The 144,179-nt window shown below is 39.6% G+C and overlaps 1 protein-coding gene across 2 annotated transcripts; it reads right to left on the reverse strand.

The window, feature by feature from the left end:
• Positions 1–2,852: 2,852 nt before the first annotated feature.
• On the reverse strand, positions 2,853–64,085 carry TRIM42 (tripartite motif containing 42). 2 transcript variants are annotated; one of them, XM_036747700.1, is made up of 5 exons: positions 63,625–64,085; positions 35,292–35,989; positions 27,279–28,132; positions 21,047–21,271; positions 2,853–3,086 (listed from the first exon to the last, which is right to left on the reverse strand). In XM_036747700.1, exons 1-5 carry the CDS (start codon positions 63,942–63,944, stop codon positions 3,000–3,002), a joined length of 2,184 nt encoding a protein of 727 aa, XP_036603595.1. In that variant the 5' UTR covers positions 63,945–64,085; the 3' UTR covers positions 2,853–2,999. The 2 variants fall into 2 exon arrangements, with proteins under 2 accessions (XP_036603595.1, XP_036603596.1); XM_036747701.1 differs by lacking the exon at positions 2,853–3,086 and adding an exon at positions 19,823–19,995.
• Positions 64,086–144,179: the final 80,094 nt, after the last annotated feature.

Raw genomic sequence — 144,179 nt, forward strand, 5'->3', positions numbered from 1 at the left:
CAGTGCTGAGAAACACTCAAACAAAAACAGCAAAAAGTCCTACTTTGCTTGTTAGTTTGAAAGGCAAGCTTTATCAAAGGTACTTGATTACCTCAGCATTCCAAAAGAGAAAACAGTAAAATAGTCCCACCCTAATTACCATGACAGTTCTCAATAAACTTCCTATAGAAATCTGCTGCTAGAAAAGGACCTGACAGACTTACCTTGAGGCAGATGGGACTGATAAAGCTTTTATGTATTTGCATTTTGGCAGCCCAAATGCTCTGTTTGGCTTAAGACAAAGGAACAAAACTCTAAACAGTGGAAGTTAAACAAGAAGTCAGTTGATTGTTTGTGTTTGGTAAGGTGATCTCCGTAGCATTCTTGAATACTTTTTAGGTAGATAATCACCTAGTTTGCTCACTCAAAAGACTTTCTTTGCTTGGAAGTGAGAATAGCTGACAGATTGTTGTTATTTGTCTTTGGTTCTGGGAAGAGGATGGTGACACCAGGAAGACCCGTGCCATGACTTGCAAGTGAATTGAATTTAAGTGAGTAAGGGCTATGCAAAGTCACCAGCCTCACTTTCTTCTCCAGAGAGATCTGGGTCCAGTGGCCAGATATAGATCAGGACCATTGGAGATGACCCTGGATGCAGTGCGAGACCTTGGCCTTTTTAAGTTAAGGTCTTTCCCTGGTCTCAGTTTGACTGAGGCAACACCCATTCAGTGATTAAGGCTAGTTAAGGAAAAAAAAAGGACTTCAGTCTTTCCTGCAAACATGAAAAGGTCAAAAATAGTAGCTGGGGTGAGGGAGAGTTTTCCAGATTTCAGTTTTGGGATTGAGATGAAAGCACAAAGTCTCTGGAAAAAGTTCTTCTCTATGCCAATGTTTCACAAACTCCATTGTCCATGGCACAGACTGAGGCTTGAAATGTATTAATGAAACCAACAAATACTGATCTGAAGAGTCTAAAGATATATAATACACCTGAAATAAGGAGGGAGGTGAAGGAAAGTTTGGAGCAAAATAGAAGGGTTGGGGAATGTAGTGTAAACGAAAGCAGTGGTGCATGTTCAGACAAAGGGTGTGAGGAGGATGACGGCATATGTGATAATCAAAAAGAATTTTTTTATACTCTTTTTACACTCTATACACTTAGCTAAGCTAAGGAACTATGCTAAGCCCTGGCTGTATGGTGCAAAGAAAAAGTAAAAATCGGCTTTACCCTCAAGGAGCTTATATTTTAATATTTCTGATATTAGAAGGTGGGTTAGAAAAAGGGTGGTGCCAGAGGGGAAAGTCCTTGATTTTATGCTTTTTGCTTATATAGAATTTTATACAATTTTGGAGCACAACAAACAAACAAAACACAGAAATTAATTATAGTGATGAAATTATTAGAATGTTTCTCATTTTTATTCTTATATAATAGAAACTAAGCATTTTCCCTCCTTCCCCTTTTCTGTACTAACCCATAGAAACTGAATAATGACAAGTAACTAATTTTCTCCTTGTTGCCTTACAATGAGAAGAAAGTAGGATGTTGTGAGTGAGAGACAAGTTATGTGAGACTAATTAATAAAAATGTGCCAGACCAAGGAGTATATGGGAGAATGGCAGAAGATATGTGTCAGGCATGATGTGAGAGGGAAAGGTGGTATTTTGTGTGAGTGACACACATGGTATGAGGGAGATTTATGGAGAGTATGTGTATCCCTGAATGTGAGGTAGATAGACATTGTGCCAGGGAAATCTACAGAGATATGTTTGATAGGGTGTGAGAAGAAAGGGCGGTGGAATATGTGTCAGACGTAACATGTGAAGGGAGAGGCTACAGGGTACAGGTCAAACATGGCTTTAGGGCTACAGGGAGGAATGTATGTAATGTGTATCAGACATATCATAGGACAGAAATCCATGAGCTGTGTTTATTTATATCAGTTTATATCAGAGAGTTAAGGAGATATGAAGGCAGTGTGAGGAGAGACTCTATGGAGTGATGGTGACACAGTGTGAAAGAAGATGGGTGTTGTGGATGTGATAGATACTGGACCTTATGTGTGCACTCTCCCTGTGGGGAAAGAGATGGTTCTGCAGTAGGTAGATGGTAGGAGCTGAGCTATGTTGGGAGGGACATGGGTTGTGCACTTGGCTTGGAATGAGGCAAATTCAGAATTGTATCTTCTACCTGGCACTTGCACAATGGCTAACCCATGGACCAAGGGTAGGGGGCCTGTGGCTTTGAGGTCATGTGTAGCCCTCTAGATCCTCAAGTGGGGCCCTTTGGCAGAACATTCCATGAAGCTTGGATTCAGTCAAAGGGCCACACCTGAGAACCTAGAGGGCTACATGTGGCCTTGAGGCCTCAGGTTCCCCACCTCTGCCATGGAAAATAAGGGTTTATCTTGTTTTTTGAATAAATACTTGTTGACTGAATGAACTCTGCTTCTGCTTCTGCTTGCTGTCCTCTGTCAAATCTTCAGATTTCCCATCAATTTGTATTCACATTGTGAGAACTACCAGGGTTCCATGGGCCACAGTTTGGAAAATGTGGCTCTAAGTCATTCTCTTCCAGTATATTTCTAGTTGGGCTTGAATTTTGAAATAATAAAACTTAGATCTGAAAGAAACCTTAGAGATACTTAGTCTAATCCCCTCAGCCTGAAAGATGTGCCACAGAGGTTCAGTGACCTGTTCAAACATTACACAGATAGTTGGTGGCAGAACTGCTATGAGAAAACCACTTCTTTTTTCATCCCTTCCTAAATCTATCCTCAGTGTGAATACAAATAAATAATGGCAAGAACTCCTACAGAGTTTAGACAGTTGCTAATTGATTGGTTTTATCTTATATTCATGATCATTAAGTTATGGCTCAGTATATTTTTTTTTATTAGTGAATTAGAAGACTTGTATTAGAAGAAATTAGAGTTAGCTTTCAAGGAACTCCAACCTGAATAAGGAATGCTGTAAGGACTATATATAATGTGCATCTTTTAAACTTTGCTGTTGGGAGCTCAAAAGCGTTTTAGGAGGGCAGACTGAATATTCTTCAGAAGCCCCCATTTTGCTCTGGACTTCCCACGACCATCTGGTGTCACTACCTGCAATCAAAAACAGAGAAAACCATGACACAAGAAAGGGGAACCAAGTGGCAGGGCTCTCAGAGAAAGGGTCATGACCCCTCTCTCTCCCTCTTCATCTCTCTTCTTCTCCCTCTTTTGACATAACATAGAGGAGACTTGCATTTAGGGGAGGAGGAATTTTGCCCATGCTCATTATATTCCACTCAGGAGCAATGGATGAATTGTAGCAAAAATGTGGCCTGATGATGAGAGATCCTGAGAATGAACTTTCCTGGCTCAATAGATTGTAGCAACTCGGACTTCCTCTAGAAGCACATGGTAGAGATAGACATATACATGCCTATTGGAGGGGGGATTTTTAATTCCTTAGGCCAAATAATCCTAGAAACTAGCCTTTTTGGCCAGAGAAGAGAGATCTCCTGAGCAGTGCTTCACAGGTAATTTCAAATTTAAGCATTTCTGAGTTTGAGAGTCCAGCAATTTGACTTGTTAGAAAATGAAAATGACTTTGTGATTCAATATACTCCTTGGAGAAAGAAGAGGATTACCCACCCAAGTTCCCACATGGTGTTCCACTTGAAAAGTAAAATTGGTGAGTTATTTGGATAGTACACGTCTTATGGGAAGGGAATTATTTGTTCAGTAGCCCTCAAAATGAGGGAGTTTAAACCAGTTTAAATCTGGGAGAGGGTGTGGTGGGCTTAGTGGGAAAGAGATTTAACAAGTCAATGGGCTATTCTAATAGCCACCCTGTATTTATCCCTTCTTGGGGGATACGATGAGCTTTGTGAATACCTCATGTATTTTCTGTATGTTTATGGGCTCCTGTAAGTCCTTGGCATCATATAAGTTTTCTGTGGAATGAAATAATGCCTGTGCAATACCTAATTTGCATTTGTTACCTTGATTACTTCTAGGGATACTTTCACTCAAATTTGGGGAATAAGCTCTAGGGCAGCTAGGTGGCACAGTGGATAGAGTGGTAGTCCTGGAATCAGGAAGACTTATCTTCTTGAGCTCAAATCTGGCCTGAGACACTTATTAGCTGTGTGACCCTGGGCAAGTCACTTAACCCTGTTTATCTCAGTTTCTTCATCTGTAAAGTGAGATGCAGAAGGAGATGGCAAACTACTCCTGTATCTTTACCAAAAAAAAAACCCCAAATGGGGCCAAAAAGAAGTTGGTCATGGTGAACAACAACAACAACAAAAGATATAAGCTCTAACCTAAGTACAATTAGGAAATTTTCCTACAGCAAATCCAGGTAGGGACAACAGGCAAAAATGAGAAAATGACCCTTTTGGTCAAATATCCAGGATAAGACTCATTCTGCATTAACACAGGGCCTTGGGCCACAGATAATACCAACAGTTCATTCATCTTAATAACAGTCTGATCTAGAGTCAGACATCCTGGAGAAAGAAGTCAAATGGGTCTTATAAAAGCATTGCTAACAATAAGGCTAGTGGGAGTGATGGCAATGAAGCTAAGTTATTTAAAATCCTAAAAGATGATGCTGTTAAAGTGCTGCACTCCATATGCCAGAAAATTTGAAAAACTCAACTGGCCACTGGATTTGAAAAGATCACTTTATTTCCCAATCCTAAAGAAAGACAATGCTAAGAAATATTCAAATTACTGAACAACTGCACTCATTTCACATGCAGCAAGGTTATGCTTAAGATTCTGCAAGCTAGACTTCAACAATATATAAACCAAGAATTACCAGAAGAGCAGGCTGGTTTTCAAAGAGGCAGAGGAACTAGAGACCAAATTGCCAACATTTGCTGGATTATGGAGAAAGCAAAAGAGTTCCAAAAACCCCCTAAAACAAAAAAAAAACCCAAACCCCAAACAATCTACTTCTGCTTCTTGACTACACTAAAGTCTTTGACTGTGTAGATCACAACAAAATGTCTTCAAAGACATAGGAGTATCAGATCATCTTATTTGTCTCCTGAGGATCCTGTATGCAGGCCAAGAAGCAATAGTTAGAACTGAACATGGAACAACTGATTGGTTTAACATTGGAAAAGAAGTGTGTCAAGGCTATATATTATCACCTTATTTATTTAACTTATAAGCAGAGTACATCATCCAGAATGCCAAGCTGGGTGAATCAAAAGTTGGAATTAAGACTGAAAGAGAGATATGGTAGACAAATGGGTGTATGGAAGTTCTTTTATGAGTGGAATGTAGCCTTACATAGAATCTTGCTGCATGTTGCCTAGTTGGTTCACTTGACTGCCACTGCAATATGATTAGAAGTATGATAAGAAGAATAGTTTGGTTTGAGAGAACAGAGAATGAGCATGGGGTGAGTTTCATTTAAAGACCAATGAATGTTACTACAATAGAGAGCCAAGGAAGTTGTGCTCAGGGAATAGGAAGGCAGCAAAGACATATATACCTCTTCCATTCTGAGGTTATCTGCACATGACCAAGGAGGATAAAGTTGAAATTGAATTTGGCTACAAGATTTACCCAGCAGAGCTTACATTTTATTTTGTCTTCAAGTGTTTGGGTTGTATGAAGTATGTGATGACATTTGGGTCATTCTAGTTTTGTCTAGAGGATCAGATTACAATCATGATTTTGTTAATTCCTGAGAAAACTTAACTACAGTTTGTACAGTTCCCATATTTAAAAAAGCCTAGAAAGGAATAATAATACCTACATGAGTATAGTACATTCTACTTTTCAAAGTACTGGTATGTCTATTATCTTATTTTCTGTACGATCATCAGGGCAGAGATGATGATTCCCATATGACAGTTGAGACAACTGAGGCAAAGAGATTGACTTTCCACTAACTGGAAAGTGACTGGTCTGGGACTGGGCTGGGACTAGAATTCAAGACTTCCTATTTCTAGTCAGTGACCTTTCTACCACATAACATACTGCTCAACTTAGCAACTAGATAAGAATGGATGATGAAGTGTGTGTATGTGAGTGTGAGAACACAGCAGTAGTATTCACCTTGCAAGAGGAATCTTATCCGTGCAAAAGGATCCATCCACTGCCTTTAAATAGCAAGATCCCCTCCTACATCTAAAACAGAATTTGATATGTAAGTCCGTAACTTTTTAGGAACATATCTAATGCCTAAAGCAATGCTCTGGAAACCTAGATGGAAGGAATATGTCATAGCAATTAGGGCTAGACTCCTTAGCATCTTTAGGATGGGAGGTGCATTGACTCTTCATTAAATTTTTGCTATTACTCAGTTAAATCTCTTTGACCTCATGCTTCCAAGTCTGGGGTGCACTGTGCTCATTTGGCGGAGTTGAAGTGTATGTTGCTCTTGCCTATATTCTTCCTAGCAGAGCCATAATTAGCCGGTCGCTACCCAGGACAATTGAGGGTTGTTATTAGGGTTGTTTTTGGTGGTAATGTGGATGGGGATATTGAAGGATAAAATGAAGCCACTGCTGGGGAGGCCACCGTGGTGGGAGCAGTGGTAGGAGGTAGGGCAAGCTGTGGAGAAGTCCATGTGGGGTACATCTGAACTAGTTAGTCTTTCTAAGTAGGTCATAAGCTCAGTTGTTTGCTCACTGCAAAAGGAATGAAAATACTCTCTGTGTCTGTCCTCTAAATTTAGGCACCTTTGGACAAATCCTTAAGGATTCCTTAGTTATTTCTCTGACTAAAGTAAAGGAACTTTTGTTCCAAAGAAAATTCCTTAAAAAAGCCACCAGATGCAAGATTGTTAATAATAATTTTTTAAAAGACAGGTGCATTCTCATTTCTTTTACATAAATCAAGAGTGATAGAAATATAGCAATTTTTGGCAAGAAATAATTCTACCCTCTCATTGCAGCATTTTTCATAAAAGCTTTCAGAAATGTCTGCACAGTATTGATGCCAAGGTAAAATATCCTGACTGTAAGGGAAAGAACTGAAGTTGTTATTTGTAAGAAGCTTTATAAATGTCATTCAAACATCCCATCTTATTTTCATTTGCTATTGGATTCTTTACTTAGGCAAATCATGACAAATGCTCTGGAAATTCCTGTTTCCCTGGAATGCTAATAAAATCACAAAGATTGTAAGAGGAATTAGTTCTGAAAGAAAAATCTATATTGCATTTCATTGTGTCAGATAAAAATGAAGCTACAGGAAAACCTCATTAATTTGGACTCCACTCATTGATAATTTGTGATAATGGGAAACAGGGCTGGGTGGGCTGGATTGAGTTTCCTTCCTTCAAAGAGAGTACAAATTATGGTGTAAATGCAATTGCAGGAGAAATGTTATTTATTGATTAATGATATGTCTTAAATACTTAAGAGAACAAGCTGTTTTCAAGCACCCTCTGGTCTTCTTTAAGAACTTATTTCTTCATTATTTTTCCTCATGTTGTTGCACAATAGGGAAAAAAACCCAACATCGAACATCTGACTTAGAAGATCTGAGTTTTATGCCTGTCTCTGTTTATTACTGTGTGGCCTTAGATGATTTCTTTAAAGTCTTTAAGTCTCCTGAAAGACCTGTTCCTGTGACTCTTCATGGCATGGGTTGGATTTGGGGTTCTTGAAGGCTACTCCTGAGGATCCCAAGCTCTGGTAGGTTCTACCATACAGGAAGGACTTTCAGTATGGTTCTAGTAAGTTGACTGAGTCTGCTTTCCAAGGATGAGCTAAATGGAAAGATGTCTCACAGGTTCTCCTTGGTAGGTGGTTAAAGGAGTTAGTTTTTTTGTGTGTCCAAAGGCAACAAGAATATCTCTCCATAGAACAGTTGGTGATCTTGTATTGCATTGCTTGTATTGTATTGATAAAATCTGTAAAAAGATGACCATGGAAATAATAATAGCTTATGCAGAGGATGAAGAGATAGAGAAATTCTATGGAGAATTCCATAAAACCCTCTAAATGTAATCTATATATTTTGATGCAGGCAGGTAGGTGGCATAGTGGATAGAGTACCCAGCCTGTAGTCAGGAAGACTCATTTTCCTGAGTTCAAATATGCCCTCAGATACTTACTAGCTGTGTGACCCTGGGCAAGTCACTTAACTTCATTTGCCTCAGTTTCCTCATCTGTAAAAATGAACTGGAGAAGGAAATGACAAACCACACCAGTATCTTTGCCAAGAAAACCCTAAATGGAGTCACAAAGAGTTAGACACCATTGAAAAATTACTCAACAACCACAAAATACTTTGATGCTCAGTAACATCAACACAAAAGTTGGAAATAGGTGAGGATGACAAGAAATACATTGGAAAAAATAGATCAAGAACAAGTAATGACAGAGGACAAAGACTCATGGACTATACAGAAGCTTTATGCCTGTATGTCAGAAAACTTGTTTTGGGAAATAAATCAGGTGTTATTGGAAATAATCAAATGGCATGGTGATCACCATATAACATCACAAAAGATGAACTTGATGTTATTTAAACCAATAGGAAATAATTGTTAGTCATATGGGAGTCATTCAAGAAGTAGACCAGGGTGGGGAACCTGAATCCTCAAGGCCACATGTGGCCCTCTAGGTCCTCAGGTGTGGCCCTTTGACTGAATCTAAATATCACAGAATAAATCCCCTTAATAAAAGGATTTGTTTCGTAAAACTGGGACTCAGTCAAAAGGCCACACCCAAGGACCTAGAAGGCCACATGTAGCCTTGAGGCCACAGGTTCCCCACCCCTGAACTAGATGTTTGCATAAAGCAGGCCACAAACTTGTTAGAGATAAAGATTAACATTAACATAAAGCTGGAATAAAGAATAAAAATTAGAAAAAGATGAGGTATACAATTGGAACAATTCAATATTACTGATGATGAGAAATGGGATACTAATAGAAAAAATACATAGACACAGACTACAATAATTTATACTGGATTTCTATCTATATATCTATATATATATATATTAATTATTACAAAGAAATAAACAAAAGCCTAAAATGCATTTTAGTCAGTAAACATTTGACTTACTTGCCAAACAGAGTTATATGGCAGCCAAAGGACATCCAGTTTTGAATATAAATTCATTTATAAAATCTTATAGAGAAGGAATATACTCCCAGGAGGTCAATGGCTAAAAAGAGAGGCCCATATACACCAAAATATTTATAGTTATGATTTTTGCAGTAGCAAAGAACAAGAAACAAAGCAGCTGCCTATTGAATGGGGAATGGCTAAAGAAATTGTGGCACATGAATATAATAGATTATTACTGTGCTAGAAGAAATGATGAATATGACAAAACAAAAAAGCATGGCAAGATGTATATGAACTGATGCAAAGTGAAATAAGTAGAACCAGGAAAACAAATATACACAATGACTACAGCAATATAATTGTAAAGAACAAAGACAACGAAACAATTGAAGCTGTGAACTTATAATTACAAGACTAGTTTCAAAGAAGATATGTTGAGAAGACATCTCCCCTCACTCTTTTGCAGAGGAGTGGAAAACTGCATATGTCATCAGACTTTTCTGATGTGTTGGTTAGTTTCGCTGAAGTTTTTTTTTTTTTTTGCTTCTAAAAGTTATAGGTCTCCAGGAAGGAGAGAGGAATAAATTGGGAAATGTGAGGTGTAAACAAAATTTATAAATTTTTATTTAAAATCTTATGGATATAAACAAAGGAAGATTATGAAGAGCATTGCTTCACAAAATATAGGAGAGAAGGTGAAAAGCACTTTAAGAAAAGCTGGATGAAATACCCAACTAAGCAAAGTCATGCTGAGAGCACTTAAGAATAAAAATGGAAGGATAACACACAGAAGAGAAACGGAAAAGGTCTGAAAATATTTTTATAACCAACCTTTTTCACCATTAAAAATGGTAGAGCCATCACCATGGACCCAGATGTGCTTTGAGAGGATGTAGATATGGCACCAAAGAGCACAAATATAAGAAAAACAGCTGGATTAGACCATGTAGATACAAGAGATTTAAGGTGGAGGCCATGCAATTGTGAGGGCATTGATGGGTTTATTTACAGGGTTTCTGAGGCAGAGAATCATGCCAGAGATGTGAAAAAAATCTGGGGCCCTTTAATTAAAAAAAAAGGCAATCAAGAGCATACTAACAACTATTGACTGGGGTGCCCACTTTTCCATTTCTATACATTTTTTTAAAAAAATGAGAATGATCAACATATGTGTTGAGGGAAATCTTTATGAGATTAGCAAGGAGTGGCAAGTTTTGCAAGAGATATTCCATAGTAAGCCTTGAAAACATTCCTTTTATCATTTCTTACAGTACCATATTATTCCATTGCATCCATAGATTATAATTTTTTCATCTTTTCCCCAATAGATAGGGACACCCCTTTAGTTTTCAGTTCTATTCTACCACAAAAAGAAATTGTACGCCCCTCTCCCCAGGTCCTTTTTTTCTTTCTTTGATCTTTTGTGTTGTGGGCCCAGTAGTGGTTTCACTGGGTCAAAACATAGTTTGGTAACATTTGGGGCAAAGTTTCAAATGAAAATATTTCATTTGATAGAGCAAAACATAACCTTAAAGAGTCTTTTCCAACAAGCTATCTCTTTAACCAGCACTCAAAAAAGTATGCATGACATACTTTTAAGTTTAATTTGCATTATTAATACTTTTCTTTAGCACTTCATTAGGTCTATATAATCATCAAAAAGTGTAGATTCTCTCAATGAAAATTTAATATTTGACTCTCCTAAGCCAACTTGAATGGGTTCCAGTAGATACCTAGTTTCATCTCTATGTAAAACTTATCAAAGAATTCTTGAAACTGATGACACAAATAACCTTGTTTGATTACCCTCTGGTCATAAATATCAGGGCATATATATATACATACACACACACGTATATATATACACACATATATACATACATACATACACAAACACACATATATGAAAAACATGCTTATCAAAAGTGTTCATTACTGTGATGGAGGAAATCCAACATAGAGTACAAATTCAAGAGGCATTCCATATGGATAGTGAAGTCTTTCAAATGTCCATGTTTGTAGATGACATTTTATTGGTTGCATCAAGTTCTGCAACAATGTGGATGGAGCCTCCTGGAAGAGATCCCTAACTAATCAAAAGAGTTTTACCTAATTGGGAAACATCACGTGGATAAAGAATATATATTGCCAAGATAATGACATGTAAGGAGATGGACAGCCTATAGAGCTCATCTTGTCAACATGTGTATCTTGAACAGAAATACAAGTGGGTAACAAATTGGACCTTAAATGGTAGAAAGAAAGTGGGTTAGATTTCCTTTAGGACAGTGTAAAACTCCTTTAATAACTTAAACTTCTCCCAGAAACAAATGCTCATCTTTTTCTTAACACTAATATTCTATTGTTTTGTATCACTAAGAGTCATGGATAGTGGTGTTCTGGTAAATATTTAACAATTGGGTATCTGAAAAAATGTAAACATGACATATTTTAAAATCTAATCTGCATTTTTTGTCATTTTTTGGTCATTTTCCATTACTTTCTTAGGCTAGACAATCAACAAAATAATAAATCAAATCCTGACTTGTAGTATTTGCCAATTTCCGAGGTATGATGTTCACACTGAAAATTTAGCAATTTCCTTTCACAAGCCAGTTTGAGCTGGAACACCCCCTGAAAAAGTAGAATGAAGAATTAAAAATGAGTATCACTCAGAGAACAATGGAAAGGAACATGGTGGGTACGAAATACAACACAACTAAGACACTTTGGAAGAAGAGATGTCAGAGAAAGGTATAATTGCAAAAGAAGACTGGCTGGTCTCATGGTTATAGTAAGGGATTTTGTTAATCACCCATGGCATAGGCAACAGCTTGTGTAAGGCATGGAGGCAGGAGAATTGAATGTCATGTAGCAAGGAGTCCAGTTTGGCTGAAATGTAGAGTACAGAAGACCACTGATTCTGGAGTCTTAAGAGATTGGGTTCAAATCCTGGCTCTGAGACTTACAACCTATGTGACCATGTTACCTTGGAAAAGTCACTTAACTTCCCTGGTCCTCAGTTCCCTTATCTGTAATGTGAGAGGGTTGTATATGATGTACTCTGAACAAATTCTCTAATTAGCTATGTCCAAAAGTGCATGTGTTATTATAGATCTTAAGTCTATTAAGTCTCTGTCAAGAAATAGGTAGCATCATCACTCTTCTGGAATTGTGCTTGGTCATTGAGCTGATCATAGTAGTGAATGTTTTCAAAGTTGTTTATCTAGTTCTTGATTTATATCCTTATGACTATGATCCTATGAGTAATGTGTAGTCAGTCTGGAAAAAGAGGTTATAATGGAATTCTAAAGGAGTTTAAGGGACAAATGGGGGAATTTGCATTTTATCTTGGAGGCAATATGGAACATCTGAAGCTTCTCCAACAGTTGGTTTACTCCACTGATATCTATTCAACCTCAGGAAAAATGGAGAAGGTCCCAACACATTGGGTGGCTTCCCCTTACCCCCACCCCACAAAACCTCTAAAATGAGCTTATACATTGACATGTACAAGTGTCATTGAGAAGGGGCAAGCATGGATGGGTTGGAATCTTCTTTGCTGGGGAGAATATCTGCATGTTGAGATCACAGATGCATTCAGGTAAGTCTCAGTTACCTCAGCATAAAGTGAGGCATCAATTGTCTTGAGCAACACAAAATGACATGGGCAATTTTAATATTTAGCATAGAGTGAGTGCTTGACTTTGAGTCAAGAGGAAATGGGTTCAAATCTGACTGGGGGGGGCAGGGCCAAGATGGCAGCTAGAAAGCAGGGACTTGCCTAGGGCTCTCCCCCAGGACCCTCCAAACACCAATAAAAAATGGCTCTGAACAAATTCTAGAACTGCAGAACCCATGAAATAGCAGAGGGAAACAGGGCTCTGGCCCAGGACAGTGTGGATGGTTGCTGGGTAAGGTCTATCACTCAGGGGAGGTGGGAGTGGAGGGGAGAAGAGCCCAGCGTGGGCTGTGCCCAGACCAACCAGACCGGGAGCCAGGTGGAACAGGCCCTAGCACCCTGAATCACTGAGCTGTGGCAGTTACCAGACTTCTCAACCCACAAACACCAAAGACAACAGAGAAGGTTAGTGGAAAAAGCTGCGGGGGACAGAGTGAAAGGAGTTTGCGGTTTGGCTACTGCTCCAGGGGGAGCAGGGGTGGTACAGCGACAGAACTACAGCTGCATTTGCTTCCATCCCCAGGCCCATCTGGTGGGAGGAATTAAGTGGAGGATCAGAGCAGGAGTGCAGAGCCTGCTTAAGATCTGAGTCAGGTCCAGGTTGGCGGTTCTTGGGGGAGGAGGAGTGCTGGTATGGCAGAACTTGCCGTATAGAAATAGCTCTGAAAACAACAGCGCAGCTCCTCAAGCTTGGAACAAAGTACTCTATACTCTACAAGCAGTCATACCCTGACAAAAAGCTCAAGAGCCAAGCAGTTGGCTGGGAACATGAACAGGCAGCAAAATTGGACTGAGATTCAGACTCAGACTTTGGAATCTTTCTTTGGTGACAAAGAAGACCAAAACATACAGCCTAAAGAAGTCAACAAAGTCAAAGAGCCTGCATCAAAAGCCTCCAAGAAAAACATGAACTGGTCTCAGGCCATGGAAGAGCTCAAAAAGGATTTGGAAAAGCAAGTTAGAGAAGTAGAGGAAAAATTGGGAAGAGAAATGAGAGTGATGTGAGAAAACCATGAAAAACAAGTCAATGACTTGCTAAAGGAGACCCCAAAATATACTGAAGAAAACAACACATTAAAAAATAGACTAACTCAAATGGCAAAAGAGCTCCAAAAAGCCAATAAGGGGAAGAATGCCTTGAAAGGCAGAATTAGTCACATGGAAAAGGAGCTCCTGAAGGAGCACTGAAGAAAATACTACCTTAAAAATTAGATTGGAGCAAGTGGAGGCTAGTGACTTGATGAGAAATCAAGATATTATAAAACAGAACCAAAGGAATGAAAAAGTGGAAGACAATGTGAAATATCTCATTGAAAAAACCACTGACCTAGAAAATAGATGCAGGAGAGATAATTTAAAAATTTTTGGACTACTTGAAAGCCATGATCAAAAAAAGAGTCTAGATATCATCTTTCAAGAAATTATCAAGGAGAACTGCCCTGATATTCTAAAGCCAGAGGGTAAAATAGAAATTGAAAGAATCCACCAATCATCTCCTGACAAAGATTTCAAAAAGAAAACTCCTAGGAATATTGTCTCCAAATTCCAGAGCTCCCAGATCAAGGAGAAAATACTGCAAGCAGCCAGAAAGAAACAATTTGAGTATTGTGGAAACACAATCAGAATAATACAAGATCTAGCAGCTTCTACATTAAGGGATCAAAGGGCTTGGAATATGATATTCCGGAGGTCAATGGAGCTAGGATTAAAACCAAGAATCACCTACCCAGCAAAACTGAGTATCATGCTCCAAGGCAAAATATGGATTTTCAATAAAATGGAGGACTTTCAAGCTTTCTCAGTGAAAAGACCAGAGCGGAATAGAAAATTTGACTTTCAAACACAAGAATCAAGAGAAGCATGAAAAGGTAAACAAGAAAGAGATATTGCAAGGGACTTACTAAAGTTGAACTGTTTTGTTTATATTCCTACATGGAAAGATGATATGTATGATTCATGAGACCTCAGTATTAGGGTAGCTGAAGGGAATACACACACACACACACACACACACACACACACACACGCACGCAAACAAAACATACACACACACATATACATATATTATATATATATATATATATATATATATATATACACACAGAGGGCATAGGGTGAGTTGAATATGAAGGAATGATATTGAAAAATATAAAATCAAATTAAGGGATGAGAGAGGAATATATTGAGAGAGGGAAAAAGGGAGAGATAGAATGGGGTGAATTATCTTGCATGAAAGTGGCAAGAAAAATCAGTTCTTTGGGAGGGAAGAGGGGGCAGGTGAGGGGGAATGAATGAATCTTGCACTCATCAAATTTTACCTGAGGAGGGAATAACATACACACTCAATTGGGTATCTTACCCCACAGGAAAGAAGGAGGAAGGAGATAAAAAAGGGGGACGATAGAAGGGAGGGCAGATAGGGGGAAGAGATAATCAAAAGCAAACACTTTTGAAAAGGGACAGGGCAAGGGAAAAAATTGGATAAAGGGGGATAGGATAGGAAGGAGCAAAATATAGTTAGTCTTTCACAACGTGAGTATTGTGGAAGGCTTTTGCGCAATGATACACATGTGGCCTATGTTGAAGTGCTTGCCTTCTTAGGGAGGGTGGGTGGGGAGGGAAGAGGGGAGAGAATTTGGAACTCAAAGTTTTAAAAGCAGATGTTCAAAAAAAAGTTTTTGCCTGCAACTAGGAAATAAGATATACAGGCAATGGGGCATAAACACTTATCTTGCCCTACAAGAAAGTAAAGGAAAAGGGGATGGGGGGGCAGTGAGGTGACAGAAGGGAGGGCTGACTGGGGAATGGGGCAATCGGAATATATGCCATCTTGGAGTGGGGGGGAGGGCAGAATTGGGAAGAAAATTTGTAATTCAAACTCTTGTGAAAATCAATGTTGAAAACTAAAAATATTAAAGAAATAATGATTTTTTAAAAAAATCTGACTTCTGACATTGCTAGCCCTATGACACTGGGCAAGTCACTAAATATCTCTACACTCCAGGCAACTCTATAGAATTTATCTAGGTCAGAAATGTTTTTTTGATGAGATTGTTTTAGAGAATCCCTCATGTTGAGAAAAGCACACACAGATGCTTTGATGACTTTCACTCAAATTATCATCACACTTTCAAGTTCTAACAATGTCAAATCTCACATATGCTCTGGCCGGGATGGGGGTGGGGATCCCAGGTAGGAAGTGGTCAGAAATCATAGCTGACCCCTTTTCCCCTTTCCTGAATTTCTACTTCCCTTGCGGATCTCTATCTATCAGCTTCTACTTGGGAACTGGGAACAGCCAGCCTTTTATACCCAATCTCCAGGATGCCGTGATTTAAGCCCGAGTGTAGACACATTCTTTTCCTCTCGCTGTTTTTCAAAAAATGTGAAAGGTAACAAAAGATAAAATGACAAAAGCATATAAAGGGATGAGTTTATAGAGCACAAAGCCTTTATCAATTTTTATCTTAAAATTCAATGTTAAAGTTTAGCCAGAGTTTGGTTTTATTGGCCCAACTTATTGGATACCCTGTTCTAAAGTCCTACTTTGTCAGCCTTCCTGTGGCATATTTCCAAAGCAAGTCAAAGACTTCCTGAGAATTGTCACCCTTGATAACCACTACCTATTTATGGTACTTCATGCTGGGATAAATGATACCACCATAAAGAACATAGAAAGCATCATTAAAGATTATGATATTCTGGGGGAAAAACTTGAAGAGTCTGGGGAAAACAGATGGCATTTGTAATCCTATTATTGATTGAAAATAAAAGATTGAGAAGAGAAAGGCAGATCTAGGAAGCAAACAATGGGATGAAAAGGTGTTTGAGGATGGGATTTGGATGTGTGGAGCAAAGCTTAACTCATAGGAATGAAGGACTCTTCAGAAGAGTTAGACTATACCTGGCAAAAGGTAATAAAAACACATTTGCAAGCATCTTGTGAATCAAATGAAGGAGGCATTAAGATGAACATGGAAGGGATGTGAAAGCTGCCTATGCATATGTGCCAAACCAGATATCATACAAAATTGCATGAATGTAATGAACAAAAGGATGAATATGAGTAGAAAGGACAAATAATTAAGTAAGACAATATTCAGGAAGGTAGAATTAAAAAAAAAACCTCACCACCTATAGCCTCTGATGTATATGTATAATGCATAAAGTATGGATAATAAATATGGTAAAATAAGAGATCTTGACCAACTCAAATTTTAAAATACATGCATGGAAAATGGAAGCAAGGATAGACAGCAGAGGACAAACAGAAATGGAGATTGTTTTTATAGAATTCTAGAAGAATAGTGGCAGAAGCACTTAAAAGCAGAATGAGTTGAAACTAGTGACAAGTATGAAGGACAACCAAAGAGGGTTTTAAGATTTCGTAATCTTGGAGACAGTTCAAACAAGGTAAAGGAATAATGGCTGTGGAGGACAAGATGGTGATCATAGACAATACCGAATCCTTCATTTGCTTTTGTTTTATCTGCCAGGGAGAATGATCCCTGAATTGGGAAGGATGGAACAAAAGTAGTTAACGAGGAGCTGGAATAGAGTCTGTGAGGAGATGGTAAGAGAGCACAATAAGCTGTTTTCAAGTCATCAGGCCCAGCTGAATTACATCCCAAGGTACTGAATGGACTGGATGATTTTACTGCTGAGTCGCAGCCACTAATCATTGAAAAGCCAAGAGGGGTGAGAGGGGATACAGGACAGGAGAAGGGCAAATATTTTTTTTCTTTGCTAGTAAATTTTATTTGATTTAAGATTATTGTGATGCTTTTTATATTTTATTGCTATCTTTTATTTTTATATGTAATTAGTTTCGAATATTTCCATCTCCCATCCCTTACCCAGTAAGCTGTCCCTTATAATAAAGATTTTTAAAAAGAAAAAAAGGTAAAACTCTGAGCAAGTAACAACTTCTGTGTGCCTCAGTTTTCTCATTTGTTGTTGTTGTTCATCCCTGATTCTTGAAGTGGACCAATGGTATCATGAAAGTGATGTCACCATTCGTGCATGATTTAAGTGAGACAGAGCTGTACAGAGCCATCATGGCATCTACCTCCCAGGGTTGTTGTGAGGATAAGATGAGATAATATTCACAAAGTACTTTGCAAACCTTTAAGTGCTGTGGAAATGCTAGCCATTATTACTCATAGGGGCAGCTTGATGGCACAGTAGATGGAATCCTGGGCCTGGAGTCATGAAGACTCATCTTCCTGAGTTCAAATGTGACCTCAGACACTTACTAGCTGTGTGACCCTGGGCAAGTCACTTAACCTTGTTTGCCTCAGTTTCCTCATCTGTAAAATGAGCAGGAGAAGGAAATGACAACTCATTCCAGTATCTTTGCCAAGAAAACCTCAAATGGAGTCACGAGTCAGACTTAACTGATCAACAACATTACTACTACTATTATTAATAAACCTGACCAACACATTGACCTTATCTGACAATAAACACAATATTACATACACATAGCTAACCCCTCCCTCCCCTAGCCCTTGAAACAAAAGAATGTATTTTCTCAATTCTTTTCTAGTTTAGTCATTATAGCATATAGCATTTAGTTTCATTTTATTGTTCTTTCCATATACATTCTTATAGTCATCATGTCTATTTCTTTTTCCTGCTTCCACTCATTTTACTCTTTATTGATTCAATTAATCATGTTTACCAGATCGATAGGATCATGATCCTAGAGATAGAAGGGATCTCAGAGACAATTTAGTTTAACCTCATTTTTTAAATTAAAATTTTCAATTAAAAAAATCTTCTTTTTCTCTTTCTTACTCCATATCCCCTTTGAAAAAGCAAGAAAAACCCCACCCCTATTATAAACATGTAGAGTCAAGACAAATTCCTTTATTGGTCATGACCAAGAATGGCCATATCCACGTCTCAGTCTTTGAACTCTGAGTCTATTACCACTCCAAGAATTGTTAACCTCTAATTCTACCAGGGAAGTTAAGTGACTTGTCAAAGGTCACATAGATAGCAAGTAGCAGAAGTGTGATTTGAATCTGGGTCTTCTAATTCCTGAGCCAGTGATTTTTTCACTGTTTTATTGTCATTGTTCAGTTGTTTTCAGTTGTGTCCAGCAGTCTGTGACCCCTTTTGGGGTTTTCTTGGCAAAAATACAGGAGTGGTTTGCCATTTCATTCTCCAGCTCACTTTATAGATGAGGAGCTGAGGCAAAAGGGTTAAATGACTTGCCCAGAGTCACACAGCTGTTGCGAGTCTGAGCCAGATTTGAACTAGGAATATGATGAGTTTTCCTGACTTCAGGCCCAGCACTTCAACCACTGTACCACCAAGCTGCCCCATTTTCAACTGTACAAGTGCAGTGATATTCCACAACATTCATGTGCCATAACTCATTTAATCATTCCTTCTTTCATGGTTATTCGCTTTGCTTTCAGCTCTTTGTTACTACCAAAAAAGTGCTGCTCTCAATATTTTGGTATATATGGGATCTTTCTGTCTTTGACCTCACTGTGGGGATATATATGTCTAGCAGTGGGATCTGTGGGTGAATGTGACTTAAAAATAAAAAAGGCAGATATTGACCTGATTTTCAAAATGGAGAAAGGGTAGAGGCTACAAATCATAGTGCTGGTGAGCTTGACTTTGATGCCTGGAAAAAATTCTGTAATAAATGAGAAGAAAGATTTTCTTTGTGAGCTCTTAGAAGGGAAAAAGGATCTCTAAGAACAAGCATGACTTCATGAAGAAAAGAAACCCAAACAAACCATGCCAGATGGACATAATTTTCTTTTCTGACAGAATTACTGCCTTTCTTGGAAGATCAAGCCAATGTTGCAAATATAGTACACCTGAATTTTTAGCAAAGTGTCTGTCAGGGGAGCCTTCTGGACAAGGTAGAGATGTATGGCCTAGATTCTAGTGCTGTTAAGTGGATTCAGAAATGGTTGAATGATTGGATCCCAAGAGAAGCCATTAACGTGTTGATGCCAAGGAGATGTTCAAGGAAGGATACCAGGGATCTGCCCTTACTGCTCAGCTATTTGACATTTTAATCAGTAACTTGGATTGAGTTTGGTGCGTTCCTATCATATTTTTAGATGACACAAAGCTGGGAATAATCAACACTTGGAATGACAGAATTCTATTTTTTTTAAAGCAGGTGGGTTGAATCAACTGTATTCAACAATGGATCAAATCTAATAAGATGAAATTCAGTAGGAATAAATGTAAAATTATACTCTTGGGCTTAGACATCAACTTCGCAAGTCCAGGGTGATGAAGGCTTTGGCTGGATAAGAATCTGTGGGAAAAAATTGTGGCAATTTTAGTTAACTGCTCACGAGTTCAGAGTGACACGGGGTGACAAGGTAGCCAAAACAGGTGCCACCATCTTGGGCTCTATTAGGAGAGCATAGAATACTCAGGATGAGGAAAGTGATAACCTTGCTGCTGTACTCCTCCCTGATCAGACCACATCTGGAGGACTGTGTTCATTTCTAGGGCAACATTGTAGGAAGGACATTGTCCTTGAAGGCTGGGACTATCTTTGCCTCTCTTTGTATCCCTAGCACTTAGCACAGTCCCTGGCACATAGTATGTGCTTAATGTTTATTTATTGATTTGTTAATTGACAAATTAGAGCATATTCATAGGTGGGTGATTAGGATGGACAGGATCCTAGGAAGGATCAACTGAAGGGTCTGGAGATTTTAAGCTTGGAGAGGAAAAAGACTTAATAGAGGACATTAACTGTCATCAGGTGTCTAAAGGGCTGTCATGATAAAGTGGGATCACACTGCTTGGCACCAAGAAGGCAGAACTAGACAGATCAAAGTTCGAGGAAAGGAGCAATTTCATAGCAACTAGAAATGTCTGAGAATTTAGATATGAATTGAACTAGTTAATCTCCAACGTCCCTTTCAAAGTGGAGAGATTCTATAAATTTTGAAAATATCTGAAATCCAGGGGGAAGATTCTGACTCTCTTGGCCTTACAATTGTATTATTTATTCTCACGTTAATTTCTTTAGACCTTGTCTTCTTTATGTATAAAATGCAGGGGTCAGACAAGATAATCTTTGAAGCTCTTTCTCATGCTAACATTGTATATTTTATTACTATTCAGCATGTGTTGTCTAATGTTGAAGGGAGAATTATATCTAACATCACTTAGAAGTCATGTAGATGGGAACAATTCAGTCATTTTGGGACAATTGTCTGGTCTACTGTTCAGTCTGGTGAAGGTACAGACCTCTTCCTGTCCTAGGACCAGTGCAAGTGTGTCACACAAAGACTCATTTAGGAAAAGGAGCTGGATAAGGAAAGCCAGCCAAGAGAGATTACTCATAATACCTTACACACATCGCTCCATTCCCCTGGTCCATTGTCATTGACTGCACGGACTTTAAATAGATACTCTGTGCCTGGAGTTAGATTATGTAGTTCCAGATTCTGTTGCTGTATGTCTTGGATGTGCCCACAAAGTTCTGTCCGGACGTTATTGGGAGGATAAACAATAAGTTCATAGAATTCCATCTCAAAATAATCCACGTCTTCTGCGGGACATGTCCAGTAAATCTGTGAAGGAAAAAGAAATCTGCATGGCTCTAGTATTCAAGACTGTAGTTTATTCTTTCCTACCAGACTCCCTCCCAAACACTCATATGGCTTATATTCACTGATACCTCTGGTTTAGTTTGAAATATCTATGGAATTGAGCTTTTGGCTACTCCTTCCTCCATGACAAAGACTGACATAATGAGGACTTCATACATGACCTTTGGATTGAATACTTAATAGCTGTGAAACCATGGACAAGAAAGCTAACCCTCTTTGTCTTCGGTTGCTTCATTCATAAAATAGAGATAATAGCACTTTGCACTATCTGCTTCACAAGGCTTCCTGCTATGAAGAAATCACTGTAAATTTTGAAAGGGCTATGCAAATGTGTTAAACATAATAATAGTAATATCACTTAACATGCCCCAAATGGAGCCAAAATACTAGTGTTTTTTAAAAAAAGTATTTTGAGAATGTATGAAATACTACATTGACTCACACCCATGGGCCATTGAGCCCAGTATTTTCTCTGATAGGAGCACCAAAGGACATGTTTTAGAATGTCCTTTCTGACATCAACATTAATCAGTTAGGCATGTCCCCCAAGCAATCTGATTTCATAATCAAGAATCCATAATTAAACCATTTTATATATAAATTAAATTGTCTCCCTTTAAACAGTTTTTATTCTTAATGTCTATACCCCCTTCATTGGCCATTGGATTTCTGTGGCAAAAGAATACAGCACCTACAACTTAGTGGTAATGAGTTCATTACTTAGCTAGCTGATCTTCAGACATCAGCTATAGATTCTTTCTTAGACTCTATGCTCAAAGCCATTCCAGGTTGATTGAACTTGCTAGAACTTACACTCTGCTGGCATAACCTTTGAGAACCTGGGGCTAGTTCCATACTATAATGGCGGGATAAGGATTAGAACAGGAGCTATGATTTCATTGGTATAAGGAACTCCCAAGTAAGGAAACTCCCTCTTCCAGTGCAGATTGGCACCTTCTCTGCCACTTATAGCCTTCAAGAGTTGCCTAGAGCACTGAGAGTTTAAATGACTTGTCCAGCATAACACAGTCAATTATATATGTCAGAATATGTAAGATGTCAGAAGTGGGATTTGATCCAAAGTTTTCCTGGCTTTAAGGCTAGTCCTTCCTGGGACTAAGTTTTAAGTTCCATTAAGTCCTTCTTGATGGACAGTAGCTTGGCAGGGTACATTCTATTATAGGTGGGAGTGTACCATGGCCTTGCATCTCCATCATTTCTCCAGCACATATTGAAAAGAAGCTCTATGAATGTGGAAGGAAATGCCTCTGTGACTTATCCTTTTTTTACTTGTCCCCTCCACATCTATCACATCTGTCACCTTTCTGTCCTCATATAACAGCCAACCTAATTTAAGTCTTTATCACCTCTTGGTGGGGCTGTGGCAATAGCCCCCTATCTAAAGGGCTTTTCAGTATTCAGCTTCTCCCCTAATTAAGTCATCTTCCCCACAGTGACTCATTTATTATTCCTAAAGAAGAGGTGGGACTATGCCATTTCCCACCTCAAGAAGCTAGATGGGCTCCCTATTGCCTCAAGGGTAAAATACAAATTCTTCTTTCACCACTTAAAGCCCTTCACATTCTGGCTCCAATCTAAATCTGTCCCTCCAGGTTAATTCCATATTTCTCCCCACTCTCAATGTACATTACATATTCCTTTTCTGTGACATTACTTGAGGATCTCTCTTGGTCTGGAATAGCTTTCCTCTTTTGCCTTTGCTTTGGACTTCCAGCTCCTTTTGAGGCTCAGCACAGATGTCACCTCCTACGAGACCTTTTCTGTCTCCCTCAACTTGGCAGCATTGCTCCTACCCAGTAATTACTTTGTATTTATTTTATATATTGTTTGTTTTTACTTATCTGGGTATATAGTGTTTCCCTATGGAAGAAATAAGTTTCTTGAGGGTAGAGGCTGTCTTACTTTTTCTTTGTTATCTCCACTGCCTAGCACATTGTAGGTGCCTAATAAATGCTTGTTGACTTGAGTGACTATCAAAAAATGATACTGGAGGGAAGCTGTAGTACTCTTCACCTGAAATTATTTCATATTTATTCTGTTTCCACCAAGGAGAATGTAAGTTTCTAGAAGGTGAGGAATGTATCATTTTTGTCTGTTTCCCCATTGCCTAGCACAGAGTCTTCTGGCACATTTTCTGTTGCACAGAGCTCAGGGATTTGAAATGATTGCTTCTGTAATGAGAGAAGTGTGTGTTTACACAAACATATAAGATAGCTAAAGAGCATTAACAATCGGCAAATTGTATCTGAATTCATGATTTTTTGATAAACACATTTTTGTTTATTTAACCAGTGGTTTTTGGTAAGAGCTGTCTCTAATGGAAAGAGCCAATGTTATAAGGAGTAAAGAGAGGCCTACGTTCAAATCACACCTCACATCTGGACTATTGCAATAGCCTGCTGGTCGATTGGCCTGCTTTATCTCTCCTCTCCAATCCATCCTCCAGGCACCAAAGTGATTTTCCTAAAGTGCAGGTCCAAAAATTTCATCCTCCCTTCCTCAATAAACTCCAGTGGTTCCCTATTACCTCTAGAATCAAATGAAAAATGCTCTGTTTGACATTCAAAGTTCTTCATAACCTAGCCCCCCTCTTATCTTTCCTGCCTTTTTACATCTTACTTCCCCTCTACATGTACTCTTTGATCCAGTGACATTGGCTTCCTAGCTGTTCCACAAAGAGGACACTGCATCTTTCTGCTCTAGGGGATTTTCTACATCTGTCTCTCATGTCTGGAACACTCTTCCTCCTCAACTCCACTTACTGACTTCCCTGGCTGCCTTTAAGTCCCAACTAAAATCCCATCTTTTATGGAAGCCTTCCCTTGCCTCTCTTAATTCTAGAGCCTTTCTTCTGTTAATTATTTCCTATTTATTCTATATTTAGCTTGCTTGTTGCCTCCCCCATTAGATTGTCAGTTCCTGGAGGGCAGGAAGTATCTTTTGCCTCTTTTTATATCCCCAGGACTTAGCACTGTGCCTGGCATATAGTACATGTTGATAAATATTTATTAATTGATTATGATTCATTTACTAAAATTGGCCCCATTGTTATTCCTATTTAAAATCCCACATCCTCCTGATAGGCAGGTAGAGGGGCTTCCTCTTTGACAAAATACAACCAGGTGTTAAAAGAGAAATTCACACCTCCTGAAGATCCTTGAAGTACCCAGGCTTCTACCACCTTTTGCTGTAAACCTAAGTCTTTATTAGGAAAGCACTTTGTTAGCTGTAAATCAATGACTGATATTCATTGGCATCTAAGTTACTTGCCTGGTAGGGATTCTTTTATTCTTGGTATTTGTAGTAGTACCTCATACCTAGTAAGTATTTAATAAATGCTTGTGGATTGATTGATGTGAGGTGGTGGTTGTTGTTTTATTGTTTTAATGATGACTCATCATGCAGTCCTAATAAGTGAAAGGGCACTTTGGAATCCTGAAGAAAAGGAGATTAGAGGGAAACTTTGACAGTGGGATTCCAGTAGTGAATGACAAAAGGAACCAGTGTCCAAGCTCCTTGCTCCCACTGATAAGAACTACTTTGGCTCTTACACCAGGGTTATCCCAGCATTCTCCTTCTTTGCTCTGACTCCACTGATGGAAAAAATTAAACTGTTCAGTTTATGAGACATTTATTTAGCATTATGTGTTTCTCAAGTAAAAATTTTTGAGAGACAGAGTTTCTGGGTAAATTATAATCAGTTTTATTAATCACTGCTAGTAAGCAGGTTAACAAAAAGAGCTCATTTGTCCTCTCCATGATGGAAAAAAGCTAACCTGTGAAACCTTCAGTACCTATAAAGCCTTTGGAAAAGGGGGTACACCTGAGAGTGGAAATCAATTTTGATTGGTCAACAAGTAATGAGAAGAATTAATATTATAATGAGAGGTGGGCTTATTCTAATGAGGGGCTGGGGGATGTGACTCTGATCACTCAGTTTTGGTCAAAGAGAATTATCTGTATCCATATCATCTGACTGACAAAAGGGAGAATCCACATTTTCCCAGACATGTCTGAATGAAACACAATGGATGGGAATCCGTTAATTCACCTAACTTTAACTTTTGAACCTGTCAAAGAGGGAGCCCCTCCACCTGCTTATCAGAAAGATGTGGGACTTTAAATAGGAAAAACAATGGTGCCAATTTTAGTCAATGAATCACAACCAATCAATAAATATTTATTAAGCACCTACTATATGACATGCACAGTGCTCTTCTTCTTGGTATCCACCCTATACTTCCACAGGTTGCCTAAGTAATCTACAAAGACTGATTTCTGAATGAGAAAGTAGAAAAGGGGAAAACCCTTGGTCTTAATTCAATAATTAGTTATTAATATCTCATGTGCAAGGGTACACTTGGGACAAAGACAGAGATAAAAAACAACCTAAATATTACCCTCAAGAAGCTTACAATCCACTAGGGCAGACATATACAAATAAGCATAATACAAGGTGGAGTACAATTGGGCAAAGATGGGAACCAGGCAAAGGGAAATTTGAGGAAGGTGAGAATACTTTTAATTGTAGGGATCAGAGAATGGCTAGAAGAGGAGGTAGGGCCTTAGCAGAACCTTAAGGGAAGACATTTTTAAAAAGTAGAGCTGAAGAGGGAATCTTTGGGAGCGAGTACAGGTGGGAGAGCAGGATGTGATTACAGAATAACTAGTAGTCTGATCTGGGGGATTATGGTTGGCATGATGGGTACTGGCTGGAGGGGAGGGCTGAAGCTATGTTATGGAATGCCTTAAAAGAAGGTTTGTTTTCTTCCCTGTGGGCAGTAGGAAGCTATAGGAAGCTACCAAAGGTGTCCTTACCAGGAAAGGAGTGTTTCCATGTTTTTCAGACAAACTTATCTCTTTAAGCACAAAACCTTTTTAATTTTAGCTCTTTTGTTTGGAAATATTTGCAATTGTTTGGAAATATCTCTTGCTTTCTTAAATAAAGTGAATATTTAACTTTTTTTGCTAGGGATGCAACCATCTCTAAAAAAATAATGTAAAATGCAGCGATACCAAGAGCTACAGAAGTATAATGGACTAGGTACCCCACCCTCTACATTAAATGGCCCTATATTGATAAAATGGCAGGGTTCTTGTGTTTGCATCTTCCCCCTATTAAATTTGATGCATTACTTCTTTCTTATTACTTCTGTCAGTGTCCTTGCCTCTCTCTCCCCTAAGATTTGGTTTTTGCTATGAGCCATGGGATGGGAAAACAAACATAGTTGAGCTTTGTTATAAATGCATATAAAGTTAGCACCAAACCAAAGCTTTGAGCAACGATAATGCAAAGAGTGAGTAATGGGTCCTGAGTCCGAGGACCTAGGTTTGAATCCTGGCTCTGCCACTAATTAAATGTATGACCTTAGAGGCAAGTTGTTCAACTCTTTCGGGGTCTCTGCTTCTTCACCTATAAAATGAGAGGGGTTGGACAAGGTGACTTCTGAGGTCTTTTCCAACTACAGCCTAGAAATATTTTCACTTTTACTTTGTGGCATCTATGTTGGCTACCCAGGAGTCTTTTTCTTTTGTTGTTGCCTTTTTCAATCTCAGCTATATTCCAAATAGGTGAGGTTCTCAAATAATTGATTTAGACAGTTTGCTGAGCTTGATTTGGTTTACCAAGTAGGATTACCTACTTGAAGAGAAAATAGTGACAGCTTAAATGTCTGCTAGTCTGCAGACTCATTGTAAATGAATTTTAGGTACAAATTAATATCATGGCAGGTATATTATGTGCCAGATTCTTCAAAGCCTGATTGATACCCCATAGGTAAAGTGACTAGGGAAACTCCTGTCTGGATGAACTTTAGAGAAAAGACTCTATGTTAGGTACAGAGAAGTCCCAACCACTTTTCCTATCAACCTATATAAGTATGCCCATGACCTGTTCATCCTGCCCCAGCACTAACCTCTTGTGAAATGCAATAGAGAGAAGACTTACTTTGGCAGCTCTTGGGTACACCAGTGTCTGGTAGATGACAATGAGCCCTGGAACTTTCAAATTCCTTTCATTGGTGATATACCAGTTGTGGAAGCTGCTGTAGGTCTGGACTTTAGCACCTTCCGGAGGAGTAGACCAAAAGTTCTGGCCTTCGGTAGGTGCGATCCAGTAAGTAAAGAACCCTTCAGTGGCCCTGGGAGTGGAGATGGATTGTGTTCTTCCATGCATTTCAAAGTTTGCCCTACCCTTCTCACAGAGGGGTCCCGGGAGGGACTGTGAAGAGTAGCTGCGTTGAAATATTTGCTGATTGGGAAAATTTTGGGTACTAAAGGTGACTTTTCGAGTAATCATCATTTCAGAATGCACAGGATAGGGATTGGGTGAAAAATCACCAGAGCATGACTCTTTCTGTTGCTGTGTAGGGAAAAGGGCCCATAATGAGTCGGCTAAATCTGTGAAATTCAGCTTAAGGGCCTCCATGCAGTCCACCTTAAGCTGTGGATCAGGCCGATATGTGCTTTGGATCCCTTCCTCTATTTGATCTACCAAAGACTTAGCAGACTGTAGAAATGCCACCTGACCTGTCTCTTTCAAAGCTTCTTTAGAAAACTCAATAAGTCCATCCATTTCCTTAACTTTAAGAGTTGTGGTACACACATATTTTTCAATTTCCTTCTGCCTGTGTCCTTCCATATTCTCCAGCTCCTCCATGAGGGATTTCTCTTTTTCTTGAAGAATACGCCTTAGTTTTAGGAATCCGCCTCGGATTGCTTTCCTTTTTTTTTCTTTGTCGCTTTTAATGCCATTCTTTAAAACATTGAATTCTATCAGGTCATTATCAATTTCATACCGAACTGAAAAAACAACATGAGGCAGTTATTTCAACTTCAGGTTAAATACTTTTTAACCTTCCCTGATTTAGGAGGCGTCCCCAAGACTACAGTCAGTCAGAGCAACTGCTCTTGCCACTTGCATCGGATTTCTAAAACACCATTTAGCATCAGTGAGTAAAATACAATTTGGAATTTGTTCTATAGCCTCCCCTCCCCCACTCAAACTCCTTCAGGATGCTTACTGCTTTTTGTGATACTTTCACAGAGGTCAATTGGTAAATGAAATGGAAGTGGAGTCAAGGGATTTGCATTAAAATTCCGACTCACCTTAGTGAACATGGGTGACCATTTAACTCCTCTGAGCCTCAGTTTTCTCATCTATAAAATGAATATAATAACACATGCCACCACCTCACAGGGCAATCACTTAACATCCCTAGACTTCAGTTTCATTATCTGTAATGCAGACAATAAGTTGGGGACAATAAGTTGGAAATCTTAGAGTGGGCTGTCCCCCATGATTAAGACTTCACTTGATGATCATTTTTAACCATATTTCACTTATATTGAAATACCTGTGGGATTTGTAGAATAAGCCGTTGGGATATTCCTGTCTGTCTTTAGAGACAGCTATCTATTTCAAGTTAAGCATATGCAGGGAAAAAAGAAAAAAAATCATAATGCAATAACATTCACACCTACCAGGATATTAATCACCATAAGACCTATTTTCTTGACAGATTTTGTTGGCCCTTAGCAAAATTGTGAATTTGCTGGTTTCTTTTGTACCTCTAGATTCTCTGCATTCTTTTTTCTTCCACCTATTCTCTTTTATCCTTCCCAATTCTGTTGCTTTTAAGAAATCATCTGTTAGCATAGGATGGGATCATAGCTTTAGAGTCAGAAGGAACCTGGAACTCCATCTAATCCAGCCTCCCCAACTTAAAGGTGGAGAAACCCTGGCCTAGAAAGGCTAAACGACCAGCCCAAGGTCACATAAATTAGTGCCCGAGTACAGATTTAAACCCAGATCCTCTGGCTCCAAATTGGGCACTCTTTCCATTATAATGAACTGCCTCAGTCATCAACATCTCAGCTTGAATTCAGTCACAAGATTGCTCTGGTTGGGGGTGAGGTGGGGTATTATTAGATATTTAGATAATTAAGACTGTTTAGATAATTATTAGATATTATTACATTTTCAAGTTGATTTTTTTCATGGGGGAATGATCGACTTTGCCCTCCTGTGATAGGGGATGGAAGCTACTGCCAGCAAGTTAGGGAAGGTTTCTTTAGGGGTGTGTGTGTGTGTGTGACAGAAATAAGTCATTTGTGTGTCTTTCTCAGCCACCAAGAAAGGAAAAATCAGGAAAAAGTGTTCCTGTAACTCATATTTTTTCCTGGCCTCCTAGAGTATAATGGAAAGAGCCCTAGAACTGGATTTGGAAGACCTGGGTTTAAATTTCAACTCTCTGATACTTACCAGGCCTTCTGGGCCTCAGTTTTCTTGACTATAAAATGGAAAGGTTGGATGAGATGGTTTCTAAGGTACCTTTTAGGGCTAAAATCTAGTGCTATAGTTTCTAAATGGTCAACATGTTTAATAAACATTCAAGTAAAAAGAAATTATAGATCTCTATATTCATAAAATAACAAAATGCTTTTAGATCTGTAAATGGTGCTAAAGAAAGGGAAAGCATTGCTTGCATAGATTTGGGTTGCCCTAGATTTTAATTTCTCATCTCTAGATAAACCTATGTGAATATATACATATATTTGTGTATGTATTTAGGTTAACTCACGGTTTATTGTTTTCTAGAAATTTTAAAACTTTAGGGAGGGGAGGTGTGGCTTCCCTGGTGCCACTGAAATTACTACTTCATCTATATGTGCTAAAGTTGGCCCTTTAAATTAGTAAATGTTTTCTCAAAAGAAAATTATGATGGGCTTGTCAACTAAAATGCCAGGACAAAAACCAGTCTTCTCATTCTGCTCTAGCTCATATGCAAAATTATTCCATTTGCAAATAGAGCAGTCATTTTTCAGATTGTCAAATAAGACACACTATCATAGAGATAGAATTGGTTTGGGCTTAATATTGAATGAAGTTATTCCAAGAGCCCAAACCACTTTTGGTGAGTTAAAAAAATTGACCAAGACAACAAGATAGTAGAAGCATATAAATGAACAAAATCCATTAATTTTGATTGACTTGCTAGAAAGATAAAAAAAGAAGAAAATGAATTTTTTACATTCCATATTAGGTTAATAAGACAGACTACTTTAATTGATGTTTTCTAAATTACCGCTTTTAGACTCCATAAAGGTCAGTTTTTTTTGCCAAAATGACAACAACAAAAGGAACAGAAAACCTAACAGTTCCTTTACACATAGTACATACTTAAATGCTTGTTTAATTGAATTGAGCACAGAATTGAACTCTCCTCTATACTAACCTTCTATGCCAATTTGGGAATTGATTTTTTTCCCACTGCAAAGCTGCCTCCCTAGAGAAAACTTCCCCAAGTGATTAAACCATTATGGGGCAGGTAGGTCATCTTTCAAAACTGTTATCACTTGCAGTACTTGAAATCAATTAAATAATTACTGACTGATCTTTAGACCTTAATTTACAAAGGCCTCTGACCTCCCTAACTCATTTGACATGCTGAGGAAGGCAGTACAAAGTATTATAGTCCCCCTTATTCAAATGAGGAAACATTCAGAGTTTAGAAAGATCAAGTGATTCACAAAATCAGTAAAGGAGGCTGTGATTATTTGCTTTTTACAAAATTATCCATTGTGGTTTCCTTTAAACAATAACTTCCCTGTTGGATTTAAAATAATTCATTTAAAGGACTTTTATTAGTCATAGATCTTTTCAGGAACACAGCTACTAGGCAAAGTAGAGTATATCTGTAGCTGGCAATGAATGTTGGTGAAAGATAGCACTGGATTTGGAGTGAAATTTCTGGAGTAACAAAGTCTAATTTTGGCATCTTCTTGCCTACCTCTTTTTTTATTCCCTCCTGGGGCCTCTTTCTACTCTGCACCCTAATAGTGCCCAGAGATTCTCATTGCAGTGACCCAGAAATCTTCCTCAGTGCCCAAGCCTTTCTTTTTTTCATCCCCAATCAAAACTCCCATTCTTTCAGTTCAACTGATGTCCAGTGTTTGGATGAAAAGAAACAGGAGTCAAATTAATGCTGAGGCATGAATGGCTAATAGGACTAACTCTCCTAGGGATAATGGCATTTTAAAAGAGGAGACTAGTTTATTATTTTAATTAATTATATTTAATGATGAGATATGATTATATGGGCAGCTAGGTAGCACAATGGATATTATGGGATGCTTGGGTGCCTGTGCCTGGACCCCAATTCCAAAATCACATCTCTCCCTAGCTTCAAAATACCATTCCTAGCAGTTTCTCTCTAGCAAAACAGGACAGCATGCCCTAGCAAAACATTTATCTCTCCTCCTGATATGGTGGAGAGCTGCACCTATAAAATTTATTAGTTTGGACTTCCTATATACATGCTGAGCTGGCTATGTACTGGGTCATAGAGATATTCACTACTCACTGGTCTATCATGTGCATGCTAGACCTAGACAAATGTATACTCCCTTACATTCATCTTGTCTAACAAGACATTGATGGAAGCAGCCTGGATATTTCCAGTCAGCCCTGACCATTAGTTGACTTAGTGACGTTTCAGGCCTAAAACCACACCTCCGTGTAGCCCCCCACCTGGGCTATTTCCCAGTGAACTCTGGGTAAGATACCTGCACAGTAGATACAAAAAGTGTGTGTTCTTTTATGAACTAACCACTCCTTAACCACTCCCTAATCCCACCCCAAAACAAGTAATTAACATATTTGGCATGTTTCACCATCAAATATCCTATAAAAACTTGCACCCCTGTAAGGTTGCAGATTCCCTAAGAACTCTTGCCCACTGAAAAGCATAATAAATCTTTGCCACCGTGACTTAAAGAATGCTTGAGTCCGTGAATTCATTCCAGATGGCCCCAACCCTCTCTAGTACTTGGGTCCTTGAGGGGTACTCCCCCTCAATTACCCTGTCTGGGAACTCCAGTCTTGGGGTTCCTGGACCTCATCTCCCCAACTCTCAACAGATACAGCACCAGGCCTGGAGTCAGGAAGACCTGAGTTCAAATCCAGCCTCAGACATTTAGTAGCTGTGTGACCCTGGGCAAGTCCAACCCTGTTTGCTTCAGTTTCTTTATCTGTCAAATGAGCTGGAGAAAGAAATGATAGCCCATTCCAGTATCTTTGTCAGGAAAACCCCAAATGGGATCATGAAGAGTTGTATATGACTGAACAATAACAATTATATATCATAATTAATTTACCTATTAATATAATTAATAAAACACCTACATTATCTATACTAGTGACAGCAATAAAAATAACTCCACATTTATATAGTGCTTTAAAGTATCAAGTACTTTCCCTACAATAGCCCAAATGACTCTAGTAGAGTTTCAGTCCATGTTTCAAAGGGAAGAATTTCAGGGGGAAGGTGTTTTGGGTTAAAGGGACCATCCAGGGCTCTCTCAAATTTCTGTTTATGGACGAGCCTGGCCTTGGTCATACATATTATAAGAGAAATCTAGCTGAGGTTTCTATAGTGCTTTGAGGTGTGCAAAATACTTTGCATACAATATCTCATTTTATTCTGACTCCAGCCCTGTGAAGGAGGTACTATGGGCTATCTCTATTTAATAGATGAGGACACTGAGAGGCTCAGAAAGTTGAGGTGACTTGTCTGTGGTCTAACAGCTATTAAAGTTTGTAGGCAGAATTCAAAGCCAGGTTCTCCCTGAATCCTACCTAGTCGAAATACTTTCCATTACAGTATGGTGACGAAAAAGAGGTTGGGTCTTTGAGGCGGAGGTGCAAAGGGAGATGTCACAATAATGATAATAGTAGCTAACATTTATATAGCACTCTAAGGTTTGTAAAACCCCTTACAAATATTATCCCATTCGATCCTTACAAGAACTCTGGAGGTGTAGGTACTGTTGTTATTATCCCTACTTTACAGATGAGGAAAGTGAGGGACAGGTGAAGTGACTTGAACAGCATCACAAAGCTTCTAAGTATCTGAGGCAGGATTCAAATTCCAGTCTTCCTAACTCCACATCCAGTGCTTTATCCACTGAATCACCTAGCTGTTAAGGAGGATATTCAAGTAGAAATTAAATCTTTTGTGGCTATTCTTCACTTTAAGGCAATTAATTTTATATTTTCCTAGAACCAAATGGTAGGATCGCAGGCTTAGAGTGAAAAGGGATCTTACAGGCATCTAGTCCAACCCTTTCATTTTACAGATAGGGAAACTGAGGTCTAAGCAAGGATCAGCAACTTGGCCAAGGTCACATAGGTGATAAGTACAAGCAGGATTCCAATGGAGTTCCTCTGACTTCAAATCCAGTTCCCTCTTCACCATCCTTTGTTGCCTTCCTCACCATCCTGCTTGTTGCTCCAGTAACTCCCTGCTACCTCCAGGATCTAACAGACATAGGTTCCTCAGTTTTTCTTTTCAGGTCATTCATTACTTGGCTCCACTCCATGTTTTCTGTCTTCTGCCATTTTCCTCCCCTGCATACACTCTTCAGTGCAATGATATTGGCCTCCTTGCTGTTCCTCACACACCATTCTCCATATTCCAACTCTGCATTATTCCATTAACTGTCCCCCATTCCAGGAATGCTCTCCCTCCTCATTCGTCTCATTCAAGCTCCTGGCTTCTTGTAGCTAAAGACCCACCTTCTGTACAAAGTCTTTCTGCATCCCTTCTGATCTTCCCTCTGAGAGCATCTCCAATTTACCCTTTGTATATCTTATACAGGAGGCTAGGTGGCTACAGCACTGAGCCTAAAGTCAAGAAGACCCGATTTCAAATCTGGTCTTAGACACTTAATAGTTATGTGACCCTGGGTAAGTCACAGCCTCTGTTTGCTTCAGTTTTCTTAACTCTAAAATTGGGATAATGATGGTATCCACTCTTCATATTTGTAGTGGGTATCAAATGACATAATATATGTGAAAGTGCTTACAGGGACTGGCACACAGTAGGTGTTATGATATATGCCTATTCCTCTTATATGTACTTAGTTATTTCTATGTTGTCTCCCTCATTAAAATATGAGCTCCTTGAGTGCAGTGATTGTTCTTGCCTTTCTTTATATCTCTAGCACAGCGCCTGGCAAATAGTAAGCATGTGATGAATGCTTGTTGACTATTGATTGTTAATGACAAGGATCTGTTGGTATAGAAACCTGATTTTAAAAAACTGGTTATTAGAAAACCATTTCACCTACATTCCAGTTGCCTGAATGTTGTGAAATATCTGCACGACTGATTCACCCTTCCACTCTACATTTGGCCATCTGTAAGTATGGCTGCTATCTCATTGCCTCAGACATTTTCAAATGCAATTTTTGATTCCTTTTCTCTCTGTACAGAGCCTTCCCTGCAAGCTCTATGAAGGCCAGAGCCCTATTCCACTGGCTCACATAGAACAGTGCAACAGGGAATTACTGACGTTTTGTTTGTTTTTTAATTGAGGATTTCCTATATTCCCAGCCCTTGTTTTTTTTTTCCCCCATAGGGCATGGTGGGGTGGAGGCTTAGAGAAAACAGTGCACACACTGCCTACACCTATGTCAAACAGCTTGTTCTAGGCAGATATATCATTTAAATTTTTTTTCATATTTTTATGTTAGGTGCTTGAATGATTGTTGAATGAATGGGCGAATAGATGGATGAATGAAACTCATTTGTGCTGGTGTAAGGCATTCTTTCCCACATCCTCCTACTAGCCCCCAATCCACCCACTGTCCTTTAGCAAAATGCAAACAGTAAACAGGATCACAGCTTTAGAATTGGAGGGGGCCTTAGATTCCATCAAAGTCCCCAACCCTTTCGTTTTATTAGATGAGAAAACTTAGAGAAGTTAAATGACTTGTCCAGGGTCACACAGCTAATAAACGTTTGACATGGGATTTGAACTCAGCTCTTCCTGGACTCCAAGTGCACGGAAGCCCTATTCCCTATGCCATACTGTCTCTGCGTTTTCTTAGTGCGGAACCCCCACCCAAGGCCCCATTTGGGAAGGGGGGATACAGGCGAGCAAACAAAACTTCCAACCTGATTTGAAATTGGCGATGGCGCTGAAGAGAGCTGCAGAGAGCTCCGAGCAGGCTTCCACTAGGTTAATGATGTCGTGCCCCTCGTGGTGGATGCTACTGCAGAGTTCACAGAGTAGCTCGTGGTCGTTCCGACAGTACTCGATGATCCTGTTGTTCGGGTGATAGACGCAGAGCTTCTCCTCCTGCTCCTGGCTAGAGGCGTCTATGAAAACGTGGTCATGCATGGACGTGTCCGAGTGGATGTTCTTGAGACACTCGACGCAGAGATTCATGCGGCAGGTGACGCAGTGTTTATAAGCCAACCTGTACTCCCTGCACACCTGGCAGTAGGCGGGATTCAAAGCCCTGTCAAAGCGCCAGGTGAGGAAGTCGTTCTGCTGCATGTAGCGCCTGGTGAGGCGGCTCCGCAAATAGTTCTCAGGCAACACCACCTTATTGTTGGGCAGGCAGTGAGAGCGCTGGCAGACAGGGCAGTTGAAGATGAAGAAGCTCTCAGTGATGTCAGCTGTTTTCTCAATCTTCTTCAGGCACTTCTCACAGACGCAGTGTGTACAGGGTAGTATGTAGGAGTGCAGCCGCAGCCTGTTGCAGATGGGGCAGACAAGGTGTTCCATCAGGCTAGTGTTTGTCCTAGCGAGTAAAGAATCACAGCTTCCATCCTTGCGCACAACAGCTCTTGGATTAATGAAACCCCACCTGGAAGCAGAATCATGGAACCACGGCATGTCAGAGATGGAGGGGACCTTAGTCTTCTTGACCATCTAATCCAACCCCCTCGTTTAACCGATGAGGCCCAGAGGCATTGAGACTTGCCCCAAATAAGTTAGTAGGTATACTGCCTCCTATCTCTCCCTCAGGGTGCGTGGCTGCTCCAGCTAGCCTGACAGTTCATCATCACTTGGTGGGAAAGGCTGGCCCCTTCGCAGGAGATGTTGTTGATCGTTAGAGACACGATTCTCCTAGTGTTGTACCTAGTTCTCCTTTTCGACTATCACAGCTACATTTACCTGTGCATGTATCGTACTCCCGTTTGGGGAATATAACTCCCTAAAGGGAAGTACCATTTTTTAATAGTTAGTGGCAGAGTCAGGATTCATACCCAGGTCCTTTGACTCCAAATGCAGTAGTCTTTCTACTCTACCAGGTGCCAGCTCCCTTTTTTTTAGGGATGATGAAACTGAAGCTCAGAGAAGGAAATGACTTGCCCAAGGTCACATAGCTAGTTAGTAACTGATCTGGAAGTAGAATCCAGGACTTGACTGTCTTTAGAGTTTTTTCCAGAACATTATGTTGCCTCTAGTTAGGTCATGACTAATTAATCAGGAATTACTGATTTTTAATAAGAATAAGTATAGCCACCCTGTGAGGTAGCCCAGGTTTGAGGGCAGGGCCTTTTTGCCTTGTTTTTTATATCTCCAGTGATTAGCACAGTGCCTAGCAGGTATAATTTTCTTGATGAAATCGATGCGGAGGAATACTAAATTGTAATATTTCTTAACATTACGAAAGATTATTAATAGATCTGGTATTCAAACTCAAGTATTGTGCTGCTAAATCCAATCCACTTCCTACCGTTTCACATTGCCTTTCATTTTGCTAGTTATTGTGAGGGTTATGGAAGGATAATGTTATCCTTGCCTTTGAAGACTTAACTCCAGTCACTATGCTAGGTACTGTACATGAGATGTTGAAAAAAATGGTACTGCCCTTTAGGGACTTACATTCCCCAAAGGGGAGTACTACACATGCACAGGTAGGTGTAGAGTGATGGCCAAAAAGGGGAACTAGGCATAACACTAGGAGAAATCATGTCTCTAACATTCAACATCTCCTGCCAAGGGGCCAGTCATTCCCGCCAAGTGTTGATGAATTGTTGGGCTAGCTGGAGCAGCCAAACACCCTGAGGGAGAGACAGGAGGCAGTATGTGTGTGCCAGGCAATTCAAAACCACCACTACCATTAGGCACCATTTTTCCTCAGACCCTGATGGAGATAGCCTAAGCCCTAGGACTTGCACTTAAGACATTGTGCTTTAGTCATAGGTCACATGTATCTCGTTCTCTAAGGTTCGCAAAGGGTACTAGCAAAGGATATTAGCTAATTCGTGTTTCGTTATCTACCTTTTACATAAAAAGAAACTGAAGCTCATTCAGGGATTAAGTGATTCATCTAGGGTTACCTATGTCTTAAGTGTGGTTTCAGTTCATGTCCTCTGACTCTCAGACCAGTGTAGATGCCAGTGACTGCTACTTATCCAGCTTGCTCCCTCACTGCTTCTCACCAATCAGGCCAATAGAATATTGGGACTGTTCCATTTTTGTTCTTTTATCTCCAGTTCTTAGCATACCACCTGACCTACAGTAGGGTCTGCTGAATTGAATTGACTATAATCAGATGGATTTTCTAATTGTTATCTCCTCACCTTCAATATTACATGTTCATTCTCAGCTTTGCTCCTTTGCTTGTAATGTTTTCTCATGATATTACCTACCTCTTGATGTTCCTTCCTCTCTTCTCGTCTAAATCCTACTCATGTTCGGAGGGACAGCTCAAATCTCATATCCTTTATGAGTTCTTTCCCAACTGCTCTAATGAAAAGAGTATGGGATTCGAAATAAGGAACCCTAAGTTCATATCCTGGCCTCTGATACTTACAAGCTCTGTGACCCTGGCAAAGTCATTTAACTTCTCTCAGACTTAGTTTCCTCATTTGCGAAGTGAGAATGAAATATCGGCATACCTGATTTTATTGGCTTCATTTTATTGTTCTTTGCAGACATTGTGTTTTTGTTGTTTTTTACAAACTGAAGATTTGTGGCAACTCTGTATCAACCAAGTCTATTGGCGCCACTTTTCCAATAGCATCGCTCACATCAGTCTATGAGTCATGTTTTGGTAATACTTGCAATGTTTCAAACTTTTTCAGTGTCATTATATGTGTTATGGTGATCAGTGATCAGTGATCTTTGACGTTTTTATTATAACTGTTTTGGGGTGCCACAAACTTATGTAGGAGTGAACTTAATAAATGTTGTATATGTTCTGACTGCTCTACCAACAGGCGGTTCATCTGTCTCTCTCCCTCTCTTCAGGCCTCCCAATTCCCTAATATACAACAATATTGAAATTAGGCCAATTAATAACCTTACAATGGCCACTTAAGTGTTCGAGTGAAAGGAAGTCAATTGATCCAGTGAATTTAATTGTTGTCTTATTTTAAGAAATTGCTACAACCACCCACTTTTTCAGCAGCCACCACCCTGATCAATCAGCAGCCATCAACATCAAGGCAAGAACCTCCACCAGCAAAAAGGTTATAACTTGCTGAAGGCTCAGATGATAGTTAGCATTTTTAAAAAAAAATTATTTATTTATTTTTAGTTTACCACACACGGTTCTACATAGTTTTGAGTTCCAGATTTTCTCCCCTCCCTCCCCAAGACGGCATGGAATCTCATATAACTGTCATGTATAACTTCGCATTGAATTATTTTATGCACTAGTCAAGTTGTGGAGAAGAATTTTGACCAATGGACTGAATCATGAGAAAGAAGAAACAGAACCAAAAAAAACAACCCAAAAACAAAAACAAAAGAGAAGCAAAAAAGGCGAGCATGTAGTGCGCCTCGATCTGTATTCAAACTTCACAGTTCTTTCTCTGGATGAAGATAGCATTCTCCATCGTGAGTCCCCTGGAGTTGTCCTTGCCCCTTAGGTTGCTGAGAAGAGCGCAGTATGTCAGGGTTGGTCCTCACGGAATCCATATATCTGTGGCTGTGCACAACGTTCTCCTGGCTTTGCTCCGCTTACTCAGCATTATGTCGTGTAGGTTTTTCCAGGTTGTTACGAAGTCTGGATCATCCCCATTTCTTATGGCACAGTAGTATTCCATCACCTTCATATGCCACAGCTTGTTCAGCCATTCCCCAATTGATGGGCATCCCCCTTTGATTTCCAATTCTTGGCTACCACAAAAAGAGCTGCTATAAATATCCTTGTACATATGGGTCCTTTTCCCACTTGTGTGATTTCTTTGGGATATAACCCTAGAAGTGGTATTGCTGGGTCAAAGGGTATGAACATATCTATAGCCCTTTGGGCATAGTTCCAAACTGCTCTCCGAAATGGCTGAATCAGCTCACAACTCCACCAGCAATGCAACAATGTTCCAATTTCCCCACATCCTTTCCAGCATTTATCATTTTCCTGTTTTGTTATTTTAGCCAGTCTGACAGGAGAGATGTGGTATCTAAAAGTTGTTTTGATTTGCATTTCTCTAATCAGTAGTGATCCAGAGCATTTTTTCATATGCCTATAGATAGCTTTAATTTCTTCCTCTGAAAACTGCCTGTTCATATCCTTTGACCATTTCTCAATTGGGGAATGGCTTGTATTCCTATATATTTGGCTCAGTTCCCTGTATATTTTAGAAATGAGGCCTTTATCAGAGATACTAGTTGCAAAGAGTTTCTCCTAATTTTCTGCTTCCCTCCTAATTCTTGTTGCATTGGCTTTTTTTGTACAAAAACATTTCAATTTGACATAATCAAAATTATCCATTTTGCATTTTGTAATGCTCTCTATCTCTTGTTGGGTTATGAATTCTTTACTTTTCCATAAATCTGATAAGTAAACTATTCCTTGCTTTCCCAAATTACTTATAGTGTCAGCTTTTACTCCTAAATCACGAACCCATTTTGACTTTATTTTGGTATATGGTGTAAGATATTGGTCTATGCCCAGTTTTTGCCCTACCATTTTCCAATTTTCCCAACAGTTTTTGTGAAATAGTGAATTATTAGCCCAGAAGCTGGCCTCTTTGGGTTTATCAAAGAGTAGATTGCTAAACTTGTTGATTTCTCCTACTTGTGTACCTATCCTATTCCACTGATCCACGCCCCTGTTTCTTAACCAGTACCAGACAGTTTTGATGACTGCTGCTGTGTGGTACAGTTTAATATCTGGTGTGGCTAAGCCACCTTCTCTAGCATGTCTTTTCATTAATATCCTAGATACTCTAGACCTCTTGTTTTTCCAAATGAATTTTGTTATTATTTTGTCCAGCTCAGTAAAATAATTTTTTTGTAGTTTGATTGGTATGGAACTGAATAGATAGATTAATTTAGGTAAAATTGTCATTTTTATTATATTAGCTCGGCCTAACCATGAGCAACTGATATTTTTCCATTTATTTAGTTCTGATTTTATTCACATGAAAAGTGTTTCATAGTTATGTTCATATAGGCCCTGGGTTTGTCTTGGCAAATAGACTCCCAAATATTTTATAGTGCCTTCAGTAACTTTGAATGGAATTTCTCTTTTTATCTCTTGCTGTTGGGCTTTGTCAGTAATGTATAGGAATGCTGAGGATTTATGTGGGTTTATTTTATATCCTGCAACTTTGCTAAAGTTGTTTATTATTTCAAGTAGTTTTTACTTGATTCTCTAGGATTCTCTAGAAAAATCATCATATCATCTGCAAAAAGTGATAATTTAGTTTCTTCTTTTCCTATTCTAATTCCTTCAATTTCTTTTTCTTCTCTTATTGCTACAGCTAATGTTTCTAGTACCAAATTGAATAATAGGGGTGATAATGGACATCCTTGTTTCACCCCTGATCTTATTGGGAATGCATCTAGTTTATCCCCATTACAAATAATGCTTGTCAATGGTTTTAGGTAGATGCTATTTATAATTTTGAGGAAGGTTCCACTTATTCCTATGCTTTCTAGTGTTTTTAATAGGAATGGGTGTTGTACTTTGTCAAAGGCTTTTTCTGCGTCTATTGAGATGATCATATGGTTTCTGCTAGTTTTGTTGTTGATATGGTCAATTATGCTAATAGTTTTCCTAATATTGAACCAGCCTTGCATTCCTGGAATAAATCCTACCTGGTCATAGTGTATTATTCTCGTAATGAGTTGCTGCAATCTTTTTGCTAATATTTTATTTAAAATTTTTGCATCAATATTCATTAAAGAAATTGGTCTATAATTTTCTTTCTCTGTTTTAACTCTACCTGGTTTGGGTATTAGTACCATATTTGTCTCATAAAAAGAATTTGGTAGGACTCCTTCTTCCCCTATTTTCCCAAATAGTCTACAAAGTATTGGAATTAGTTGTTCTTTAAATGTTTGATAGAATTCACATGTAAAACCATCTGGCCCTGGGGATTTTTTCCTAGGGAGTTCATTGATGGCATGCTCAATTTCTTTTTCTGATATGGGGTTATTAAGAAATTTCACTTCCTTCTCTGTTAGCCTGGGCAATTTATGTTTTTGTAGATATTCATCCATATCTCTAAGGTTGTCAAATTTATGAGCATACAGTTGGGAAAAATAATTCCTAATTATTGTTTTGATTTCCTCTTCATTAGAGGTGACCTCACTCTTTTCATTTTTGATACTGGTAATTTGATTTTCTTCTTTCTTTTTTTAAATCAAATTGGCCAAAGGTTTATCAATTTTATTGGTTTTTTCATAAAACCAGCTCTTTGTTTTATTTATTAATTCAATAGTTTTCTTGGTTTCAATTTTATTAATCTCTCCTTTGATTTTCAGTATTTCTAATTTGGTATTTAATTGGGGGTTTTCAATTTGCTCTTTTTCTAGCTTTTTCAGCTGTATGCCCAGATCATTGATCTCCTCTTTCCCTATTTTATTCATGTAGGTATTTAGAGATATAAAACTTCCCCTAAGAACTGCTTTTGCTGCATCCCATAAGTTTTGGTATGTTGTTTCATTATTGTCATTCTCTTGAATGAAATTATTAATTGTTTCTCTGATTTGTTCTTTGGCCCACTCATTCTTTAGAATTAAATTATTTAGTTTCCAATTAGTTTTTAGCTTATTTTTCCATGGTACTTTATTAAAAATGATTCTTATTGCATCATGATCTGAAAAGGATGCATTGACTACTTCTGCTTTTCTGCACTGGATTGTGAGGTTTTTATGCCCTAGTACATGATCAATTTTTGAGTATGTGCCATGTACTTTTGAGAAGAAAGTATATTCCTTTTTATCCCCATTCAGTTTTCTCCAGAGGTCTATCATATGTGCCTTTTCTAAAATTCTGTTTACCTCCTTAACTTTTTTCTTATTTATTTTGAGGTTAGATTTATCAAGTTCAGAAAGGGGAGGTTGAGGTCTCCCAATATTATAGTTTTGCTGTCCATTTCTTCCTGTAACTCCCTTAACCTCTCCTCTAAGAATCTGTATGCCTTACCACTTGGTGCATATATGTTAAGCAATGATATTGCTTCATTGTTTATGGTGCCTTTTAGCAGGATATAATGTCCTTCCTTATCTCTTTTAATTAAATCTATCTTTACTTTTGCTTTGTCTGAGATTAGGATTGCTACACCTGCTTTTTTTACTTTAGCTGAGGCACAATATATTTTACTCCAGCCTTTTACCTTTACCCTATGTGTATCCCCCTGTTTCAAATGCATTTCTTGTAAACAGCATATTGTAGGATTATGATTTTTAATCCATTCTGCTATCTGCTTCTGTTTTGTGAGAATGTTCATCCCCTGCATGTTCAGGGTTATGATTTCTATCTGTGTCTTTTTCTCCATCCTAATTCCCCCTGTTTATGCTTTTATTTCTCCCTTTCCCCTTCTCCTCCTCAACAGAGTTTTGCTTTTGACCGCCGCTTTCCTCAGTTAACCCTCCCTCTTTATTCCCCTCCCTTATCTTACCGTAACCCACTTGCTACTTCTCCTCTCCCTTCTGACTACCCCCCTCCCTTTTTCCCCCCTTACCCTCCCACTTCCCGTAGGACAAGTTAGATTTCTAAACTTATCAGAGTATGTTATTCCCTTCTTGAACTAGATCAGATGACAGTAAAGCTCAAATACTGCTCTTCTCCCTCCCTTCTTTCCCTCTACTATAATATGTTTTTGTGCCACTTCATTTGGTGTAATTTACCCTTTTCTACTACCTCCTTACCGCTCCCCTCATAGCCCTCCCTTTATATCTCTTACTTATATTTTATATCTTTACATCAGTTAATTTATACAGGCATTCACAACCTATGTATATCCCTTTCATTTGTCATAATAGCTGTACCATTCACAAGAATGACTTATATATGTATGTATGTATATATATATATATATATATATATATATATATATATATATACAAAACATACATAAGATGATATAATCCCATATAAAGATGTAAACAACCTGCCCTTATTGGTTAATGAGGTTTGTGGGGTTTTTCCCCATGTTTACCTTTTTATATCTCTCTTGAGTTTTGTATTTGGAGATCAAATTTTCCATTGAGTTCTGGCCTTTTCATCAGGAAGGTCTGGAATTCCCCTATTTCATTGAATGTCCATCGCCTTGCCTGGAAAATTATGCTTAGTTTTGCTGGGTAGTTGATCCTTGGTTGTAGTCCCAGCTCCTTTGCCCTTCGGAATATCATATTCCAATTTCTCCTGTCTTTTAATGTGGAAGCTGAGAGATCCTGCGTGATCCTGACTGTACTTCCACGATATTTGAATTGCTTCTTTTTGGCTGCTTGCAGTATTTTCTCCTTGAGTTTATAGCTCTGAAATTTGGCTATAATATTTCTTGGTGTTTTCAGTTTGGGATCTCTTTCAGGGGGCTGACTCTCTCAGATCTGCTCAAATTCACTTTTTTATAGGAATCTGACAGACCCTTGTGAGAGAGCTCTGGTAAGACACTGCCTTCATGTGGCCATCTTGGCTCCTCCCCCTAGTTAGCATTTTTTAGCAATAAAGTATTTTTAAATTAAGATATGTATATTTTTAGACATAATACTATTGCACACTTAATAGACTATAGCATAGTCTAAGCATAACTTTTATATGCACTGGGAAACCAAAAAAATTGTGACATGCTTTATTCCATTATTTGCTTTATTATGATAGTCTGGAACTGACCCTGAAATATCTCTGAGGTATATCTGTACATGGTAAAATGGACTGAGCTCTGGCTCAAGTCAGAGGACCTGGGTTTGAATCTCTACCTGTATCACCTTGGGAAAGTCAATCAATCTTTCCAGACCTCAGTTTTTTCATCTGTAAAATGAGATTGGACTAGATGGTCCTTCAGGTCCCCTACAGCTTTATGGAGCTGTGATCCTATAATCCTACAACTTTATAACCATTTCTAGCTGTGATACTAAATAGAAGCTGTCCTACATATGTCACGGGGTTGTTGTGAGCAAAGTGCTTTAGAAACCTTAAAGTGCTGTAAAAATGTGAGATATTATTACAACTGCTGATCACACTGTTCTCCCCCTTCTCTGAATTCCTTTAGTACTCATAGTATTTACCACATAATTTATCTTTCATTGCTCCCTCATTAATTAATAGAATGATAGAACTTTGGATTTGGGAAAGACCATAAACATTGTAGAGAGTCCATAGGGAGATGATGGCAGCTTCAGGAAAGGAAAACCATGTGAATTAGGAAGGTGCATTGATTGTTAATACCAGCAAGGGAAGGTAGGATTGTATAAGGTTAGAACCTTGGAAAGAAATGAAATACTGGAAATGAGAGAAGTAATAATCTTTCAGCAGAAAGGCCTTGAAGAGCCAAGTCCTCCAGCCCTTCTATGTAGGGTCTCTGCACCAGTTGGTAAGATCTGACTATTGGCTTTTGCCCCTCTGTGTAGGAGAAGGAAGCAACAGCAAAACTGGAGCCACAGCAAAAGAGAATCCTTATCTGGACCTCTATTTGGCGATGTCAAAAAGGAGCCCAGGAATTCTGGATGAAAGAAGGAAGATGGACATATAGTCGAGTTCATCTTCCCCATATTGTGATTCTTGAATCTCTTGAATTGTCTTAGGTACAAAATGATTATTTTTAAATAATCATTTCAGCAGCTCATGTACCAAGCCGCCAACCATCAATTCCCTGTTGCCAGATGATGTAATAGACACATAATTCCAAAAGCAAAAGCATTTAATTAAAACATGAAAAAAACAAAAGAGAAGGAAAATCAAATAGTAAACCCATACTTAGCATCTATACACAAAAGGTGCAATGTCCTGAATATTCAGAAGAGTTATAATCTGTTTCTTCTTTAACAGCTTTGATTCCTCAGTATAACGAAGAGGGTTCCAGTGGCTGCAGAACTCCTGCCCCAGTGGTAAATGCTTTGGATGTGGTGCCATTTGCTTCCTGGAGTTCTTTGTAGGAGCATCTTAGGACAGTCTGGAAAGGGGACGAAACATCTCACTCCAGTTCTGGAGTCATCAGGGCCCACTGTGATTCCTGGTTTTGGAAACACCATGGCCATACCATTGCCAGGTTCGTTTAAGCTATGCGACTTCCAGGTCTCTTTTCTTCTTTTTCCTTGTTCATGCCACCCATATGACTCCAGCAGCCATGTTTTTTAAGCCCCCTCCCTGAAAAGCATTCCCCACTAGAGTCCTCATCCTGTGAAAGTACAAGGCTTGCTAGCTCAAGCGGTATAGGAAATGAAGTCCTATGGTCATTTACACTCTAAGAGGCCTTGAGATACAAAGAACAGTGTTGCTCCCATTTCATTTTCTTTAGCAGTGGGCAAGGGAGGGACAATGACGACAGCGACATCTTTTAGAAAGATTATTTTGGAATTAGTGTGTAGGAAAGATTGAAGGGGGAGGATGCAGGGAATTCAGTTAAAACACCGTTGTAGGGGCAGCTAAGTGGCACAGCATAGAGAGCACCAGTCCTGAAGTCAAGAGGACCTGAGTTCAAATGCAGCCTCAGACACTTATTAGCTGTGTAACCCTGGGCAAGTCACTTAACTCTGATTGCCTCAAAAACCAAAACAGCAACAAACAAACCATTATTGCAATAGTCAAGGTATGAAAGGGTAAGGGCCAGAGTTGGAGCAGTAGCAGTTATAATACAAAAGGACAGATGAACAAGATTGTGGAAGAAGGTTGTATAAGACTTGGTGATTCATGATACATGAAAAAAAAGGAAGAGTCAAAGATGACTGAGATTTTGAACCTGATTCAAAACTAGGAGAATGATGACCTTGGAGAGGGACAGAAAAATAAGAAGGAACTAGCTGGAAAAAAAAAAGATGATGTGAACAGTTTTGGAGTTACTTTTATTTTATAATTCCCTAATCTACAGTTTCATTTTCACATCACTCTATCCTATATGGATTTCTCACTCTGCATGTCTAATTCTCTCCCCTTCCTGTCATTTGCCATCTCAAATCTACTTTATCTCTTCAGTATCACTCTAATTATCATGGATACCTCATTCTTTCAGTCTTTGTGGTATAGGGGAAAGAATGCTGTTTGGAGTCAAACCACCTGGGTTTGGTCCTGGGATATCACACTTCTTAGCTGTGTGACCATATGTAAACCACATCATCTTTCTATAACTCAGTTTCCCCATCTTTAAATTGAAGATAATCCTTGCACTCAAAGAATCATGTAGAAAATAACTTTTAAGTTCCATGTAAATGTGGGCAATTATTATCTATCGTTTCAGACTCACTCCAGTCTTGCTTCTTTACTTATGCCTTATGTCTTTTCACTTGTGGCTTATATTGTTCCATTCAGTTTCACAAACATTTTAATATGCATACATACACACATGTTTTCTCCCCTGGTATAGCATAAGCTCCTTGAGGGTAGGAGTTATCTCATACTTCGTAGTTATATCTCCAATACTTAGAAGGGTACTTGGGATATAATAAGTATTTAACAAATGCTTAATAAGATTCTTAATATGCTGATTAAACTTATTAATTTATTAATTAATGCTTGTTAACTAATTATAATTGATTAATTTATCTACTGTATGTAGTGCCTCTCTATCTCTCTCTGTGCCTCTGTGTTCTCTATCTCTGTCTGTCTCTTTCTTTCCCCCTCCTCTCCCTTCCTTTTCTCCATTTCTCCCCCTTTTGAGGACAGACTGGAGAGTAGACTGAAGGTCACAGCTCTGGCTCTTTTTATTGAAATGGTTGTGGTGGCTGTCTGTCTAGGCTGCAATGAAAGCTATGAAATAGTAATGGCCTAGAAATACTTGAATACCCAAAAGTTGGATCTCAGTATGATATAATAGTGTGCATATCACTATATTTTCAGGGTTTAATATTAAAAAGAGGATTTCCCTAATCCATAGAAGCTATTTTGGCAACTTCCGGGGGTGGAGCCAACATGGTGGCTGGAAAGCAGGGACTTGCGTGAACTCCCCACCACGTCCCTCCAAAAACCTATAAAAAATGGCTCTGAACAAATTCTAGAACTGCAGAACCCACAAAATAGCAGAGGGAAGCGGGGATCTAGCCCAGGACAGCCTGGATGGTCACTGGGTGAGGTCTATCGCGCAGGGAGTGGAGGGGAGCAGAGCTCAGTGTGGGAGGCGGCAGGACCAACCAGACCAGAAGCTGGGCAGGACAGGCCCTAGCACCCTGAATCAGTGAGCTGTGGCAGTTACCAGACTTCTCAACCCACAAACACCAAAGACAACAGAAAAGCTTAGTGGGAAAAGCTGCAGGGGACAGAGTTCGGTCACTGCCCCAGGGGCAGTGAGGGAGGTGCAGCTATAGAACTACAGCTGCAGTTACTTCCGGCCCCAGGCCCACGTGGTGGGAGGAATTAAGTGGCGGATCAGAGCAGGAGTGCAGAGCCTGCTTAAGATTTGCATCAGGTCAGGGTTGGTGGTTCTTGAGGAAGGAGGAGTGCTGGTGTGGCAGAGCTGGCTGTTTAGAAGTAGCTCTGAAATCAATGGCACATCCACTCAAGCTTGGAACTAAGTACCCTTTGCTCTATAAGCAGTCACACCCCGACAAAAAACTCAAGGGTCAAGTAAGTTGGCTGGGAACATTGCCAGGCAGCAAAAACACACCCAGATTCAGTCTCAGACTTTGAAATCCTTCTTTGGTGACAAAGAAGACCAAAACATATGCCCTGAAGAAGTCAACAAAGTGCAAGAGCCTACACCAAAAGCCTCCAAGAAAAACATGAACTGGTCTCAGGCCATGGAAGAGCTCAAAAAAGAGTTGGAAAAGCAAGTTAGAGAAGTAGAGGAAAAATTGGGAAGAGAAATGAGAATGATGCAAGAAAACCATGAGAAACAAGTCAATGACTTGCTAAAGGAGACCCAAAGAAATACTGAAAAAAATATTGAAAAAAACAACACTTTAAAAAATAGACTAACTCAAATGTCAAAAGAGCTCCAAAAAGCCAATGAGGAGAAGAATGCCTTGAAAGGCAGAATTAGCCAAATGGAAAAGGAGGTCCAAAAGACCACTGAAGAAAATACGACCTTAAAAATGAGATTGGATCAAGTGGAAGCTAGTGACCTTCTGAGAAATAAAGATATTATAAAACAGAACCAAAGGAATGAAAAAAATAGAAGACAACATCAAATATCTCATTGGAAAAACCACTGACCTAGAAAATGGATCCAGGAGAGACAATTTAAAAATTATTGGACTACCTGAAAGCCATGATCAAAAAAAGAGCCTAGATATCATCTTTCAAGAAATTATCAAGGAGAATTGCCCTGATATTCTAGAGCCAGAGGGTAAAATAGAAATTGAAAGAATCCACAGATCACCTCCTCAAATAGATCCCAAAAAGAAATCTCCTAGGAATATTGTCGCCAAATTCCAGAGCTCCCAGGTCAAGGAGAAAATACTGCAAGCAGACAGAAAGAAACAATATGAATATTGTGGAAAAATAATCATGATAACACAGGATCTGGCAGCTTCCACATTAAGGAACCAAAGGGCTTGGAATATGATATTCCGGAGGTCAATGGAGCTAGGATTAAAACCAAGAATCACCTACCCAGCAAACCTGAGTATCATGCACCAAGGCAAAATATGGATTTTCAATAAAATAGAGGACTTTCATGCTTTCTCAGTGAAAAGACCAGAGCTGAATAGAAAATTTGACTTTCAAACACAAGAATCAAGAGAAGCATGAAAAGGTAAACAAGAAAGAGAAATCACAAGGGACTTAACTAAAGTGGAACTGTTTTGTTTACATTCCTACATAGAAAGATGATGTGTATGATTCATGAGACCTCAATATCATAGCAGCTGAAAGGAATATGCATATATATGTGTATACATATATATATATATACATGTGTGTCTATGTATGTATATATGTGTATATATGTAGGTGTATATATATACATATATATTTATATATACATATATATTTATATATACATATATTTATATATACATATATATTTATATACATACATATATATTTATATATATACATATATATATATACACACAAAGGGCACAGGGTAGGTTGAATATGAAGGGATGACGTCTAAAAAAATAAAATCAATTTAAGGGATAAGAGAGGAATATATTGAGAGAGGGAGAAAAGGAGAAATAGAATGGGGTAAATTATCTCGAATAAAAGTGGCAAGAAAAAGTGGTTCTGTAGGAAGGGAAGCGGGGGCTGGTGAGGGGGAATGAGTAAATCTTGCTGTCATTGGATTTGACCTGAGGAGGGAATACCACACACACTCAATTGGGTATCTTACCCCACAGGAAAGAAGGAGGAAGAAGATAAAAAAGGGGGGATGATAGAAGGGAGGGCAGACAGGGGGAGGAGGTAATCAAAAACAAACAAAGGGACAGGGTCAAGGGACAAAATTCAATAAAGAGGGATAGGTTAGGAAGGAGAAAAATATAGTTAATCTTTCACAACATGAGTATTGTGGAAGGATTTCACATAATGATACGCATGTGGCCTATGTTGAATTGCTTGCCTTCTTAGGGAGGATGGGTGGAGAGGGAAGAGGGGAGAGAATTGGGAACTCAAAGTTTTAAAAACAGATGTTCAAAAAGAACAAGAACAAAAAAAGTTTTTTCATGCAACTAGGAAATAAGATACACAGGTAATGCGGCATAGAAATTTATCTTGCCTCACAAGAGAAGAAGGGAAAGGCGGATGGGAAGGGAGTGGGGTGACAGATGGGATGACTGACTGGGGAACGGGGCAACCAGAATATATGCCATCTTGGAGTGGGGGAAGGGTAGAAACGGGGAAAAAATTTGTAATTCAAACTTTTGTGAAAATCAATGCTGAAAACTAAATATATTAAATAAATTTAAAAAAAAAGAAAAAAAGAAGCTATTTTGGCAAGTTTTCATATTTGTATTAAGTTAAAATTTTCATAAATGAGGAAAGTCAGTATAATGTGGGGGAATGGATACTGAACTTGGGGTCTGAGGACCTGAGTTAGGTCTTATTTCTATTACTTACTAGCTGGGTGCCTTTTGACAAGTCACCTTTCTGAGACTGTTTCTTCATTTGTATAATGGGAATAATATACATACATACATACATACATACATACACAAATATATATATATATATATATATATATATACATTTCTTTAGCTAACAGGATTATGGTGAAGAAAATACTTTGTGTGCATGCAATTGTATACTTTATTTTTAGTCTTTGGTATGTATTTGCTAGATATCTTTTTTTAAATGGATCTTCCTATCTTGCTTAGGTGGGAAGTACAGAATGCAGGGATTACTTACAGGCTCAGATTCTACTCTTATTGGCATAGGAGCTTTGACCAGCGCATTTTCCAGACAGGACTGATTCACCTGGAGGCCCTGTACTCCCAAGGGCTCATCAGTTTAAGGCTAATCTTAGTGGTGATATCCAATTGGCCTAACTTGACCGAAGCACAGAACTTTGGAGCTCAAGGAATCTACCAGTTTCAGCCTCACTAGGCACTCACAACCATGTTCAACATTCCCTGTTTTTCAAATATCAGTAATGTGTTTGTCTTTATTATGAGTGCGTGCGTGAGCGTGCGTGCATGTGTGTGTGTGTGGTGTGTATGTGTGTGTGTTTAAGGGTGAGCAGTTAGGTCTTATGTCCAGTTATAGCAGATCCTTTGATGCCTGCCCATTCCCATCGTGAATCTTTCCTTTTCTGACTTGGTATAATGGTACTAAGTATGGTTCACTGGGAAAAATGCTTGGTTGGGAGTCCTGTCTCTGTCACTTACTATCGTGTGACTTTGGGCAAATCAATTGACCTCTTAGGGCCACAATTTCTTCATCTATGAAATGAGAAAGTTGGAGTAGATGATATGTCAGGTCCCTTTTCAAGTTCTAAATCTGTCCCGGAATCCTTTATGGTCTTGACAGGACTACTCACTTTCCTTCTGGAATTCCCCATCTCCTTAGCTCTCTGGGCTCTCCTTATGCATCTAACTTCTTACTTTGGGTAACCTCTAATATCTGCCTTCCTTGAGCCTTTTGTGGTGCCACCACCTCAAGAGCTTTTGGAGAAAATTGTGAAATCATTTTACAAAAACCCAAAAGAAATTTATGTCATCTTACCTAAACTGGGCTCTTACTACTGCATTGCATTAAAAGTTTCTTTTATTGACTCCCTATCACATACCACACAATGACTTCCAACCTTTCTCTAAGCTCCCAATCAATCAACAAATATTCATTCATTTCCTAAGATGTTCCAGGTACTAAACTAGGTCCTAGGGGTAAGAAGTCCAAAGCATAAAGAATTAAAGTATCTCTACTCCCAATGAGCTTCAGATGACCTTCCCTACTTGTATCATCTACTTTACAAGTTTGTTGTACATTACACAGATAGTATGGTATAGTAGATAGAGGCCTGGGCTTTGAAATAGAAAGGCCTGGATTCAAATCCTACTTTTGACACCTATTGTCTATGTAACCATGGAGAAATTACTTTACTCCTCAATATATTTCAATAGCTACATGAAATGGACAGCACCTGCCTTGTAGAGTTATTTTAAAGATCAAATGAGATTACATAAAAAGCTTTGTAAACTTTAAAGCACAATATAACTTCTTCTTGCTCTTCTTGTTTTTGTTGTTCTTTTTGCTCTTGTTCTTCTTCCCCAATAAGCCCTCAACTATCTGCAATCAGGTTTTCATTCCCACTGTCTATTGATATTGTTCTCTCTAAGGCTAAGTCCAATGACTTTTCTTCATTTCCTTTTTCTGTGAATTTTCATAACCTTTGACCCCTCCTCTTCTTGATGATAGTTTCTTCCTTTGGCTTCCATGTCATTGCTCTTTCCTGGTTCTCCTGCAATCTCTATGACCAATAAGTCTTAATCTCTGTAGCTGGTTCTCCCTACTCTTCTATTACATTAAGTATGAATGTGTCTATTGTCTTTAGGAAAAAAAAATACAAATTCCTTAACCTGGAATTTAAGGTCCTCCACATTTTGGCTCCACTTGAACTTTGGAAATGTATTTCATCTAATCACCGTCATGAGCTCTATTTTCCAGTTAAACTGAACTCACCTTTCTCTTATGTTGTAATATACTCTTTTGTCTCCAATCATTTACACACATTATCCATCATGCCTAGGAAATACTTCCCCCAACATTTCCATCTTTTCTTTCATCAAGACCCAGCTCAAATGCTACCTTCTCAATAAAGCCTTCCTTCAATTTGAATCTCTCTGGTACAAAGTTCATATAAAAGAGAATATGGAGTAACATGTCCTGTTCAGAGAAACATAGGATTAAGAGGTAGAATGGATCTTGTCTACACTTCTCCTTTTACAGATGAGGAAACTCAGGGTCAGGGAAGTGAGGTGAATTGTACAAAGTAAAATAGGGAGTAGGAAGGCCAGAATTTGAATCCAGGTCCTCTGGAAAGTCACTTAACCTCTCTAATAATGAAATCACCCCTACTCAGCAGATGGCTTTCCCTATTCACACTACTTATTTCACAGGTTTGTATGAATTACACAAATAGCATGGTATATTAGACAGAGAGAGGTCTGGGCTTGCACTCAGCTTCACCTTAGTAAAATGAAGGGGTTGAACTCAGTGAGATGACTCAATCATAAAGTCCTTTCTAGTCCTAATTGAATGATTCCCTGACTTCGAAGCAAATGTTCTTTCCATTATACAATATTACCTCCCAGAAAAGAAAAGCCCAAATGAAGCCTGAAGCCACAAGCCTATGATTATGCCAGTGCTGCTACTGACTGAGCTCTCTGGAGTTCTCTTCATTTGCCAAACCATCTTTGTAATAGAACCCCAATAATTCTAGGGCACAAAGCAGCTATAATTACCAAGTAAATCTGAGGAACAGAAACTTCTAAGTAGGCTTTGAAATTTTGGTTTGTTTATCTTCTAGCTTGAACTGGTAACCAATTCTTCATACCTCCCCTAGTGCCTTATACAAAGTGCCAGGCATATAGCAGTCATGCAATTCATCCTCAGGGAACAGATGCATGGAGAGTAACAGTTTGAAAACAGCTATTAAGAGTAAAGCTAAAACATGTTTTGCATGACTTTAAATGTATAATAGTTATTATATTGCTTGCCTTCTTAATGGGTAAGGGAGAGGACAGGGAAAGAATTTGGAACTCAAAAATTTAAAAAATGAATGTTAAAAATATTTTGAAAAGTAAAGTCTAAGACTTTTCACCTGAAGGGAAAAAAAGAGTCAAGCTACACACAAAAAGAGGGTCAAAGAGAGAGGGCCCTGAGTGGGAGTTGGAGAATCAGTATCTAGAACTGAAAGTTATCTCGGAGGCTATTTAGTCTAACTTCTATCCTAAACATGAAACCTGCCTAGAATTTTCTTCCTTCCTTCCTTCCTTCTTTTAAAATATACTTTATTTTTAACATTGAACTCATATAAAACACATTTCCATATTAGTCATGTTGCAAAAGAAAATATCTAGCATTTTCCTTGACAAATCATCACCGAGTCTCTGACGAAAGACCTCTGGGAAACTTGCTCCTTCTTAAAAGAGCCCAGTACACTTTGGAATAGCTTTAACTACTAAAAAGTTATTTCAGGAGACCAGTCAGGATGACAGAGTAGAAAAAATGCACCAAACCAAGTCCTGATCAGGTGATCCAAGAAAGAAAATGACAATTATTCATTTTTCCAGCTCAGGGTAGCATAAGGAGACAGAGGTGTCTGTGGACACCGGGGATGGAGTGTGCTGTGTGGAGCCTTTGATCATGGACACTGAACCTGAGGGCCTGCCTACAATTTTTCACCCAGGCAATAAGAGGTCCCAGATTCAATGCAAAAGGGTTCGGTGTTGTACAGGGAGCAGGAACAAATCCCAACTAGTAGCAATGTTGCTCACTATCTATTTCTGGTCATAGATCCAGTGCAGACTGAAGGGTCCACCTGAAACTAGGTATGGTGGTAGGTATAGAGACCTAGGCTGCATACTGAGTGAGAAGTGAGTACAGAAGAAAACAATAATTGTGTGACTGACTCTGGGAGCAAAGCTGGGTCTTACATACAGCCCTGATCCCACCCTGAAGCCTGCCCCACGATAACTGGGGTAGGAATCCCAGTAAAAAGGAAGAATCTATAGTTCTGTTACTGAACCCCAGTGGATCTTTCAAGTTGGCTGACAGTAGTTAAGTCCAGAAGCAGTCTAATGGAGTTTTAACTAGGGACAATCACATAGTTATGTTGTTCAGACCCAAAGCCCAGTCAGGAACTTGTAGAGTGCAGACCAAGAAGTCAATGCTCAGGCTTCACCCTGGATCAGCTACTCTGGGCAAACTGAAAGGATATGGGTTCCCTTACTGAGATGTCCCTGGGATTCTGGAATAACTCACATTCACTGTAGATTCACATAGAATCTGGCTCTAATGCAAAGTTCAAAGTGAAGAAGTAAAACCAAAAGAATGGGCAAAGAATAGCACAAAAAAGGGCTATTATGGTGACAGAGACACTCAAGACAAACTCAGAAAGAGAATAATTGTAAAACATTTATAAGCAAAACCTCAAAAAAAACACAGCTTAGGGCAAAAATTCTACTAGAATTTGTGAAGATTTTTAAAAGACTGAAAAATCATTTTTTATAAATGAAATGAGAATGCTATGGGAAAAATTAGAAAAGAAATGATAGATATGGAAGAAAACATTAGAAAGAGGGTTGGCACAAGTGGCACAAAATCTTGTCTAATAAATAGACTTCTTGAAAATCAGAATGGACCGAATAAAAGCTAATGAATCAATGAAACAACAAATATTAAACAGTCAGAAGACTGAAAAAATAGAATAAAGCATGAGGTATCAAATACAAAAACAGCTGACCTGGAAAACAGATCAAAGAAAGATAATTTAGAAATGAATCATTGGAAGGCTCTAAAAGGGCTTTACCAAAGTTCCCTCATTTTAACTCACAACAATTCTGTGAGGCAGATGCTATTATTAATCTCATTTTATAAATGGGAAAGATTATGCAAATAGAGTATAAGTGACTTGACCAGGGTCACACAGCTAGCACGTGTCTGAGGCTGGATTTGAACTCAGGTTTTCTGGACTAGAGGGCCAATGTATCCACTATACCATTTAGCTGCTTCTTCACTAGAAGGCACTTTAGATATCATCTAGACCAATCCTTTCATTTTACAGGTCAGGAAATGAAGACTAAGAAAGGCTTAGTGATTTGCCCAGGGTTTTGTTAGCTCCTAAACATCAGAGGCAGGATTTTAACCAAGGTTTGCTGACTATAGATCAATGCTCCCTCTATGCATTCCCCATGCTTCTTCCTTTATAAAACTGGAAATATGGCCAGTTTTAGGATGAAAATAATGGATCAAGGGGAAATATTTAAAAATGAAAATAGTTTTTTGTCTTTCTTTTTTGGGGGAGGGCAAAGGTTTATCCTTATTTTTTTCTTGGATCATGATTTAAGATAATGAGTTTTTGGCCAAAGATATATTATATCTAATGAAATTTAAGAAGAATTTATTTGTCTATCAGTCTGGAATAATAGAAAGTTATTGAGGAAGGCTTTAAAAATGCTCTAATATGGAAGGAGATAGGAGGGAAGGGAGAAAGGAATCATGCTGACAGGCATTATTTGAAGACGTTGCCTTGCATAATCATACAGGTCTGCAGTAGAAACGGGGTAATCAGGGTTTTTAGTTTGGTGGAGTGAGGACTGGAAGGTGCTTCTAAGTTGTCCTTCAGAATAAAGAGAGTTATAGTATTCTTCATTAATGTCTATTTTCAGGGTTTAGAAGATGGGTGGGAGAAGAACAAGAAGATAATAAGAGAGGGAAGAGAGGTAGAGAGGAAAAGAGGGAGAGAAAGAAGAAGGGAGGGAGGGAGGGAGAGAGAGAGAGAGAGACTGATAGAAAAACAGAGAAATGGGGGGGAGGTAGTAAGAGAATGGGAATAAGGAACATCAGAGGAAGGGATAAAAGGAAGTAAAAATAGGGATAAAAGCAGAGAAGAATCAAAGAGAAAAGGGGTATAGTCTTATAGAGTAAATAGGCTATTTTTTCTTTGTCCTCAAAATGGACACCTAATGAATGAGGCCATTAGTGGAAAGGATCTGTCCAAAATCATGTGCTATGCTATCCTGAGAACACTTCTATAGATGATATCTTTGTGTTATGCCTACAGACTCCCAACATTAGTCAGAGTAGGCAAGAGCCACCAGAAAACAGGCAAAGGATAGAATGTCCACTTGGGAATTCATTCTTTTTAACCACCCAAAGGGTACATAGAAACATTAATCTCTGACCATTATGAGATACAATTTACCCAGCTCGGTACTCAGGGGTCCTGAATATCAAATCCTCAGCACACTCTTGAAGCATGAGGAAGATAGTTTATCTATAATAGCCCTTGATGTGCCTTCCTTTCTGCTGTTAACTGTAGGCTGATAGGGTTTCAAGGCTGGCCATGCCCTTCCTATTAGAAAGGAAAATAGTATGATACACTTTAGGGTTCCTTCTTTTTCTAACTTTTTATATTTGTTACATACAATTTGACTGCTCCCCCTCCCACAGGTGTTTGCGTTTTAAAGGAGGAGTCCAGATTCTATGGAACTCTTAAGCCAAAGGGCCAATCAAAGTAGCATCAGAGGACAGTGGGTGCTTCTCTTTTGTTCCTCAAATCACATCCCAAAGACAGCCATCTACACTGTGAAAAGAAGCAACTGAGCTCTTAGAAACCCTACAGCTGTGAGATCCCACCTTCATTCTCCACGTTCTGGAGAAGCTTTACACAGATGACTCATCACTCAGCTGTCATGTATGACCCCTCTCTTACCTTCCTCGTGATGTCTAGAATATAGTTAGTCCTTAATAGTTCACTGATACTTTAATGTTCTGGGATCTCATCAATGTGGATACTCCTTCCTCCACCATTAGATCACCACCAGGTGTTCCTTCTCATCATCCACGATTTTTTGTCTATATCCTTCATAAATTCTCTATAGATGCCATGCCCATCATGCAGAAGCTCTAATATTTCATGTATGCTCATGCAACATTCAGGCTGTCTATAACTTGATCTCACAATATGTCAATTTCTAGTCATATATATGTGCAATATTCTTATGTGATGAATTCTGACATAAATGTACATGTATACATACATATATGTACACACACATACACATATCATTATCTATATCCTTGATAATGTCTTTTATTCTAATTCCTGTACACAAGTCATCATAGATCATATGCTTCAGGCTACTCCCACTTCCTATGAGTCTCCCCCCACCATCCCTTTTGTGTCATTGACATATTCTTGGGAGATGATGACATTCTCTCATTCACAGTTGTAAGCATTGGTCAATAAACAGTTATTAAGCACTATGTACCAGGTGCTGTTCCAAGTGCTGGAGACACAAAAAGAGGCAAGAGCTCCTGCCCTTCAGGAGCTTACAACATAATGCGTTATCACCAGAAGAATATTGTACTGGTATTAAAAAGATAAGTTTTAGCAGCAGGTAGCAACTTGAAAGTGCTATGCAGTTACCCATATGCAATATATTTCACTCTTCTCTCATTCAGTTGTGGGTTCAGTCGTATCCAACTCTTTGTGGTCTTATTTGGGGTTTTCTTGGCAAAGATACTAAAGTGGTTTCCAATTCCTTCTCCAGCTCATTTTACAGATGAGAAAACTGAGAAAAACAGGGTTAAGTGACTTGCCCATGGTCACACAACTACTAGGTGTCTGAGGCCAGATTTGAACTTAGGAAGATGAGTCTTCTTGACTCCAGGCCCAGCATTCTATCCACTGTGCCACCTTACTCGCCCCATTCAACTGTTGTACTAGTCTGTTGCCCATCTGCATACAGTGACTTCGTTAGATATAGGTACCGATAAACTAATCCAATAGGGTTGCCCATCTAACTACATGCCTTCATTAGGACAACATTTGTTCTTTCTTCATTTTTTTTTGCGTGTGTTAATTTCTTTCAAAAATGTCTATGAAATCGCACTGAGAAAGCCCTATGATATTGTTGGCACAATGTCATCTCCAAAGGAGAATATTTGGAGAACCTTAAAAATATATTGAGTACTTAATAGTCCAAAATACTGGACTAGGGATGGTGGGTAAGACCAAGCAGCTTACAGTTTAGATGGAGAGAGATTTATGCACTTAACACAATTAGACACATCACCCATAGTGTTCCCCAATCAAAGTTGCTCCTCAATATTCTTAATACATTAAAAATCAAATCCTATGCTAAAGTTAAAAAACCCTGCTGCTAGGTTTTAGGGTCAATCCTTTGACACAACTCCCTATACACACTCTCTGCACGGTAGCTCAACAGTGTCTTTAATGGTCATTCAGAAAATTGTTGCCAGTTGGGCCCAAAAGGTTACATCAGTGAATCACTCACAAGGGGTTTGTCTTCTGGGTTCTTTCTTCCCTTCCTATGAAAACCTGTCTCTTTTAAGTTTCTAGCGTGGATGAGTAAAAAAAGGGTAGACATACAGAATTACTGCTTTCTCCTTATTGAAGTGAACAGTGTTGGCTCCATTTCCTAGTATTGTGAATGGAGAAATGAAAAGGTATAAAATTATGTGAGACTGGGAGATTTGAAAAGTGAACATTACAGTGACAGGCATAAAAGGGATAGATCATCTCCATCCTTTTGCTGGCTAGGGGAGAATCACACAAGGTCTCTGGGGCAGGGAAGAGGGAAGTGGTGGGGAAGTTGAGTCAGTAGTACTATTATGAAGATGAACATAATGGCACCTTAGCATTCATCTACTTCAACCTTCTTGTTTTAAAGATAAGGGAACTAGGGGGCAGAGCCAAGATGGCGGCTGGAAAGCAGGGACTTGTGTGAGTTCTCTGACAGTTTCCTCCAAAAACCTATAAAAATGACTCTGAACGAATTCTAGAACTGCAGAACCCACAAAATAGCAGAGGGAATCAGGGATGCATCCCAGGACAACCTGGATGGTCTCTGGGTGAGGTCTATCACACACAGAGCTGGGAGTGGAGGGGAGCGGAGCCTAGTGTGGGCAGCAGCAGGACCAACCAGACCAGGAGCCGGGTAGAACAGGCCCTAGTGCCCTGAATCACTGAGCTGTGGCAGTTACCTGACTTCTCAACCCACAAACATCAAAGACAACACAGAAGGTTAGTGGGAAAAGCTGCAAGAGGACAGAGTGAAAGGAATTTGCGGTTCGGCCACTGCCCTGGGGGGCAGTGGAGGTGGTGCAGCTACAGAACTACAGGTACAGTTGTTTCCGGCCCCAGGTCCACCTGGTGGGAAGAATTAAGTGGCGGATCAGAGCAGGAGTGCAGAGCCTGCTTAAGATCTGAGTCAGGTCCAGGTTGGTGGTTCTTGGGGGAGGAAGAGCACTGGTGTGGCAGAGCTGGCTATATAGAAATAGCTCTGAAAACAACAGTGCACCCCCTCAAGCTTTGAACAAAGTACTCTTTACTCTACAAGCAGTCATACCCCAACGAAAAACTCGAGGGTCAAGTAAGTTGGCTGGGAACATGGCCAGGCAGCAAAAATGGACCCAGATTCAGTCTGAGACTTTGGAATCTTTCTTTGGTGACAAAGAAGACCAAAACATACAGCCAGAAGAAGTCAACAAAGTCAAAGAGCCTACATCAAAAGCCTCCAAGGAAAATATGAACTGGTCTCAGTCCATGGAAGAGCTCAAAAAGGATTTGGAAAGGCAAGTTAGAGAAGTAGAGGAAAAATTGGGAAGAGATATGAGAAGGATGCAAGAAAACCATGAAAAACAAGTCAACGACTTGCTAAAGGAGACCCAAAAAAATACTGAACAAAACAACACCTTAAAAAATAAACTAACTCAAATGTCAAAAGAGCTCCAAAAAGCCAATGAAGAGAAGAATGCCTTGAAAGGCAGAATTAGCCAAATGGAAAAGGAGGTCCAAAAGACCACTGAAGAAAATACTACCTTAAGAATTAGATTGAAGGAAGTGGAAGCTAGTGACTTGATGAGAAATCAAGATATTATAAAACAGAACCAAAGGAATGAAAAAGTGGAAGACAATGTGAAATATCTTATTGGAAAAACTACTGACCAGGAAAATAGATCCAGGAGAGATAATTTGAAAATTATTGGACTACCTGAAAGCCATGATCAAAAAAGGAGCCTTGATATCATCTTTCAAGAAATTATCAAGGAGAACTTCCCTGATATTCTAGAGCCAGAGGGTAAAATAGAAATTGAAAGAATCCACCGATTGCCTCCTGAAAAAGATCCCCAAAAGAAAACTCCTAGGAATGTTGTCGCCAAATTCCAGAGCTCCCAGTTCAAGGAGAAAATACTGCAAGCAGCCAGAAAGAAACAATTTGAGTATTGTGGAAACACAATCAGAATAATACAAGGTCTAGCAGCTTCTACATTAAGGGACTGAAGGGCTTGGAAAATAATATTCCGGAGGTCAATGGAGCTAGGATTAAAACCAAGAATCACCTACCCAGCAATACTGAGTATCATGCTCCAAGGCAAAATATGGATTTTCAATAAAATAGAGGACTTTCAAGCTTTCTCAGTGAAAAGACCAGAGCTGAATAGAAATTTTGACTTTCAAACACAAGAATCAAGAGAAGCATGAAAAGGTAAACAAGAAAGAGAAATTATAAGGGACTTACTAAAGTTGAACTGTTCTGTTCACATTCCTACATAGAAAGATGATGTATATGATTCATGAGACCTCAGTATTAGGGTAACTGAAGGGAATATGCATACATAGGTGTGTGTGTGTGTGTGTGTGTGTGTGTGTGTGTGTGTGTGTGTGTATGTATGTATATATGTATATATATATATATATATATATATATATATATATATATATATATATATATACATATAGAGAGAGAGAGAGAGAGAGAGAGAGAGAGAGAAGGCACAGGGTGAGTTGAATATGAAGGGATGATATCTAAAAAAAATAAAATCAAATTAAGAGATGACAGAAGAATATATTGAGAGGGGGAGAAAGGGAGAGATAGAATGGGGTAAATTATCTCGCATAAAAGTAGCAAGAAAAAGCAGTTCTGTAGGAAGGGAAGAGGGGGCAGGTGAGGGGGAATGATTGAATCTTGCTGTCATCAGATTTGACCTGAGGAGGGAATACCATACACACTCAATTGATATCTTACCCCACAGGAAAGAAGGAGGAAGAAGGTAAAAAAGAGGGGACGATAGAAGGGAGGGCAGACAGGGGGAGAAGGTAATCAAAAACAAACACTTTCGAAAAGGGACAGGGTCAAGGGACAAAATTCAATAAAGAGGGATAGGTTAGGAAGGAGAAAAATATAGTTAATCTTTCACAACATGAGTATTGTTGAAGGGTTTTACATAATGATACACATGTGGCCTATGTTGAATTGCTTGCCTTCTTAGGGAGGGTGGGTGGGGAGGGAAGAGGGGAGAGAATTTGGAACTCAAACTTTTAAAAAGAGATGTTGAAAAACAACAAAAAAGAGTTTTTGCATGCAACTAGGAAATAAGATACACAGGCAATGGGGTGTAGAAATTTATCTTGTCCTACAAGAAAGGAAGGGAAAAGGGGATGGGAGGGGAGTGGGGTGACTGGGGAACGGGGCAACCAGAATATACGCCATCTTGGAGTGGGCAGGAGGGTAGAAATGGGGAGAAAATTCGTAATTCAAACTCTTGTGAAAATCAGTGCTGAAAAATAAATATATTAAATAAATTAAATAAATAAATTAAAAAAGATGAGGGAACTAAAGCACAGAGAAGGATCGTGAGGTTAGTAAGTGTCATGAGAAGTCACTCAAACCCAGATCATCTCTCCAGGGCTTTTTGTCCTTCATTTAGACTTTCATGTCTCTAAGAACTTTCAGAAGCTTTCATAATCCAAATGTTGGCCACCCAGGAATGTGTCTCTAAAGCATTTTGAACATTGTTCCTGTGTTACTAACTGCTCCCAGCAATGTTGTTTAGCATAATGTTCTGCTTTGATATCTGTCGCAAAGGAGGATAGATTTAATTTTCAAATAAAATAATTAAAATCATGACTATTTAATTGAGTACTTATGGCATGCAAGACATTGTCTAGGTATGTGCTATAGGGAATACAAAGAAATGTAAGGCCTTATGCTTGCCTTCAGGCAGCCTGTATTCTAGCTGGGGAGACAATATATTGTGTATATATACATATACATACACATACACACACACACACACACACACACACGCACACACACAAACCAAACAACATTACAAGACAAAAGCATGCATCACTTATGCCACTGGTAGGATAAGACAAAATGCCAACGTTTCTGAAATCAGAGGTCCTGGGTTCAAGTTTTGACTAGGTGACTACTGTGTTACCTTGGCAAGTATAGTAACTTCTCTGGTCCTCAATTTCCTCATCTGTAAGATGAGGTGAGAAAACCTGACCTTTAAGGTCCCTTTAACTTCTAAGTTTGATGATCCTATGAAATGAGCAGCATACTAGAGTGGTCCAACATTTCAGAAGGTAGATTTAGAGTCAGAGGGTCTGGGTTTGATTGTCTGCTCTACAGCTTACTAGTTTTCATGACCTTGGGCAAGACACTTCAATTTTCCTGGGCCTCAGATTCCCCATATATAAAATGAGAGGTTTGGATTAGGTGACCTTTCAGCTTTTTTCTAACTTGAAAGTGTGAGTATCTCCTAAAGGAGAAAATAGTATAAGCTTAGAGAGTTAAATCTCTCTGGGCCTCAGTTTCTCCATACGTAAAATGAGAGGTCTGGACTAGGTGACCTTTAACATCTTTTCCAACTTAAAGTCTGAGTATCTCCTAAAGGAGAGAACAGTGTAAGCCTAGAGAGTCTAGGTAAACTGCATAGAGGGGAAGGAACCAGACCTGGGCCTTAAAGGATGGGGACAGACCTGGAAAAGTCATGCACTATCCAGAGAGTCTTGCAGAAAGGAAGTGTCATGATTCCCAAGGAGGGGGAAAAAGTCATGATGAGCTCTGTTTTGCTAGGGTAGTCATTTATTGGACAAATCCGGGCTGGAATGACCAGAATGGAGCTGGCCTCAGCAGGTTATGATGGGCATATGTCTGCATGTGGGTTCCTAGAGTACTTACGGGGCATCAGAAGAGAAAGGTCCCTGGTTGCAGCAGCGGGCCTCATAGAAGTGGCAGGCAGATGCGCCTGCGGGACAAATACAGCAGCACTTGAAGATGGGGTCATTGGCGCAGGAACAGCAGCACCAGTGGCAATTGGGAGCATCTGAACAGGTACAGTGACAGAACTGGCAGTCCCCGTCATCCTCATATGGGCAGGGGAAGCAGGTGCAGTTCCTCTCTGTAGTGAGAAGAAACCTCATGCACAGGCACATGCGTGACCTGGGAAAGATACTCTCCCATGGACAACATGGAGAAAAGAGGCACAGTGATTCCTCCATGGCCCCTACATAATTGTTGCCTTCTACATATGGTTCATAAGGTCACCTCCTTACAGATCCCAAGGTCTATTTGACAACACACTCTATCTCTAAAAAGACCAGCTGCTTGGTTTCCTTGAGTCATGACCTACTGTTACAACTAGGATGACAAGGCACAGATGGGCATTTTCATAGGTAGGACTGAGTTCACTGCTTATGTCATAATCCCTATCTCCCCTCTTTAATTCACCACACTATGGGGCTGTAGGTGCCTGTAGGCACATTCTCCACAGACAGTCAGCCCAGTCAGTGGGATTGCAGTGAATAAAATACCTGGGTACTCTCACCATGTAGCATGTGAGCTAAGAAGGCTGGGCTTTGGTCTGTTTAATTCCTGCTCAAGATTAGGCCTGTCCTTCAGGTAAAATATCTCTAGATGCCATGCAGGGTTACCTGGGCTATGACTTAGTGGTCTGAGTGTCTAGGCTTCCCATAAGTGTGTTTGCAGTGGAAAAGAGTCTTGAATTTAGAATCTGAGGTCCTGGGTTCTAATCCTAGCACCTTGTAACCATGGGCAAGTAATTTCAGTTCCCTGGGTCTCAGGTTCCTCATCTGTAAAATGAGGAGGTTGGACTAGATCAGGGGTTCTTAACCCTTTTTGTGTCATGGACTCCTCTGGCAAACTGGTGAAACCTATTTCAGAATTATGTTTTTTAAATCTGTGAAATACAATGCATAGGGTTATAAAACAACCTATATTGAAATAGTTGTCAAAATATTAAAAGTTTCAAGTTCATGGACCCCCTCAAATCTATCTATGGACACTTTGGGGCAGTCTATGGACCCTAAGTTAAGAATTTCTTTACTGGAATGGCATCTCTGAATGTAAGGTCATTTGAATTGAAAACATAAGGGACCCCTAGTTGTTCTTTTTCTACAGAAATATAGCTTCATTAGACCATCGAGCCAAAACTTCCAACAGAGAGATTCAGGTATGGACAGCTGGGAAACCTCAGTATCAGCAACATAAGTCTGGAGGGAATAGCCTGGTGGGTACTTCAGACCCTCCTAAAAAGATGCAACAAATAGACTTATTAACAAGGTTTTGCAAAAAGCAACTAGAACTGCAAAGCCAAGAATGATTTTTTTTAGCTGTAGAGTAGACAGGGTCACAGAATCAGTCACATCCATCTGCAAAGCCAACCACCACCATTACATTGTGTCTGTTGATTCTGGCAAAATGAAAGCTTTGTGAGTGTTTCTACTTTGGGTAAAACTGATCTTGATAAAAATGTTGGTGTCATTCCATGTAGAACTTCTGGTCCCGATGAACATCAGCCAACTCATGAGTTTTAGGCGTGATATATGAATATCATGACTGCTAAGCAAAAGGTGCATTTTTCAGATTTTCCTCTTAGAAGCCATTCTTTTAAATAATAATGGAGTAAAACATACTCTAAATAAAACTTTTCAGGATTTAGGCTAATATTTTTGTTTCTTCTCCATGAAGGTAGGAAATTTCCTAGAGTGGAATGGTCTAAATGGGAAACAAATTGCTTTATATTTTACCTTGAGACTCATTTCCATGAAATGTTCTGGTTTTCTTTGTAGGGCTATGTGGGGTGTCTGTTAGATCTTGACTTCATCAACTCAATGATGGCAGAGTTCTGCTATCTCCTGAACAGACATTAGCTGCTTCACTTTCAGTCGGTAGAGTGATGGAGACTTCTCTGCTTGGCCCCCGGGGGACAGCTGCAGAAAGGCAGGTTGGAATTGACTTAATCCAGAACTTCTAAACGATCATAGCTACTACCAGATGGAACGGACTCCATTGAGAGTGGGTTCCTCCTCATCGTTCCTTAAGGCCATGCTGAAATGTTGGCAAATCTTCCATTAAACTATCCCGGATCCCACTAGTCAATAATAATAATCACCCCTCTTCCCCACTCCCCCACCCAGGAAGACCAACTTGCTTCGCACTTATCATCACTATGTATCACAATCATCTGCACATTCTTCATTCATATCCCCCTACTAAACTCCACGGGGCAAAAATCCTATTTCATTTCCATACTGCATCAACCCCATTATAATTGTCGAAAAATAGTTAATACACATTTGCTGAAATTGAATATTTATCTTTTGTCTAAGGGATACCTAAATCACCTTTTATGATGCATAGTAAAATCCTTTTCAGAATAATAGGCTCATAGAAGAGTAGAATTGGAAGGATCCATAGAGCTACCTATCCAAGACAGATCTTGGTGTGGTAATCCTTCCATCTGTGTATTTGCTTCTGCAAGTGGGGATGATACTGGAATGTGAATGCAGCAAAGAAGAATCTAGGATATAATAAGTATGGAGAATCAAGAAGTCTCTCAACTGGCCCAACACTTTGGTACAGAGGATCTGCCTTATCAATTCATAGAATCCCAGAATTAGAAAGGATGTGCAAGGTCATCTAACCTAATCCCCTATCAACAAATGAAATGTAGAATTTCAGGAACTAGAGTTTCAAGGGATCTCGAAGATCAACTGGTTCAATCTTCTTTTTACAGTTGAGGAAATGAGGTCCTCAAAAGTGAGATTCTTCATCCCAGACTGTCCAGTAGCCAATCAAAAATGAGATCCCAGATGTACGGATTTCCGATCTCAGGTCTCTATTCACTGCACTCTATAGGTCAAATTAATATTGTTATGTTTTTGAAGAGGACCATGACATCAGGGAAATGAGGGCATGACTTGCAACTGACTTTGATTTGAGTGAGGGAGGGCTGTGCAAGGTCACCAGCCTCACTTTCTCCTCCAGAGCCATCTGGATCCAGTGACTAGATATTCATCAGGATGACTGGAGATGACCCAGGATGCAACAGTAGACCCTGGCTATTTTAGGCTAAGGCCTCAACGGATGGCCTCTTTAATTAGGAAAAAAAAGAGAAAAAAAATTGAGGTGGGAAGGGATGACCCTCAGGGTTGCTGTTTCAAAGAGAAAGTTACCATTGACGTTCACTCTAAGGTGGGGGGGATCAAAATACAGCCATTAAGTGGAGTTTAGGCAGGGACCTATTGTGGTCTAATCTATGAGCTTCAGAGTGAATTGAGATTAAAGAAGAAAGACAGAGAGAAAGAGAAAGACAGAGAGAGAGAGAGAAAGAGAAAGAGAGAGAGGTTTACCTTCCTTTCAAGAGGAGAAGGACAAGGAGAGGGAGAGGGAGAAGGAGAGGACAAGCTGAGTTACCCAACTAGCTGGGTCAAATTAATGTATCACTTTTTGAAAGTATTTTCCTGAGAGGTCCCTAATTTTTCATCTGCATTTTGTATATCCCATTATGAGTCAAATGCTCTCCAGATCGGGGAGCCCCTCACATTTGGGGCCGTGTAAACAAAGGGCAGAAATGAGCTTTGTTTTGTTTTCAAGACATCTGATGTGTCACTTACTGGCACTTTACAGGTCTGGGTTGTAAGCTGTACTACATTTGAAAGCCTTTAAAATTCCCTGATTGCACATTTACCTGATGTCAGCAAAGTAGTCCCTCCGGTCTGAGGCTCATAGATACATAGCTCAATTCGAATGTATTTAAGATGGGAAAAAATGATTAGCACAGGTTAATGCACGTTTTGAGAATTTTGAAAAGTACTGAACCTTGGCACAGTTTGCCACAATGGTTCTTTCTAATCCCTTCCTCACAGAGGTTTTCAGTCACTGATGCCATAATTACTAGATTAAGAGGGACAGGGTGAGGGAGACTTGCTGAGCTCTTCCTTCCAGAGGCCGGCAACCCGAAGAGCCAGGCTGGCAGTGGAGTCCACAGCTGAGACAGACAAAGGGGCTCCTGCCTGTGAGGGTGATGTATCATTGCTGCTGGCACTCCAAGCCTGGACTTCTCCTTTTCAGATCATTTGGAAGCAGCTGTTATTCTCATTCACAGACCTAGCAGGGTTTCTGTCACCAGTCTAGGTTGGGGGAGAGGGCCTCAGGAGGAGGAGAAGAGAGGATTCTGGTGAAAGGGTATATTCTAAATTGGCATTCCAAGGAGCTTAGTGAACCTCAGGAAAGACACTGAGGCTGAACAGTGGCTCTTGGGAGCCAATCCCCTTCTAGTGTGAAGAAGATTGGATGACATGTTTGAATTCTGCCTCTCCCACTAATCAAAATAAGAACTAGCATTTATATAGTGCTTTAAGGTTTGCAAACTGCTTTACATATAGTTGCTCATTTCAACTTTACAACTACCCTGGGGGTGGTATTATCATCCCCCTTCTGGAGATGAAGAAACTGGGGCTGGACAAAATTAAATAAATGAATTTTCAGGGTTAAACAGTAAGTATTTGAGGCAGGATTCATACTTAGGTCTTTCTGACTATTAAGTCTGGCTCTCTAGCCACTCTGCCACCTAACTGAGTGTCCATGGGCCAATCACTTAACCTTTTTTCCTTCACCTTAGTTTTTTCATTAACCTTAGTTTCTTTACTTGTAAAATGAAGAATAAAATAATCTCATAGGATTTAGAGCTGGATCTTAGAGACATGATTTTGAGTTCATAGAAATGTAGCCTGGCTCTGCCATGAAGATGCTACTCCAGAATTCAACAGCACTGACTTTGTGAAACTCTGGGATTGTGGGAGACTTCTGGGGGAAAGGCACTGGAGGTTTGGGAGTTCTTGTGCTATGTGGCGAGATGCCAGGAGCCCATGCTGTTTTGTTCCCCCAGCTCTTCCCTTAGGAGAGACTCTTGATGAGCTGCTCTGATGTAGCTACTGGGACCAATGAGGATATTTGCTATAATAGTGCCCCTCAATGGTGGCTAGGTGTCATGGTGGATGGAGTGCTGGGCTTGGAGTCAGAAAGACTTATCCTGAGTTCAAATCTGACTTCAGACACTTGCTAGCTGTGTGACCCTGGGCAATCAATTAACCCTCTTTGCCTCAGTTTCCTCATCTGTAAAGCAAGCTGGAGAAGGAAATGGCAAACCAGTCCAGTATCTTTGTCAAGAAAACCTCAACTGGGATCACAAAGGGTTGGATATGAGAAGATTGAACAATAATGTACAAGCGCCCCTCAGAGACATTATACTTCTCCTGTGCCTCTGAGTCAAAGAGACACTACCCCTATAACTGAGCAACTTCAGTGAGGTCCGTCTCTCCCTCTTCCCACAAATGGGAAGGAACCAAAGCAGAAAAGAAATGTTTTCCTCCTGGGTTTGGAATCACCTGACAGTAGCTGGTGTTCTGTCCAAAAACTGCCTTCCTTTTGCTCTTCTGCTCATTCCCGTTCTAGCATCGTCTGTTACCCTTTTTTATAAAAGCAATGAGTAGGTACTGACTCTTCTTGTGTACTCAATGCAGTGCTAGTACCATGAGGAGACACTGAGGAAATTGTTCAGTCTGGGAAAAACAAGAAGTGGATCCAGCCCAAAATGAAAAGCATGTGAGGAGATGACAGAGAAATGATTTCTTCCCTGGGAGATCACAAACGTTTTTAGTTACGCTCTGATTATACTCATTAGTTAGTTTGAAGTTGATTTATAGGATACAGTGTAAACAGAGCTTAATAATGGGAAGCAAATAAAAAATTGCCTAGACCGGCAGATCTCAAAGTGTGGTCTACAGAGCCTGGCAGGTCCCTGAGAGCCTTTCAGGGTGTTTGTGAGATCAAAACTATTTTCATAATAATACCAAGATGTTATTTGCCTATTAAAATGCTCTACCCTTTTCCAACTACATATATCTGTGTGAGGCTAGATTTTCTTCATATACTTCCACCAAAATAGCAAATTGCAATAGGTCAAATGCAGAAGCAGATAAGAGAATCTAATTGTCTTCTATTAAGTCATAGATGGGGTAGCTAGGTATTGCAGTGGATAGAGTGCTAGCCCTGGAGTCAGGAAGATCTGAGTTCAAATCTAGCCTCAGGTACTTGATAGCTGTGTGACTCTGGGCTAGTCACTTAATTCTTATTTGCCTCAGTTCCTCATCTGTAAAATGGGAACACACTGGAGAAGAAAATGGCCAACCACTCTAGTATCTTTGCCAAGAAAAGCCCTTGGTGTAGAGTCAGACACAACCGAACAAGAACAAGCCATGGATCCCATTCTGTATTCCTTCATTGGGGTATATGCTCCTCCGTTTACAACCTCTTCCAGCAGCTAATTCAGTGGGTAAGGATATTTAAATTTCATTAGTAGTATTTATATTACATAAGGTGGGCATCTCCCCTGGAGTATTTTATTCTCACAAGTGAAGGATATATATTTACTTACAGGAGGAGGAAAAAAACCCCTTCCTAACAATTAGGACCATTTAACAATGGAATGGTCTGCCTCAGAGGCAATGAGATTCCCTATCATGACAGATCTTGAAGCAGGAGTTGGATGACCACTGCATATGGATCTGGCTTGTCATTCTTCCCCTGTGCTTAATACATGTCACCTACCTCACAGGATGGTTGTAGAGCTCAAACGAGATGATGGATGTAATTTTCAGACCTTAAAGTGTAACATGCATGTGAGTCACCATCATCATCTCATCCAACCTCCTTATTTTATAGAAGAGGGACATGACACTCAGGGAAAGAAAATGACTTGCCCAAGGTCACATAGATGATAAATAGCATAATTGTTATTTAAATTCAGGTCTCTTTTAAATCTAGCATTCTATGTGTGTTACTTATCTCACTGGGTTGGTGTGAGGGAAGCACTTTGTAAAGCTCAAAGCCCAAGAAAACATAAGCTATTATTATTTGCAAAGACTAATAAGAAGGGTGACTAAAAGTCTTGCTTTTCCATACTACCAGTTCCGTACTACCATTTCTATGTGGATAGCCACCCATTTCCTGAACCTTTCCTCTATTCACTTTTGCATTGTATTTTCAATTTAATATCCGTTCATTTTTCAAAAGTTAATTATTTTTGAGTCAACACCAAAAGTAACTTCTTACTAATTAAACCAAGTTAGCAACAGCCTACTTCATATGCATTAGTTTTAGGTTATGCTCATATTTCCAGGGATCTTTTAAATTTTAATTACACAACAAAGAACCATAGTTCTCCTTATTCAGAGCATCGTTTCCTACTATAGTCCTGGAATTGCTGGAAAACTCATCAGTCCTGAGATTTTGTTTCAAAGGTACTTGAAAAGCTCATTTTAAAAACTGCTGCATAAATAACTAAAAGAAGTTAGGCAGCCAATTAAGTGGGTATATACAGTAGAAAGAGCACGGAATCTGGAGGTAGAGAATCTAGGTTCCAAACTTAGTGCTGCTAATTACTTCTTGTCTGATTTTGGTAAATTACTTAACCTCTCTGATCCTCAGTTTCCTCATCTGTAAAGTAGCTAGCATTTGTATAGTTCTTTAAGACTTGCAAAGCATTTAGAATTATCCTCATTTTATTAAAGTGAGGAAACTGAGGCAGATGGAGATTAAGTGACTTGCCCAGGGTCACACAGGTAATAATTATATGAGGTTGGACTTGAACTTTTCCTGGTGCCAGGTGCAGCGTTTTATCCATTGTACCACTCAGCTGCCTAATAAATAACCCTAGGTGGGTTAGATGACCTCTCGCTATAAATTCATTATAGCTCTATTATGTTTCCATTTTAGGTTTGTTAGTCAACTCAGAGCTTCCAGATGAATGGCATTTGTCTCTGAAAATGCTCCTCTCTCTAGGTAATGGGTATTCTAAAGTCTGACGAAATGAATTTGAATGGTGGTCGGTGTTTCTGAGTCATTATTTGATCAACCTGGCCTTCAGAAATGTCAGACATGATGAGATGTAGGTGTGCCATTGCAGACCTCTTGGCTTCTCCTCTTGCTCCTCGGCAAGAATCATTCTGCTCCCCCCGCCAAACTATGTGAACAAAAATGGGAAAGCAACTTATTCAGTGGCAACATTTTAGAGTCTATTTATTAAGAGCATACCATGTTATTAAGCCTAGTGCTAGGAGCTGGGCAATAAAGATAAATGATTCGATTCCATTTAACTCAATCCAACAAACATTTATTAATCACCATTGATGCCCATTCGCTGTGCCAGGGACCGGGGTTACAAGACAAAAACAAAATGGCTCCTGACCTTGAGGAGCTTGCATTCTACCTGGGTTGGGGAACATGGACATAGGTAAGTAAATGTGAAATATATACAAGGTTAATATAAAGTAATTTGGGGGGTTGGGTGGGGAGAACTTTAGGGGTATGTGTGCGAGTGTGAGAGAGAGAGACAGAGAGACAGAGGCAGAGACAGAGAGACATAGAGATGAGGAAAGGCTTCATGTAGGAGGTGGTACTTGACCTAGGCCCTGAAGGGAGCTAGGAAGTCCATTCCAGCCACTGGGGACAGACTGTGCCAGGACATGCAAGAGATGGAATGACATGGATCGGATGCAACAATTGGGTTAGTTTGGCTGGAATGCAGAATATGCAAAAAGGAATAATGTGTAAAATTGTCCTGGAAAGATAGGTTGTCTGTAAATACCTAACTAGAGGATTTTGTGTTTCATTTTAGAGATGATATGGAGCCCCTGAAATTTCTCGAACTGGGATTGACCTGATTGAATTTGTGCCTTAGGAACATTGAGTTGGCAGCTCTGTGGAGGATGGCTTAGAGCAGGGGTTCTTAAATTGGAGTTTATGGGTCTACTCCAAAGGGTTCATAGATAGATTTTAGGGGGTCTGTAAACTTAGTTGGGAAAACAAATCTTTATTTTCACTGTTAACTGAAATTTAGCATTTCCTTCAATAATGATTAAATTTGTAGGTTTTTTTTCCACCTGAAAATGGGTCTGTAGGCTTTACCACACTGCTAAATGGGTCTATGAAATAAAAAAGTTAAGAACTCCTGGAGTAGAGAGAGAAAAAGTTGTATGTAGGGACACAAATTAGAAGACTATTATGAGGCAGCTAGGTGGTGCAGTGGACAGAGAGCACCCACTCTGGAGTCAGGAGGACCTCAGTTCAAATGTGACCTCAGACATGAGCAGTGTGATGTTGGGTGAGTCATTTAACCCCAATTGCCTCCTCTTTCTCCTCCTTCATATTATTATTCCTCACTTCCCCTTTGTCCCTAGGAATTATTCTTGGCTTCTCCAAGTTACTAGGTCTATTTTGTATCATCCTTTTGCAGGGTATTTGGGTAACTTCTCTAGCGTAGCTGTTGATAGTGTGGCATAGATTTTAAACTGGAAGAGACTAAGAAGTAATCCAGTCCAACCACTCCATTTTGCAAATGAGGAAACTCAGGCCCAGAGAAGTTAAATGGCTTGCTCAAGATCACACAGTTATTACATGGTAGAGATAGGATTTGAACCCAGGTTCCTTGATTCCAGATCCCACACTGTACTGCATGTGTCCTGCTTCACTCAGCGCACTCTTTCTGAAGACAAAAATTTACCCAGGTGCTCATTCAACAGGAGCCTGGTCACCTGGGAATATGCCTGGGCTGGATTTAGAGGGAGCCAAGTGTTTTTAAGCTTCTGGGGTTCAATTCACTTACAACCTCTGAGAAGACTTGCATGACCAATTGGCTACTTGGTGATTACTCCCTTATTTACATTTGAAACTTTAGAGTTATCAGTGAGTCTTTCTTCTCCCTTAACTCTAATACCCAATTATTTATCAACAATTGTCACTGCCATTCAGATCTCTATTCCCACTGTCTCCACACTAGTCAAGACTCTTATCACCTTTTACTTGAATTACTGCATCAGCTTCCTAAAAGACTGTCCCATATATTCTCTCCTTGATTTCTGAAATTCGTTCTTCATTCTGTTGATAGAATAATTTTTTTTTATCTGGAGATATAGTAAGATTAGTCCTCTGCTCAATCATCTTCAATGGCTCATTGTTGACAACTAAATAAAGTTTAAATTTCTTTACCTGACATTTAATGGTCTTCACCACCTGGAACCAATCAGTCTCATCTTAAAGACCAACCCCCTTATTTAATAAGAGGAGAATCTGACACTCTGGAAAGTTTAGTAGCTGGCATACAGTTACACAACTAGATTGTATCCAAGTTGTTTTAAGGCCCTAAGTGAGATTATTTGAGCCGATCCCACAAAACTTAGCTTCCAATCCATTCCTCTTTCCATTATCCAAGAATCTCCTAAACCAATGATCATCCTCACTTAAGAAAAACCCAATTTGCCTTTTTCTCAAAAGAAGCCAGTGATGGAAGGAGAATTACAGAATGTTTTTGGTCACTGACAACACTGACAAGTGTGAGAATATTTCCTGCGGGACAATGCCATGTCGACCTTCAAGATACCAGACTTTATACATTCTAAGGGAATTTTAAAGTCTAAATAGTATCATAGTTACTCATAGTCATGGCCTCATGCACAGAATATTTGCAGGGGGATTTTGGCTGTGGTGTTAATTTCTCAAAGAAAAATAAAAAGTGGCTGTTGCATTCTAGGCTTTATCAAATACATAGCTGTGCACTCAGGGTGGGGAGGTTGCTTGCGCTCAGGTTCTGCAATAGATTGGATTGGAGAAGACATAACAAGAACAGATAGCCAAGGTTACCATTATTAGCTCATCTATGTTTATCAAAAATGTCCATCTGAAATTGAGAATCATTGAGAAATAAAAACTAACATGGTGGAAAATGCCTAAGTCAGCAGTTGAAAAAATTGCTTAAATGGAATATGAAAGGGAAAAATAGAGAAGTGATATCTAATCTAATCAGACAAAATATTCCAGACTTTTAAATTCTGGAAACCTTATTTTTTTAAGTATAATTTTTATTCTTATCAAATAAAATAATCACACAAGGAAGAGGTTCCCACCACCACACCTCTTGTATACTTGCCGTTTTCCTCTGTCTGACACCATTCTCAGCTCATCATTTCTGCCTCTGCACTTTTGTGCCTGCAGCTTCTGCTATTCATTAAACATTTATTAAGCACCTACTATGTGCCTGTCACAGTACTGATGTGGGGATACAAATAAGGAAAAGAAAGGCAATCCCTGCCCTCAAGGATCTTACAATCTAATGGGGAAAGACAACATGCAAAAGGATGCTGAAAAGGGAGGGGGGAAAGGGACACCAGGGAGTACCCAGCATGGGGACATGATGTTTTGTGGGGTCAAAACCAAACAGAGCTGCTGATGGAGAGAGGAGAGTTACCTGGAAAGTTCAGATTCCTGCCTTCTATAAAGGAAGGCTTTGGGAGGAGTTTAGTGCTCCATCCTTCAGCCTCCAAATTAGAGAGAGGGGAGGATTTCAATTTTTCCTTTTCCCTTTCTCTTTCCCTTCCCCTTCCCCTCCCCCTCCCCCTTTCTCTCCCTTTTCTCTTCCTCTTTCACTTTTCCTTTCCTTTCCCCCTTTTCCTTTCCCTTTTCCCTCCCTATTCCTTTTCCCTTCTCTATCCCCTTTCCCCTTTCCTTCTCTTGGACAGGGTAGGGAAGAACATTCTGGACAGAACATGAGGTAGGAGACAATAGCACACATGAAGTAAGGTCCCAAGGACCTCCTTACTTGGAGGATTTTTATACCCAAAGATGATTGGTTCAGCCTCCTGCAGAAGGTGAGATTTGGGCTAAGTCAGGGAAAACATGAGTAGAAGTGAGGAGGGAGAACCTTCCAAGTATGATGACAGCCAATGAAAAGATATGGAGATAGGAGGTAGAGTTTCCTGTGGAAGGAACAATGAATAGACCAGTATAGCTGGAGTGTGGAGTACATCACTCACCTAGTCAATATTCAGTGGTTCCTTATTACCTAGTATCGACTGTAAACTTTTCTGGCACTTGAAGTTTTTCACAACCTGGCCCCATCAAATCTTGCCAGCTTTATTGTACATTACTTCCCTCCACACAGTCTGTTGTCTAGTCATGTTGGCCTTTCTTCAGTTCCTTACACACAAGAGTTCATCTCCTATGTCTATGACTTCGCATAGGCTATCTCCTGTGCCTGGAATGTTCTCTTTCTTCACTACTACCTTATGGAATCCGTGGTGTCTTTCAAGATCCAACTCAGACTCCAACTTTTCCACAAAGCCTTTTCTGGTTCCAGTTCCTCCTCCCTCCTTCTCAGCTAGGTGGAACTGACTTGGTCTACCTAAGCATGCATCTAAAAAGCAAGCATGAAAGTGTGGAAGGGTCAGAAGAGGAAAGGGAAGCTAGGTGGCACAGTGGATACAGTGCTGGGCCTGGAGTCAGGAAGACTCATCCAGCCTTAGACACTTACCCTGTGCAGTATATGATCCTGCAAGACATTTAAGCCTGTTTGCCTCAGTTTCCTCATCTTTAAAATGAGCTGGAGAAGGAAATGGCAAAACACTCCAGTATCTTTGCCAAGAAAATTCAAAATGGGGTCTTGAAGAGTTGATCGTGACTGAAAAATGACTAAACAATATAAAAGGAAAATGTTGTGTTTTCACTTGGAAGAAGAATTTTAATCCAATTTTATTCTACTGTACTCTGGGTCAGCCTTAAGCTAGACTGTGAGGTTCAAGTTTGTCTGTCCTTGGTGCATCCAACCTCTCAATTCTGCATTCTCCGCTCCTATACTCCACTCTCCTTACTCTGCCCTCCCTCCCCACCTCAACAACCACCTTGATTCCCTGTTTCTTGCACTGATGTATTCCTAAAATGTGACCACAGGAAAAAGTCTGAACTTCATTCACACAGAGGTGTCAGTGGCTGACCACAGAGATCAAAACCTTAAGCTAAAGAAATGACAGGCTAACAGGGACCTTTCAGGATTCAATCAGCAGCAGAGGTTTTATATTTGAGGAGTATTGAGTCCTTTTCAGTGTCCCTGAAATAAAATGATTTAGTTGGCCAGCTATATATGTAGGGACTCCCCTAGCCCTATATAATCCTTTCTTCCTTGGGTGTTCATTAAAGGCAACTTTTCATGTGTCTGGAGTGGTTGAAACCTTGTCTGAGAGGGGGAATCACTGAACACTGATAAGGTTTTGGCAATGGCACAGTGTGAAAGGACTCAAAAGCAACGTGGTAGAAAGGACACCAAAGAAATTTTGCTCAACTTCCATATTGTAGTGTTACAGTTTTGTTCAGTCTAATATCAATTTCAAAATATACTGTATAATCTAGGTCACTTTCATTTTGGTAGCAGCCTTTTTAGTGATTTGGGTCCTAACAGCCTGAGAAGGAGATTCCTTAAATTCTGGGGGTGTTTAATTTGTCTGTAACCTATTCAGACATTTTACCAGTTTTTCAAGTTTTCCATTGACTTTTCTTCTTCAACGTATATATGTATAAAATATATATACTGCCTATACATGGCCACATATTAGCATATTGATGCATGCCTGTATAAATATGAATGTGTATTGCTGCTCTTTCAGCACAGCCTTCTGCCACCCCCAATCTCTATCAATTCCAATCAGGTGAAAGGAAGGGCTGGGGGAAACCACAGATTTTAAATTCCAAAGAGTGTTAGAGATTCTAGTATCAGAAACATCACTATGGCTTGTGTAGTAGAAAGCAAACTGAATTTGGAGAGGATCTGGGTTGAATCTTGGGACACAGAAACAAAAAGTTTCCCTCAAAGGCTTATCTTGTACTGGAGAGAATCCACATGGGACTACGCAAGTTAGTACGAAGTTTATGTCAAGAAAATAGGGAATAGTTTGGAAAAAGGAGATCTCTAACAAGTGAGGGAATCAGGAAAGGCCTTGTGGTGACATCTGAGATAAGCTCGGAAGAAAAATCAAGGATTTCAGGAGGCAGAGGTGAGGAAGGAGACGGGATCAAGCACAAAGCTGGAGAAGGCATGGAGGGGGAGAAGGAATATCCTGTGTAGGGAAAGAGTAAATACATAAGCCTGACTTGAACATGTGAAGGGAAATAATATGAGTACCCGAATTGAGAGTTGTGAACAGATTGTGAAAAACTTTAAATACCAAAGGAATTTTTTATTTTATTCTGGAAGCAACAGGGAGCTTTCAGAACTCCTCGAGCAGGTGATATGGTGAGACCCATGCTTAGGACAATAAATTTTGCAGTTGTGTGGAAGATTTATTTGTAAAGGGAGACACTAGAAGCAGGGAGACCAATCAGGAGGCTGCTGCAAAATAGTTCAGGTAAGAAAGGATGAGGTCCTGGTCACGTGTGGAGTAAAGGGGACAAATGTGAGAGATGTTGAAGGCCATCTCTGACCTTCAGTATTTTCATCCATCAAATAAGCGTTTTGAACTAGATGATGTCCAAGGGCCCAGACATCTTATAACCCTATAGTTCCACGATGCAGAATGCTCTCTGTTTTTCTCTTGTGTCCATTCTACCAGACCATTTATTGAGTGGTGACCGTATAGCCCAGGTCTCTGTGTGCGCTAGGTGCTCTGGGGAATATAGCAGTGCTGGCTGGCCCTACTTTCTCAACTTTCAACCCTTTCCAAGGGCCTGAAAGCTGGGCTGAAATTCTTGGCAGCTCTGTGAGAGATGTTTTGAAGTTCCTTTTAAAAAGTCCAAGCTAATAACCTAGTGATTGCTTTTACGGCTTTCCAAGGAAGTGTGAAATGATCTGATGGCTGTAGACAAAGTGTCAAGAGGGTCTTGTGGCAGTGAAGGGTGAGAAAGTTATTGCTTCCTCCTGTATTACTAAGTGATTGTACTTGGAGCCATTGCTTTGAATAAACTGAGGAGGAAGAAAGGACCAAGATTCCATCTTTTTGTATCCCTGGCACTTAGCACAGTGCCTGGCACATAGTAGATGCTTAATAAATGTTTTATTGGTTGATGGATTGATAGAGCTGTAAAAGTCTATGATTCATCACCAAGAGGAGGGGAAATGTTGGGTCAGCCCTTACTTTTAAAAATGCTATTCATTTTTCTTCACTGGGAGAAAAATTAATTAATGTTTATTACATCCACCATATTAGTTTTGGGTCAAATTTATGATACAGTGGAGCTGGAATTTTTTTGGCCATATTTCTACTTTATAGTATATTGAGTCTCCTATAATCACTGTGTATCATATATTTATTTATAGAATTGTAGGATCATAGAATTTCAGAGGAAGGCAGTTACTAAGAGATGGAGAACTTAGCTCTACTTGTCAGTGTTCAGATTAGGAAACTGAGTTTCGGAGAAGTGAAATGACTTTGACTGCATTTTGAGAGGCATTGGAGCCAGGATTTGGAAAGTGTTATTCCTACTGCTGTGTGGTGCTCTGGTCAGACCACATATAAGTACTGTGCTCTATTCCACATGCCATGTTCTAGGAAGGATACTGACAAGCCAGAAAACAGTCCAGAAAAAAGTGACTAGGATGGTGAAGGGCCTGGGGATGTTTCAATCAATCAGCAACCAGTTTTTAAATATTTACTCTGTTCAAGGCATTGTGTTAGCCTTTAGGGTTAGAAATTTAAAAAAAAAAATTAAACAATCCTTGCTCTTAAGGAATTGACATTGTATCACAGTAGACACTATGTACATATATGTGTGTATGTGTGTATGTGTATATATATATGTATATACACACACATATACATATACATATATATGAACAGAATAAACATATATAATATAAATACCAAATAAACCCAAGGTGGTCAGAGAGGTAGGACATTAACATTTGGGGGAGAGGGAATCAGGGAGAGCTTTGTTTAAAAAATAGGGCCTGATGGGGGTAGCTAGGTGGCGCAGTGAGTAGAGCACCGGCCCTGGAGTCAGGAGAACCTGAGTTCAAATCCGGCCTCAGACACTTGACACATGTACTAGCTGTGTGACCTTGGGCAAGTCACTTAACCCCCAATCGCCCTGCCAAAAAGCAAAAAAAAAAAAAAAACAAACAAAAAATAGGGCCTGAGTAACATCTCAAAAAAAAAGTGAGATTCTTTGAGCATATTTTAGGCATGAGGGATAGCAAAGGCACAGAGACACAAAATGGAAAATTGTATAGGAGAAACAGAGAGTTTTGTTTGATTGGACTGTTAAGACTGGGTTGGGGTACAATAGCCATTTTAAATAGCTGAAGGGCAGTCACGTGAAAGAGAATTGCTTCTTTGAGAGTTAATGTTTCCCTTCTCTAGAAGTGTTCAGGCAAAGGCTGATTAAGCCCTTCACATCTATGTTGTATTGCAGAAGTGTCAAAAACACATCCTGTGGGCCACATGCAGCCCTCCAGATACTCCAGAGTGAGGCCTGAACCAGATTAAAGTATAATTAAGAAATATTTAACAAAATAAATATACAATAAAAGATATATAATACTGGGAGTCACAATCAGGATCACACAGGACTTGGCAGGGGCAACATTAAAGGATCAGAGGTAACGGAACATAATATTCTGGAGGGCAAAGGAGCTAGGACTACAACTAAGAATCATTTAACTGGCAAAATTAAGCATAATACATCAAGGGAAAAAATAGTCCTTCAACAAAATAGAAGGATTTTAAGCCTTCATAAGGAGAAGACCAGAACCAAACCAAAAATTTGACCTCTAATAGCAAGACCCAAGAGAAGCATAAAAAATGGAAAAGAAAATATAAGGTATTCAAAAGAGCTAAACTGTTTATATCCCTACATGGGAAGATGATACTTATAACTCTTAAAAATGATATCACTAATGGTACAGATAGAAGGACTATACATACATAGACAGAAGGTATGAGTATAGGTGAATTTGAGGGAATGACATAAAAAAGATATATAATAATATATTTTAAAACTAAGTCAATATGTGGCCTTCAGGGATCCTTATGTATGAAATGTTTATTGGTCTCTGTTTCTATTAGAGTTTGACACCATTGTTATATAGGAGATTATTATTTATGTATAGGATAAATTGGATGATTTCTAAAGACCCTTCCAGCTCTAATATTCCATGACTCTGTGACTTTCCTAAGGTAAGTAGTGTTGGACCTGAGATTAGAACTTGTTAAAATGTACATAGGTCACTGGAGTATAGTGAAGAGCATTGCTCTTAGATTTAGGAGATATGGGCTTGAAGCCTGGCCCTTACCATTATTATAGAATGTAAACACTGCCGGGGTCCAGAGGAGGCAGACGTCAACCATGGTTGGGAACAGCTGTAGAAAGTTGTGCGTAGGAATTGGGACTAGGCCTTAAAGACTTTGGACAGGCAGGTGCTGAGAGCAGGGCCTTAAAGCAGGGCAAGTCCCTAAACCTGTACAAATCAGTTCAACTCAGCAAATTACCTGTTTCTAAGGAACTTTGCCTTTTATTCCTTTGGATTCCACACAGGAGCAGAGCAGTGTGCCCTAGTACATAGGGCCACTCTTGGAATCAGGAAGACTTAGGTGCAAGCCCTGCCTTTGACACATATATATTAGCTGTGGATCTCTGCACAGGTCAATTAAACTCCCAGTGCCGCAGGCCTCTTTTGGAAGATAAGTTTCTGACCTGCATCAGTGGAAGGAGTTTCCATATCAGGAATTATATACACCAACGAAACTATAGGCTTTTTCTCAACAACAACAAAAAAATCATAACATGACTGGAAACCTAGTAAATCCTCGGTGGACCTAGTCCCATAAAGATGCCCATTTATATAACCTGGGAGTCCCCTTCCTAGCTCTGCCAGACTTTACAGTCAGCATTTTCCCCTTTCTGATGTTGTAGGAGAGCCTACTTCTCTGCTGCCCTCTCTGTAGACATCCATCACTACCACACACCCTCTGTGTCAGTTGCTTTTAAACTGCCCTGCTCAATTCAGAGAGATGAGAGAGAATTAGCTGTCAAGGACACCCAAAGACATTCTCACCTAGGAGAGGAGCCAGGAGACCCCCCAGAAAGGCAACGCAAAATTTATTCTCAGCTGTTGGTCTCTTCCCCGACATGCAATTATGGGATTGAAGGAAGAGTTGACAATGCAGCCCTCAGCTCTCATTCTAAAAGTGACTGACAGTGACAGAGTTGGTCTACATGTAGCTCTGGAAGATATCTGCCAGAGAAAGGGAAAGTTTTGCTTTCCAGTTTGATGCTCACACCTGGGATGAGGTTTCTGCTGCTCCTTCAGCAGGGTGATCTAGGCTTTCCGCAATAATCAGCTCATTTCTCATTGTTGTTCAGTCATTTTAGTCATGTCCGACTCATCATGACCCCATTTGATGTTTTCTTGGCGAAGATACTGGAGTGGTTTGCCATTTCCTTCTCCACCTCATTTTACAGATGAGGAAACTGAGGCAAACAGGATTAAGTGACTTGTCCAGGGTCACACAGGTAGAAAGTATCTGAGGCTGGATTTGAACTCAGGAAGATTTATCTTCCTGATTTCAGGCCCAGCACACTATCTACTGTACGACTTTATTGTCCTAGGTGCATCATTTTTTCTGCATCATTTCCCATTGGATTATCCAATTGAGAACTAGAAAAAATATAGAAATCACAAATCTAACACACTCAGTTTATAAATAAGGAAACTAAGGCAAAGAGAGGCAAAATTACTTTTGCAAGATCACGTAAGTAGTAGGTAGCAGAATGATATCGGAACCGAGGTTCTCTGACTCCATTTCCATCTTCTCTTCCATCTACATCCTCCCCCTCCTCTTCCCCTTGCCTCCCCTCCCCTCCCTCCCATTCTTGGGACTCTCTCCTTGGCCCTTCCATTAGTCTCTCCTTTAAGAAGGAGGAATGAGAAGGAAGTAACTGGGCCTTTGGAAAAGCATATCTGAAACGTTAGCCCAGAACAAAGATACAGGGTCAGCCTGAAGCAATTTACTTGAAGTCATTAAAATTTCCTTCCATGAATATTACATTTCCTTGTACCTCCTTTCCTCCCTGTTCTCTGCCTTGGGCACCCAGTGAGCACCCCCTTATTGGGCAGAGCCCCTATGGTACAGGGAGAAAGAAATGGAAAGACCTCAGAACTTGTTAACACAGGACTCAAGTCTGAATTCCCCCTATACCCACTTACTACCTGTGTGACTTGGGGTTACTCATTCTCTCAGCCTCAGTTTCCTCATCTGTAAAATGGGGACATTGAATTAGAAAGGAAGGTCTCTCTAGAGCAATGAACACAAGTTGCTATGATATACCGAAATTAAGGTATCCCCACTAAAGTGTGGGGGATTTAGTGTGTTACCTTTCCTGGAGGCATGCACATTATGAATGAGAAACTTGAAATATTTCTTAACCCAAAGGAATAATAATGATAATAATATCATTATTTAGTTGATCGGTAGTGTTTAATTCTTCATGACCCCATCTGGAGTTTTCTTGACAAAGTTAATATGACGGTTTGCGAAGCAGATGATAAGTTGCAGAGGTAAGAGAGGAACTAATATCTTCTGACCCCTGAATGCAGAGTTCTTTCCCACTATATCAGTATGTTACCCCATTTCAGGCACTTTCTGTACCCCTCTGTAATGTTAGTACAATTTGAAGATTTTCCCATCCATTATTGGGCCCATGTGACCTGAGTCACATGAGCCTGTGGTGGGAGGAGCTTGCTGAACAGGTGGAACAGGAAGGGGTAAGCAGGAAGGGGTGGAGCAGCAAGGGTGGAGCAGAAAGGGGTGGAGCAGAGCTGAGAAGTAAGATGGAGCGGTCAGAGCTGGGGGAGAGAGACACAGAGCAGCAGAGCATGAGAGCAAGCTAGGGAGTGATTTTGCTCTTGTTTATGGGGAGGCCCTAACAGAGGGAAAGCTTGGGGATGTCAGTGCCCCCTGCATTGATAATGTGTATGGATTTCTTTGTTGCTATGATGGATTTGGCTTTCTGGTGTTGGGATTTGGCCTTCTGGTGTTTGAATAGATGTTTTGGTTTCACCTTCAATGAAGAGAGTCTGTTATATTTTGTGATTCAGAACTACGTTGGCATATTCATAGCATCCATAGCTGCTGTGAGTATATCATTGGTGCTACACCCTCCTTCACCAGAATTTTCAAACCCCTCAACCTCACCTTCAGCCACTTCTCTGAATGAGCATTCTTTTTCTTAGCATTTCTCCTTTAGGAGGGACAACAAAGGGGGGGTCACTGTTTACAGAATATTCTATATTAAAATATATATAAATCCCTGTGGCATCATGGACATGATGGAAAGAGCATGGATCTAGAGTTAAGAAACATGGGCTCAGGTCCCAGCCGTGAAACTTACTAATCTGCATCTGCTGCTCTGCCTGATTTCAACTCCATGGAACAAGATGCCGCTCTGGGGATAAGCTCATCACCTCTAATCTCCTCTCCATATAAAGGCTTGATTGACACCACATCTTTCAGCTTGCTCTCTTCTCTGATTGGAGGGCTGGAGGGCAGAGCACTAAACTCCTCCCAAAGCTTTTTAAGAGGGCAGAAATTGGTCTCAGCTCACTCCACTTTGCATCTTCTATTCTTCCTGGTTTCTGCTCCCTGGAAAATGATGTCTCTGTGATGGAAAGCCTTTGATTCACCCTTGCTTTCTGCCTCATTTTGTGTGTTGCCTCATGTTTTGTGTGTGGTCTCACATTTTAGATTGTAAGTTACTTGAGGTCAGGGACTGTCCTTTTAAGCAAATTTTTCTTTTATAAATTGTATCTGCAGTATTTATAGCACAGTGCCTGGCACATTTGTTCATTCAGTCATGTCCAACTCTTCATGACCCCATGGACCGTAGCTGTCCATGGAATTTTCTTGGCAAAGATAGTTTGCCAACTCCTCCTCCAATGGATCCTTCATCAGGCAATCAGAGGTTAAGTTTCTTGCCCAGGGTCACACAGCTAGGAAATGTCTGAGGCTGGATTTGAACTCAGGTTTTCTTGACTCTAGGCCCAGTGTTCTATCTACTGAGCAACCAGTTGCCTCACTTGACACATAGTAGGTGCTTAATTAATATTGATTGAATTGGGATTGTGAGACCATGGCAAATGACTTCCTTTCTCTACAACTCAGGCAGCACAGTAGATACAGCAATGGAACTAGAGTCAGGAAGACCTGGTTCAAATCCAGCCTCAGATACTATTAGTTATGTGACCCTGGGCAAATCATTTAACTTTTTTCTGCCTCAGTCTCTTCATCTGGGCTGTTGTGAGGATAAGATGAGATAATATTTGTAAAGCATTTTGCAAACCTTAAAGTGCCATGTATGTGCTTATTATTATTATCTGTAAAATACCACTTGCAAAAATACAGAAGTCTGATATTATTTGCAATATTCCACATCTAGAATTCCTCATTTACCTCACAGGATCACCAAGGAATTGTGAGCTGTTAAGGTAAGGTAGCCCGGTCCCCGGGAGAGGACAGCAACAGTTGTTTTTATTTTTTTCCTGAACCAGTTTTCTTTTATGTTCAGGTCACTTGGAACCTCCATCAATTCGCTTAAACCGTGCCAAAGGGGTAGGTTAAGAATGGGTTGATTTCTCAAGAATCTCAAATCTGCCTTTGTTGCTTTCCAATAAAATGAACAATTGGCATCTACTCTGGCAGGTGATTGAAGTCTCCTACATCCCAAATCCCAGCAGGTGGGGGGAAATTCCTGCATACCCAAGCAACCTCGGCAAGGCTTGGCTGTCAGTAAGACCTGACTAGAATGCAGGGGGCAAGTGCATTTTCGACATGATTAGGGCACCTGCCTGGGCCTTGAAAATGGCCTGTTGTATTTGTGCACATGAGAATTAGGATTCATGGAGACCACTCTATTTTTACTACAATCTCATCCATTTTCTGGATCTTAAGTCACTGAGGGAAATGTTTTGATTTTGAAAAGATTTTCTCTAACCAAATGTTCCAGCTTTGCCATCTTGTTTTTACAAGGACAGAAATCAATAGTACACAATCAAGGAGAAGCCAGTTCATAGAGGGCTGGCCCTCAACCAGACTGGCAGTCTGGACCTGTTTATCATTGGTGTATACAGCCTCCTCTTTGTCTTCTGCCATGCTATCCCCTGACCATGGGGTATCATGTTGCCCTCTAGTAAGTATATAGACTAATACTTCTTTTCTGGAGAATACCCTTAGTTCTACTAAGGTGACCTAGTACAGCTGTGTTGGCTTGTAGGATCAGATAATTTAGCATTGGAGAAGATGGTAGAAACTGGGTCTGGAAAAGGGATTCTTAAACTTTTTGTGACATGTGCTTATGGATCCCTTTTTAGGAAAAAATGTTTTAAAATGCTTAACATTAAAAAAAGATTATACAAAGGAAATCAATTTTATCAGAATACTATTACCAAAGAATCCTAGTTTACCTTACATGAACTGATGCTGAGGGAAGTAAGCAGAAGCAGGAGAATATTGTACACAGTGATAGCAACCTTGTGTGATGACCAACTTTGATAGACTTAGCTCTTCTCGACAATGCAATGATCAAAGACACTTCCTAAATGCTCGTGATGGAAAATATTACCCATAGCCAGAGAAAGAACTATGGAGTGTAAATGCAGATTGAAGGAGACTATTTTTTCTCTTTTTTTCTTTCTTGTGTTTTTTCCCTTTTGTTCTGATTCTTCTTTCACAACATGACTAATGTGGAAATATGTGTAATATAATTGTACTTGTATAGCCTATATCAGATTGAAGTTGTCTGGAGGAGAGAGGAGGGGAGGAGGGGGGGTAATTTATAACTCAAAATCTTATGAATGTGAGTGTTGAAAACTAAAAATTAATAATTTTTTTAAAAAGAATCCTAGTCTACTCAACTTTCGTTTTTATTTTATTTAAACAGATATTGGTAGTTCTTTGCTTTTATTTCACCTTTATTTTCAAATTTATTCTTCTGCCTTCTCCTTTATCCAGAGAGTCATCCGTGTTTTTCAATCATTTTTCTTTTATGTCCAATCCTTCATCACCCTGTTTTGGGGTTTTATTGGCAGAGATACTGGAGTGCTTCTCCATTTATAGATGAGGAACTGAGGCAAACAAGGTTAAATGACTTGCATAGGGTCACATAGCTAGTAAGCGTCTGAGGCTGGATTTGAACTCTGGAAGATGTAACATGGTAGTATCCCATGTTACAACTTTTTTTTAAAAGAGAGAAAGCAGTTCAACAAAAAGATCCAGGTCTGAAGTTATATACATATGTTTCAAACCTATACTTGCCCACTGCTGCAAAGAAGGAAGAGTGCACATTTTCTCATCTCTTCTTTTTAAGCCAACCTTGGTCGCTAGAGTTACACAGGACACAGTTTTGTTTTGTTTTCCTGTAATCCCTTCATTTTACAAATGAAGAAACAGAGGTCTACACAGGACAAATGAATTTTTTTAAGGTTACAACCGCAATAACCTCCTAGAGCTAGACTTCAAGCCAAGCATGTGTGATTCCATAATTTAGTCAGTCAATAAACTTAGTAAGTACTTCCTATGTGCCAGCCACTGTGCTAAGTGCTGGGGATGCAAATACGAAAAAGAAAAGATAGGCCTTGCTCTGAAGAAGCTTACAATCCAATGGAGGAATATCGCCTAAAAGGAAGGGGACAGGGTTGGGGAGGGAAGGTACCCAATGGAGTGTGATGGTGTCCCTTTGGAGTGCGGCCAGGTGGGACAAGAAGAGGTCTGATCTGGGATTCCTATTTAAATGGAGGCTTTAGAGGACCTTTTTGCTCCAGCCTCTAATCAGGGAGGCAGAGGATGCTGAGGATTTTGATGGACTCTCATGTGATGATGAGTTACTTGATGAGGTTCATGGAGGCCTGATGGAGTCCAAAGGAGTGCAGCCAGGTAAGAAATGAAGAGATGGCTAACCTAGGAGTCCTTCCACTATACCATGCAACCTCTGTAGATCCAAGATTTTATTTGATTATCCATCTAGAACTGTAAGGAACCTGAGAGGCCATCTAGTGTACCCTCCCCCACCCTTTTTTTTAAATGAGGGAACTAAGATTAAGTGATTTGCTCAAGCTGTAAGATGGGATTTGAAGCTAAATACACTGACTCTAGAACCATGGTACCACACTGCCTTTTGCTAAACCAGAAGCTATATGAATGAAAACCTCTACACCTTCTTAATATCCAAGCCACCACAATTCAAGTTCTATTTTTCTTCTTTTTAAATTAATTTTTTAACATTCATTTTTTTAAAAAATTGAGTTCCAAATTCTCTCCCTCCCACTGACCCCTCCCCCATCCATCAATAAGGCAAGCAATATGGTATCAATTATTCATATGAAATCATGCAAAGCATATTTCCATATTAGCCATGTTGCCAAAAAAGGAAAAAAACTAAGAAAAATAAGAAAGTAAAAAAAAATTATACCTCAGTCTGCACTCAGAGTTCATCAGTTCTCTCTGCAGGAGGATAGCATTTTTCACCATTAGTCCTGTGCAATCGTCTTATTGATCAGAACAGCTAAGTCTTTCACAGTTGATCATCATTACAATATTGCTGTTACTGTGTATGTTTTCTTGGTTCTGTTCACTTCACTTTAAATCAGTTCATTTAAATCTTTCCAGGTTTTTCTGAAAGTATCCTGCTGGTCATTTCTTATAGCACAATAGTAGCCCATCACAATTCCAAACTTTTTTTCAGCCATTCCTCAATTGATAGACCACAAAAAGAGCTGCTATAAATATTTTTTGTGCATATAGATCCTTTTCCTTTTTCTTTGAACTCTGTGGGACACAGACCTTGTAGTGACACTGCCAGTTAAAAGGGTAGGCAAAGTTTTATAGCCCTGCATAGTTTCAAATTGTTCTACAGAATGACTGGACTACTTCACAACTCTATGGACAGTGCATTAGTGTCCCAATTTTTCCCCATCACCTCCAACATTTGTCATTTTCCTTCTCTGTCATGTTAGCCAACAATCAGATGTTGTTGCTGTTCATCCTTCGTTCTCAAAAAGGACCTCAAAAAGGACCCTACATCAGGAGGGTAATGTCTTGACTTGCAAGTGAATTGGATTTAAGTGAGGCAGGGCTGTAATCAGGTAATGAAATCACAAAAATGGAGGTATAAATTAGTATTCAATTATAATGGAGTGATTTTGGACATGGTGGTGGCCCCTGATCTGATAATTATGATAGTTATAGTTAGGTGACTCAAAACTGTTTTAATTTGCATTACTCTAATCAATAGTGATTCAGAGCTTTTTTTTATATGACTATAGATAGTTTTGATTTCTTTGTCTGAAAAATGCTTGTTAGTATTCTTTGACCATTTATCAATTGGAGAATAGCTTTTATTTTTATAAATTTGACTGATTCCCTATATGTTTGAGAAATGAGTCTTTTATCAGAGAAACTTGCTATAACCCACCTGCCCACCCCCCTGCCCCGTTTCCTGCTTTCCTTCTTATCTTGGCTGCATTGGTTTTGTTTGTGAAAACTTTTTTTAATTTAATGTAAGCAAAAGTATCCATTTTACTTCCTATGATCCTCTTTATCTCTTGTTTGGTCATAAATTCCTCTTTTATCCACAGATCTAAAAGGGGAAATTTTGCATGCTCCCCTTATTTGCTCATGATATCACCCTTTATGTCTAAATCATGTAAACATTTTGGCCTTGGAATACAGTGTGAGATGTTGGTCTATAGTTTCTGCCAAACTGCTTTCCTGTTTTCCCAGCAATTTTTGTTCAATAGCGAGTTCTTGCCCCCAAAGCTTAGATCTTTGGGTTTATCAAAAACTAGATTACTATAGTCATTTATTACTGTGTATTGTGTACCTAATCTATTCCGCTCTATTTCTTTGCCAGCATGAGATTCTTTGCATGATTTCTGCTTTATAATATAGTTTGAAATCTGTTCCCACTAAGCCATCTTCCTTCACATTTTTTATTGATTCCTTTGATATTCTTGACCTCATGTTCTTCTAAATGAATTTTGTTGTTGTTTTTTCTAGCCCTATGAGATATTTTTGGTAATTTGATGGGCATGGTACTGAATAAGTAAATTAATTTAAGTAGAATTGTCATTTTTACTGTATTGGCTCGACATGAGTAATTAATTTTCTCTAGTTGTTTAGATCTGTCTCTATTTGTGTGAAAAAGTGTTTTTTAATTGTGTTTATATAGTTTCTGAGTTTTTCTTGGCAGGTAGACTCCCAAGTACGTTATATTGTTTGCAGTTATTTTAAATGAAATTCCTCTTTCTATCTCCTCCAGAGCTCGTGTCCAAAATCACTCCATTATAACTGAATACTAATTCGCAATCCATTTTTATGATTTCATTACTTGATAACAAGTGCAACTAGATTTGAGCTCTAGCCTTTGCTCTGTTCTCATGTTTTAAGTGTCACTGCTTATATAATCACTCCACTTCTGATCATAATCACCTCAAGTGTAGGCTTAACACATCTATACTGCCACACTTAGATAATCAGTGAAGACTTCTGGAGCACTTCTGTGTATCCCAGAAGGTAACTAGAGAGTAAACAGCTGTTTGAAAAATATCTGTCACCCCTACACAGCTGTCTCTTTTAACCTGAAGCTCATAGTTCCAACAGTGAGACTAGCTTAAAAGTCCAAAAACTCTCTCAGATAGATGAACACCAAATTGTTGTAGGCTTTTTTTTGCTTTTTTATTTTCCTTTTTATTAATTAATTTACTTTTAGCTTTCAACATTCACTTCCGCAAGATTTTGAGTTCCAAATTTTCTCCCCATTTCTCCCCTTCCCCACCCCAAGATGGGGTGCATTCTGATTATCCCTTCCCCCAATCTGCCCTCCCTTCTCTCACTGCCCCCACTTCTCTTATCCCCTTCCCTTCTATTTTCCTGTAGGGCAAGATAGATTTCTATACCCCATTGCATGTACATCTTATTTCCCAGTTGCATGTAAAAAGCAATGTTTAACATTTGTTTTTAAAACTTCGAGTTCCACATTCTCTCCCTTCCTCCCTCCCCACCCACCCTCATTGAGAAGTCAAGTATTTCAATATAGGTTATACATATGTAGTTATGCAAAACACTTCCGTAACAGTCATGGTGTGAAAGACTAACTATATTTTCCTCCATCCTATCCCAACCCCCCCCCCATTTGTTCTATTCTCTCCTTTGACCCTGCCCCTCTTCAAAAGTGTTTGCTTCTTATTACCCCCTCCTCCCATTTGCCCTCACTTCTATCATCCCCCCACCCTTATCCCCTTCCCCTCTACTTTCAGGTAGGATAAGATAGATTTTCGTACCCAATTGAGTGCTTATGTTATTTCCTCCTTAAGCCAAATCCAATGAGAGTAATATTCACTCATTCCCTCTCACCTTCCCCCTCTTCCCCACCTTTGTAAAAGCTTTCCTTGCCTCTTTTATGTGAGATAATTTACCCCACTGTGCCTCCCCCTTTCTCCTTTTCCCAGAACATTCCTCACTCACCCTTAATTTTATTTTTAGATATCATTCCTTCATATTCAACTCACCCTGTGCTTTCCGTATGTGTATGTATACACACACACACACACACACACACACACACACACACACACACACGTATTCCTTCCAACTATCTTAAAAATGAGAAAGGTCTCATGAATTACAAATATCATCTTTCCATGTAGGAATATAAAAAGTTTAACTTTAATAAGTCCCTTATGATTTATCTTTCCTGTTTACCTTTTCATGCTTCTTTTGATTCTTGTATTTGAAAGTCAAATTTTCTATTCCTCTCTGGTCTTTTCATCAAGAGTGCTTGAAAATCCTCTATTTTATTGAATGACCATTTTTCCCCTGAAGTATTATACTTAGTTTTGATTAGTTTAGATTCTTGGATTTAATCCTAAATTCTTTGACTTTTAAAATATGATATTACAAGTGCTCCAATTCCTTAATGTGGAAGCTGCTAAATCTTATGTTATCCTGATTGTATTTCCATGATGCTTGAATTATTTCTTTCTGGCTGTTTGCAGTATTTTCTCCTTGACTCTAGAATTTGGCTAGAATATCCCTAGGAGTTCTCCTTTTAGGATCTCGTCAGGAGGTGAGGTGAATTTTTTCAATGTCTATTTTCCCTCTGGTTCTGGAATATCAGGGCAGTTTTCCTTGATAATTTCTTGAAAGATGATGTCTAGACTCTTTTTTTGGTCATGGCATTCAAGTAGTCTAATAATTTTAAAATTATCTCTGCTGGATCTATTTTCCAGTTGTTTTTCAGTTGTTTTTTCAATGAGATATTTTACATTGTCTTCTATTTTTTTTTCAATCTTTTGTTTTGGTTTTATAATTTCTTGATTTATCATAAGGTTATTCACTTCCATTTGCTTCATTCTAATTTTTGAGAAATTATTTTCTTCAGTGAGCTTTTGGACCTCTTTTTCCATTTAGCCAATTCTGCTTTTTAAGGCATTCTTCTCCTCATTGGCTTTTTGGACTTCTTTTGCCATTTGGGTTAGTTTATTTTTTAAGGTGTTATTTTCTTCAATATTTTTGGGTTTCCTTTAGCAAGATGTTGACTCATTTTTCATGATTTTGTTGCATCACTCTGATTTCTCATCCAATTTTTCCTCTACTTCTCTTACTTGATTTTTCAAGATCCTTTTTGAGCTCGTCCATGGCGTGCCACCAATTCATATTTTTCTTGGAGGCTTTGGATGTAGGACCTTTGATTTTGTTGTCTTCTTCTGGTTGAATGTTTTGATCTTCCTTGTCACCAAAGTAAGATTCTATAGTCTGATTTTTTTCCCACTGTTTGCTCATTTCCCCAGCCAATTACTTGATGTTTTATCTCTTTGTTAAGGTAGGTCTCTGCTTCTAGTGTGGAGGGTGTACTATCCCAAGCTTCAGGGGTTTTGTGCAGCTGTTTTCAGAGATATTTCTAGGGACCTGTAAATTTTCAGGTCTTTCAAGGTGGTATGGTCAAAGGAGAGGTGTTTACTCTTCTCCTAGTCAGTGCTCTGGTTTATGAATGACCACAAGCACTCTTTTCTGCCTTGGAACTGTGAGGATTCCCTCTTCACTGCTGCCACAACCTCTGACATACCAGTTCTCCCCCTCACCCCAGGACTACCACCCAGGATTGCCACCCAGATTGAAGTATGGGCAAAGCAAGAGGATCCTGCCTAAGCACCAGCAAAGAGATCCCTGCAATCCCTCTCTGATAAATTGCTGGATCCTCCCACCATCTGTGGGCTGAGAGCTCCAAAATCAACCACCACTGCCACCCTGGGGCTGAGGCCAAACCATGCTCCTCTCTCACCCAGGTCTGGCAGACCTTTCCTCCTGACCTTATAAGTTGTCTTTGGTGTTTGTGAGCTGAGGAGTCTGGAAACTGCCACAGCTGCCAGTAATTTAGTCCCTTGAGGCCTGGTCTGGCCTGTCTGTGCCAGTGCAGCCCACACTGGATGGTGCTCTTCTCTCAGACTGGTGCAACAGACCTTTCTTGTCAACCTTCCAGGTTGTCTTGGGCTAGAAATTTGTTTCACTCTGTCGTTTTATGGGTTCTGATGCACTAGAATTTGTTTAGAGTCATTTTTTACACATATTTGGAGGAGTTTAGGGGAGAGCTCAAGCAAGTCCCTGCTTTTACTCTGCCATCTTCTGCTGTAGGCTTTTTAAGGACCATATGTAATCCAATATACAGAGAACAAAGAAGCATCTATAAATAATTATGAACTTTCGTTACATACAATTTGTTTTTTTAAAAGCGTATATTAAATTCAACAAAGTAGTGGTAGCAAAACTACTATTTGCCCAAACTTTCAAACTTCTGTTTTCCTCTATGTATTTTAAATGTTTTATTGATACTATTTTTTTTACATTCACTATCATTTTCCACTAACTTGTTTCTACAAATAGAAGCCTCTAATTTTTTAATTTTTATTGATATTTTCTTTTTTATATAACTTATACACACACATACACACACACATATATGTATATATATATATATATATATATATATATGTATATATAACTCAATCTGTCTTTTCCCCCTTCCCTCTCAGAGTGTCATCCATTATAGCAAAGACTAAAGAGAGGAAGAGAAAAAAAGTTCACCAAAACTAACACACCAACCAAGTCCTAAGTTATATGCAGTATTCTATATCCATAGTCCTGCCTTCTGAGAAGAAGGGACATGCAAGGTCATTTCCTTGGGCCAAGCTTGGTCATTATAATTTTATAACACTAAGTTTGGATTTGTTGTTGTTGTTTCCATTTATATTATTGTCATCATGTGTATATTATTCTCTACTTACTTCATTTTGCATCATTTTATGTCTTCTCATGCTTCTTTGTATTCACATCCATCAATCCTTACAGAACAATTTCTGTAACAAATTCCATTTCATTCACATGCCATAATTTGTTTAGTCATTCCTCCATTGATGGACATATTTTTTTCTGCTACTAAAAGGTATTGTTATAAATATTTTAGTATATAGATGAGACCATTCTTTTTATTATTGACCTGTTTGGGTGTGTGTGTGTGTGTGTGTGTGTGTGTGTGTGACTGTGTGTATTATGTGTATATACGTATATATACATATACACATATCTATACACACATACATACATACATACATTTATCTAGCTAGATTAGAGAATATGGACATTTAGTCATCTTCTTAGCATCATTCCAAATTGCTTTCCAGAATGCTTAGACCAACATATTCATGTCTCTGCCACTTGGAGTATATTTGTGTCTTTCCACAACCTCTCCAATGTTTTCCCATCTTTGTGAATTTTCTGGCTGCGAGATGAAACCTCAGAGTTGTTTTCATATTCATTAATGTTGTTTGTTTTGCAAGTGGGAGCACAACGAGACTTGGTTTAATTTTGAGGTCAACGAAGTTTCCCTTCAGTCTCCTAGTCATGGCCCCCTTTTAAAAGGTTCCTTTGCCCCTTTTTTCCAGTCCTATTAGATTATCTTCTGGCTACTCAGCATCTCCATGTTGTAGTTCTCCCTACCCAGACTTGCCCTTCCCCTGCAGAGATCCATGCTCCAAAGTAATCCCATTGGACTCTAAACTCTCATTTCCGCAGCATCATCTTTTAGTTAGTTGCTGTAAGGGAAAGTGATTTGATGGTCTAATTCATACTAAGATATGAATGATTGAAACATATGTTAGACTTTTAAATATTATTTTCTAGCAATAATTTCAAGCAGCACCTGTGGTAGGTTAGTAGGGTGACTTTTCAGTGTGAATGGGGAGTGTTTCTTGGAGGCCCTCAAATCGTGCTGTGTGATGGTTTCATTTATTTATACAGAATATATTCGCATAGATGTATTTATGTGTATATATATATGTTCTTTTTTATTTAATGTATTTAATATATTTATTTTTCATCATTGATTTTCACAAGAGTTTGAATTATGAATTTTCTCCCCATTTCTAACCCCCTGCCCACTCCAAGATGGTGTATATTCTGGTTGCCCCATTCCCCATTCAGCCCTCCCATCTGTCACCCCACTCCCCTCCCATCCCCTTTTCCCTTCTCTTGTAGGGCAAGATAAATTTCTACGCCCTATTGCCTGTGTATCTTATGTCCTAGTTGCATGCAAAAACTTTTTTTTTTGTTTTTGAATGTCTGTTTTTAAAACTTTGAGTTCCAAATTCTCTCCCCTCTTCCCTCCCCTCACCCACCCTCCCTAAGAAGGCAAGCAATTCAACATAGGCCACATGCGTATCATTATGTAAAACCCTTCCACAATACTCATGTTGTGAAAGACTAACTATGTTTTGCTCCTTCCTAACCTATCTCCCTTTATTGAATTTTGTCCCTTGACCCTTTCCCTTTTCGAAAGTGTTTGTTTTTGATTACCTCCTCCCCGTCTGCCCTCCCTTCTATCGCCCCCCTTTTTGTATCTTCTTCCTCCTTCTTTCCTGTGGGGTAAGATACCCAATTGAGTGTGTATGATATTCCCTCCTCAGGTCAAATCCAATGAGAGCAAGATTTACTCATTCCCCCTCACCTACCCCCTCTTCCCTTCCTACAGAACTGCTTTTTCATGCCACTTTTATGCAGGATAATTTACCGCATTCTATCTCTCCCTTTCTCCCTCTCTCAATATATTCCTCTCTTGTCCCTTAATTTGATTTTGTCTTTTTAGATATCATCCCTTCATATTCAACTCACCCTGTGCCCTCTGTCTATATATATATATATATATATATATATATATATATATATATATATATATATATATATACACCTACATATATACATACAGAGGTACACACACACATATATACATACACACACACCCTTCAGCTACCCTAATACTGAGGTCTCATGAATTATACACATCATCTTTCCATGTAGGAACGTAAACAAAACAGTTCAACTATAGTAAGTCCCTTATGATTTCTCTTTCCTGTTCACCTTTCCATGCTTCTCTTGATTCTTGTGTTTGAAAGTCAAATTTTCTATTCAACTCTGGTCTTTTCACTGAGAAAGCTTGAAAGTCCTCTATTTTATTGGAAATTCATATTTTGCCTTGGAGCATGATACTAAGTTTTGCTGGGTAGCTAATTCTTGGTTTTAATCCTAGCTCCATTGACCTGCAGAATATCATTTTCCAAGCCTTTCGGTCCCTTAATGTGAAGAAGCTGCTAGATCCTGTGTTATCCTGATTGTTTTTCCATGATACTCAAATTGTTTCTTTCTGGCTGCTTGCAGTATTTTCTCCTTGAACTGGAAGCTCTGGAATTTGGCAACAATATTCCTAGGAGTTTTCTTTTTGGGATCTATTTGAGGAGGTGATCTGTGGATTCTTTCAATTTCTATTTTACCCTCTGGCTCTAGAATATCAGGGCAGTTCTCCTTGATAATTTCTTGAAAGGTGATATCTAGGCTCTTTTTTTGATCATGGCTTTCAGGTAGTCCAATAATTTTTAAATTATCTCTCCTGGATCTATTTTCCAGATCAGTGGTTTTTCCAATGAGATATTTCACATTGTCTTCCACTTTTTCATTCCTTTGGTTCTGTTTTATAATATCTTGATTTCTCATCTAGTCACTAGCTTCCACTTGCTCCAATCTAATTTTTAAGGTAGTATTTTCTTCAGTGGTCTTTTGGACCTCCTTTTTCAATTGGCCAATTCTGCCTTTCAAGGCATTCTTCTCCTCATTGGCTTTTTGGAACTCTTTTGCCATTTGAGTTAGTCTATTTTTTAAGGTGTTGTTTTCTTCAATATTTTTTTCAGTATTTTTTTGGGTCTCCTTTAGCAAGTCATTGACTTGTTTTTCATGGTTTTCTCGCATCATTCTCATTTCTTTTCCCAATTTTTCCTTTACTTCTCTAACTTGCTTTTCCAAATCCTTTTTGAGCTCTTCCATGGCCTGAGACCAGTTCATGTTTTTCTTGGAACCTTTTGATGTAGCCTCTTTGACTTTGTTGACTTCTTCTGGCTGTATGTTTTGGTCTTCTTTGTTACCAAAGAAAGATTCCAAAGTATGAGACTGAATCTGAGTGTGTTTTTGCTGCCTGGCCATGTTCCCAGCCAAGTTACTTGACCCTTGAGTTTTTTGTTGGGGTATGACTGCTTGTAGAGCAAAGAGTACTTTGTTCCAAGGTTGAGGGGATGCTCCATTTATTTCAGAGCTATTTCTGTACAGCCAGCTCTGCCACACCAGCACTCCTCCTTCCCCAAGAACTGCCAACCTGGACCTGATGCAAATCTTAAGTAGGCTCTGCACTCCTGCTCTAATTCGCCACTTGATTCCTTCCACCACGTGGGCCTGGGGCGGGAAGCAACTGCAGCTGTAGTTCTGTAGCTGCACCACCCCCGCTGCCCCTGGGGTGGTGGCTGAAACTTGAACTCTTTTCACTCTGTCTTCTTGCAACTTTTCCCACTAACCTTCTCTGCTGTCTTCGGTGTTTGTGGGTTGAGAAGTCTGGTACCTGCCACAGCTCACTGATTCAGGGCTCTAGGGCCTGTTCCACCTGGCTCCTTGTCTGGTTGGTCCTGCTGCCACCCTCGCTGAGCTCTGCTCCCCTCCACTCCCTGAGCGATAGACCTCATCCAGCGACCATCCAGGCTGTCCTGGGTTGGATCCCTGCTTCCATGTGTTATTTTGTGGGTTCTGCAGTTCTAGAATTTGTTTAGAGCCATTTTTTATACGTTTTTGGAGGGACCTGGCAGGAAGCTCACACAAGTCCCTGCTTTCCAGCCACCATCTTGTCTCCACCCACCGCATATATATATATGTTCTTAAATAGACCCTGTGAACTGACTTAACTATTCAGACTTATCTTGCCACTATCTGACTATTTTCATCCTCTAGCCAGTCTCCAAAGTCTCAGTTCTGATTAGCATCTTTAGGTATGTAGATGGCGATTAAATCCAAGAATCATATGCCCTAAACCTTATGTGCTTTCTGAGGGGACTTAGAAATAAGAAATAAGTCCTTTCAAACTTAGAACCCCTCACATTCTTATTCACACCCACCCTTAAAGAGCCCCCCCCCAAAGTAATAAAGACAACTTTTCTGTATCTGTCTGCATACATTCAAAGGGACAGAGGGAGTTAACATTTTTCCCATCTGCTTTTCACTGAAGAAACTTTATAATAAGCTGCCCTGCCCAGATAACCATTGCTGGAGAAAAATAAAGGAGGGAACCATGCTGGTTTTCAAATTAATTTTATGCTTAGGATGCTGGGCTCTTTATTTGGTGAGTGACCAGCTAGCTTCAAGCCCTTCATTCCCCACTGTGATGGAGGCAGCCACGATACACGTGGGTATCTTGTACAAATTCCCAAGAACTAGAGAGGATCGTGGACCTGGACACTTGGCATTTATTTATGTAATAAACACCAACCACACTTACTTACTACTTTATACTCTTTCCTATTCCCTTTTGCAAACTCTCTTTCTCTTCCTCTCCAATGGCATTTATTATTAGCACATGTTCATGTTAACATGGACTAATCTGCTTTGTTTCCTCAAGGGAAGGTCCCATCTTTTGTCTTTTTTTGTATCCCTAGTACCTTGCACATAGTACTTAACCATTGCTTATTGACTAACAAAGTTTATTGTCTCTTAGGAGATTAAGGGCCTGTGTCCATTCAGGGCTATAGACTCTAATATCAGGGTTAAAATATTTTGCTTTCCATTGGGGCCCATTTATAGGACATTAAAAATTATTGAGGCAAATGAATTATTTTTTAAGCAGACTCTTCCACATAGTATGAAAGACTGATCAGAATTTCTTACCTCGCTGGAATCTGACAAGAAAACCAGGGCTAAGCCTACATCATAAAATTATAAAAGATGATTTAGACTTAGGCGGCATTGATATAGTAGAAAAAGTACTGGTTTTAGACACAGAGGTTCTAGGTTCAAATTCTGCCTCTTTCACTATCTGTCTGATCTGTTGGCCTAGTTTCATCATCTGCTAAATTGAGTATTGGACTTGACAATTGTAACAACAATGTTGCTTACAGCTGCTGTGAAGATGTAAGACCAATAACACCAGCACACAGGAGGACTGCTAGCACAAGTTCTTTGATCCACTTTTCTAAGGTAAGCAACTTTAAGGGGTTTACAATCTCACTTTAATTAAACATAAATATATCGTTTACTTAGTTCAGGGAAAAAATCGGCACCTTGAACTTCAGAGAAAACAGAAACAGAAATTACAAGCAGAAACCATATAAACAGAGCAAATAAACACAAATGAACAGGTAGGGCTTTCTAGTTGTCTGACCAAGACATTATATACATAGTTACCAGAGAGACAAGCACCAACATCTGAGTTTTTCAAGGCTGGGGCGGGGGCGGCGGGGGGGTGCCTCCTTAACGGCTACCCAGAGTCTCTACACCAACACTCTTCCAATGAGTGAGCCCCAAAGCAAAATGCTAACCTCAGAGCATATATACCCTTTTTCAGGGCCCAAGGGCTTCATACCTCTTGTGACCTAATTAGCAAAAGGGTATGTGCCTTCCTACAAACAAAGGCAAGGCTCAATCAAAGGCACTTGGTTGCCTTAGTGCTAAGAAGCACTCCAAAAGAAAAAACAGTGCAAAGTCCCACTTTGCTTGCCATTACAACAAACTATGTGGTCTTTTTTGATTCTAAATAATATGAACCTATGATTTTGTAAAAGGAAACTAGGTGGTGCAGTGGATATAGTTCCAGGCCTGGAGTCAGAAAGATTCATCTTCCTGAGTTCACATCCAACCTCAGACATTTCCTAGTTGTGTGACTCTGAGCAAGTCATTTAATCCTGTTTGCCTCAGTTTCTTCATGTGTAAAAGGAACTTTATAATAAGTCATGAAGAGTTGGACATGTCTGAAATGACTGAACAACAACAACAAATGACTCTGTGAATGTAATATTGTGAATATTTGTAACAATTATCTACTTTCCGAAAGGCATTGTAGTCTCCTGTGTAGAGAACTGGCCTCAGAGTCAGTTGACCACAATTCAAGTCCTGCTTTGGACATGTACTGGCTTTATAAATCTTAATACTTACCCTCTGATGGCTTTAAGCCAGTCTCAAGACTTGGTTGCTGGTCCTCATTGGTAGGGGGAGTTTCCTCACCAGGATGTTCCCTAGACTAATGAAATCAGTCTGGGTTAAAAAAGCCAGGTATCATTCCTGTCTGTTTTTTATTTGTTTGTTGAGTCATTTTTCAGTCTTAGCTGCCTCTTCATGACTCCTTTGAGGGTTTTCTTGGCAAAGATACTGGACTAGTTTGCCATTTCCAGCTCATTTTATAGATGAAGAAACTGAGGCAAACAGGATTAAGTGACTTACCCAGGGTCACATAGCTAGTAAGAGGCTGGATTTGAACTTACTGACCTCAGGCCTGGTCCTCTATTCATGTGCCACCTAGCTGCCCCTCACTTCATAGCTAGTAAGAGGCTGGATTTGAACTTACTGACCTCAGGCCTGGTCCTCTATTCATGTGCCACCTAGCTGCCCCTCACTTCTATCTACATAGCGTTTAAAAACCTTGTAAATAACTCTGAGGGAGGCAACTCAGACATATTTTCTTCATTTTGCTGGTGAGGAAATTGAGCCTCTAAATGTGTGATTTGCCAAGGATCATGAAAGTGTTCAGTATCAGGTGAGTTGGCTCTCCTGACTCTAAATCCTGTACTAGTACTCACGCCACCTGGCTGCCTTTTCAATATATTTGTCAGTTTTTCAAAAATCAACACCATTGGTGTGCAGCATAGGGCAGTCATATCAGATGTCATTGGTATGGGGGCTGCCTCCAGCAGCACAGATTCTAATCAATCTTTATTTTAGGAGGTGGTTTTCATGAATTGTTGTTCTGAGATGGGACTAACTCAGGCCAGTTCCCTGATAGTGTATGTCCAATGGTGAAATAAAAAAGACATTCATAGATCATTCAACAGTTAACAAAGGAGGATTTACTTTGCCACAGCAGTGGAACAAGGATAAGCATGGGAGACATTGAGTTGATATGGGTGAATATCCCCTTCCTCAAAGTTAGTTGGTCAATCAGTGAGTTAGTCAGTCTACAAGCATTTATTAAGTACGTACTATATGCCAAACACTATGTTAAGCACTGAATATAAAAAGGAAAGCAAAAACATGCTCCCTGCTCTCAGTGGAGCTTCTAATTCTAATGGGGTAGACATGCATATCATCAATCCTTAACATTTATGTGTTTAACTTTTGAAACTTGAAGCATTCACATGATTTTTATTAGTAATCTCATTTTCACTTTCATATTGACATCCATATATATTTGCAGCTTTGTGCAATAGAGAAAAAAATGAGAGGTGTGATGTGCTCCAGTTTGTGGATAAACTGGTGTCCTAGTAGATGCATTACTGGTTTGTTCACCTTTCTATTGTAAAGAGCTCCCTGTGCATTCATTGCATATTTTCATTGTTTGCCTTTAAAACTGAAGTTTTGTGTTGCAATCATTCCCCCAAAACATAGTGCAAGTCCTTTCTGCTCTAAGGTGACGTTGAGAACTAGGCAATCTCTGCATCTTCCAATAGCAGCAACTAACGTCCCAGCAATCTCTCCCTTGGTTTTCAGAGGGTGGCCAAGGTAGAGAGGTTTATAGTACAAGGCTCTTGCACCACCATCTGGCACAGTGGAAGGTAAGATTTAGGTTAAAAAAAGTTTTAGTGGGGCAGCTAGGTGGTGCAGTGAGTAGAGCACTGGCCCTGGAGTCAGGAGGACTTGAGTTCAAATCAGGCCTCAGACACTTGACACACTTACTAGCTGTGTGACATTGGGCAAGTCACTTAACCCCAATTGCTCTGCCTTCCCCTCTGCAAAAAACAGTTTTAGTTTTAAGAATCTTGATTGTTGTACAGTATCTATGAAACTGTAGATTTTATGTTATAAAAAGTGAATATTATCTGAAGTCGATGTTTTGTTGTTATGAGATGTTAGCAGAAAAGGTAGCAGAGTACTAGGGAACTATGAGTGAGGAAGAATGTTTTGCATGTTACCAATTTTATTTTGTGTACTGCATTTAATGAGTTATTTCATGGTTACTGTGTTAGGAAAAGTGCTTATCAAAGATTTAATGTTTTATCATAAAGAGAAATATGCAGAAAGTGTTTTTTCAGCAATTTCTAGTGAAAGATTATAGTTTTTAGTGGTTATGGGAACCTAACCCCCTCCTTCTCATAGGTTCAATTTATCAGCATTCATGTTTTTCAGGTTCATGCCATTTTCCATGAAGGATATCTCTGTGAAAGTTAAGGATTTACCATATAAATAAATACATGAAAGTTACATATAGTGCACATATAAAGGAATCTCACAGGAAAGGCACTAATCATCAGAGGGGAAGGGATGAGGAAAAGTCTCTTGCAGATGGTGGAATTTGAGCTGAGTCTTAAAAGAGGTCAAGGAAGTCAGGTATTGGAGATGAAGAGGGAGAACATTTCAGGCATGCAATGTAGGGCACAAGTGAAAAGGCAACAAATTTAAGAGATAAAGGACCATGTTTGAGAAATGGCAAGTAGGCAACTGTTCATGGATCATAGAGGGGAATAAAGTGCAAGAAGACTGGAACTGACCATGATGGCCTACCATCTAAGCATCAGAAAATACCTGGAGCCTCCTCATGGCTATTTTGTACTTCCGATGACCAAGAAGCGATATCAAAAGTTGCTTGAGCTAGTCAAATTTTGAGGATGGTTTCAATGTGCTTTAAGGAAGAGCTAGCCAAACGTGCGCAGTGGTGTGTGTGTAGGAGGTAAGACGTTGCTTCCACTATACTTGCTGTGGCTGAATAAACCCACACCAAAACATCATCTGGTAGCCAGCTTTCTAGTGGTGCCTGAAATATAAGTATCTCCAAACTTAACTAGACTATGCCTTAGATGACAAATAGAGACATTATCAGGCCCAGGCTCAAAGTCTTTTCAACCTAGTAAGATCTTCCAGAGCTCTTGCTTCACTGGCATAGTGTCAGGTACCCAAGGTCTCCATTTTGCCTTGTGGAAGCATCATAATAATACTCCAGGCAAGGAAGTACTGTAAACAATATATACTATAAATGCTGTGTTTCTGTAGCATTTGTATTTATATTGTCAACATAGCATTTATTATACATACTGTAATTACACAGAAAACTGTACCCTTTGTTCCTTGCTTTCTTCCCTTGTCTAAACCTGTTCCCAAGAAGGAACTAGATAAACTTGTCCATTTTATCAGAATAGGGGCCAATACCTTGACATCTGTCCCATATCACAGGATTCATGGTCCCCAACCTTAGTTTCCTCACCACGAAACTTCCCCAGGACAGGATAGGCTGCCACATATGTCACATCATTTAACAGGTATAACAAGGCTTCATAATTCATTCCTTCAGGCTAAGCTCCTTCCGGAATTCTCTTTCAATATGCATCTTTTCATGGGAAGGGTACTGCACTGAAGCCCTGACATTGTCTCCAACACAGCACCTGCCTCATAGTAGGTTCTTAATAAATGCTTGTTGAGTGACGGCCTTCCTTTATTGACTAGCCACAGGGCTGTCCAAAATGCAGCCCAAGGTGTGATTTGTGCAGCCAGCCTACAAGCATAGAATTTTAAAATGGCGAATCAAAATATATTGTCTATTTTTTCAATAAAAACCTAAGGCTGGACAGCCCTGGACTAGAGAGAAGAGGGAAACACGTGGCCACTGAGGGGATCTGTGGGACCCAGGTGTAAGAAGGCCTTGAAAAGGGAGTTAGGGAGGGAACAGAAAGAGGAGATGAGGGCACTGGGAGGCAAACATCTAGGGGTTTTTTCCAAGAGTATCATTTCTGTTCTTTCTATGTGTTAACTTTCCTCTTTTCCAATTCTCCTTTCCCCTATTCTGCCCTTTAAAAACAAATGTGTATGGAGGTCCACCAGAAAATTTTACTCAGAGAGGTGGAGCGTTGCCGAGTTAGACACAAGCTCTGTCTATCTTATTGATCCTCTTTATGACTGGCCTTCCCTCCATCCCTCCTTAGTGCTCATCACCATGTTAAGCCTCAGGCAGAAGAGTCATATCCAAAGAATGAGACTGGGAAATGTGCCTTTCTTAATCAGGCTATCCACAAGTCTCTATGAGACTGCATAGCCAGATATGATCATGGAAACTGGGATGGGATAAATTGCCAAGTCACAAAACAAGCCAAGGGAGATGAGTGACTGCAGAAATGCATAGATAGGGTTATCAGGCTGGCCATTCCACATTACTTAAAAAAAAAGTCTCTCACACTCTCAAAAGCCTTCTGTGGCTGCCTGTTTCCTACTGCTTCAAATCTATGCTTCTCTGTTGGTTTTCCATCATCTGATCCCATCTCTACTACTCCCCAACAAGGACCTTCAGGGGGCAGTTAGGGTTCCTCACTGTCTGCCATACATACCAGGGTCATTCTCTGCCCAGGCTGTTCTCTGCCTCCTTGAAAACATCCCTGTTCCTTTCTTACTTTTCAAATTGATTCTGTCGGCCACTGTATTAGCTGTCCTTTTGTGTCCATTCTAGGAAAACTTACAGAACAGAACCCTGTTCCACTAGGTAATGAGTACTGTAAGCTCAGCCTGACTTTTTTCCATCACACAGAGGAGAGTGAACTAAGCCCACTCTCTGTGCTTTCTTCCTGCTGTGTCAAGGATTGTAAACAGAAGAGGTGATAATGACAATGCTTAAATCTACAAAGCGCCGTAGGGACCGCCCTCCCCAACCTACCTTTGTCTCAGTTCCTTGATGTCCTTTCTCGTCTTTTTACTTCCCTCATTTGTATTCTTTTTACAGGAAAAGAATGGGGGGAAAGTCTATCTATGACTTATTTTTAACCTTTTGTATTCATGTGTCTTCACATGTAATGCTCCTTCCCATTTATGATCTCTTTTCCTCCCATGATCCTCCCTTTGCCTGAAATGTCCTTCCCTTTGTTTTCTACCTCTTTGAAACCTATCTTCTAATGCCCATCCCTTCCTTGACTTCTCTCATTCACACAGATCTCAGCCCTTCCCTCTGGTCCCCTACCCTCCCTCCCCTTCACTCCCTCCCTTCTCCTTCCCTTCCCTCTTCTTCCCTCCTCTTCCCTCTAGGATGTCGGTCGATATTCTCTTTCACAGAGTTACATTCTGTTTCATATTATTTGTTATTATTTCGTAAGTATTGCCCTTCTTTATTGAGATAGACCTTGCATTTCTGATGATGCAATTTGGCTACTAAATCATATCTCTTCTACTTTTTTCTGGTGTCTCTACTGAGCTGTTCTCTTTGTTGGCATCTGCTATTCTTCATTTGCATTGTTCCTAAGGGCTTCTCTAGTTAAATCCATAGGTATAGCTGCCTGGGGTTAAAAAAATATCCCATAACTGTCTATGTGGTTATAAGCTAAAATTGCTGCTAGATCCTTGTCTGCTTTATAGAAAAGACCAGACAGCAGATGAAGCAACAAATAGAGAGCATTTTAGCAGAAACACCGGAACAGAGTATCCAAAAGCAGCAGAGGGCAGCACAGCAGAGACGCTAGTTTGTAGTCAATTAATAAACATTTAAGTGCATACTACGTGCCAGGCACCATGCTAATCTCTGGAGATACAAAGAAAGGCAAGAGGTAATCCTTGCTCTCAAGGAGTTCAAAATCTAACTGTAGCAATGTAACATCATTAGAAGATACTAGTGGTTCTTTAGGGAAGCAAATAGCATTGGAGGCAGAGAATTATTTTAGCAGGAATGCTGCATTAAGAGCGACAGTTGCTCTGATTATACATGCTTCCCCAGATATACACGTTCACTGGCCATGAGTTTTCCCTGCACTCATGACCCTCCCCTTCTGTTGTCTGGCCAACCATGTTTCCCAAATTTGTTCCCTCTCCCCCTCAGTGTGTGATAACATGTGAGAGAGTGTATTCCTGCATAAGTGGAAACTTTTTCTTGTAACTTAATATTCTATGTTTCTCAATTAAACAGCTTTTGCTAAGTTCTTGGTAATTTTGTTGTTGGTTTGAAAGGAAAAAAGGCTCTGCCTACTAACTATGTATTCCATGGGTCCTGAAAGGTCTACCCCAAACAGAATTAATTCAAGCACAAGACAGATGTCTCACAACACCACTTAAAATAAATTTTATTTCAAGATAACATTTGGGAGTAATTGTCAGAAAAATCATCAAGTATCTGCCCTTATTCTTTTTCACATCTATTTCTCTCTCTCTGTCTCTCTCTCTGTCTCTCTGTCTCTCTCTCTGTCTCTGTGTCTCTGTCTCTCTGTGTCTCTCTGTCTCTTTCTGTATCTCTCTGTCTCTCTGTCTCTGTCTCTCTCTCTCTCTGTCTCTCTTTCTCTCTCTCTCTGCTTCTTCTTTCAGGTACCTAGTGCCATCTACTTGATTACCCATTTAAGTTAAATGAATGCTTAATGAGTATGTATTATCAACAAACAGTAAACCCAATGGGATCTTTATACTTGCTACATTTCAGTCCATTGTGTGACTATAAAGATGCCATCTACTGTAGAAAATCATTAGCAAAAGCCAGCCTTTTCCCCTTTGCATACTTTTATCAAGGAAATGCTTGATATGTGCATAGAGCATTCTTAAAGAACTTTTAGAAGGATGGGAAAGTAGACATATGGGGTGGTAGCTAATACTGCCGCTGTGTATTAGAAGCTGTCCTTGAACTTTCTAATTCTATGTATTCACTATACTATGTTGCTTCTCTATCTCCTAATATCTAGATGAAATTCATTCATTTAATGTATAGTTTTGAGCAGCTCAGTAGAGATACCAGAAAAAAGGCATTTTGCCTGATATTTCTCCCTTCTCCCTTCTGCCTGTACAAGTTCTATTCATCCTTCATGTCTCCCCTGCTCCCTGAAGCCTTCGCTGGATTTTCCAAGCCCGTCTTCCCCTTCTCTGAATTACCAAAACACTTGGAATTTGCTGTACTGATTTCACACTTATACTGTCTTATAAAGACACAGGACCATAGACATTACAGCTGGAATGGACCTTAGGCAAAATCTCATCTCATCTCATGTAGGCCAACTCTCTCGTTCTACAGATTAGTTTTCTATTGTTCTCCAGTTGCTGTAGTGACCATCTTATCTGGGCATATGCTGGAGCAGCTCTTAGGGGTGTTTGAGAATCAACTGTTAAATTTTCAATGTGAGCATTTGCACCTTGGGAATCACAAATGCTACAAATCAGGGACTGATTTACTGCTTTGTTCATTGGCTAGATTTAAAGCAATGGACAAAATGTTTATAATGCAGATTAAACTTAGAAGCGTGTCATGTTTTTTCAGGGCAGGTGTATTTGCTAGCATACCCTTTATCTCTCAAAATAAATGATAAAGTCCAAAAGTCAATAAAGATAACTGATTAATATAGGAATTCAAGGTTTACAAAGTGCTCTCTCACAAGTCTATGAGATAGGAATACAAATATTATTATCTCCACTTTCCAGAAGAGGATAACTGAGGTTCAAAGAAGTTCATTAATGTTTCCAAGGGGTCAGACCATCTCAAGATGCTAAGCCTTGTCCAATTTCTACCATGCCATGCTGACTTGTTCTACATTCTATATCCTTGGAAGGACCATGTCTTTTACCTGTCTTGCATTCCTTATAGCACCTAGCACAGGTAGGTATTCAATGATTGCTTTGTAGAACTGTAGTACTGAGGATAGGAAAGAACTTTAGAGAGCACCTATACAGTTCATTACTGAGTGAGGGATCCTTGAGAGATGATCATCTGAGAGTCACTGCTTCAAAAAAGAGGACAGGGAGCTCACTACTTTCTGAGGCACCTAATTCTACTTTTAATACTTGGAGTCATAAATGTTAGAGTTGGAAGGCACCTTTGGCATCATTTAGTCCAAAACCACCATCAGCACCATTTTGACCACCATTTCCTCTTAGACTATGATGGAGGCAGCCCAGGACCCTGTGGCCAAGAGCTTTGGGGATAGCAGTGCCTTCCCACCCCCAGCTCCCAATCATAAGACTTGCCTCCAACCCAGCCCCCACAGCCATCAATGAGGGGAGAGATCATTGTAGAGAAATGACCCACCTTCCTCATCACCACCAGCAATGACTGCTGACCAGCTGCCACCATTAGGCAGATAGACATAGGACCCCTGGAAGCTACAGTCACATTGTGAGCCCCTGTAGAGCAGAGGCTATATTTTGCCTTTCTTTGTATTCCCAGTGCTCAGCACAGTGCCTGGCAAATGCTTGTTTGTTCAGGCACATGGGGACGTCAAAACCTGTGCACCCTACTGTCCATGGATTTGGTTTTGTTTTTTTAACAAAGATACTAGAGTGGTTTGCCATTTCCTTCTCTAGAGGATTAAGGCAAACAGAGGCCAAGTGACTTGCCCAGGGTCACACAGCTAATTAAGTGTCTGAGGACAGATTTGAATTCAGGTCTTTTTGATTCCTGGTCCAGTGCTCTAACCACTGAACCACCCAGCTGCCTCTTGCCCGGCCCATAGTAAGCACTTAATAGTTATTTATTGACTGACTGACTCCCAGACTGCCAGTCCTGCTTCCAGTCCAGGGGAAGCAACTCCTGTGAAGAAGGGGTCAGCTCTCTCTACCAACTGCCAACTGACTGCCACTCACAGGTGCACAGAAACTGATAGGACTTTATCAGTGACCTTGAAAGAAGCAGTAATGTCTACTTTGCTACAGCACCCTGAGGGCCCTGGGACTTTTCAATCTGCTTTGCAACTAGCTGACACTTTCCATTGTTGTCTCCTCTGTCTGAATGTGAGCTCCTTTGGAGCAGGGACTGTTGCATTTTTTTTTATTTGAACCCCCAGTGTTTAGTGCAATGCTTTGCACGTAGTACGCACTTCATAAAATGCTTTATTTATTCATTAATTTATTCATTTAATAGCCTCATTTTACATTTGTTGATTTGTGTGTTTGCTTGTTTTTGGTTGATACTATCACTGCAGACCAAGGTCAGTTACTTGGAATCAAGAGTCACCAAACTGTACTTGTGAGGCCAGATTCAACGGATGAGTCGGCAGACCTGGAGCTAGTGATCTCTAACAGCCTTTCCTTGCCCCCCCCCCGCCCCCACTTAGCTAGTCAGGATACAAATTCCAGCAGAGGAACCCTTGATAGTTGGAATAAGTGTTCACAGCTGGTCAAGGGAAGAGACTAGGCAAAGCATGGCATTCAACCCTGTGAACTCAGTGCTAAGATTTGAGACCAGGTGGGCTGTAATTGTTATGGCAAATTAGGGTTAACATTAAAATGGACTAATTGACTTTTTTTGATTATCAGAATGTTGCACAAGCTCAAAGTCAATAATAGTCAAATGATTGTTTTAAAAATAGCTTATTTTTATTTAATTAAAAACTCATTCATAGTATTATGGAAAGAACATAAGATTAGGAGCCAGAATACCTGTTTGGTAAGAGTTCAGACTGTTCCTTGAATCCTGGAGGGTTTGGAAGCAAAGGGTTATTACTATTACTATTACTAACAACTCAAGAGGATGGAATGCACTCAGCCCTCCCTGCACCCAACTCATGGAAGGCCCCAAATGGTGACCTGTGTGTGAGCTTTCTGGGCTAGAGCAGATGGTGAGATGAGCCCTATACCACCTTTGACCAATCAGAAGGAAAGACTAATTTTAACAGAGCCACAGCGAAGCAGCGAAATAGGGAAAGTACATCACACCGGGTTAAGCTCTGTCTTAGGTAAACATGCATTGCCTCAAAGGCATGGAGGAAAGTGTCAGGGCCAAACTGGATCTTTATTTGAATCTTAAAGATTTGAATGCTTTGCCACTCAGGCAAGTATTTAACTTCTCTGATCCTCACTTCCCTCATCGATAAAATAGGGATAATGTAAACTTATGTGCCTACTTCTCAAAGTTTTGAGGATCAAATGAAAAGATCATGAAATAAGATCATGAAAGCCTTTTGTAACTTGTGACATACTATGTAAATGTAAATTATAGTAATAATCAGCAGTAGTAATATTCAGTACCTACTGTGTGCTCAGTTTATGTTATGGGGAAAAAAGAGATCTAGAACCTTTCTGTCTGTCAGTGGTCTCCTTGGAGCAGTGGTTAGCAGTGGAATCTCTGGGTCAAAAGGTAGGGACATTTTAGTCATTTTCTTTGCATAATTCTAAAAGGCTTTCTATAGTGGTTATACCAATTCTCAGCTCCACCAAAAATGCATTTGTTTGGCTGCCTTTCCCCAACCCCTCCAACACTGACTTTTCTTGTCTTTTGTCATCTTTGCTAAAAGTGTGAGGTGAAATGTCAGGTTTCTTTTCATTTGCATTTCTCTTATTATAAGTAATTTGAAGAACCCTTTCATATGGTTCTTAATAGTTTGAGATTCTTTCGGGAAGTGTTTTTCTTACATCCTTTGATCATTTCCTTGGTTTTTGGCAATGGGTTTTGGTCTTAAATATTCCTGTGAGTTGTCTTCATATCTTAAATATCAAATCCTTATCAGAGATATTTTATACAAAAATTTCGCTATTTTCTTCTTTTAAGTTAACTTATTTATTCCTCTAAAGGGCAATTAATGAGTTTCTGCAGTTGGCTTAAACAGATTTGGCACCAGCTACTTTTCACTCTATTCCTTTCCTCTCCCTTTGCTCTCCAGAATTACTGATTAATGTCCAATCGGATACTCAAGGATTTCTCTGACCCTAGGAGATTGGCAATAGCATTCACTTATGGCTAGCTTCTGAGTGGCCTAATCTACCATGTTCCAAGATGTAAGGAAATATATCTGAGAGGGAAGATGTTTAACCTATTCATTCCTTAGACAAATCTTGATTAAACTTTTACTATGTGCACAACCTTGTAGGCTATAGGGGATACAAGTAGACAAAAGGACCATAGATCCTGCCTGTGAAGAACTTACAACCTACTGGGGAGAAAAATGCACATGACACAGTTAAAAAAACCCCAACAAATTAGAGCTACAGTCTATGCTTTTAGAGAAGAGAGGGAGAAATTTGGAATCAAAGGATAAGGATAGAATTGGGCTCTGCCACATCCTCCTCCTCCTCCTTCTTTCATCATCATCATCATCATCCTGAAGGGCTATCTTCAAGCAACTCCTGTTTATTGATCAGTGCAGTTATACAAGAAATTTTACAACTCATCACAGAAGTTTGCAAACAATTAGCACCTGCTAAATGCCTAGGAAGAGAGGATCTGGAGGCTAGAATTATACATCAGAATCCTGCTCTTTTTCATAAACTATGTTGTTGTTGAGTCATTTCAGTCATGTTCAGCTCTCTTTGGGGTTTTCTTGGCCAAAATGCTGGAGGAGTTCGCTATTTCCTTGTCTAGCTCATTTCATAGACTAAGGCAAACAGGGTTAAGTGACTTGCCTAGGATCACACAGCTGGTAAGTATGAGGTCATATTTGAACTCAGATCCACCTGACTCCAGGCCTGATACCCAATCCACTGCACCACATAGCCACCCAACTTTTTATAAAGACAAAACCCCATAATACAAATACAGATTTCAAAATGTCCTTGAGAATTCAACAACTGAATTGTATTATAACTAGAACATTATCATAGACAAAAATGTTGCCTACATTTGCCCAGCCATGTTGATCCATAATAATTTAAGGACATTTTAGATAACAGGGAAAGCACTGCAGAAAGTCAGGAATGAGGATGTTGTATTGAGAGACCAGTCTCGTTGTAGCAGAAGATATGTATTGGGAGTAGTAAAAAATAAGATGAAATAAACAAAGAAGGGCCAGATTGTGAAGGGCTTCGAATGCCATGCTCAAACATTTAGAAATTATTCTGTAGGCAATGAGGAACTCTTAGAGATTTTTTGAGCAGATGGAAACAGCACACTTTAGAGGGCATCTAGTTAAATCCCTTAATATTACAGATGAGGAAACTGAGGCTCAGAGAGGGTAAGGGACTTGAACAAAGTTATACAGTAAAATGCTCATGGCGGGATTTGAACAGAAGTCCTCTGAATTCAAAGCCAAGGCTCTTCCTACTTTGGTACACTGACTTCTGCCCACCTAGATTTGTTTACCATTTTGTTTACCAGTTGTGCATTGAGCAGTCTAAGTCATCGAAATCTGGCTGCTCTCCAATCTAACTGAGATAGCTGTGATCCCTCAGGACAAAATATCCAGTTTCCCTTAGTGCTGCAAACATTGGCACTGACAGTCTACTCTGCTGTGTGGTTTCTCTATGCCACAATTATAACCACACATTGGCCTCTCCCAGACCGCCTGGCTGACTCGGGGCCCATCTCTCCCACTGACCAGTTGATGCTGTTGACTTGTATTGAGTCTGGTATTCCACTAATAACCTCAAGTCTTTTTCACATGACCTGCCAGAATGAATCCTGATTCTGTCATCCAACATCTAGGATATTAAGATTATAGTGTTGGAAGGGACCTTAGGAAAAAATGTAATTCAATGATGCTCATTTTACAGATGAGGAAACTGGGACTCAAAGGTGATGTCAATTGTCTAAGGATCCACGGTTAATTGGAAGATGAGGAAGAAGAGTGTAGACTAAGCATTTATAGATTACCTACTATGTGCCAGGCATTGTGCTAAGTGGTTTACAAATATTATCTCATTTGATACTCACAACAAACATGTGAGGTAGGTGTTATTATTATCCCCATTTTACAGTTGAGAAAACTGAGGCACATAGTGGCTAAGTGACTTGCCTAGGGTCACGCAGCTAGAAAGTATCTGAGAATGGATTTGAATTCAGGTCTTCCTGGCTCCCAGGCCCAGTGTTCTGTCATCCACCATATCACCAGCTGCCTCAGATCTCCTAGTTTCAAGTCTAATAGTCTTTTCACTACACTATATTATCCCTCCAAACTGTTGTTTAGCCTTAGTAAACACAAATATTAGCCTGGGAGGGTTAGAGTTTTGGAGGGAATCTTCAGCAAAGCAATTATATAATGCTTTCTCTGCCAAAGTATATAGTATCTTTGGATTATCTACCATTTGTTGTGAGCTGGGTCCCAGTTTCCCTTCATTAGAATGGACATTTGAGTGGTGAATGTATATCCCTTGTGCAGTTACCCTTGGCATCAATGCCGAAAAAAGGTTAGACTACTTTTTGTATATTAGAACTGCCATTCTGGAAACTGGCTCATTAACTTAAGGATCAGCCCTTGCCAAGGTAGTGAAATTGGCAGGCTGTCTTCAGAAGGGCCTCATTTTCTTCTTCATTGGCTTCCTTCTACTTTCTACCCCCTCTCCCATGTGACCTTTGTCCTTATATTAGTCCTATCTGCCCAGTGTTCCAATGTAGCACCCCACCTACCTTCCTCCTCCCTCCTTTACATTAGGGTCCTACCCTTTGTTAGAATTAATCATAAAAACTACAGCCAACAGTGGATAAATGTGTTGTACCTAGAATTACAGGATTATCATGTATAACACCATAGTTGGCATTGCTAAGTGGATCAGTATGCTGGTACGGGACCCCTCCTGGTACAGGAGGGAATGGATCTCATTATTCTCCCTGCTTAATCTCCTGGGGAGCTGCCATGGTCCCGTCATTGATAATGTCCTAAGGCATCAGAGAGCAGGAGTTGCCTGAGAATACTTGGCACCACAGGCAAGGGCTGGGAAGGGCACAGATGCAATGGAATTGGAAAAGAAAGCAAGGAAAGCCACAAACAAGGGTGGCTGCCATGATTGAGTCATACATGAAAGAGGTATGGCAAGTGGGTCAGGCACTGTGTGGTTGAACCCAGTTAGGACTCTTTGGACCTTAGTGGGATCCTTCATTCCCTTTCTTTTTCCTCTTTTTCTCTCTTTGTAGAGGGTAGGAGGCCATAGCCTTCTGCAGGAGACATGTTTCTTATAAGTTTGTTCACCTTCCTGTTTACTTGCTTCTAAGCTGGCTAATGTGATCATGTGGTTAAGTACTCGGTTTGACCAGTAGCAGGGGTGGGGAACCTAGACCAGTGCCTGGCTTGGAGTAAGTGTTGAAGATATATTTGTTGATTAAATATTTGATTGATTAACCATTTCTTTTCCTTTACACAAATGCAACTCAAAGAGACCATGCAAGAAAACGGAGGGAAGAGATGTACAGTGGTGGTATTGGTGCAGAGAAGTTCTCTTAGAGCTATAATGATAATAATAGCTAGCATTTATACAATGTTTTAAGGTTTGCAAAGGGTTATACATATGCTGTCTCATTATAATTCCCATTGTGTGGATGAGGGAATCAAGACTAAGACAGGTTAAGTAACTTGCTCAGGGTCACACAGCTAGTGTCTGAGGCAGAATTTGAACTCTTCTTCCTGACCCCAAGTCCTGCGCTCTATCCATTGCACCTAGCTGGAAGAAGATGACTGATATAATTCCTACTATATCTCTAGGCACTTCAGTATGTGCTGGGGATACGAAAACAAAGTGGTACCTAACCTCAAAGAGCATCCGTTATATCAGGAGAGACAACATGCACTTATATAAGTAAGTTAGGGTTTGAGAATTGACTGGAACCCTGGGGTTTATAGTTCAGAGTGACAAGCCTTCCTGCTCAGTATTGAAAGTAACTTGAGACTAGCTTGATCTTTGAGCTAGAAGAAAGACTTAATTCATGCTCAGGAGTTCTTGAAGGGACACAATACTCTATGGGACCTGGACTGAGAAGAAGGGGTAAGGATTGCAAGAATGCAGCATCACTAGCAAAGGCCATTGGGCCCCCACAGGCATCTTATAGAAGAGTATTTAGGCTGAAACTACAAGTAGTTGGCTACCAGTAACTCTTCAAGGACTAAAAGGAGTACCCTCCCCCCAAAAAATGATCATGGACTTCTCCATCCAAGCTATCCATGACCTGACTTACCTATGAACTAATCTCTTAAATGTGGAAAGGAATATACCACAGAGACACCACATACTGGTTTAGTGCCCAGGGTTGCTGGGTTTATCAAGCTGCCTTCCAGACCCATCAGCACATAGATACTGCCAGCCTGGGTGGGGTGGAACTAATGATCTCAACGTATCATCCTCTAGGTAGAACCAGTATCATAGGCTCCTAAATGTGGAAGGATCTTTGGGGGCTTAGGATCACTGACCTAGAACTGTACTAGACCTTAGATGGACTGAATCCAATTGAGGCAAGAAATGATAAATGACTTGCCCAAGATCACATATGGAAGAGCTTGAATTCAAGTACCTGCTCTTTCCCCAATTTCTCCTCCCTTATCCTGTCTAGTAACACATTCTGTAATATATTCTTCATGCTTCTTTTATATAAATGATTCCTATAACTAGATTTTTTGTCTCAAACATAAAGAGGTAAGTCAGGTGTTAGCTAGAGATAAACAAAAATTTAGATTAAGGAAGAGAGCCAAACTTCTGTCTAAATGTTAGGAATTTTCCTAACTGGGGGCTCTTAGCTATTGTGATTGTACTAACAACTTCTTTTGTCACATATAAACTCTACAAAATTGAAAAGGGGACCATGTATACTTGAAGGATATCATATTGCCCCTGGGCTAAAAAGTGAGCTAATTGTTGTAACAGGATGTGGCTTTCTTAACTCTCCCCCAGAGAAAGGGGATAGTGAGTGGTGACCACACAATTACCTTTCAGAGGGGAGATAAGAAAGGCTCTGCTCCTAGGCAGGAGGAAAAAGAGAGAAGAAAGGATGGAGTACCAAATGGCAGACTCTATCTTCCAAAGCAGTACCCAATGCTACTTATTCACATAAGTAAATGAAAATATATACAAAATAAATACAAGGTGATTTTTAGGGCAGGGGAAACACTACCATTTAGGGGATGGTGCTTAAGCTGAGTTTTTTAAGTAAGCTGGGTATTCTAAGAGGAGAAGGTAAGGCAAAAATACTTTCTAGGTATGAAGGACAGCCTATTAAAAAGTACAAAGATAGGGTATCAAATTTAATGTGTCAGGAACAGAAAGTAGACCAGTGTGGCTGGAATATAGAGTGGGTGAAGGTGAGTAATATATAATAAATATGGAAAGGTAGGCTGGGGCCAGATTGTGAAAGGTTGAATTAGAGTTTATATTTTATTCTAGGGGCAATCAGAGGAGTGACATGATCAGAACTTTGCTTTATGAATATCACTTTGGCAGCTGTCTGGAAGGTGAATTGTAGAAGGGAGAAGCTGGGAAAATGGATACAGAGCACCTAATTTGGCAGGTTATAGTCCAAGACACGTGAGCGATATTGAGGAGGTAGATTCCATAAGACTTGGCAATTAAGTGGACCTCAGGAGAGGGGTGAAGGTGATGAGTCAAGGAAGACTCTAATGTTGCAAACTCAAATGCTCTAAACAGTAATGGGGAAGCTGTTCTAAGACACTGATTAATGGTGGGAATTTCAAGTTCCATGTCAGGAGGATGGGAGGGACTATTTTTGGACCTTGAGATAGTCCTGAACTCATTCCTTGTAGCACCCAGTTCCTCTACCTGTGCAGAGGGCCAAATCTAGTGCCAGATTTCATGCCCCCTTAATGTCAGTCATGGTTTTTTGGAAGGAATGAGTCCTTATAACATCTTTCTGTCACTTTCTCAGCCACAGACCAGGCAAAGTTTCCAGACCTGGGCTTATACAGCTCTGTGGATGGTATCCCTTCTACAAACCTTTATCCATATTATTTCTTCTTTAGCCTCAAGCTAGCTTATGGTATGTTTGTGGGTGTGGGTTTGTAGAACAGTGCTTGCATGCATGCTTGTGTGAACATACTCTCTAACTCTTCATCAGCAGGTGTTCACACATGCATGAGTGCATACAAGCCTCTAACGTTTTAGTAGCAGATGGACATCAAGAGATCAAGTGTAGAACTTGCCGTGTTTATTCCTAAACAGATTAAGCTTGCAGGAAGGACTAGGGCATGACCACATGTTGGTCCTCTGGTTTTGTTAGGCAATTGCAAGACAGCAAGTTCATTCGGTCAATTCAATGAAAACATTCATTCATTCGTTTGACATTCATTCAATAAATATTTATGTGCCTACTGTGTACAGGGCATTGTGCCCAGTCCCAGTTCATTGTGTGACAAAGTAGACTGTTTATTTGCATTGACCAGTCAATTCAAACTAAACAGTTGACCCAGGAGCCCATTGTAAATATAACCTCAGTTTTAAAATTGTAATCATCCAGTCATGTCTTACCATTTCAGTTAATATAGTGGTGCTAAATCCACTGGAATAGTGTTCCCACTGGCAATTTATTCAAAGTACAATTGTCTGTGAATTGGAATTCTACGTATATTTGAAAAATAATGTGATATTCTCCTAAAGTCTTCCCCTGATGCTTCCTTATGGAGGGGCAATGACCCTGGGATCTTGAGGTAGGAAAGAATGCTGGATTTAGAATCAGAGGTTCAGGGTTCAAGTCCCAAAACTGCTACTTATTATCTGTGTGACTTCTCTCTGGGCCTTAGCTTCCTCAGCTGTAAAATGAGGGCTAAATTGTAGATGGTCTCTGAAGTTTCTTCCAGCTCTAAACCTATAATCCTATGACCCTGTGCCAGGGGGGCTTATATAACCTTTGCCAGGTTCCACCAAGTTGGATAGGCTTTGAATACATATCAGGTGACAGACTGGGATGTATGGGATATTCAGAAGGACTAACACCTCTAGTGTGAGGGCTTTTCAAGGTGTTTGCCCACTTTTGGTGTCCACCTGATTCACCCAACTCTCACCTGTGGCTCCAAGAAGCTGTAGCATGCATAGTGGCCACACCCTGGTAAAACTGTCTGGGCAAACAGGCTAAACCAGGTTGAGAGTAACCACCAGGCTTCAGAACTGTTGGTGAGTTAGGGGGATGTCTACCTCATGCATGTGAAGACTTTCCCTGACAGAATGGGTGGGTGAGAATACTTTGTTCCGGCGGCCATGGGGGTGGCTGAAGCAGGCACTGTGGAGTGCTTAGAGCTTGGTTAGAAAATGAAGATGCCAAGGTCATCTACTACATCCGGGGTAATCTCCAGTCATCCTGCCTTTTGTCTTGAGATGACTGGGGAAGACAGAATGAGGCTGATGACTGTGCAACTCTGCCTCGTTTAAATCAAATTCACACACAATCCCCATAATGACGTTGGTCCTCTTCGAAAATGAAGGACAAACAACAGCAAGGTGACAGACTATATAGTTACTGGAGGACCAATTTGGCTAAATTTTGAGAGTCATCATCCCAGTGGCTGAACAACTTTTCATAAGGCCACAACACCTCAGGAAGGGTAGTTTCTAGGGCCTCGAGGGGATTATACTCTGTCAGGGGATGGAGTCCCCACATTGATTAAATTTTAATGACTTGAAGTACTGACTGGGAGATCTTTCTCAAATAGATAGTAAACATGCCTTATCTTTGGTTCAGAATAACTTGTTTTAAGCATAAAGGTGAAGGTTTACAATTGTGTTCAAAAATCCATTTTGCAAGTATAGGATGCAAGAGGTATAGTTAGATACAGATTTGTCTAAATAAAATCTGAAAGTTTTAGAGGCTTGCAAGCTCAGTATGAATCAATAGTGTGATGTCTCAGCTGAAAAAGGTAAAGTGATTTTGGGCTGCATTCAGAATGTCCCATTCAGATTATCTCTGGAGCATTGTCCTCATTCCTGAGTGCCACATTTTAGAGAGCATGTAGATAAGCTGGGGAGTGTTCAGAGAAAGGTAACCAGGACTGTGAAGTGGCCATGCCGCTACATCAGGATTGGTTGGAAGGACTGAGAATAGTTAGCCTGAAAAAGAGAAAATTGGGGGTTTGGAAGGGGCACAATGCCATCTTCAAACTTTTGAGGAATTGTCACGTGAGAAGAGGAACTAGAGAGCTGTTCTGTTTAGCCCCAAGAAGCAGAAATAGGAGTGATGAGTGGGAGTGTCATTTATTTAAGCACAAGCAAAACTTCCAGACAGTGCTACTGAGAAATGAAAGGGGCTGCCTGGAGAAGTGGGGTGTTCCTCCTCCTTGCAGGGTGTCAGACACAGACTAAATGATGAGGGGTATTTTAGAAGTTATTCTGTTTCCAGTATGAGTTGGGCCAAATGGCCCCCGAGGTCCCTTCCAATGCTAAAATTATTATGTGATAGTGTACTCTGAAAAACAAAAGTGAAGCAAATCATCAGCCCAATTGAAAAGCAGTCATTATTAGCTCATTATCCTAGATGCAGAGAATATTAGAGCTTTAAGGGGCTTTAGATAGCTACTGCTACCACTCTTTCCTACACTGACATTATTAGAGACGAAGAAGCTGAAATCCAAGGAAAGGAAGTGACCTTCCCCGGGAACACATAGTGGGGGACTAGTAGAGCTGGGTCTAGAACCCAGGGCTCATGATTTCTAGCCCAGTGTTCTCTCTTATGTGCCAGGCAGCCTCCATTACATTAGTATGATGATACCCACTGCTACTTGCTGCAATTTGGAACGATTTCTTTCATTAGTAACACCCTCCAGGTTAAGAGTCAGAAAGCTCAGGGAAAAGGTAGCTTAAATAAATATTTGATTTAGTGAATTAAGACTTTACGGGGCTATAAACTTGTTGGAAACTTTTGATGAATGGACAGAAAGTCTCAACTTGTTTACTATATAACCCCCTAGAATCTCATTTATTAGCCCAGTCCTGAAACAGGAAGAGAAACTGACTGTAGTTCTGTTGATATAGGCTCAGAACTGTGATGTTTAAGGCTGACTTCCCATAAGTATCTCCAGTAAGTGAAATGGATTTGAGCCTTGCATGCAGATTGGTGGTAAGTGCTCTGACTTTCCATATTCATCTGTCTTTTACCCTCATAGTAGAAAATTGAAAATCCATTATTGAGAAGCAGGCGTGCTTTCCTTTGAAGGCATATGTATTATGCACTGCCATTTCATCAAATGAGGATAAAAATGCTGAAGGCCAAAGATGAAATATCTGGCAAATCAACACTGCAAAACAAAGAAACAGCTGGCAGAAGATTTTGGTGAGAAGAAGCAGAGGGCTGGGCAAGCTGGCCTTAGAGAGAGTTGAGGTAGAATTCCATTTTATATTTCAGGATGAAGGAGGGGTTCTGAAAAAGGGGTATCTTTTATCCACTATACTGCCCTAGCTCTACCTTCCCCCAAAGCTTCCATCAATTTTCTAACATAGCTTTCCAGTTCATAGTTCTATCCCTGTGCAGAGAGGTGTGTATGTAGAAGGCAGCTGGGTATGTGGGAAAGAACTGGTCTGGAAATCAAGAGACCTGGGTTCTGGTCACAATAACCGTGTGATCTTAGTTGAGTCATTTCTCATAGTTTAGTTGAAAGAGGGTTGGATTTGGACTCTGAGCGTCTTGAATCAAATCCCAACTCTACCATTTTCTAACTCTGTGATCTTGGGGAAATCACTTTATGTTGCTGGACTTCAGTCCTCATATAATAGGAGGGAGTTGGACTACATGATCCTAAGGTCCCTCACAGCTCTAAGTCTAGGATTCCCCTGTAGGCCCCAGGTGTTTCTTTTCTTCTTATTTTTGATGCTATCTTTCATTTCTACATAACCATTTTTAAATAGCCCTGTCTACCAGTGAGGGCAGCTAGGTGGCACAGTGGATAGAGCACTGGACGTGGAATCAGGAAGGCCTGAGTTCAAATCTGGCCTCAGATACTTCCTAGCTGTGGGACCTTGGGCACTCACTTAACCCTGTTTGCCTCAGTTCCTGTTTCAACAATCCGGCTAGCAGCTGTTGTGGGGGTGAAAGACCAACACAAGTCGGACAACAAGAACGCTACTAGCATGCCGCAAAAGCACAGGTTCTTTTGATCTGCTTTAGCAAGGAAAGCAACATTAAGGGGTTGACAAGCTTACTTTAATTCAGCATACAAATATCACTCACTTAGTTCAGGGGAAAAAGCCAGCACCCTGAACTTCAGAGCAAAATAACAAACAAAGTACAAACATCGACATACAGACCTTGTCTGATTCAAATCCCAATACATAGTTACCAGAGTTTAACAAAGTCTCAGCATCTGGGTTACAAGGTGGAGGGCTCTTAGCTACAGCTGCCTGGAGTCTCCTCATCATCACCACCTGAGAGCCCTGCACAAAATGGCTCTGTCTTCTCTTCTTAAAGCATTTCAGACTTCATCAAATGTCATCTGAATGACCAGAACTTAGGCTGCTATGATTGGTTCTTGAGTTAGCACCTCCCCTTAGTTAGCCCCACTTTGGGCCCCACCTCAGTTACCAATCCACACCCACATAGGTTTTACACCTAATAGGGGTTTGGGCCTGGGGCTTAGCACCTAGTAAGACTCAATGAAATACACTGAATTAATCAAAGGAAACAAAAACCAAACTCTTCAAGGGCAACTTGGTTGAACTAAGTGCTAAGAGCCCATTTTGCTTACCAACACAGTTCCTCATCTGCAAAATGAGCTGGAGAAGGAAATGGTAAACCACTCCAGTATCTTTGCCAAGAAAACCCCAAATGGGGTCACAAAGAGTAGGACATGCCTGAAACAGCTCCACAGAAACAAATCCAGTGAGCCATTCCTTCTATCAAAGATTTTAGTAGAAAGGGAGGGAAAAGCATTTTAGCAAGATAAACCAATACATACATTGTCTGATGATATACGCAATATTTATACCAATAGTTCTCTTCTACTCCCTTTCTTTCTTACCACCACCTTCCACTTTCCCACTTTGCCCCACTCCCCCACCCCCCAACCTTCCAGAACTCTGCAAAGAGAATAGACAGATGCATTTACTCAGTTTTTTTCTCCGGGGCCAAGTTTGGTCATTATAATTACATAGAGTACGGGGGGTTTTGTTCTTTCTGTTTATACCATTGTAAGCATTTGTGCATACTATTTGTGCAGCATTAGTTCATATAAATCTTCCAATGCTTCTCTGAACTCTTCATGTTTGTTGTTTCTTAAAGCCAACTATGGTTCATAATATTCATATACCACAATTTGTTTGGCTGTTCTCCATTTGAGGCCCTAGATTTTTCATCAGTAAATGAGAGAATTGGAGTAGATTACCTCTTAGGTCCTGTCCAACTCCAGCATTGTAACAATGAAATTGGATCCATTAAGCAACTTGGTTTGATTCCCTTAGAGACACAGGAGTAAATTATTCATTTTATGGGGCACATAACCAAATCAATCCAACTCAATAATAATAGCTGACATTTATATAGCTCTTTGTTTTACAAAATGCTTTAGATTCATGGCCTCGTATTTCTCTCATAATAACCTTGTGAGAGAGATATTATTATCATTCCCATTGCCCAGATGAGGAATTGAGGCTAGGAGGAATTTTGAACCTCCCATGGTCACATAGCTGGCAAGTATCAGAAGTTGAATCTTCTTGACTCAATGTCTACCACAGCAGCTACCACTATATCCACAATGCCATGTTTCTAAGACAGTATGGATGACTTCACTGATAGCCTGCTCTCTGTTCAGTACTGTATTAGGTATTGTACAGGTTATAACCTGTTCTTGCCCTGAAGAAGCTAACACTTTAGTTGTGTAGACCAGAATGCCATATCTGAAGTTATTAAAGGGCAATCTGAGAGAGCATGTAGGCTCTAAATGCAATGTATTAGAGAAGGGAGAGTTCATTGGAGGTTGGAAGAGTTAGGGACTTCATGGAAGAGGTGGGTCTGAACTGAGTCTTCAAGAAAAGGTAGAATTGCCAGGCATGGTAGCACATGGCAGATATCAGGGAGGCTGATGCTGGGGTTAGCTTGAGATTGGTAGCCCCTTTTTCTGGACTAGAGGTGGGGAACCTGTGGCCTTGAAGCCATGTGTGACTCTCTAGGTCCTCAAGTGCAGCTAGAAAAGCTAACACGGTTTCAGATTATATTAAACAGAAGAAATGTGTCCAGAACAAACATGTTTTGGCCTTGTCAGAGCTCATCTAGAATACTATATTCAAATCTGGGTACCACATTTTAAGAAGAGCATTGAGAGACTAGAAATTTCTACAAGAGGTTAAATAAAATAGTGAGAAGACTTGAAGCCTTGTTAAATACATAGAATGGTTGAAGAAACTATAGATATATAACCTGGAGGAGAGAAGACTTAATAGAGACTAAGATGGATTTCCTCAAAGATACAAGACTGCAAGTTCCATGAGGGCAGAGTCTATGTTTTATCTCAGCCTGATAGATCCTTTGGTATCTAGCACAATAAGTACTTGTTATGTGTTTGTGGCATACAAACCACAAAAATACATACCGTTTTATGAATCTGAAGCATTTTTCTGCTTGGGTTGTCTTCATTAGAGGGGAGAAACTAGATTAATGGTTGAAGCTTAAAGGAAGACAAATGTTGGCTCACTTAAAGTCAGTGCTATATATCTGGATAGATAATACATATGGATAATGAGTTGGGCCCAGAATGCAACAAGCTGGATTGCCTTCAGAAAACTGCAAATCTCTTTTACTGATGCCAAACTTCTCTCAAAACCAAAGGTCTATCTTTTTATACCAATATTATATTGGTATTTGTATGGCTGTAAAGTATGGAACACAGTAGGCTCCAAGGAATTAAAAATTAGTACCCTCTACTATGGGTAATGAAGTGGCTAATGGTAAAAGTGAGCATATCTTACATTATCTATCTACCATCTATCTATCTATCTATCTATCTATCTACACACATGCATATATAAATAACATATGTTTATATATACAAAATTCCTTATTTGTTTTATATATCAATATATACACATACAACATAATATATTTATATAATATAAATATGTTATATATAAAGATAAATAATACAAACATATAAAACATTTTACATGTATGTACATATATGGATATATAAAATTTATAATATAATTATAAACTTCTAAAATTATACATCCTCTAAGTGAGAACTTTCTATGCAAAAATAGAATAAATTTCCATATAAGATAAGGAGCTCTTAGCCACTGAAATTGCTCAGGCAAGAGTCTGGATGGCCATTTCTCAGTGACAGTGTAGGGGGAGTATTGATTTCTACTTTTAATGGGAGGTTATAAGGAATGATCTCTAAGATTCATTCTCACAAATCTTTATGGAATCAGAGATTAGAAGTTGGCATAGAATTTGGAATAAGATTAGGGAATATGGTTAGGGAGAGAATGTGTCTGTAAAAGAGATGAGGATTAGGAGGTAGAGGGCAGCCTTGTTAAATACATAGAATGGTTGAAGAAACTATAGATATGGGAGTATCCTGGTCTAGGGAATGGTGAGGTATAGCACAGGATCTGTATTCTCTGATGAGCAGACAGTGCTCAGCTGTACACTTCCCTTTTCCCTTGACCTCTTTTTTGACCTTTGTACCTCTGTGTAAGCACCTTTAAGGCCATACCCTTGTAATTATCCATATCAGTTATTTAGATTAACCTATTGAAAACTATTCCCTACTTATGAAGTCAGACAGGACTGGACACCCTTATTATTCCTATTGCTTCTGATGCCTAAGGTAAGGTTGGGGGGGGGAAGTGTTGGCTTCCCAACTCTATATAAAACCAAAAGCAACATGAGGGAATAATAATATCCTACTGTGAAGATTATAAAACCCAGACTTCCCACACATCAGTTAAGAGGAGTAATGGAGAGGTTGGCCAAGATCAAACATAGCTTCTATTAAGGACCACTGATTATCCTGCTCCATGCCCCCTCACTCTGTCTCCTGGCAATGCCTGAAAGTCATGGCTCCTGAGGACCCAGCAATCAAGACATAGTTGTAGCTATGCTTCTGGGCATATGGTATCCTTTGTCCCCAATATCTTTTCCCTTGTTCCCATTCTCCCATTCCCCTCCCAACAGTAGTTTGGTTTTTAGGCCTTGAGCTTTGCCTTATGAATTAAAATATACTCTAATAAAGTTCTAAGGCTTTATGCAACACTAGTCTGTCTGGTTCCTTTTGAAAATGTCTTAGATCCTAAAGAGACTTGGGATAGATGGGGGTTTGTAATGATGCTGGAGCTGAAATGTGGAATATGGAGAGTATGTGCTGAGGTTGGGGAAAATGTGATGGGAAGAGATGTGGAAACAGGGATTATGACAAGAGGGAGGATGGGCATATCGGTTGATAAAATAATAATAATACTAGTAACAGCACTTTACAGTTTGTAAAGCACTTTACATATATTAACTCATATGCTTCTCACAATGGCCCCATGAAGTACATTGTTCCCATTTTACAGACGTGGAAATTGAGCTTGAGAGAGGCTAAACAACTTACCCAGGATCTTGCAAATGGTAAAATGTCTTAAGCAGGATTTGAACTGAGGTCTTCCTAACTCCAAGGACTATGCTCTACAAGCATTGGTTGACCTTGCTCTTAGGTAAATTTGATTCTGTGTATCCCCAATCAAACCAGTGGCACTATACTTGCTGTGTACGGTGCTATTGTGTCTGTGAGATGAATACAGGAGAGAGTGAAGTATGATTGTAATCAATAATATAATAAATGCAAATAAGAAAAGACAGAGTATTTTTAAGGTATGACTCTACCTTCTCCCATTTCTGGCCTGATCTCACAGCTATAAGTGAAATTAAATACTTACTTTGAGATGTAGTCAATGTCTCTGGAAAACATTTTTAGGAAATTAGGGGATTTTGTTCCCTGAGTTGTTTTGGCTGTGCTGTGAATAGTTGCATTTCATGTCAAGCTAGAAGAACACAAGAGAGTGACTTCTTTCACAAAGAGAGAGACAAAGTTTGTCAGTTAATCTGCCAGTCTGGGGGTGGAGCCAAGATGGCGGCTGGTAAGCAGGGAATACCGTGAGCTCCCTACCGAGTCCCTCCAAAAACCTATAAAAAATGGCCCTGAACCAATTCTAGAATGGCAGAACCCACAAAACAGCAGAGGGAAGCAGGGCTCCAGCCCAGGACAGCCTGGATGGTCTCTGGGTGAGGTCTATCCCACACAGAGCTGGGAGCTGGGAGCTGGGAACGGAGTGGAGCAGAGTCCAGCCTGAGCGGCGTGGACCAACAAGACCAGCAACCGGGCAGACCATGCCCTAGCGCCCTGAATCAGTGAGCTGCGGGCAGTTACGAGACTTCTCAACCCACAAACACCAAAGACTGCGGAGAAGGTTAGTGGGAAAAGCTGCGGGAGTGGAAGGAGTTCGCGGTTCGGCTTCCAGCCCCGGGGGCAGCGGAGGTGGGGCAGCTACAGCTGTTGTTACTTCCGGCTCCAGGCCCACCTGGTGGGAGGAATTAAGTGGCAGATCAGAGCAGGGGTGCACAGCCTGCTCAAGATCTAAGCCCAGTTCGGGTTGGGGGTTCTTGGGGAAGGAGCAGTGCTGGTGTGGCAGAGCTGGCACCTCCCCCCCAAACGTGGAACATAGAACTCTGTAGTCTACAAGCAGTCATACCCCACTGAAAAACTCAAAGGTCAAGTTAGTTGGCTGGGAATATGGCCAGGCAGCGAAAACACACCGAGATTCAGTCTCAGACTTTGCATTCTTTCTTTGCTGACAAAGAAGACCAAAACATACAGACAGAAGAAATTAATAAAGTCAAAGAGCCTACAACAGAAACCTCCAAGAAAAACATGAACTGGTCCCAGGCCATGGAAGAGCTCAAAAAGGATTTGGAAAAGCAAGTTAGAGAAGTAGAGGAAAAATTGGGAAGAGAAATGAGAAGAATGCGAGAAAACCATGAAAAACTAGTCAATGACTTGCTAAAGGAGACCCAAAAAATACTGAAAAATACACTGAAGAAAACAACACCTTAAAAAATAGACTAACTCAAATGGCCAAAGAGCTCCAGAAAGCCAATGAGGAGAAGAATGCCTTGAAAGGCAGAGTTAGCCAAATGGAAAAGGAGGTCCAAAAGACCACTGAAGAAAATACTACTTTAAAAATTAGATTGGAGCAAGTGGAAGCTAGTGACTTTATGAGAAATCAAGATATTATAAAACAGAACCAAAGGAATGAAAAAATGGAAGACAATGTGAAATATCTCATTGGAAAAACCACTGACCTGGAAAATAGATCCAGGAGAGATAATTTAAAAATTATTGGACTACCTGAAAGCCATGATCAAAAAAAGAGCCTAGATATCATCTTTCAAGAAATTATCAAGGAGAACTGCCCTGATATTCTAGAGTCACAGGGCAAAATAGAAATTGAAAGAATCCATTGATCGCCTCCTCAAATAGATCCCAAAAAGAAATCTCCCAGGAATATTGTTGCCAAATTCCAGAGCTCCCAGATCAAGGAGAAAATATTGCAAGCAGCCAGAAAGAAACAATTTGAGTATTGTGGAAACCCAATCAGAGTAACCCAAGATCTGGCAGCCTCTACATTAAGAGATCGAAGGGCTTGGAATACGATATACCGGAGGTCAGTGGAGCTAGGATTAAAACCTAGAATCACCTACCCAGCATAACTGAGTATCATGCTCCAAGGCAAAATATGGATTTTCAATAAAATAAAGGACTTTCAAGGTTTCTCAGTGAAAAGACCAGAACTGAATAGAAAATTTGACTTTCAAACACAAGAATCAAGAGAAGCATGAAAAGGTAATCAAGAAAAAGAACAAGAAAAAGAAATTGCAAGGAACTTACTAAAGGTGAACTGTTTTGTTGACATTCCTACATGGAAAGGTGACAAGTATGATTCATGAGACCTCAGTATTAGGGTAGCTGAAGGGAATATGCATACATATATGTTTATGTATATATATGGGTGAATGTGTATGTATGTATATATCTATGTGTGTATATATATATCTATATATATCTATATCTATCTATCTATCTATATCTATCTATCTATCTATCTATCCATATATATATATATATATAGAGAGAGAGAGAGAGAGAGAGAGAGAGGACACAGGGTGAGTTGAAGATGAAGGGAAGATATCTAAAAGAAATAAAATCAAATTAAGGGATGAGAGAGGAACATACTGAGAGAGGGAGATAAGGAGAGATAGAATGGGGTAGATTATCTCGCATAAATGAGGCAAGAGCAAGCAATTCTGTGGGAGGAGGGGAGAGGGTGGATAAGGGGGGGAATAAGTGAACATTGCTCTCATCAGATTTGGCCTAAGGAGGGAATACCATACATACCCAATTGGGAATCTTACCCCACAGGAAAGAAGAGGGAAGAAGATAAAAATAAATGGGGGGGATGATGGAGGGGAGGGCTGATGGGGGTGGAGGTAGTCAAAAACAAACACTTTCGAAAGGGGACAGGGTCAAGGGAGAAAATTCAATAAAGGGTGATGCGTTGGGAAGGAGCAAAATATAGTTAGTCTTTCACAACATGAATACTGTGGAGGTTTATAGTAATGATACACATGTGGCCTATGTTGAATTGCTTGACTTCTTAGGGAGGGTGGGTGGGAAGGGAAGAGGGGAGAGAATTCGGAAATGAAAGTTTTAAAAACAGATATTCAAAAATAAACAAATGTTTTTGCATGCAACTAGAAAATAAGATACACAGACAATGGGGTGTAGAAATTTATCTTGCCCTACAAGAAAGGAAGGGAAAAGGGAATGAGAGGGGAGTGGGGTGATAGAGGGGAGGGCTGACTGGGGAACAGGGCAACCAGAATATATGCCATCTTGGAGTGGGTGGGAGGGTAGAAATGGGGAGAAAATTTGTAATTCAAACTATTGTGAAAATCAATGCTGAAAACTAAATATGTTAAATAAATAAAAAAAAATAAAAAATAAAAAAATAATCTGCCAGTCTGCCTCTAATGCTACTCTGAGATGCTAAGATAGAGTGGAGGAAAAGGAAGGCAACAGAGTCCTTTTAGAGCATTCCCACAGGTGGCTCTGGAGGCAAGGTGACATTTGGAGGATGTCTCTAATGGAGTGAGAGAAGATGCATTACGATGATGAATACAGAGCAGGGGAAATGAAAGAAGTAGTGGAATGGGCCCAGCTTTGGTGCCCAATGGGCTAGGCTACATTATAATACGAAATGGCTTGAGAAGGTTAGCAAATGAGAATTAGGAGCTTTATGAAAAGGAGAGGAGGTGTGAGTGCAATGAGTTGGAGCAAATGTAGTAATGAAGGGTTTGAACATCCTGAAGCTACCTGTGTATGCTCCATTAAGGGGCAGTCAGAGCGGCTTCTCTAGGTGCAATAAAAGATGAGTGAGTTGAGATAAGTATTCCATTAGGGAAGGTGATCAATCCTCCCAGGCTGATGAGGGAAGGAGAGAGGGAGGGAGGAAGGAAGGAAGGAGGGAGCAAGGCCAATGGAGGCAAGTGACAGCATCTCCCCCTGATAAGTGGCAGCAAGAAAAGTGACATTGTAATGAGCAGATGAGAGTAGAATGTAGAAGAAAAACATAGTCTAGAGAGTTCCAGTGCCTAGAAAAGACCGAGCCCAAAGGGAAGACGCATATTAAAATGAGGGGTGAGATCAGGATCATGCCACAGCTCTGGACCATTTTCTTCCCCCACCAGGTGTTTAGAGATGAACCAGTCCAACAAGAAACCTTAGGAAGTCAGAAACAAACTGATGCAAACCCCTTCAAAGGGTGTGACCCTAGGGAAATGAATTTCCATTCTACCATTCGATTCAATTTAAATGTATGAGCGTTTATTAGGCATTTACTATGTACAAAAACAATGTGCTGTTGTGGCTAGAAAGCGGGTTTTAGAGCTAGGAAGACCTGGCTTCAAATCCTACCTCTGACACCTACTGGCTATATGATCCGGGGCAAGTCATTAACCTTTCATACCTGGATATCTTACTAAGACAGTAAGTTGCAAAGAACAATACTAGCTTTCATTGGTAGAGGGAGTTTCCTCTTCTTAGTGACAGGGAAATCACAGATCCAGTCCTTATCCCTATCCCTCTACAAAAATACGTAGTCAAAAATAGAGTTTAAAAAATGACAGTCTTTCAGTTATCTCCGACTCTTTGTGACCCCATTTGGGGTTTTCTTGGCAAAGATACTTGAGTGATTTACCATGTCCTTCTCCAGCTAGTGTTAGAGATGGGGAAACTGAGGCAAATAGGGTAAGTGACTTGCCAAGGGTCACACAGTTACTAAGTGTCTGAGGCCAGTTTTGAACTTCGAAAGGGGAGCCTTTCATGATGGAAAAAATGATCCACATCTAGAGAAAGATTTATGGAGTCTGAATGTAGATTGAAGCAGACTATTTGCTCTCTCTCTCTCCCTTTTTCCTGTTTTGTTTCTTCTTTCTTGTGGTTCATTCCATTGGTTATAACTCTTCTTTACAACTTAACTATTGTGAAAATATGTTTAGTGTGAAGGTCTATGTAGAACCAATATAGGATGGCATGCATCTTGGGTAGGGAGGGGGGAGGAGAGGAAGGGGGAGAAAATTTGAAATTCAAAAACTTGTGGAACTGAATGTTGTAAACTAAAAATAAATAAATTTAAAAGAAACCAAAAAAGGAAAAGGAGTCTTCATTACTCCAGGCCCAGCACTCTGTGCACTGTGCCACCCAGCTGCACACATTGTATTATAAATGAGCACATATGTTAGTAGAAATAGAATGATATTAGGAAGGGTATGAGAATTCTATGAGTATTGTCAGGGTCCTGAAACCTGGGACATAGGGACATACGTGAGAAAAGGGAAGGACTGACAATGTATTGTCAAGACTGAAACTGTCACTAATTTTGTGACATGGATTCACCTACTCTTAAATTCTTTGTTCTCTATGCCCAAGACCTTAGGCAATTTGCAGTACGGCTTGGCAAACAAGATTTCTGGGAGATACTTCACCAAAAGGGAGTATAGAGGCACATTAGGAAAGTCACTCAGAAATCCCAGGCCTCCACAACTAGTCAGTCAATCAGTCAACAAACATTTATTAAGAGCCTACTGTGTGCCAGACACTGTGCTAAGCTTTGAGAATACAAAGAAAGGCAAAACACAGACCCTGCTGTTACCACAGATCACAGTCTGATGGGAGGAGCAACATGAAAATAACCATGTACAAACAAGATCTGTTCAGGATAAATTAGAGACAGTTAACTATACTATGGTGGTATTGCCAAGTTTACAAGCTCTCCCTCTCTCTAAATCAGCTTTTTAAAAATTTATTTTATTTTGTTAATAAGTTAATTTATTTATTTTTAGTTTTCAACAACGATAAGTTTTGAATTTTCTTCCCCTCCCTCCCTTCCATCCCCCTCCCCAAGATGGCATGCAATCCATCCAAATCAGTTTTGCACCAGTGCTGTGATGGGCCAGCCTGGAACACTATCACAAAGGCTCTGGCTCTTACTGTTTTAATCTTCAAAGACTGTAGACAGTCTTAGGGGTAATGAAAGCTGGTAGAGGCTAGGGCTACTGGACCCAGCTGTTGCTTGCTTTCTTCATAGGACCTACCACTACATGGGATCCTCTATGTTGTAATATGCAGTAAACACCCTGTGATGATCATTAATACCATTTAATATCATTTTTGTAACTTTCAGTAAGGGCCAGAGGAAGAGACTGAACTGATTAACCAGCTTAAACAAACGACCTCTTTGTTCTCTGGTTAAGCTCAGAGGATGCCTCTTACTATGTCAACAAGGACAGATCGGGCTGACTTAAGAACATTCTTTACTCTGCCTGTGGCCATTAAGGGTAAGACCTTAACCCCAGATACTATCCTGAATAATGTGACTTTTTCTTATCTTAATATTTTATGGGCATATACTATGTTATAGAATGTAAATTAAACACAGAGAGCCTGGTTTGTAATTTCAATTGACATGTTGTCAACTCTCTTGTCTTATTGTATTTACAACCTATTCCATTAAGGAAAATCCTTTTCTTGTATCATGGTTAAACATACATGGGGATCATAAAAGTGAAGTAATGCAGGCGTGCTGAGTCTGCTAAAAATAATGTACATAAGCTTTCTCATTCTTTTGTTCAGGCAGTCAGACTTTGTCTGGCTCCATATATGTATGTCTGCTATGCTTTAAGGGAATAAATTAATAAACAGTATGAATTTTCATATCATCTAGCTTGTTTGTCTTCTTTAACCAAACTCCCAGGTCAACACCTGGTTGTGGCCCGACTGCTTGGTTTTGATTCCTGCCGTTTTCCTGATCTTTGGACCCTGTCTGGAACCTTCTGCCTTATTAGCATGGCTTGCTACAGCTCCACCATAACTATCCATTATCTTCTGTGTTTTTCTTGAGGCCTGCCCTGCTCTTAGAATTATTGGTGTTCCTAAGCCCTCAACTTTGCCTTAGTGCTCCCAGCCCCAGTCTTTATTGGCCTGCACAAACAACCTGCTGCTACCTACATTCTGACACTGATGTTGAGTTCAGTGTCCTTGGTTAATTTTAAACCCATGATGGTTTGGGAACATTGAATTTTCTAATAATAGTTTCATTTAAAAATTCCAAAGGAGGGAGGGGGAACACCACACATGATTAATAAATACTATAAGACTATAGAAACTCACAGAAATTCTGCATCCTGAATACCATGTCAGTTCATTTTACATTAAGGTTGCTGAGAAGAAAAATGATTAAGAGAAGTCTTGTGTTAGGCCTTCCTCCCCACTTTCCTTCTCTTTTCTTCCCTCCCCCTGTTTTTCCCTCCCTCCCTCCTTTCCTTCCTTCCTTCCTTCCTTCCTTCCTTCCTTCCTTCCTTCCTTCCTTCCTTCCTTCCTTCTTTCCTTCCTTCCTTCTTTCCTTCCTTCCTTTTTTCCTTCCCTGCTTCTTACTGAAAAAGTGAAAAGGAATTACATGTAAAATGGCCATGTTTCTGAATGATATCACCTGAGCCCTAAAAGACTAGGCCAGAATCAGGAAAAGGGAAGACAATTTTTAATAAACAGATACCTATAAAGTTTTACGAGTGATTTGAGGAAATCAACCTAGTAGACTCAAGCTTATTACCTGACTTGCATTCACTCTCTCATGAGCAAATAGCCTGTGCTTATTAAATTTCTAAGTATTTATATATAGACACAATAGAACTCATTAACAAAGAGATGAAGGATAAAAAACTGGGAATATCAGTAAAGAGCTTCCTAAAAATATTCCCCAACCTGTATGATTCAATAGAGTAAAATAAGCTGGACCTGAACAATATACACAATGACTACAATAACGTAAATAAAAAATACAATAAAAGGTGGCCAAACTGAGGTTATTTGCAACAGTCAGTCTTGAAACATAGTCCTCTCCACTGGTAAAACGATAGCAAACTACATCTGTATAATGCTGTAAACACTGTGAGATGGAGCTCTTGTGTTGTTCAGTTGTGCTTAATTGCTTTTCTTTGTTAACAAGGGAGGGGCCAGTACATACACGAATGTATGCATATATACATTCATATATAGCTATACAATTCTCCAAATATAGATATGAGGATATTGATAGTAGATAACTGAGATAATGGTAGAGATAGAAATAAAGATAGAGATGTATTATAAACATATATGAGTAATCTATAACAGACTCAGGAGATATATCTCCTAATTCACAGTACAAAGTCCTTTCCACTAAATCGTGTTGCCCTGACTACTCTTACCATTCTCTATTTCACAATTTATTGATATGAAATCAGTACTGATTATAAAGATTTTCTGGGTGTGAAAATGATCAGATGACAAAACCATATATAAATAGAGTTTATTCTGCTAAAATCCTTAAAAAAAGCAAAACAAAAAAACAAAAACAAAAACAAGGGAAGGTCTAATGGGGAGGGGAGGTTAACTGAGAAATGATTATGCTATAAAAGACAAAAGGTGTCAATGAGATGGAAATATATATATATACATATATATGTGTATATACAAAATGGGTGTATATTTGTATGTATATGTAAGCACACACAAAAGGGATTATTATATATAGGTGCAGAAATACATACACACATACATGCATATTCAGGGTACTCTTTAGTGTAGTTTTAAGCACTATTAGCTTAAAATTGCACCTGAAGCCAGAACTTTTAAGTCTTAATAGCTTAAAATTGCACCAAGACTTTTAGGACACCTAGTATATTACACATTTTTGGATTTTTTTCTACTTCCAAAACTCTTCCAACTTGGGCAAAATTCAGCTTCCCTAGAAGACCAGAATATTCAATTTCTAATAACTCTAAAGCACTCCACTGTTTATAATCAAGGAAATACAATGTATGATTAAAACAACAATAGCAACAACAACATACCACAAACATCTGAAGCTAATGACTCAGACTACTTAACAATGCAAGATGCAAGATGACACTGACCCTGGTGGGGGGCTTAGGAAGAAGAGGAAGAATAGCTCCTGCTGGTGGGTTCTCACCCATGGAATTTAGTATATCTATCAAATTCAGGACCCACTTCTACATACAGTTCTCTCCTCTTTCAGCACCATGATGAGATCATACTGACCAGTTAGCTATTTTCTCATCTTCCAGAGGTGTCATCAAGGTCTCCAGCTGGCTTCCTGTTGGCAAGTGATCTTTGGTAGATCCTTTTCCATTGATACTAAAGACAATCCATGAAATTCTTTGTCCTTCCAGTAGCACACCTGGGGCTTCTTAATGGCTCTGTGGTCCGTAGTACCTCTTCAGTGTGCTGGAGGTCATAGGTATGTGGGTAAGCAGATAGGCCTTCTTTGTCTTTGAAATAGTAATGATTTGTTTAAACTTCAAAGAGTCATGAAATGTTATCTTCTAATCAATTGATAAGAATCCTAAATTGGGAAACTGTATGGATTTGTGGAATCTTTTGAGAGAAATGCTTTTTTTTAACCAATTAGGTCATATCTCCTTATTTTCTATTTCTTTTTAATTAATTAATTTTTAGTTTTCAACATTCACTTCCATAAGATTTTGAGTTCTAAATTTTCTCTTCCTCCTTCCCCTCCTCCCTCCCCTAGATGCTGTGCAATCTGATATAAGTTGAAAGAAATTCTTGTTGGATTTTTCTAATGTCACTTCAAACCTGTTGCAACCAGCATCTTTCAGAATCCTGTAAATGAGGACATGTCTTTGATTTCAGTGAGAAGCTACTCCACCCAGGCAGTCTGTCTGTAGTGGCAGCTTCTCCAGGTTCAGTACCTGCTCCAAGATATCATATAAATGGCTGACTATGACACTTTGGTGCAAGAACTTTAGACCTTGGCCAGGTCTCTTTTATTTTCTTCAAAGATAAAACTGATTGGAGTCTGAAATCATGAAGGGGATCAATTAAATAATTAAATACTTGTTCATGAAATCTCAGAATGCTGTAACTAAATGGCCCCTTTCTTCCTCTGCAAAGTCTAAAAGGGGTACCTTTAGGTCAATTTTTAAAAAGCTCCACTATATATGATTGGAACAAAATTAGGAAACATCAACAAGTCATACTGAAAAATTGTTGCATTATATGAGACAAATTCATGGAGAATAAATCAATGACACAAAATCATGTAAGGTAAAGCTATGACAAGATAGTAATGGAGGACAGGTCAATGTATCAGTAAGGCAACAAACACAGCATCAACAATAATCGTGAAATGCCTATGTAGTTCTGTATTGCAAAGTATGAGAGACTCTCCATATAGAAGGTAGAAGAAGTACATTTATTCAGTCACCAAATAACCATATCCAATAACCAAATGTTCATCTGTCATAGCCAGTTAGCCCATTTTATCATAACAGCAAGGAAGTTAAAAGACAATATTGCAACATGGAGCCTCACCAGCCCAAACCTTTTCCAACCGCCTTCTGGGGTCTTCCCAAAAACAAACTCACAGCACAGCTACCACAGTCCGTTTAGCTCTATCATGACAGCCATTAGCAGCCATTAGTAGCCATAACAGCTCTCTCTCTCTCTCGCTCTCTCTCTCTCTCTCTCTCTCTCTCTCTCTCTCTCTCCCTCAGCATTTCCTGTGACATAACTTCCTTTTCCCATCAGGAAGCTCCTCCCACCACATGTGACTTAGGCTTCCTGGGATGTAAGCAGGTCACATGGCCTATTAATGGGTGGGAAAGATCTTCAAATCTAAATTGCTACTACAGTCAATAATAGGATATTTTTAAGGGAAAGTAGTATGTTTGGGACTCATGTCTAACCTATGAGGTTGACATCATAAGGAATACATGAAGCTTCCCTCAAACAGCATCTCATGCCATTGGTTCTCTTTGAAAGCGAAGGATGAACAACAATCTTAGTGGCTCTCAGAGACAATCTTAGGTTGGAGAGACTATATAGATGAACCTGTGCTGCCATGTTGATGTTCACAAATCAATCCAAGGCAGATCCCATGCCCAAGTACTCTTGTAAGTATCACTTACTATGTGCCTAGGATTGGGGATGTAAAAAAAAGTACTAGTCCAATCTCTACACAGCTGATAAATTGACTGATCAAGCTACTCCCCTCCTCAAGAAGCCCCAGTGGCTCCTAATACCCTAGAATAAAATATGAACTCCTCTGATTTATAAAGACCACTGGCTCTGGGATCACTGGACCTGGGTTCAAATCTCACCTCTGATACTTCACTAGATTTGTGACTCTGGGCAAGTCACATAACTTCCCTGGGCTTCAATTTTCTCATCCACAAAATGAGGGGTTTATATGAAATGACCTCCCCACTCTAGGTCTATGATCCTTTCAAAATCTGGTTGCAATCTAACTTTCCAGGCTGATTATACATCACTCTCCCTCACATACCCAACATTCCATCCAAACTGACCAACTTGATATTATCCTTAAACAGTATTCTCTTTTCTACCTCCATGACTTTGTATAGGATGTCCACCCATGCCTGGAACACTCTGCTTCCTCAACTCCATCTCTTGAACCCCTTTTTCCCTTTGCATCTCAGTTCAAATGTCACCTCTTTCAAATAGCCATTTTTGATTTCTCAAGTTGTCAGTGATTCCTACTCAGTTACTTTGTAATTATTCTGAATATATTTTATATTTGTCTATGTTTATGTTTTCTTCCACTAGAATATAAGCTCCTTGAAGGCAAGAATGTTTTTTTCTTTCTACTCCTAGCACTTAGTATAGTGTCTTCATTCTTGTCACCTTGTGTACTTTTAGAAAGAAATCTCTTAATGACCTTTCTGTTGTTATTTTTTGTTGTCCTTGGTTGCTGTATTTATTTACCTTTCTCCTATTTCTGTTGTCTGGAGTGTTTGTAAAACAAATAGTTTGTTCAGGTCCAGTTTTTTCTCCTAACAATGCTTCCAAAACCTCTTTTTATTGAATGTCTATCTTTTTTCATTAATAGGCTTGGGTTTGCAAGATATGTCATCGCCTTGATATCATTTGCTTTTCAGAAACACTGCTCCATTCCCTTCTGTTGTTTCTAGTGCTGCAGAATAGTCTTGTTTTATTTGAATTTCCTTTCCTTAATATTTGAAGATCTTTTCCCTAATTACCTTTGGGAATAGTTCCAAATTGTTCACCACAATGGTTGGATGGGTTGGCAATTCTACCAACAGAGTATTAGCATATTGATTTTTCCACATCCCCTCTAGCATTTTTCATTTTCCTTTTTGTCCTGTTAGACAATCAGATTGTGTGAATTTTCCCTAATAAAAAATATTCTTGCCTTCAAGGAGCTCATATTCTAGTGTACGAAAACATATAAACATAGGTGAATATAAAATATATTCAGAATAATTACAAAGTAACTGAGTAGGAATCACTGACAACTTGAGAATTCATCAAAAATTTGTTGTTTGTCAGTGGAATTGTTAAATTTAGATACTTCGTGTTTTGGAGTCTGCTGCATAGGCCCTTCTTTTCTTTTTTTAGAGGCAACATGTGGATTCTTTCCATTGATACTTTGTTTTCTGTGTTCAGAAGTTCTGGGCAGTTCTCTCATATCATTTCCTACATTTCACTGTTCAGATTTTCTGACTTGTGATATTCTTCTGCAAGACCATAATCCTTAAAATATCTCTCTGTATATGTTTTGCTTGTAGGGAGATGGTTTTCTTTTAACATTATGCATTTTGATTTTCTTTTTTCAGTATTGTCCTTTGCCTCTGTGTGTTTATATCCTAGTTATTCTCTCTTTTACTTGTGGATGAAAATTGCCACCATGGATTCAAGTTTTTCTATTATGCCAAGTATTTCTGCTGTGTAGGCTATAAATTCTGCTCTTACAATTCTTATTTTTCTTTTGGGTCATTCAGGACTATCCTTCTGTGGTTCTGCACTTTTTTTTAGAATCCATATGGTCCTCCACCTTATTAAATTTTGATTCATATTCCTTTGTCTTACAACATTTATTCACAGATGTCTGGATTCTTTTACCTGATTTAAAGGCCATATTTTCTTCTGTTATTAAGATCTCTCCTGTTGCTTTATCTGCTAAAGCTCAAAGTCTTTGATGGTGTTTTCTTTTTGTTAAAAATTATAATTTAACATTTTTTTCACAATAATCTTTTTTTCCTTAATAGTATTTTATTTTTTCCAATTACATATAAAGATAATTTTCAACATTCATTTTAGTAAAATTTTGAGTTCTAGATTTTTCTCCCTCCTTTCCCCACCTCCCCAAGACAACAAGCAATCTGATATAGGTTATACATGTACAATCTTGTTAAACATATTTCCACATTAGTCATAACATTTTATAATCCTTTGGGAATAGTTCCTAATTGTTCACCAGAATGGTTGGACCAGTTGGCAATTCTACCAAGAGGGCATTAGCATATTGATTTTTCCACATCCCCTCTGGCATTTTTTATTTTCCTTTTTTGTCCTGTTAGCCAATCAGATTGTGTGAAGTGGTATCTCAGAGTTGTTTCAATTTGCATTTCTCTAATCAGAAGTGATTTGGAGCATTTTTTCATATGATTATGGATGGCTTTGATTTGTTCATCTGAAAACTGCCTGTTCAAGATCCTTTAACCACTTTGACCATTCAGTTCTGTATAAATTTGAGAAATGAAGCTTTCACCAGAGAAAATTTGTATAAAAATTTTCCCACAATTTCCTGCTTTCCTCCTAATTTTGTCTATATTAGTCCTGTTGGTGCAATCCCTTTTTACTTTTATGTAATCAAAAATAATGTTGTTTCATTATGGTGTTTTGTTTTGCTGAACTGCCCTCAATATTGTTTAGTTCACCTGCCAAGACGGTGTCAGTATTTTCCCTTATATCCCTCTATTACTCACTTTCTGATTTTTTCCAATTTCATAGCAGTTTTCCCAGGAGCTACACCTCAAAGCTGTCCCAGTCTTCTCTCATGCTGGGTAAGTCATGTTTCATTGGCCTCAGACTCTGTCCCAAGTGACTTCCAGATAGATGGAACTGGCCCAGCTAGATGCTGTGCTCTTGCCTTTGGGCTTAATGGAATGCTACACACTGATACACATGCATCATGTCCCAATTCTCTCTGTTCTTCAGCTCTTTGGCTGAGCTCTGTTGTAGTACAGAGACCTGCTACTTTGTTAGTGGATGGACCACTGGGCAGTGGATACAGTGCCACCTGGACCAGGAGTCAGGAAAACTTGACTTCAGATCCTGCCTCAGACACTTATTAGCCATGTGACACAGGGTAAGTTACTTAAATTGTGCCTGTCTCATTTTCTTCTTTAAAATAGGGACAATAGTAAGACCTACAATGCAGAGCTGTTGGGAAGTCAAATGAGATAATATTTGTAAAGTACCTAGCACAATGCTTTATGAAATAGGACACAGCATTTGTCCTTTGTTTTGAAGAGGACCAATAACATCACATGTGATGTCTTGACTTGTGTGTGAATTAGATTGAAGCAAGGCAGAGTTGCACAAAATCATCAGCCTCACTCTTTCTTCCAAAAATCTAGTGGCAAGACAAAAGTCAAGACTGGTGATGGCCCGGGATGCAATGGATGATCTTGTTTTCATATCTGACTGGCTCTAAGTGCTCCATCTCACATACTTCAGCTGACTTCATGACTGTTGGAATAATTTGTTCTCATCTGCCCATTCTACCCAGGGAAATCTTCACATACTTGGGGTAGATAGCCCCCTAATTCACTGATGGGTTTGAGGTCTCTCAGTTACCCTCAACCTGGTTTAGCATGTCTGCCATGATAGTTGTACCAGAGCGTGGCTGCTGTGTATGCTATAGCTTCTTGGAGCTACAGGTAAGGTATAAACCAAAAGTAGATGAGCAGTCCTCAGAAGAGCTTGGCAAGCCCTCACACTGGAGGTGCTAGTTTGCCCTGAATATCCCACATATCCCAGGAGAACATAGTAAGGACTATATAAATGCTTATTCCTCTTCCCCTGTCCCACCCAAGACAATCTTCTGTACCCAGCATAGCACCTCACATATATAGAATACATAAATGCTTATTTAACTGAATTGTTTCACTTATTTTCTCTCTACTTTTCCATTGGCTGGTCGAGCATCATGTGGGAAAAGGGTCTATGAGGAAAGCAGATTTTTCCAGACAAAACTTTCATCCAACTGGTGATGTTTAATTGTACAAACTTGACTGAGGCAAGACTTCCAGAGGAGACAGATGTCAGTGGAAAAGAAGAAATGTCTCTCTCTTCAAGATCCTCTCTATTTTTCTGGGAGTACTCTGAGGTAGAAAACACATTGTGGTTCAGAAATATTTCCCTCAGGTAAAACCAGACTAAGCTTAAAAGAAGGGACCTTTATTTAGAATTTTTATGAAATCAACTTAGAGTGTAATTAGACCTTTCTCTGATGAACTGAGTACAGAAATGCCTGTCTTCTCTCACCTGGCTGACATTGCCAGGAATAAAAATAGTTGTTCTATTTGTCCTTCAGTTCTATATTGAACCAGAGCTTTGGAGTATGGTTCTCCTCAACTTCATGCTTAATGAAGCATAATTTGTATTAATAGCAGCTATTAAATCCAGAGTACTTAATAGGAATTTGGAGTGAAGGCCCTGAGTCATTGTGAGCCTCCAGATTCTGCTTAGGCTAATCCCCAGAGATCTGAGCTCTGCTTCTAATGCCAGTGGTAATGAATTACTGATTGAATGAGGTGAAACCTGCTTGGGATAAGGAGAGAAAAGATGCTCAGAAACAAAGACCTAGAACAAGATTCTATAGATTTGAACAACCGCATATGGGGGCTCCTCACTGTAGTTTAAATGATCGATGTATTCCAGAAATGTTGTACTCAATATTTCAGTTTTATAAAACCAAATTCTATTTTAAATGAACAAGTTGAGGATTTCCACAGGAAATCCTTTTGGGAAGCAAACCATTCCAGCAGACTCCCTCCCACCCCCACTGAATTCCACTACCATGAAACATCATCATTGCACCCAACAATCAGTTGTTAAACACCTACAATGTGGGAGTGCTGTGACTTACTCCTTACAAAGATAGGTAAGACACAATCTCGCTCATCCAGATCCATGGATTTACGGTCAATCTGGGGGGAAAAAGATATGTCCATAAAAGATAATATAAGGTAGGATATTTTAAATGCCAAAGGAGTGGTACAGGCAACCAGCCAATCAATAGGCATTTATTAAGGGCCTACCATGTGCCAAGAGGTGAGCTATTAAAGAGTTGAGGATTGAAATATAAAAGTGATATAGACTTTGCCCTCAAAGACCTTAAATTCTATTCTGTGTGTGTGTGTGTGTGTGTGTGTGTGTGTGTGTGCACGCGCGCGCGTGCGTGTATATATACAAAAAGTTTGCAGATTAGCAAATACAGGCTATATACTAGATAAATATGAAGTGATTTATGAAAGATACTAATACCTGGGAGAATCAGAAAAGGTTTTTTGAAGGAAGTGACATGTGTGCTGAGCCCTTAAAAGCAGCAAGGGATTATAAGAGGAAGATACAGGGAGCCACAGGATCTCCCTGGACAGGGGAATGGCATAACCAGACCTATTCTTTAGGAGCATAACTTTGGCAGCTTTGTCGAGGATGGGTCAGAGAGGGGAGAACAATTTAGCAGGCTGTTGTAATGATCAAGGTGAGAGGTGTTAAAACCTATTGGATGTCTGTGGTGTGAATAGATAGAAGAAAACAGATGCAAGAGATGTTGAGGAGGTGAAACTGATAAGACCTGACAATTGATAGGATATGGGGGGAGGTGATGATAAATGAAAGTGTAGGACATCTCCTAGTTTGCAAACTAGGGTGACTGGAGGAATGGTGGTTTCCTTGATAGAAGAAGAAAAATTAAGATGAAGGCTAGAATTAGGAAAATATAATAAACTCTTTTTGGGGGGCATATTGAGTCTGACATGTCTATGTCAAGAGGCAGTTGGGGGTCTGGGGACTGGAATGCCAGAGAGAGAGGCATGGGCCGGATGTGTAGATTTGGGATTCTTTTTCTTAGAGAAGATAACTGAATTCAATGGATATGATGAGATCACTAAGAGAGAAATGTACGGAGACATAAGAGAAGAGGAACTGGTACAGAGCTCTGGGATACACCACAAATCAAAGGTGTGACATAAATGATGATCCTGCAGTGGTGACAGAGAAGGATCATTCCCAGAGCAAAAACACAAACAAACAAACAAAAAACCAACCCCTTTCCCCCAGCCCCAAAACTACAGACTAATGTCACAAAAATGCAGGAAGAGAAAGCGTACAGGATGAGGAGATGATCAACAGTATCAATGCTGCAGAGAGATTCAGAAGAATTTGACAAAAGACCATTGGATTTAGCAAGATAGACATTGTTCATGTCCTTGGAAAGAGCAGTTTCAGTCTTGCGATCTAATCAGAAGCCACTGATTGAGAAGTGAAGATGAGGTGAGAGTGGAAGCAATGAAGGCATTTGCTTTCCCTAAAAAATTTGGCTATGAAAAGGGAAGAGATGTAGGACCATAGCTTGAAGGGACAGTAGCTTCTTGTGGGAGTTTTCTAAAGAAGGGGAGATCAATGAGGTAGGGAAGGAGACAATGGATAAATGGATAAGGAGAAGTTGAAAATTTGGGAGAGTGCATACCCTTTGGCCAGCTGCTACACTACTAGGATTGTGCCCCCAACAACATCAAAGAAAGAGGGGAAAAATCTATATACACCAATATAACAGCTCTTTTCATAGTAGTCAAAAACTGGAAACAAAAGGACCTCCTACTGAGGATTGGCTAAATAAGTTGCGACATATAACATAATGCAACATAGTAGAATATTATTGTGTGATAGTGAAATGGGCAATTTCAGAGGAAATGGGGAAGACCTTTATGAACTGATGTAGAGCAGACTGAGTAGAACTAGGAGAACAATTTATACAATGATAAAATGATAGAGAAAAACAACTGTGAATGATTTTAGAACTCTGATTAGCACAATGATAAAAGAATGAAACATGCTACTCACCTTCTGACAGAGACATGATGAATTTAAAATGTAGAAAGTGACATTTTTGGATGTGTAGGTATTTGTTGAAGGATTTGTTTTTGTTTTGTCTTGATTTTATTTGCTTAAGGGGAGTAGTAGAAGGAATGGACTAATTAAAAACACTTGTCATTTGAAAGTTTTTTTAAAATAAAAAAAAGAAAATTAGAGAAAGAGAGAAGATGACCAAAAGGGTAAACTTCCAGCTGAGGTAGGAGGGAAAGAGATCAAAGGCATGAGAAGAAGGGCTGGCATTATTAAGGAGAATGGGTAAAAATAATTAACTACATTTTTGTGTATGAGGAAATTGAGCCTCAGTGGTTTACCCATGAGCACATACCTAGTAAATATTAAAGGTGGGATTCAAGCTCAGTTCTCTTCCTCACTACAAGTTCAGCACTAAAACATCAGCGTGAAAGGAAGATTGAAGAAGGGATAGCCTGGAGGCAGGAAGATCACTTAAGAGAATTTCACAATAGTCAAGGTGAGAAGAGATAAGGGCCTGAGCAAGGATGGTTTCAATGATATTTGAGTAGAGGACGCATGGGAGAGATATTATAGAGACAGAACAGTTTCTTCCTCTTTAAAAAAAAAGATGGTTGGTTAGATGACCTCTGAGGTCCTTTCCAACTCTCAATCTATGATACTTTCCCTTTCACAACGGGTTTGTCATGATGATCCCATCAATCAATCAATTAGCATTTGTTATAGGCCTACTGTATGCCAGCCACTGTGAATGACATTGGGAATGCACAAACAAAGCATGAAACAATTAAGAATTCTTTGATGAAAGTTTTAAATGTGTTGTACAAATGTAAGGTGTAAAAAAATATTCATAAATTGGCACTGATCATTTATAAAGCCTGTGACACTTCTAATAACTTACAGTTTTATTGATAATCAGAGTATTGCC

The sequence above is a fragment of the Trichosurus vulpecula genome, chromosome 2 (assembly GCF_011100635.1).
Source record: "Trichosurus vulpecula isolate mTriVul1 chromosome 2, mTriVul1.pri, whole genome shotgun sequence".
NCBI classification, from domain to species: Eukaryota; Metazoa; Chordata; class Mammalia; order Diprotodontia; family Phalangeridae; genus Trichosurus; species Trichosurus vulpecula.

What these genes read in the sequence shown, in the direction of transcription:
- TRIM42 (XM_036747700.1), bottom strand. Translation starts at nt 63,944, where the DNA reads ATGGAGGAATCACTGTGCCTCTTTTCTCCATGTTGTCCATGGGAGAGT. An exon ending in CATCGCCAATTTCAAATCAG is followed by an intron (nt 28,133 to 35,291) that starts GTTGGAAGTTTT and finishes TTGTTTTTTCAG; the next exon opens with TTCGGTATGAAATTGATAAT. An exon ending in TGTACCCAAGAGCTGCCAAA is followed by an intron (nt 21,272 to 27,278) that starts GTAAGTCTTCTC and finishes TTTCCTTCACAG; the next exon opens with ATTTACTGGACATGTCCCGC.